Genomic DNA, 144,179 nt, shown 5'->3' on the forward strand with positions numbered 1-144,179 from the left:
TGTGGTGAGGCTTGGTGGGTCACACTGTAGAGCTGCTCTTACTGGCCCACGGGCCCCCCTCACCACACTGGCGCAGTAGCACTACAATGGATCCTCTACATTGCTGGGTCACTTATGTTTGGGGAACAAAATACCCAGTAATGTAGTTTAAAGCCTTGGTGGCAGCTCAGCTGTGAAACAGACATTGCGTGGACGGGACCAAGAGGGTGGATAATGATTGATGTATCTAACTATTTCACTTACGAGACCCAGACCCAGAGCCGCCCACCCAATCAGCCCTCTTCTAGCATTTTCCCTCTTCCTCGTGACCTGTGTAGAGGGAAAGGAATGGCTACAGCAGGAGGAACTCATGGTGTGCATGCCTGCTCCTCCCCGGCAGTACCGCCCGCAGTGTCCCGCTGTTACTCAGATCAGGAAATCTGACTCCTGTTACTCTCTGACCCCTACACCGCAATGCAGCTATTAACCACTTCATTTTGTGTACGTCTGTCATGCTGAGGTGTCACACCCCGGGGCTGACTGTTTAGCATAACAGACAAAGTATAAATCTATCATCTCTCTCTCCTTTCTCCAATTAACTACTGCTGGGGCCCTGCTCACAAAGTAGATGCCGGAGTGGAGAGGAGGAGGTCATGTGATCAGACAGGAAGGGGAGGGGCTTACTCCTAATGCAGCTCAATGCAGGAAAGAGAAGATAGAGGAAGAGGATGCTGCCCTGACATAACACTGTGGTGGAAGGTAATGAGGAGACTGAGGAGGGGGAGCAGTATGTGATAGAGGGGGCTATGTGGAGGAGTATGTGAGAGAGAGGGGGCTATGTGGAGTATGTGATAGAGGGGGCTATGTGTAGGAGTATGTGAGAGAGGGGGCTATGTGGAGCAGTATGTGAGAGAGAGGGGGCTATGTGGAGGAGTATGTGATAGAGGGGGCTATGTAGAGGAGTATGTGATAGAGGGGGCTATGTGGAGGAGTATGTGAGAGAGGGGGCTATGTGGAGGAGTATGTGAGAGAGGGGGCTATGTGGAGGAATATGTGATAGAGAGGGGGCTATGTGGAGCAGTATGTGACAGAGGGGGCTATGTGCAGGAGTGTGTGAGAGAGGGGGCTATGTGGAGGAGTATGTGATAGAGGGGGCTATGTGGAGCAGTATGTGATAGAGGATGCTATATGGAGGAGTGTGTGAGAGGAGGCTATATGGAGGAATATGTGATAGAGAGGGGGCTATGTGGAGGAGTATGTGATAGAGGGGGCTATGTGGAGGAGTATGTGATAGAGGGGGCTATGTGGAGGAGTATGTGAGAGAGGGGGCTATGTGGAGGAATATGTGATAGAGAGGGGGCTATGTGGAGCAGTATGTGAGAGAGAGAGGGGGCTATGTGGAGGAGTATGTGATAGAGAGGGGGCTATGTGGAGCAGTATGTGAGAGAGAGGGGGCTATGTGGAGGTGTGTGTGATAGAGGGGGCTATGTGGAGGAGTATGTGAGAGAGGGGGCTATGTGGAGGAATATGTGATAGAGAGGGGGCTATGTGGAGCAGTATGTGAGAGAGAGAGGGGGCTATGTGGAGGAGTATGTGATAGAGGGAGCTATGTGGAGCAGTATGTGAGAGAGAGGGGGCTATGTGGAGGTGTGTGTGATAGAGGGGGCTATGTGGAGGAGTATGTGATAGAGGTGGCTATGTGGAGCAGTGTGTGCTAGAGGGGGCTATGTGGAGGAGTGTGTGAGAGAGGGGGCTATGTGGAGGACTGTGTGATAGAGGGGGCTATGTGGAGGAGTATTTGATAGAGGGGGCTATGTGGAGCAGTATGTGATAGAGGATGCTATATGGAGGAGTGTGTGAGAGGGGGCTATATGGAGGAATATGTGATAGAGAGGGGGCTATGTGGAGGAGTATGTGAGAGAGGGGGCTATGTGGAGGAGTATGTGAGAGAGAGGGGGCTATGTGGAGGAGTATGTGATAGAGGGGGCTATGTGGAGGAGTATGTGAGAGAGGGGGCTATGTGGAGGAGTATGTGAGAGAGGGGGCTATGTGGAGGAGTATGTGATAGAGGGAGCTATGTGGAGGAGTATGTGATAGAGAGGGCTATGTGGAGGTGTGTGTGATAGAGGGGGCTATGTGGAGGAGTATGTGATAGAGGTGGCTATGTGGAGCAGTGTGTGCTAGAGGGGGCTATGTGGAGGAGTGTGTGAGAGGGGGCTCTGTGGAGGACTGTGTGATAGAGGGGGCTATGTGGAGGAGTATGTGATAGAGGGGGCTATGTGGAGCAGTATGTGATAGAGGATGCTATATGGAGGAGTGTGTGAGAGGGGGCTATATGGAGGAATATGTGATAGAGAGGGGGCTATGTGGAGGAGTATGTGAGAGAGGGGGCTATGTGGAGGAGTATGTGAGAGAGGGGGCTATGTGGAGCAGTGTGTGATAGAGGGGTGGCTATGTGGAGGAGTATGTGAGAGGGGGCTATGTGGAGGAGTAAGTGAGAGAGGGGGCTATGTGGAGGAGTATGTGATAGAGGGGTGATCTGGAGGAGTATGTGAGATAGGTGGCTATGTGGAGGAGTATATGAGAGAGGGGGCTATAGGGAAAATAATGTGGAAGAGAGGGGGCTATGGAGAGCAGTGTGTGTGTGTGTGTGTGTGTGTGTGTGTGTGTGTGTGTGAAAGATGGGGACCTTGGGAGCAGTCTGTGGGAGAACTAGTGTCAGCCCCCCAGCTTCAGGAACTTGAGGTGGGACCCAGGAACAGTAAATACATAAGGGTCTTATAATGCCGGGGTAGGGAGACAGACAGGTGAGCCCTAATCTACCCGCCACTCAGTCCCTGCCTACTTGCAACGGCCCGTCCTAGGCGACAGCGTACAACTGGGCGACGGTCCCTACGCTCACTATGTGCACGACAGACAAACAGACAAGGGTACACAGAAGCTAGGGGAACGGGGCAGTTACCCACGGCAACACCGTGAGCAACAAGAGTAGTGAACAAGCCGAGTCAAACCAGGAGTGTACGAGGTACCAAACGCAGAGCAGGAGAGTAGTCAGTAAGCCAGGGTCTATATGGAGCAGAGGACAAAGAACAAGCAGCAGCAGCAGAGCCTGGAAACAGACGGAATCACAGGCAAAGGAGGAGCAGGAAGTGAAGGTATAAATAGACAGAGGGCGGGAGCTAGCTCCGTCTGACCAGGCTGTGATAGGCTCTCCCACTCCTCAGCCTCCCAGCCTGATTGGTAGAAGGAGGGGATCACTCGATCAGACTTAGGAGCAGGTGCAGACTGACAAACCACGGGCGTCGACACAGAAGCTGTGTCTGGCAGATCCTTTACAGTACCCCCCCTTTTATGAGGGGCCACTGGACCCTTTCTAGGTGGACCTGGCTTATTGGGGAACCGAAGATGGAACCTCCTGAGCAATACTGCAGCGTGAACATCCCGGACGGGTACCCAAGTCCTCTCCTCAGGCCCATATCCTCTCCAATGGACCAGGTACTGGAGAGAGCCTTGGACCATCCTGCTATCCACAATCTTGGCCACCTCGAATTCTACCCCTTCAGGGGTGAGAACAGGGACCGGAGGTTTCCTCCAGGAAGCCAATGACGGGGAGCAGCGTTTCAGGAGGGAGGCATGAAACACGTCGTGTATTCGAAAAGACGGGGGTAACTCCAGTCGGAAGGAGACAGGGTTAAGGACTTCAATGAACTTGTACGGCCCTATATACCGGGGAGCAAACTTTTTGGATGGGCCTTTAAGGCGAACATTTTTTGAAGACAGCCACACCAGATCCCCGACCACAAACAAGGGGTTAGCAGAACGTCTTCTATCTGCCTGAGTCTTTTGTATGCTCTGGGCTGCCTCTAGGTTCTTCTGAACCTGGGCCCAGACTGTGCACAGTTCCCGATGAACGACATCTACCTCAGGATTGTTGGAACCACCAGGTGAAACGGAGGAGAACCGTGGATTAAACCCAAAATTTCAGAAAAAGGGGGAGACCCCTGACGAGTTACTGACCCGGTTATTAAGGGAAAATTCAGCGAGGGAAATTAAGGAGACCCAATCATATTGACAGTCAGAGATAAAACACCTTAAATATTGTTCTAGGGACTGATTAGTCCTCTCAGTTTGGCCATTAGTTTCAGGATGGAAGGCCGAGGAGAAGGACAGATCAATCTCCAACTTTTTACAGAAGGCTCTCCAAAACAATGAAACAAATTGTACCCCTCTGTCAGAAACAATATTGACAGGAACCCCATGGAGACGCAGGATGTGTTTGACAAACAAGGTAGCTAACGTCTTAGCATTGGATAGTTTCTTGAGGGGCACAAAATGGCACATCTTACTGAAGCGGTCTACTACAACCCACACCACCGACTTGCCTTGAGATGGAGGCAGATCGTTGATAAAATCCATGGTGATAGGGGTCCAATGTCTCTGGGGAATGGGCAAAGAACATAGTAAGCCTGCTGGTCGGGACCTGGGAGTCTTGGAAATAGCACAAATTTCACAAGCGGCGACGTAGGCCTTAACGTCTTTAAGCAACCCAGGCCACCAATAGTTTCTGCCAATGAGGTGCTTGGTACCCAGGATGCCTGGATGGCCAGATAGTGCAGAGTCATGATTTTCCCTGAGTACCCTTAGCCGGAATTGGAGAGGAACAAACAGCTTGTTCTCAGGAAGGTTCCCGTGAGCTGAACCTTGATCAGCCGCAATTTCAGAGACTAAGTCAGAATCAATAGAGGAAATGATTATACCTGGGGGCAAAACACAAGCAGAATCTTCCTCCGCAGGAGGGCTGGCCATGAAGCTACGCGACAGTGCATCAGCCCTATAGGTGACCAAAAAGTTGAATCTAGTAAAAAATAACGCCCATCAAGCTTGTCTCGGGTTTAGCCTCCGGGCAGATTCTAGGAAAACCAGATTCTTGTGGTCGGTAAGGACCGTAACCTGGTGCCTAGCCCCCTCCATGAAGTGGCGCCACTCTTCAAACGCCCATTTAATGGCTAAGAGTTTGCGGTTGCCAATGTCATAGTTACTCTCAGTGGGTGAGAACTTCCTGGAGAAGTAGGCACAGGGACGGAGATGGGTGAGGGACCTGGTACCCTGGTACAAGACAGCACCCACTCCCACCTCGGAGGCGTCAACCTCCACGATGAATGGTTCCATTTGGTTAGGCTGAATCAGCACTGGGGCCGAGATAAAGCACTTCTTAAGGACCTCAAAAGCCTGGACCGCCTCAGGAGGCGAGTGGAGGAGATCAGCACCTTTGCGAGTGAGATCTGTAAGAGGCTTAGCGATGACCGAGAAGTTAGCAATAAATCTCCTGTAATAGTTAGCAAACCCCAGGAAGCACTGTAACGCCTTCAGGGAGGCAGGTTGGACCCATTCAGCCACAGCCTGAACCTTGGCAGGGTCCATGCAGAATTCATGAGGAGTGAGGATTTGATCCAAAAATGGTATCTCCTGCACCCCAAACACACATTTTTTTGTTTTAGCAAACAGTTTGTTTTCCCGAAGGGCCTGGAGCACCTTCCTGACATGCTCAATGTGGGAGGACCAGTCCTTGGAAAACACAAGTATGTCATCAAGGTACACTACAATAAATACCCCCAGGTAGTCTCTTAAGATCTCATTTATGAAATTCTGGAAGACCGCGGGAGCATTACACAACCCAAAGGGCATGACGAGGTATTCGAAATGACCTTCGGGCGTGTTAAACGCAGCCTTCCACTCTTCCCCCTCTTTGATACAGATAAGGTTATAAGCCCCCCGTAGATAAAACTTAGAGAACTATTGGGCCCCCTGAACCTGATTGAAGAGATCAGGAATCAAAGGAAGGGGATACTGGTTCCTTACAGTGACCTTATTCAAGTTTCGGTAATCGATGCACGGCCTAAGACCACCATCCTTCTTCCCTACGAAGAAGAAGCCAGCACCTACCGGAGAAGTAGAGGGGCGAATGTAACCCTTGGCCAGGCATTCCTAAATATACTCTCTCATGGCTTCACGTTCGGGACAAGAGAGATTAAATATCCTACCCTTAGGGAGCTTAGCTCCTGGCACCAAATCGATTGCGCACCCATCGTATTCTCTATGAGGAGGTAACACTTCGGAGGCTTTTTTAGAAAAAACATCAGCGAAGTCCTGAATAAACTCAGGTAGAGTGTTCACCTCCTCAGGGAGAGAAATAAAATTAACAGAAAAACATGATGTCATGCATTCATTACCCCATTTGGTAAGATCCCCAGTGTTCCAGTTAAACGTGGGATTATGCATCTGCAACCAGGGAAGGCCTAAAACCAAATTGGACGATAATCTCTGCATCACCAGTACAGAGCACTGCTCCAAATGCATGGAGCCAACAAGGAGTTCGAAAACAGGGGTATGCTGCGTAAAATAACCATTAGCAAGAAGAGTGGATTCGATACCCACTACCGGGACAGGTTTAGGCAATACAATCAATGGCATAGCTAGAGACATAGCAAATTCCACAGACATAATATTAGCAGAACACCCTGAATCCACGAAGGCATTGCCGGTAGCAGACCTACCACCAAAAGAGACCTGAAAGGGAAGCAAGATCTTATTAGGTTTCATATTCATGGGAAATACCTGTGCGCCCAAGTGACCTCCCCGATGGTCACTTAGGCGCGGAAGTTTTCCGGCTGCTTATTCTTATGCCTAGGACAGTTGTTCACTTGATGCTTGTCCTCCCCACAGTAGAAGCAGAGACCGTTCTTCCTGCGGAACTCTCTACGTTGTTGGGGAGACACGGAGGCCCCGAGTTGCATAGGTTCATCCGAGTTTTCCGTGGAAGAACGAAGCAACGGAACCGCGGGAGGCATCATGGGGGAGCCAGAGGAGGAGGCACAAAAACGTTCAAGTCGTCGTTCCCTGAGACGTCGGTCAAGACGTACCGCTAAAGCCATAACCTGATCTACAGAGTCAGAAGAGGGATAGCTAACTAACAGGTCTTTCAGGGCGTTCGACAGACCCAATCTAAACTGGCACCTCAAGGCAGGGTCATTCCACCGAGAAGCTACACATCACTTTGCAACAGCCCGTCCTAGACGACGGCATACAACTGGGCAACAGTCCCTACGCTCACTATGTGCACGACAGACAAACAGACAAGGGAACACAGAAGCTAGGGGAACGGGGCAGTTACCCACGGCAACACCGTGAGCAACAAGAGTAGTGAACGAGCCGAGTCAAACCAGGAGTGTACGAGGTACCAAATGCAGAACAGGAGAGTAGTGAACGAGCCGAGTCAAACCAGGAGTGTACGAGGTACCAAACGCAGAGCAGGAGAGTAGTGAACGAGGCGAGTCAAACCAGGAGTGTACAAGGTACCAAACGCAGAGCAGGAGAGTAGTCAGTAAGCCAGGGTCTATATGGAGCAGAGGACAAAGTACAAGCAGCAGCAGCAGAGCCAGGAAACAGACAGAATCACAGGCAAAGGAGGAGCAGGAAGTGAAGGTATAAATAGACAGAGGGCGGGAGCTAGCTCCATCTGGCCAGGCTGTGATAGGCTCTACCACTCCTTAGCCTCCCAGCCTGATTGGTAGAAGGAGGGGTCACTCGATCAGACTTAGGAGCAGGTGCAGACTGACTAACCACGGGCGTCGACACAGATGCTGTGTCTGGCAAATCCTTTACAGGTCTGATCTAGATCTGAATTAATTTTGTGGTATCATTAGGATTTTAATTTGTTTTGGGGTCTGGTCGGGGGTCTGAATTAATTGACTTCTGATCTGGGGACTTTGCAGGTGACGTGGATGCAGCGTGTGAGGAGGAGTCTTCATCCAGACATGTCGTGTCAGGGAGAAACGTTAGAGCCTGCAGGAGCCACAAGCAGCAGCCAACACTGCATCTTGGTGAGTGACTGTGCTGTGTACAGCCAGCAGTTTCATTGCAAACATTTTTTATGTTGACCTCTCTACACCTGCACAACGCCCCTGCCCATCTACTGTTCCCTTCCGCACCTCCACAGAGCCTTTGCCAGTTTGCATCTTACCCCTGCCCCCCTTCCCACTGGTAATGAGCAGTCGGGCCCAGACTTCTTGGGTGTATGGGGCCCAGAAATTCCTGATTTCGGCCCGGTGTGTGTAACCGGTCAGAGATAACAATAGGCCTCCAGTTGTTGTCTCTGTGAAGGTGGTGAAGCAGTTGAGGAAGCAGCGCCGCTGTCAACATGTTTTGCTAGAGCTCAATTTAGTGAGGGATGGATTATTCACCCTCATAAACCCCCTACTTCACATTGTACAGCGCCATGGAATATGATTTCACTATATAAGTCATTAGTATTATTATTACTAATACACTGGGGAAGAAATAGATATTATATGCTCATTTAGTCAAATTATTATTTTTGCAGATGAGCCGAATGTGCACTAGGGATAAGAACATTCATATAGGACCAGCAGGGATTACAGAATCCACTGAATGTTCCACCATGGATTGGGTACCAAATGTACCACTTCAACCACATGTTGAATATCCTTAGAAATGGCTTCTTGAATGGTAACTAAACGTTGAACAAACTCGGGGTCTGAGCTCTGAGACCCCAACCAATTGCTAAAACGAAGCGGCAGAGGCGCCGGTGTGAGCGCTTAGCCACTTCGTTTCTGTTCGGCTTTCTCCGGAAAGCTGATGTAGCGGAGTACGGGCACATAGACTTTATATTGAGCCCGTTCTCTGCTACATCGATTTCCGGAAAAAGTCAAACAGAAACAAAGCGGCTAAGCGCTCACACGAGCGTTTCTGCCGCTTTATTTTAGCGATTGGTGTGGGTCTCAGTACTCGGACCCCCACCAATCAAAACTTCTGACATGTCACTATGACATATTAGAAGTTTGTTCAACATTTAGTTACATAGAGGAGGTGAAACGTTGTGGTTCCATGTTGGATGAATAAATTCACTTTATTTGAGTGCTGCTTCACGTTCTCTTTTTTGGATATCTAACACATAAGGAGAGGTCACTCCTTTATTTTTGAAGCTTTGCACCAGCCTAGTCAGGCATTTGTTCACAGTGCTGCTCCAATCCTCTGCTTTTTTCTCTAGTTACATTTTAAGATACTCCAATCCTCTAGATCCACAGTCCTTTATATGAGAGCAGTCACACACGGCAGATTGTGTTGCAAAAATGTCTGCGGCTGAAAATCTATTTCATTCGTCTGGATGGTGTTGTTTCTGCTGCAGGTGTATGGATGTCTACATATTCTATTCAGGTGAAGGAAAGCAATTTTTACTTGTAGAAATTCCTGCAACAAAATCTGCCATGTGTGACTGCACCCTAAACAAGGTGGGCGGCGCAGTGGTTGAAGTGCTTAGCCCTCTTGTCTTGATACTCTGAGGTCACAGGTGTGAATACACCCCAGACATCATCAGCAAGGAGTTTGTATGTTCTTGTGTCGGATTTCCCAGGTCTTCCAGTTTCCGGCAATACTCCAAAAACCACCTGTGCCGATTATAGTACAGATTATTTGGCTTCATGTAGAAAAAGAAAATTGACCCTAATGCACATGTGTGTGTGTGTCTAAAATAGAGAAATTAGAGGGTCTAACTGTAACCGATGTGTGTGATAATTCTCTGTACTGCGCTGCAGAATATGTCAGCACTCTATAAATAACAGGAAATATATAAGGTGTAGGCGTCCTTCAGGCTTTATGTTATTTACAAAGAGTTATTACATGTAATACCGGGATTGTAGTTTCCTATGGTAATTGCATACATTAACATATTAAACACAGGCGAAAATAGGAAAGGGGGAGGGAAGAGAACGGCACTCCCTAGGCTAATAATGTCAAAGCAGATTTCCCAGCAGCTTAGTGCCCCTAAAAATGGGGCTCACCTGGGTAGGTTGTCTGTAATGGGCACAACACTATAGTTTATCGATTCTCTTGTGCTCTTGCTTCAAGCCCTTATTCAGCCGCCATCAGGAACCCATAAGGTATTAACAAAATGTCTCAGAGACTAATAAGTAAAAAGATGCTCGAGGAAGGAGTGTAACGCACAGGCACTGCGGACTAGACCACTGTAACACTTTCTTCATATAGGTACAAGACGTTTCATCCGAGTATCAAAATACATAATATTTAAAACAGAGAAAAAAAATGCGGGAACGAACATCTATGACCAATAAACACAACGTCGTAATAACCGCAATAAAAATCATTTATAGTCATGAATGAAAGTATTATTTATTTATTATTATGTTATAAATTATATAGCTTATAATAAGGATGTTGAATTGCACCAAAGAAAATTACAATACAGAATTATAATTCAAACAAAATCCAACACAAATGCAAACTTATCATCAGCGGCCCACCCATCCCCCTACACGAGATCCGGAGAAGGAAAAAAAAGCAGTAAAACCGCCACGTCAGCTCCAGAGCCCATAGCTCCTCCCATTTATGCAATTGATTGATCTTTTTTTATCTTATTTTTTGATACTCTCTTATTTTGGAAACAATACTCCATTCCAAAATAGAAAGGGAAGACTCTGCCATCCATCATTTTCTTGCAATTACTAATTTAGCAAGCAATAAAACTCTTTTACTCTAATTTGAAATTGTGAAAACTCCGCCATTGAAAGATCAGATGTGCAATTCAGAAGTGCCAATTATCTCACCATAAAGCTTGATCACCACCTCTTGAAATATCAGTGTCCAGTATGAATCAATCATCGGGCATTCCCATATCACATGCAAAAACTCTGCCACGGGATATTGACATCTTTGACATTTTGGATCCTCACTTAAAGAGGCTCTGTCACCAGATTTTCAAACCCCTATCTCCTATTGCAGCAGATCGGCGCTGCAATGTAGAGAACAGTAATGTTTTTGGTTTTTTTTAAAAAACAAGCATTTTTGGCCAAGTTATGACCATTTTTATATTTATGAAAATGAGCCTTTCTTAAGTACAACTGGGCGTGTTTAAAGTTATGTCCAACTGGGCGTGAATTGTGTTCGTTACATCTGGGCGTTTTTACTTGTTTTGCTAGCTTGGCGTTGTGAATAGAAGTGTATGATGCTGACGAGTCAGCATCATCCACTTCTCTTCGTTACCACCCAGCTTCTGGCAGTTCAGACACACAGCGTGTCCTCGCTCATCCGACGTGATGAAGTTCCTGTGGGAGGAAGTGAGTGAGGTCACAGCGTGATCTCGCGAGGACACGCTGTGTGTCTGTGCACTGCCAGAAGCTGGGTGGTAACGAAGAGAAGTGGATGATGCTGATTCATCAGCATCATACACTTCTATTCACAACGCCCAGCTAGTAAAACAAGTAAAAACGCCCAGATGTACATACACAATACACGCCCACTTGGACATAACTTTAAACACGCCCAGTTGTACTTAAGAAAGGCTCATTTGCATAAATATAAAAATGGTCATAACTTGGTCAAAAATGCTCGTTTTTGAAAAAAAAACACGTTACTGTAATCTACATTGCAGCGCCGATCTGCTGCAATACGAGATAGGGGTTTGAAAATCTGGTGACAGAGCCTCTTTAAGCCAATTTTATGAAGCAAATCTGGAGTATAATACTAACGATGAGTGATATTGAACTGAACCATGGTTTGCACTGACCGCTGTCTCTTTCCCATTCTAGTGAATATTCTCCCATTTCTCCCGGCTTATTGGGCCTAAATCCCTATTCCATAACCTTTGACTAGTAAAAAAAAGTGTTGCATGAGTATGTGTTTTTAGAATTATTTGATATAAAGTGAAATATTAGCTACATTCATCTTAAGAATACATTCTATCGCAGGGGGCCTTCCGAATCCCAAACAGGTTTTATCCTGCGTTTTAGTGCAAGCGTGCCACAACTGATGATACCTATATCCAAATGTATTATTTATTCCAAACGTGATTAATAAATCCTCACAATAAATGAATTGTCCTCCCTTGAACATGCGTCCCACCAATGTGATACCTGCTCTTTCCCAGATATTAGGAACAGGAATGGTCAAAAACTGTTTATGGTTATAATTATTCCAAATCGGAATGAAAGGTGAAGCACCCCCAATCCCACAAAGCCTTTTATAATCCACCCAGCTTTTAGAGAGTGGACCACTAATAGGAAAGATCTGAGACCACCCATGGTTCAGTTGCCCGGATTCCAGAAGTTCATATATTTTACTCACTGTTCCTATTGCTTTATCAGTTGGGATCTTTAGGGCACAGGAGTCCTGCCAACTCACCAAAAATTATAATTGGGCAGCCAGAAAGTAGTCCTGAATCCATGGGAGGGATACGCTTTCTTCTCTTAGTCTTCCACAGGAACTTCTGCTTAATACTGACCCTTTTCCTGCTCCAAATAACATTGTTAATAATTACTTCTATCACTTTGAATATCTTACTATCAATTCATATGTGTGAAAGATAAAGAGAATAACCCACCCCCATAAAATTCTGATGTTAATAGGTGTCATTTTAGCATGACCTGCCTAGGTAGAGTCGTGTGTTAACCTTAAACCATACTATCCCCCACCCCCATTTAGTAACGACACATGACACCGAGGTTGGATGTGAAATGGCCACAGCAGCCGTTTATTAATTTCACAGTTTTATAAAAACAATTTAAATCCGAAACATTCGGATAACTAGTTAGGAATCCACCAGAGAATTCCTCCTAATAATTCACATGACCCAACATGGGTCAGAATCATAAATAACCATTAAACGTTAACATTAACCCGAGCAGAGGAAGTCCTTGAAGCCCCTTCAGATGTTCCTTTCAAGAACACACCGAATTAGCCATCTGCAAACCACTAATTACCTCCAGCCGTAAACCAGCTCGGAAGCACCGTTCACCTCTGCAGATGGCTCCACCCACTAGAAGTCCACTTCAAGGGGATAACACCCGTTGAAGCCCTCAAGTGATATACCGACCACTAGAAGTCCACTTCAAAGGGATAACACCCGATGAAGCCTTCAAGTGACATACCTTCTACCAGAAGACCACTTCAAAGGGATAACACCCGATGAAGTCTTCAACCATGTACCTTTTTTGGGGGACGCATACCCCCGATGCGACCCCCCCACCATTTTGTACTGACTGGCCTCAAGGACTCCCCCCGCCAGCTGCCATGACAACAGAACCTACTCCGGAAAAAAGAAAAACATGTTAAATAAACACACAAAATAAAACACAACGCTCATATACGGACGTACAGAAGACCTAAGGAGTAACAAAACAAGGGTGGGAGGGTGGGAGCTTTGCTTCTTGTGTACTACTCCTCCCGCTGCTTCCGGCTCAATGCCGAGAAACAGCGGGAAGCGCAGTAACGGCCCCCCCGTCCCCCCTAGCTCCTCCCCGTCCCTCCTTCAACTTCTTCACCTTTCCCTCACCTCTTAACATTAACCCTTTCCCTACCAGGACGGTCATGTCGGCTTCCCTCAAGCCTGCAGCTGCGTCCAGCCTCTTCTTGACCTGCCTAGGTAGAGTCGTGTGTTAACCTTAAACCATACTATCCCCCACCCCCATTTAGTAACGACACATGACACCGAGGTTGGATGTGAAATGGCCACAGCAGCCGTTTATTAATTTCACAGTTTTATAAAAACAATTTAAATCCGAAACATTCGGATAACTAGTTAGGAATCCACCAGAGAATTCCTCCTAATAATTCACATGACCCAACATGGGTCAGAATCATAAATAACCATTAAACGTTAACATTAACCCGAGCAGAGGAAGTCCTTGAAGCCCCTTCAGATGTTCCTTTCAAGAACACACCGAATTAGCCATCTGCAAACCACTAATTACCTCCAGCCGTAAACCAGCTCGGAAGCACCGTTCACCTCTGCAGATGGCTCCACCCACTAGAAGTCCACTTCAAGGGGATAACACCCGTTGAAGCCCTCAAGTGATATACCGACCACTAGAAGTCCACTTCAAAGGGATAACACCCGATGAAGCCTTCAAGTGACATACCTTCTACCAGAAGACCACTTCAAAGGGATAACACCCGATGAAGTCTTCAACCATGTACCTTTTTTGGGGGACGCATACCCCCGATGCGACCCCCCCACCATTTTGTACTGACTGGCCTCAAGGACTCCCCCCGCCACCGCGAAACAGGCCTTGACCACCTTAAGCCTGTGAGTTCCTCCACACCACCACCGCCCTTTCTATGCCTTCTGCTATAGCCAAGCTCCAAATATCAATGCCAACCTCGGTCAGATGAACCCCGTCACTCCTCCAGAAATTCCCCAATCCTGACTCCAAATCCCTATGCCTCACGCAAATGCCCCCGTTCTTTGCCACAAAACGGGACACCGCCCGGTTAACTTTTATCCGAGCCTTATTGACTCTCTCCACCGATCTAGCTAACCGCCAATGCTTCCTTGGGACTATGTCCGACCACACTACCACCAACTTGGGATAAGATACCCACAAACACAACAAATCATGTTTGATATCCCGCACCAACTCACGAAAAGGGCGGACTCCTAAGTCATTCCCACCCACGTGCAACACTAAAACCTCCGGAACCCTATCAAGCCGCACATATGTCTGGAATTCCGCCAACACCCTGTTCCACGACATACCTCTAAACCCCAGCCAATGCACAACCGCATCCCGTCGCGGAATGCGCAACTGGCGACCATCCGGGCGGACGTCCGCCCTCAAAGCCCCCCAGTGCACGTACGAATGACCCATCAACCACACCAGACAAGGAGGCGAATCTGAAACGGAAAACACAGTTAGGCACCACCATATACATTTTGCAAGCATAAACAACAAAATTACAACATATGGGGGCGGACATAGGACTTAAACCTTTTAGACTCCCAACGACCAATACGCCTCACCCCCTCATCATCCAACCCCCAGCGCCCTGCTTCCGTTGCTGCGCCAATCCGGAAGGAATGAGATGAATATGAGCCTGCCGCAACCCCAACCGCCGTCAAACAATTTTTAAAAACAGCTCCAAACTGAAACCTGGACAAGAACGACCCGTCCACATGACATAACAAAGGCAAATCTGGAGACCCCCTGTTTTTTGTAAAACCACGCATGCACTCTACTGGGCACATGACCGACCCCGGGAGAGCGAACAAAACTATCAGTTTTCCCTTCCCTAATTGGTCAGTTTTTGATCTACGCAACCATACCTCCAACCGATCTGCAAAAAGGCTCACCTCCCCAGATCTCAGCCCCCCTGCCTGTTTAGTACTTGGCGACACCAACTCACCTATTCTAAATGCTCCGAAGAACGCCAACGAGAAAGCCAACCGAAACAAATCCATTTCATCTGAAGAACGACATACCGATGCCAATGAACCACCCAACAAGCCCAGCAAAGCAAACGACACCGGCCTTCTACTATCCGCCTCCACCCTACCTCTGCGCAACCCCTTCAAAGCCTGCGATACCAGAAATTCCTTCGATACATCCCGCAAGCCCCGCAACTTAAGCCCAAACGCCACCGCGGATATAAACCGGTTCACCTTCGCTCCTGAAAACCCCGCCTCCCAGGCATCCCCTAACCAATACAAAAGTGCCACCAACCTGTCTCTATCCGTATTGACATCACCCAACTCTCTTACCCACTCCTCCCACTGCCTCCAACAAGCAGCATAAGCCCTCCACGTCGTGCCCGCCAAAGACCTTTGTAACAGCTGCTCTACGGGACCGATACCAGATCCCATAGATGATCCGGACACGCCAAACCAATACGTTCCGCTCCCGGAGCCAATTGCCGAAACCGGTCCCACTGCGAGCGAGAAAGAGCATCAGCAACACAATTCCGTACACCCGGGACATGCACCGCCACCACCCACGCGTTCAGCGACAAACACACCAACACTAAATGTCGCAACAATTGAACTACCGGAGGAGAGGACGCCGTGATGTTATTAATGGCAAGCACCACACCCATGTTGTCGCAGTAAAAACGGACCTTCTTATCCCTGAGCCTGTCCCCCCAAATGGTAGCCGCCACCACGATGGGAAACAGCTCGAGCAGGGCCAGATTCCGCGTCAATCCACTGGACACCCAGCTAGCCGGCCATTGACCTGCGCACCACGGACCTCCCCCGTAAGCTCCAAAGCCACCCGCCCCAGCCGCATCCGTGAAAATATTCAGATCACTCGTATCCTGCGCTGGGGCCATCCATAGCGAGCGACCATTGTACTGGCCCAAGAAGTCATCCCAAACCTGAAGATCAGCTCGGTGCTCCCCCTTGAGCCTCACAAAATGATGCGGCGCCCGCACTCCCGCCGTTGCCGCCGCCAACCTTCTACCAAACACCCTCCCCATCGGCATAATCCGGCAGGCGAAATTCAACTTCCCCAGCAGCGACTGAAGCTCCCTCAACGACATTTTCTTCCTTCTACAAGCCCGTCGCACCTCCAGCCTCAAAGCACCCAGCTTATCCGCCGGGAGCCGACACTCCATGGCCACCGAGTCAATTTCGATTCCCAAGAAACAAATCGTCGCTACCGGGCCCTCCGTTTTTTCCGGCGCCAAAGGGATCCCAAAATCCCTCGCCACCTTCTGCAGGGCATGAAGCAAGTTACCGCAAACCGGCGAACCCCCCGGGCCAACGCACAAAAAATCATCTAAGTAATGGATCAACGAATCGACCCCGGATACTCCCCTCGTTACCCACTCCACGAAGCTACTAAACGCCTCGAAGTATGCACAAGAAAGAGAACACCCCATCGGAAGGCACCGATCCACGTAAAAGGCCCCATTCCAAAAACAGCCCAACAGCCGTTGGCTTTCTGGATGCACCGGCAACAACCTGAACGCCGCCTCGATGTCGGTTTTTGCTAGCAGCGCCCCCGGACCCGCAGCCCGCACTAACCCCACCGCCTTATCGAATGAGGTATAAACTACGGAACACAACTCGTGATCAATCCCGTCGTTTACCGACGAACCTTTGGGATACGATAAATGTTGAATCAAACGAAACTTTCCGGGCTCGCGTTTAGGGACAATACCCAAAGGGGACACAACTAAATCTTTCACCGGCGACTCCACAAATGGCCCCGACATGCGCCCCAACGAAACTTCTTTTAACAACTTTTCCGACACGACTTCCGCATGCACGTAAGCCGATTTTAAATTTCTCCGCGTAACCGGAACCTCATAAGGAGGCGGAGGAATAACAAAACCAACACTAAACCCTTCATAAAGCAACTTAGCCGCCGCCCTATCCGGATACTCATTTAGATAAGGGGCCATCCTTTCCACCCTCACCGGCGACACCCCCTTGACCAGCCCCGTGCTGGTTCCCGGACCTCTTTTTACGCAGACATTTTGCCGCCCCGTGTGATGCACCATTACACTCGGAGCACACGTGCTTGAACTTGCACGTGGCCCCGAACTTACACTGGCCTTCATTGAATTGCCAGCAAAACCCCGCCTTTCCCCCGCCGCTTGGTCCACTCTGACTAGTCTGGCCTCCCTGGCCACCGCTCCCGGGAAAGGGCTGCCTAACCGGAACCGTAACCCGTAACCAGAGAGCAATATCCTTCTGGTCCCACCGAATCGCCGGCCGAACCGCCTTCCGCTGACGGAATTGCTCATCATATCGCAGCCACGCCTGACCCCCATACGCCCTATGAGCCTCCCCAATAGCATCAAAATAACAAAATAACGCCGAACAATTTTCCGGCGCCTTTTCCCCTATCACACTAGCCAATATGGCGAACGCCTGCGACCAATTAACGAACGTCTGCGGGATAAGCCTATACCGCCGCCGTTCCTCCTCGTCCTTTTTACTCTCATCCCGCTTGCTCTTATCCAAATTGAATTTAGCCAGCGGCAAGAGAGAAAAAATTTCAACATATTCATCTTTCCAGATCCGATCACGCACCTCCTGCTTTAAATGCGCCCCCAACGGACCCTCAAAACAAACATACACCTCCCCCCGAGCACGATCGTCCATGCGCACTCGATCGCCGTCCTTCTGTGCCTCAGTCTGCACCGACACCGCGACCGCCTCTCTAACCGCCACCACAGGACGCGCCTGCAACGATCCCACTTCCCTGGGGCCTTCCCAAACTACCGCAGGGGACACTTCCGTTACTACCGGCGCCGCGGCCCTATCCAGGCGCCCCACCAGCTCCCGTAAGCAACCCACTAAATCTGCCAAACCCGCTCCGTCGCGTCCGCCCGCGCCACTACCGGCCCCCGATGCTATGCTAGCAGCCCCCCCGCCGACACCCGACATAAAAATCGCTGGATAAGACAATAAAGGAGTTATACACTCACCGGGCTGCACAGGCGCTGTGTTCCCGTCAGCCGGACCATCCTGACCTCGACGATAGACGTCCAGTTCACCTTCCTCCAGTTCTTCTCTCGCCGACGACTGTCCCTCCCAACGACCTCTTCGGAAAGGGGATGAGGACGCGCTGATCGATGGGCCGGCAACCTGCCGCCCGACCGCCGGGACCCAGACTTCCGACCGGACCTGTTGCCTCGACGTCGCTGCAGATCTAGTCGTCCGTCTAGACGATCCTGACGAAGCCTGCCCCCTGGCCGGAACATCACCATGCGGGGCGGCCGTACCTTGCTCTTGACATCTTCCATCTGATGGGGGAGGGGTGACAGGGAGCCCGGCCTGCGACTCCCTGCTTACCGCCGGACCCCGTCGCGGCCTGGGATTCCTGCCAGGACGCAGGGCCTGGGAAGGGGCGGTCCTCCCAGCTGCCTGGCCTGCAGCGTCCGGGATCGGGCTCCCTCTGCGACGCCGTGTCCGCGGGACTACCTCCGGACTCAGGCGCTCTGGAGGTCGGGACCGCCGAGAGGGACGGGTCGACACAGCCTGCATCGCCGTCACCCCTGCTACCGCTCTCTGCCTGCCCAGCGCAGGAGCGGTTGTTGCCGACTCCCCCCCCGCCGCCATAGCCATGCTCGTAGGGGGGCCGGGGGAGGGGAGCCTGTCCCTTACAACAGACCCCGAACGCCGTGCCCGACGTGGCGAAACGGCGTCCGGGATCCGCGTTAATGCAGCCACGGTCTCCTCCAGCCATCCGGGACCGTGGTGCACAGCAGCGGCACGCAGCCGCTCTAAAATCAGGGCCTCTGCCATACTAAAAAGCCGGGCAACGGGGAGCTTTGCTTCTTGTGTACTACTCCTCCCGCTGCTTCCGGCTCAATGCCGAGAAACAGCGGGAAGCGCAGTAACGGCCCCCCCGTCCCCCCTAGCTCCTCCCCGTCCCTCCTTCAACTTCTTCACCTTTCCCTCACCTCTTAACATTAACCCTTTCCCTACCAGGACGGTCATGTCGGCTTCCCTCAAGCCTGCAGCTGCGTCCAGCCTCTTCTATATACAGGTCCTGTAATATGACACTAGACTGGGACCATCTTCCTCAGGGGAGTCTTTTCTGGTGGGACACGAATTGTAGTGCACACCAGGTTTCTAGGAGAAGGAAGGTCCTAATCTCCATGTTTGATTCATGTTCATTACTTATAACAGATGAATGTGTGAATAAAGAATATAAACCCCTACCGCACCAGTGTTCACTCATTAGGTGTGCAACACATACCGGACAAGTGGATAACACATATAATAATTGAGGTAGCAAGATCATCTTAACAAGAGATATTCTATCGCTTCTTCATAGAGGAAAGTTTGCCCCAAATATGCACCTTAGCTCTAAGTTTGGAAATCAATGGCATAATATTCAGATAAATATGATTTTCCAAATTCTCATCACCTTTGATTCTCAAATATTTAAAGCACTGAGAGGGGTTCAAAACATATAATTCTCCAATTGAATTAACATCTATTGCATCCAATGGTAGCAGAGTCGATTTGTTCCAATTAATCTCTAATCCAGAGAAAATGCCAAATTGTTCTATTAAATGAATGGCCCTCAGGACAGACCTCTCTGCTTCCGCCAAGCATAAGATATCATCCGCATACAGAAGGATTTTATCCCTCGCCCCTCCACAGCCAAATCCACATATAGACACATCCTCTCTTATTAAAATCACCAAGGATTCAATAAATATGGCGAATAGGAGCGAGGAGAGGAGACATCCCCGCCGTGTCCCTCTAGAGAGAACGAAAGGGTGGGACAAATCCCCCCTACAATGACTCAAGCAGTGGGGGAGTTGTACATCATCTTCACCATATCTTTAACATTTCCACCAATCCCAAATTTGGCCATTACCCTCCTACAGTCAGAAAATGACTATGAGCAGGTGTAGTTTTGTGCCAAAATTTGCACCATTTTCTGGATTTTGTATTAATAAATCTGTCGAAAAGGTGGAGACTTCACTCACTCCCAGGAAATCTCGCCCACTTTTCTCGTCACTTTACAAAACCGGCAAAGCCACAAATATATCTGCAAATATGTCGTGCAGAATGATTTGCAAATATTTATGCCAAAAAACTAGGCATAAACCTATTGATAAATTCCCCCCTATATTTCTGTTTTTAGCTCCTTCTCCATTACAGCACATCTATGATTAGACCTGCAGTATTAGTACATGGTAGTCTAAGCTGCAACGGAAGTGTGAGGTAGCCTGAAACACTGCTCCTTGTTTCATCTGTGGCTCAGGCTCTGTCTTCCATGCTTTATACTGCAGCTCTGCCTCTTCAAATTGTCAGCCTAATGTAATCATAAGCCCACCACAACCTCACTGCTAAGCATTGGGAAACGGTTTCTACAAGTGAGGACATGTGCATGAGCGTATTCAGAATTTGAGTTGCGCAGATCATGAATACGCAGCTTTTACTATCCTGCCCCTGCTGTACCTCTGTGAAAGTGATTAACATAATGTTTACATGAATTGATTTTGTGCAGCGGCCATCTTGTCTGGAGTCTTCATCTTGTTTCTTTAGTAATGAATAAGAAAGTCTTTACTCCTTTAAGACAAGTTTGTATGTTTCTTAGTTAGTTATCTTTGACCTTGCTTCCCATACGAGTCTTGGAGAGAAGGAACAGGGAGTGAGATGGGAGGAGGGCAAATATGCATGTGAGTGTGTCTCCCCATCTTACAGGAATATTCTTGCCAAGAGAGATACGGCACCTGCAAACCTTGATGTGTGAAGAATTATAATGATGTATCTGGAATGTATCGTGTGTCTGTAATTGGCTGAATTTGAAATATTGTCACATTGCCTCTGATTGGTTAACCTCAAGGCTACACCCCCTTCTGAATGATATGATTGTAATTGAGTTTGGCAATGAACCACAGAGAAAGATTTTGAGCATACAAACATGGTCTCTTGTGTCATCTTTTCTCTCAGAGATATATATATACAGGGTGGGCCATTTCTATGGATACACCTTAATAAAATGGGAATGGTTGGTGATATTAACTTCCTGTTTGTGGCACATTAGTATATGGGAGGGGGGAAACTTTTCAAGCTGGGTGTTGACCATGGCGGCCATTTTGAAGTCGGCCATTTTGTATCCAACTTTTGTTTTTTCAATGGGAAGAGGGTCATGTGACACATCAAACTTATCGAGAATTTCACAAGAAAAACAATGGTGTGCTTGGTTTTAACGTTAATTTATTCTTTCATGAGTTATTTACAAGTTTCTGACCACTTATAAAATGTGTTCAAAGTGCTGCCCATTGTGTTGGATTGTCAATGCAACCCTCTTCTCCCACTCTTCACACACTGATAGCAACGCCGCAGAAGAAATGCTAGCACAGGCTTCCAGTATCCGTAGTTTCAGTTGCTGCACATCTCGTATCTTCACAGCATAGACAATTGCCTTCAGATGACCCCAAAGATAAAAATCTAAGGGGGTCAGATCGGGAGACCTAGGGGGCCATTCAACTGGCCCACGATGACCAATCCACTTTCCAGGAAACTGTTCATCTTGGAATGCTCGGACCTGACACCCATAATGTGGTGGTGCACCATCTTGCTGGAAAAACTCAGGGAATGTGCCAGCTTCAGTGCATAAAGAGGGAAACACATCATCATGTAGCAATTTCAGATATCCCGTGGCCTTGAGGTTTCCATTGATGAAGAATGGCCCCACTATCTTTGTACCCCATATACCACACCATACCATCAATTTTTGTGTTCCAACAGTCTTGGAGGGATCTATCCAATGTGGGTTAGTGTCAGACCAATAGCGGTGGTTTTGTTTGTTAACTTCACCATTCACATAAAAGTTTGCCTCATCACTGAACAAAATGTTCTGTGTAAACTGAGGGTCCTGTTCCAATTTTTGGTTTGCCCATTCTGCAAATTCAGTGCGCCGATCTGGGTCATCCTCGTTGAGATGCTGCAGCAGCTGGAGTTTGTAAGGGTGCCATTTGTGAGTAGCTAATATCCACCGAAGGGATGTTCGACTGATGCCACTCTGCAGTGACATGCGGCGAGTGCTACGCTGTGGGCTCTTGCTGAATGAAGCTAGGACAGCCACTGATGTTTCTTCATTAGTGACAGTTTTCATGCGTCCACATTTGGGCAAATCCAACACTGAACCAGTTTCACGAAACTTGGCAAGCAGTTTGCAAACTGTAACATGGGAGATGGGTGGTCTCGTAGGGTGTCCTGCATTGAAATCTGCTGCAATGATCCGGGTACTGCATTCACCAGATATCAACACAATTTCTATCCGCTCCTCACGTGTTAACCTCTGCGACATGTCAATGGCTGTAAACAAAGAGAAGCTTGTAAATAACTCATGAAAGAATAAAGTAACGTTAAAACCAAGCACACCATTGTTTTTCTTGTGAAATTCTCGATAAGTTTGATGTGTCACATGACCCTCTTCCCATTGAAAAAACTAAAGTTGGATACAAAATGTCCGACTTCAAAATGGCCGCCATGGTCAACACCCAGCTTGAAAAGTTTCCCCCCTCCCATATACTAATGTGCCACAAACAGGAAGTTAATATCACCAACCATTCCCATTTTATTTAGGTGTATCCATATAAATGGCCCACCCTGTATATTGATTACCTATGATTTGGAAATGGATAAATCACTGGAGGGCGGGTATCGGTTGACATACCTAATACAAATTTCAGTCTAATATATTTTGGCCCATGATTGCGTTAACAACCTCCATGTCTCTCTGTATGATCATACTGAGGCACATAGAAGATTTATTTCATGCTGTAAGAAAAATCTATTATTGCCCGTTTTCCTGGTAGTCTGGAGTACGGGAGGAGTAAATCCATTTTCCCTGGTGGTCTAGAGCAGTGGTTCTCAAGGCATGGTACACGTACCACAGGGGGTATACGCCACAGCCTCAGGGGGTACGCACCGCAGCAGAAAGAAAATATATATAGCTGGTTTCTAGTCCACTGGAAGCGCAAGCAGAAGCACATCAGCTCCTAAAGCTCCTCCTGCCGTCGGCTGCTGCCTGTGCATTTCCTGGTAATTCGCCATCGCCATGCGTCTCAGTCTCTTCCTCCTCCTCATCTGCCTGAGCATCTACGTCATCATCAAATATGTTATTCATAATGATCAAAAGCATAGAGAAGGCCATACTTACTAAGTGGGTAGGTCAAAACCCGTTCCCAGCAGGACGCAGACTGGTCAAAAATGCTTCAGATGGAGAGTGCATTAAATAGTGATAGCCCCTCCCACTAGTCTTTAGGGGAGTGGCAACTAAGTGCTCACAAGTGTGCAATAAATGGGTGTCAGTTTTAGTGTAGTACAAAGGTGTGAATGTATGGTATAAAAGAACTGTGTGTGGTATATAAGTGTCAAAGCTATGTGTGATAATGTAATCAAAAATAAACGTGATGAATGGGGGTGAGGGCTGTGAATAGTACATGGGGTGTCGGTACTATGTGTAATACATGGAGGAATAATGTGCCAGTCGTCAGGCATAGCATATCTCGCCGGTTCACAGCCTATTTGTAACGCCCAAGCTGTCAGCTAAGGCGGGCTGCTCTGCATGCCAAACCAAACACTAGCACATCATGCTCTCCTAGCATTAGAAGACCCGGCTGCGTTCTGAAAAAAGTATATATAGTAAAAATATCCATGAAAAACATGGGGCATTAGTTGTTATTTTGGCCAAAATACGACTGGACTCTGGAGCACTGGAAATCTGTTCTCTGGAGTGATGAATCACATTTCACTATCTGGGAGTCCGATAGACAAATCTGGATTTGGTGGATGCGAGGGGAACACTACCTACCTATGTATTCTAGACAATTATAAGCTTCCAACTTTGTGGCAACAGTTTGGGGATGGCTCTTTCCTGTTCCGAGATGATTGTGAACCTCTGCACAGTCAGGTCCTTAAAGACAAGGTTTGACAAGTTTGGTGGGAAGGGACCTCAAATGGCCTGCACAGGGCCCTGGCCTGAACCCCACCTAACACTTTTGGGATAAATTGAAATGCCGATTGTGAGCCAGACATTCTCTTCTCATAAATGCTATTTTGGCTTAATAGGCAAAATCCCAAATCTTGTGGAAAGCCTTCCCAGAATAGTGGGGGCTGTTAGAGCTGCAAAAGGGGCCATCTCCACATTAATACCAATTGTTTTTTAAATGGGATGTCAAAAAAGTTTATATAGGTGTGATGTCAGGTGTCCACATACTTGTGGACATATCATTTAAATAGTGTCGTGTATTTAGGGGTTTGGAAAAAGATTTTAAATTCTGAGGCTGGAGGGGGGGGGCACACTTTCCATAGAGCCCAGGGAGCATGTTATGCTTAATCCGCCCCTACTGTAGTGTAATATACCACAAGAACCTACAGAAGCCGGTCTCTACTCATTCCACACTATGGTGTCAGCTCTGTCCTGATGTCTGACATTGAGAGAAGTTTACATAGTTTGAGGCCAGGTGCCGCCATCCAGCCTTCTGTGGCCTTAGTATCCATGTTGGTACACCTGGAAGAGTTTGTACACCCCCTCCCCTATAGGGGAGACAGGAGTAAAAGTTTTCTAGGCACATGTCTAGAGAGTCTATCACACTCCATCAATCTTCTCTCCCTAAAGGCTCAGTTCAGACACAAGTCTGCATTTTGGTGAAGTCATCTAGCTATGTTTTGCGCAGCTTGAGAACCAGATCGTCCAGGTGTAATATGAATCTAAATAAGATTTTTAAAAAACATATTCACATTTTTTTATTTGTAAATCACGTTACTCAGGGTTTGCTGCTTTTTTTAAACATATACCATGCCCTATTTCTATGTGTTTGTGTATTTCCCCAATTCACTTTAATGTGAAAATCATATAATCGAAAAAAAAAATCCACGAAAGGTATAGCAAAATTTCCTTGAATTATTTCTATAACAAAAGCAGTAACCGCGTTCGTGGCAGAACTGCGACAATCCTGTAAATACTAACATGTGGTTTTCCTGCTTTTATTTTTGCCACGGTTTTTACTCACGATTATGGTGAAACTATGAACTTTACTAAACTACATCACAACACAAAGATTGAACTTAGTCTTATAAATAGTTATGTGCAGTATAAAAATCCCTGGAGTCAGTTTAAAGATTTTACAATTTTTTTATTTATTGTGATTTATCTTTATTTCATTTATAGATTCAAGTAGGAAAAAAAGGAGAAACAAGGAAAATGAATGGGAAGGAGTCGTGTCCCTGGATGTGAAGTCAAGATGATAAAGTTTGGTTGTATGACTTATTACCACACCACAATGCTGGATAATACTTATATAAGGGGCAGGGGAGATGAGAGCGGAGATATTGTAGACACCGGTGTAGAGATTACATTACACTCCATCACATCCTCTCTGACTGTGAATCTCTGACACACTTGTAGCGGTGGATCACAGTATTACAGCCTACTCCCATTCATTTGTATTGGAGAAGGATGTACTACTGTGATCCACCGCTACAAGTGTGTCAGCGATTCACAGTTCGGAGCAGGTAAGAAATGAAGGTGAAGCTGCGCTCGCATGAGCTCCGCGGCCCCCCCAAAACAGCTGATTGGCAGGGATACCAATAGTCGGAGCCCGACCGATCAGATATGATAGCCTATTTTGAGGATAGGCCATCAATTTATTCTAACTGGAAAAAAGCCCTTTAAGGATCTATAACAGTTTTATGTTTTTTTTGTTTCATTGTTATTGCAATTGTAGGAATTGGGGAAAAGCTATAATCAAAAGAGAAGAAGAAAAGGAGAAATAAGGAAGATAAAAGAGAAGGAGCTGTATCCCTGGATGTAGAGTCAGGATGATGAAGGTGGGTTGTATGACTTATTACCACACCACAGTCCACAATGTTGGTGTCACACAGGATGAAATTTTGATTTCAAATTTTACGGATCTTCTCCGCAACCACAACAGGGTTTTCCTTTCTGATCTTCTTAGCTCCTTCAGCTTTAGGCATCATTTACACGAGCGTAATATACGCGTGTGCGACGCGCGTGCTTTTCACGCGTGTCGTACGCACCTATATTACTCTATGAGGCAGTGCAGACAGTCCGTGGGTTTTGCGCAGCGTGAGTGCGCTGCGTAAAACTCACGACATGTTCTATATTTCAGCGTTTTTCGCGCATCACGCACCCATTGAAGTCAATGGGTGCGTGAAAACCACGCATGCCGCACGGAAGCACTTCCGTGCGAACTGCGTGGTTCACGCAACAGCTGTCAAACTCTGAATGTAAACAGAAAAGCACCACGTGCTTTTATGTTTACAAACATTCAAACGGAGCGAAAATCAAGCAGCCGCGCATCATACACTGATGACACACGGAGCTGTTAAGTGCCTTTTGCGCACGCAAAACGCAGCGTTTTTTGCGCGCACAAAACGCACACGCTCATGTAAATCAGGCCTAATAGTCATAGGAGCAACTGTGCCTGTCAGAGTGAGGGCGGGTTCACACATGGCGGAATTGCACTTAAATTCCGCTGCGGACACTCCGCAGCGTTAATCCGCAGCGGAGCCGTTTCTACATTGACTTTCACTTTAATTTAGCAGTGTTCGTTTACACGATGCGTACAATTCCGCTGCGGAGCATAGGCTGCGGAGCGGAATTTGGTGTCCGCAGCATGCTCTGTCTGTTGCGGAGCAGTGGCGGACTCATGGCGGAATTTCTCCATTGACTTCAATGGAGATTCAAAGTTCCGCAATGAAGTCCGCAGCTGTCATGCACATGTCATGTGTGCTGCGGATGCGTCTTGCTTTTTTTACTTGACATTTCTTCATTCTGGCTGGACCTATGTATTTCTAGGTCTACAGCCAGACTGAGGAAGTCAATGGGGCTCCCGTAATGACGGGAGCGTTGCTAGGAGACGTCAGTAAATAGTCACTGTCCAGGGTGCTGAAAGAGTTAAGCGATCGGCAGTAACTGTTTCTGCACCCGGGACAGTGACTACCGATCCCAATATACATGTATCTGTAAAAAAAAATGAAGTTCGTACTTACCGAGAACTCCCTGTTTCTGTCTCCAGTCCGGCCTCCCAGGATGACGTTTCAGTGTAAGTGACGGCTGCAGCCAATCACAGGCCAAGCACAGGCTGCAGCGGTCACATGGACTGGCGCGTCATCCAGGGAGGTCGGGCTGGATGCCGAAGGAGGGACGCGTCATAAAGACAACGGGCGGTAAGTATGAATTTCTTTTACTTTCACTAGGGAAAGTGCTGTCCCTTCTCTCTATCCTGCACTGATAGGGAGAAGGGAAGCACTTTTCCCGCAGTCCGCAGCAGCTAGTCCGCATCAATTTTCTGCACATTTTGTGCAGATCCGCAGCCGTAATCCGCAACCCGGATTAGGTGCGGCATTGATGCGGACAGTTGCGGAGGAATTCCGCCATGTGTGGTCATGCCCTTACGATGTATCCCACAGAATATATTCCCACATCGACAGTCAAAGCCTGGCAAAAAATGGACATATTAATGACAGCTGACAGTGACTTTGTAATACATCTCCATAGTTAAAAAAACAATATGGCAACCACCATCTTGCTCTTATATAATAATGGAATCTCTGCTATACTTATACGTAGCCAAATATTAAGCCACATTTTCAGATATTACTAACATTAATTAATATTGACTTATAAGTAAATACAATGTAAACCTTCAAAAGTGTTTTGTTTTTTTTTAACATTGTCAGTCAGTGTGTTTGGTGCAACTTTCAAATTAGTTTTTTGTAAAAATGATTTTTACTTTTTGAGATACAGCTGCTTTGTTCTCTATACAGACCAGCTGTATCGTGCGTTAAGACCTGAATCTGTTAGGTCCGCAGGACTGACGGGTTTAATGCCATGGGGTCCTGATCTAACCGATCACATCTAAGTTATGAACTTAGATGTGATCGATAACAGGCGTATCCTGCATATTAGAGACACTAAGGATCCGCTTACACTGAACTTAATTTGAAAGTTGCACCAAAACACTGACTGACCTCTATTTATTTTATTTTTTTAACCCCTTAAGGACACGGCCAATTTTGGCCTTGAGGACAGAGCAATTTTTTTTACATTTCCCTCTTTGCATCCCGACGCTCATAACTCTTTAATTTTGTGTACGACATAGTTGTTTTTTGCGGGACGAGTTGTACTTTATGTAGGTACCATTTTTTGGTACAAATACATTATCCTTTAATTTCTATACATTTTTATTTTGGCGAAAATGCAGAAAAAAAGCAGTTCTGCTGCAGTTTTAATATATTTTTTTTTACACCATACACTGATCATCATAAATAATGTTATACATTTGTTGTACAGGTTGTTACGGTCGTGGCAATACCAAATATGTCTATATTATTTCATGTTTTGGGACTTATATTTTAAAAAGTTTATTTATTATAAAAAATGTGTGTTTCTGTGTATTTTTTTTACTTTTTATTTATTTATTTATTTTTCATTCATTTTTTTTTACATTCATTTAACTTTTTTTTTTAACACCATAAAGGGATTTATCATTTTGATTTTGATTTTGTAACTGTAATGTACTGGCATAGATCTGTATGCCAGTACATTAGCCTGTTACTGATCGTACACAGGCAGTTGTTAGGGCATACCTCAGTATGCCCTAACAACAGGAAATATGTTCAGACAGCCCTGGGGTCCTTCAATGGACCCTGGGCTGTCTGGCCATATGAGTTGTGGGCTTTGATCGCGTCACAGTTATTTTCTGTGACGCGATCAATGTGCAGTCCCCCCTCTTTGAACGCCGCGATCTGCTTTCATCGCGGCGTTCAAAGGGTTAATGGCGGAGAGAAGTTGTTTCTCTCCTCTCCGCTGTCAGAGCGGGGCCGTGGCTGTGTATTACAGCCGTTGCCCCGCTCTCGATCGCGCGCACAGACGGCTGTCACACAGGACGAGTATGCTCGTCCTAATGCGCGTAGTGCTCGCCGCTCAGGACAAGCATACTCGTCCTGTGTCGGCAACCAGTTAAATCACTTTCATAAGTTTACATAGACTTTAAGACTTTTAACTGTCATGTGGATCAACCAGCCACAATTGCAGCTTCCTCTGTGTATAGGTGAAACATTTAGTTCAAACTTAAAAGGGTCGCCCCAATATTAACTTTTATTATCTATTCACAATTATGACCCCACAGATCACTAGAACGGGGGTCCGAATTCCCCGTTCCTCCTCACTGCACGACTACAGTGAAGAGGAGCTTGAGTGGAGAGCAGGACGAGGATGCAGTTTGCTGTTCCATTCAAAATCTATGGATCTGACAGAGATAGAGAAGAATAAATGGAGCGGCAGGGTGCAGGCTCGCCCTGCTCTCCATTCAACTTCCTCCTCACTGCCATTGTGTAGTGAGGAGTGATGTCGGGGGTTCAAGATCCCCGTTTTAGTAGTCAGTGGGTGTCCCAGTTATGGTTACCCCAGAGATCACACATTTATCACCTATACTGTGGATGGGTGATAAATGTTATTCTTGGGACAACCCCTTTTTTCCACATTTACTTGTAGAGTTTGATCAGAAGTTGGACCTCAATATCTGTTTCTAAAACTTCTCTGCATAGAAGAACATAAAAACTAATGTCTTATATGTATACAGACCGGTGAGTCCAACTTTTTTGCGGACAGAGAGCAATTGTGACCCTGGGTAGTCAGCAGGTAAAATATATAATCAACAACAGGAATGCCTTCAGGCAAGCAAAAACCCTTATTTCCTGACTACCCACAATATAATAGGAAAATAAACTAACAAATTTTATTAAGCTACGTGTAGCAAAGGACAGACCACATAAACGTCAGTTTAAAATTATCACTGTCAAAGTGCCGAAGTAAAAGTGAAAACAGCCAGCTAAAAGGCTCGGCAGATCATTCAAACGGCCAGGGTGAATACTGACTGAATTAGAGTCAGTTACGAGGTAGAAGCCACACTTAGTGAATCGGCATTAAATTCGGCTAGGACAGGAATTAAAAACACACTTTAAAGCCCCCCCCGACATGTTTCGCTAGCTAGTAGCGTCCTCAGGGGTACATGGGGCTAATCAACTTTTTTGCGGCACACGTGGCAACGGTTCACTTTCTTGAGTCAAGTCAAGTTCTATAAAAAAAACTTTTATCACTTGTCATGTGACTTGTTGCTTCAGAGTCAATACACCAGCCATGCAATATGGCCATTTGTCACTTTAACCGGTTAAGGACTAGGCTGTTTGACAGCTAAGTGACCAGAGCAAATTTCACAATTTTGCTATGCGCTTCTTTAGATGACTATAACTCTGCAGGTGAATAAAGTTCATCTTTGAATTTTACACTCTTTTTAAAGGACAGATAGGGCTTTGTTTTAGTGGCATTTGTCAGTATATATAATTTTTTTTTTTCTCTAAAGTGGGCAAAATTGGAAAAAAATGCAAGAATTTAGCAATTGCGTCAGTTTATGCCAGCATTTTTCACACACAGTATGGACCACTGACAAAATTCATCTCCTTTCACATTCTTCCACTTCTCCTGTGCATGGGGATACCAAATATGTGTGCCTTATTCACTGTGCGGGCATGCGCCAGGGCTTGGCATAAAAGGAGGCTTTTTGGCCTTTTCGGTCCAGGTATTTTGCATTTGATTTTATAGCAGCTGTAATGATGGGGGTAAGGAAACAGACAAGTGAGCCCTAATCTACCCACCACTCAGTCCCTGCCTACTTGCAACGACCCGCCCTAGGCGACGGGGTACAACTGGGCGACGATCCCTACGCTCAATAAGTGCACGACAGACAAACAGACAAGGGTACACAGAAGCAAGGGAAAAGGGGCAGTTGCCCACGGCAACACCGTGAGCAACAAGAGTGGTGAACGAGCCGAGTCAAACCAGGAGTGTACGAGGTACCAAACGCAGAGCAGGAGAGTAGTGAACAAGCCGAGTCAAACCAGGAGTGTACGAGGTACCAAACGCAGAGCAGGAGAGTAGTGAACAAGCCGAGTCAAACCAGGAGTGTACGAGGTACCAAACGCAGAGCAGGAGAGTAGTCAGTAAGCCAGGGTCAATATGAAGCAGGGTCAAATGGTACAAGAAGCTGCAGCAGGGCCAGGAAACAAAACGAGAAGAATCACAAGCAAGGAGGAACAGGAAAGGCAGGTATAAATAGACAGAGGGCGGGAGCTAGCTCCGTCTGGCCAGGCTGTGATAGGCTCTCCCACTCCTAAGCCTGCCATCCTGAGTGGTGGAAGATGGAGTCAGTCTCACAGACATAGAAGCAGGTGCAGACTGATTACCTATGGGCGTGGATACAGAAGCTGTGCCTGGCAGATCCTTAACAGCAGCATACTGTTTTCTGGGGGGTGTAATGCTGCTGAAAGATTAGAAACATCCCATAAATGACTTCATTCACACAAGTAGACCCCACAAGGTTTCCTTCAAGGGGTTTATCATATTTTTTGCAAGTCCAGTTTTCTTCTGAAAGTTTCTTGAATAAGATGGAACAAAATAAAATCAGCTTTTTTTTAGCAAATGCATCAGTTTAGGCTAGTATTTTTCACACACGATATAGACCACGGACAAAATTCATCTCCTTTCACATTCTTCCCCTTCTCCCGTGCATGGGAATACAAAATATGTGTGCCTTATTCACTGTGCGGGCATGTGCCAGGGCTTGGCATAAAAGGAGGCTTTATGGCCTTTTCGGTCCAGGAATTCTGCACTTGATTTTATAGCCGCATACTGTTTTCTGGGGGGCCTAATGCTGCTGAAACATTAGAAACACCCCAATAAATGACTTAATTCACACAAGTAGACCCCACAAGGTTTCCTTCAAGGGGTTTATCATATTTTTAGATAGTCCAGTTTTCTTCTGAAAGTTTCTTGAAATATGTGTGTCTTATTTATCACATAGAGATGTAGGAGGGCGGACGATGGAAGAAGCTTATTTCACAAATCGCCTTTTTTCAAAGCTGGTTTTACAAAACTCAACAGAGTTTCTATAACACTTCCAAAATATCTGCTCTTGAAGCAGAAATCCCAAAATATTCATCTAGGGGTATAATGGGAATTTATTTTTTTGGGTTTTCTAAAATAAGAAATTGCAGGTTTATGCAAATGGAGCTCTCCAGCAGATGAACTTTAGAGAATATGCAAACATGACATCCACCCCCCACCCATTCCCTCCCTCACCCTTGGAGTAAAATCAGGGGAAAAATAAAAATGTAATGTAGGGCAAATATATTTTCAACTAATTAACTAAAATCTAATAATGCAGAAAAGTGTGGTATTTTTTTAAACATGGCTCAATGCACAGGCCTGGTTGTGATGGACATGAGGGACAGAAATATCGGGAATCTTTGCGGTGCCCGTCTTTTCTGCAGATGCGGCACCTTTTCTGGGGGTTGCATCTGGTTGGTGTTGGGGGAATCCGACTGATGAAGTGTCTTTCAGTCAGTCGCGTGACATCCTCAGACTGGGGGCATTCTCTGGTGTCCTGAACATCAAAAATGAGGCCTTCAATAATTTTCCCCTGGAAATCCAGGTATGTGTCTCTGCCTCTGTTTTTTTTGTAGAGCACAAATGAGTTGTGGATGGCCACCTGTAACAGATAAATGGCCACTTTTTTGTACCAGGTTTTTGTTTTTCGCTTCAATGAATAGGGCTGTAAAACCTGGTCGCTTAAATCCTCCCCCCCATGTACTTGTTATATTCGGACACGCTCACTGCTTGTGCTTGTCCGATCTTGCCCCCCTTTCCCTCACTGCCACTGTTCCTGGGGTATGTATTGTGCTTAGCACATACACATCTTTGCGATCCCTGTACTTGACCGCCAGCAATTCTTCAGATGCATAAGCACAGGAGTCCCCCTTTACCATGCGCTTCCCCACTAATTGCTGCGGAAAACCAATTAGTTTTTTGCGCATGGTACCACATGCCCCAGTCCTTGCAGCATGCAAATGCCTAAACAGGGGCACACTGGAATAAAAATTATCGCAGTACAGGTGGTACTCCTGGTGAAGCAGAGGCTGCATTATCTCCCACACGATCTTACTGCTGGTGGAAAGATCAGGGGGGCATCTAGGAACATTTATTGTGCGGTCCCGCCCTTCATAAATCCTGAAGGCGGTGGTATATCCTGAGCCGCTTTCACACAATTTATAAAGCTTAACCTTGCCCTTTTGGAAGGTAGATATTGGCGAGAGCTAAGTCTGCCATGAAAGTTGAAGAGGGATTCGTCCACGCTTACATTCTGCTCAGGGGTGTAGAGTTGCAGGAATAAATTATTGAGGGAATTTATCAGTGGTCTTATTTTGAACAACCGATCCCGGTTTGCATCGGTACTTGGGGGGGCCTGTGCGTTGTTGTTGAAGTGGAGGAACCTCATTATTGTCTCATAACGAGACCTGGGCATTACTGCAGAATACACTGGGGTGGCTTGGGCGGGTCTTGTTGACCAGTAAGACCTAATGGAGGGCTTTTTTACAACACCCATATTTAGGATGAGCCCCAAATTTTTTTTTCATTCCAGCAAATTGGTGGGCGTCCAATCTCTGGCATGGGTGGACGAAGGTTTCTGCCTTATATATTGAACAGCATATAAATTAGTTTCGTGGACAATCATATTTAGGAGGTCGTCAGTTATAAATAAATGGAAGTAATCCATTTGGACAAAATTTGTATTGTCCACGGTTATACCAGGAGTGGCAGTAAATCTGTGGATTCTAGACCCAAAAGATGGAGCAGGTGCCCATACAAGAGCCTGAACTGGAGGGACCAGGCTGTCCCGTGCTACAGCGCTACTTGGCCCTGCACTTTCATGTTCTGCAGTTTCGACTGCATCAGGGACAACGTCCCCTGAAGATGAACCTGAAGTGACGCTGTCATCGTCACTACCTAAAACAGGTTCCATCTCGGACGCCATCTCTGATGCGGTCTACGACTCAGACCACAGCATGGCGTATGCCTCCTCAGCGCTAAAAAACTTCCTCGCCATAACGTCGCTAACACTAACTAAACAAACTTTTTTTTTTTTTATAAAACACACAAACTAACTGGTATATATATCTACACTACCGCTAACAAAAAAATAAACCGCTATTGCTATATATATTATATATATGTGGATATATATATAATTATATACTCCCTACCTGCCTATTCTAATAGAATAAAAGAAAGAAAGGTAGATAAAAAAAAAGATAGATGGATAGATAGATTGTATAGATAGATAGAAATCTATCTATACAGAGAATGTTTTATAGTGTAACTGTATTTTTTTTGTAACTGTAATCTTGTATTCTTCTGGCAGCAATTCTCTCGAGTCTCTCCTTCTCCTCACACTGAAACAATGTGCGAGGAGAAGAAAAGAGGCAGGAGATTTACTGCCAGAAAAGTCAAAATAAAACAAATGTGATCGCTGTGATAGGTTTTCACAGCGACCACATGTTCAGGGACCATCAGATTGGTCCCTGATACTCTGCCCAGTGCCCAGAGCTGTTGGTAACAGCGTGGGCACAGGGCTGTGTGCACGCGATCGCGCGTGCACTGTTTATGAAGTGCCGTCGTAATTAGTCTATACGGCGGACTTCAGAGACCCTGACCGTAAAAATACAGCCAGCAGTCGGGAACCTGTTAAAGGTGCCATCCCAATTATCTGCACAAGGATCAGAGATTGTGGGTTTGATCTTTTGGAAATAGTTTCTGCTGTTCCGCTTTCCATATTGTACCGTCTTTCTTTAGGTGTCCCTGTTTGTTGCTCGTTTCCTTCTTTTGATATTTTGTCTCTGCAGCTTTAAGATCTATTCCAGTGTCACTTGATGTGGAGTGCTGCATAATTTCATTTCTTCGCTGGTATTCATCTACTAGCCGGGTCTTCACACATTCTAGTGTCAGATCTGCCTCCGGTCTTGTCTCCAGCGCATTGATCAGTGCAGCGTATGAGTCCGGTAACTACATAGCAGTACGGCTACAACATGGCTGTCTTTAATGTCCTCACCGACTGACCTCAGTTGTGCAGCCGCCTCCAGCATTGCATTCCCTCCTGCAGATCTTTTTCTATGTTGTGTCTCATTTTATACAGTTTTCTCTGCAGAAATAACTTTCTATTTACCCTGGATCTCTCATGCAGCTTCTGCAGTGCGTCCCACATGACTTTTGCAGCGCTGTCATGTCTGATGTGGATAAGTTGGTCGTCCTCCACTAATAAGCTTATGGTGGCCCTGGCCTGTCTGTTTTTCTTGTCCCTTTCCTGATAATTGATCTCTGGTCTCTCTGTAGTAATGACCTCCCGCAAGTCATCTCTGGATAGTAACATTTCCACTTTACACTTCCATAGCTGGTACTTGTCATTGTTCAGTTTGGCCACTGTAAGTCTCAGCTCTGAGCTGCCGGCATCTTCCTTTATATGTTACTTGTATTCAGGAGATGAGACCTCTGGATGATTCCTGGTATCAGTCTGATCACCGAGCTGTGCTGTTCTGTTCCTTGTCTGTGGCTGGGCCCATAACCTGTTGCAGTATTTGAAGCTTTCAGCAGCATTCAGACATTGTGGGAGAATCAAACTGGTTTTTACTTGGGACAAACAGCAACCAACATCAGTAACAATATCAAGATGGAGAATACCAGAGATAACCTACACATCATCACTAGAGGAGCTACACATAGATAATAACTAATAGTTAACACAGCGCCATCTACTGTCAGTTCAAGATAGTTCCTCCAGCATTAAACTGCAGATGTAATATTCCAACAAAAAGGAGGAAGCTGTAATAAAGGGTCATATGAGATAAGCCGACTATGTCGGTTAGGCAAGCAAGTCAGAGGCAGGTTCGGATCCTCATCTGAGGAGGAGGCCGTCATCTCTGTCCCAGCATAAGGTGGTGTGTGTAAAAAGTCATTCCACTCAGTAATTTTCCAGGGTACCGGGCTAGAGTAGAAACACTGGCACATCCTCACCTTGTCCGGCTGGAAGCAGTTTATCTGCATCAGATAAGGGAGTTTTATTTTCCACCCTGCTAGGTCGACATGAGGCTCCTCCGCCATCTTGGGGCAGACGCCCTTTGTTAGCGTCTCCATATTTCCCACTCTTTCCAGTGAAGGGCCGGTCTTGAAGCTTCTGCAAATCTGACTCACTTGACAGAGGGGACATCATTCTGTTCCGTAACTTCCATGAGCGGACTGTTATGAAGCTGTGCTCCCTGCAGGCTAGAAGATGCTATCAGCACGGCAGGTAATGGCGGTGAGGTGGGTCTGTCTGATCCCGAGTCAGGCCTCATTTACACGAGCGTAATATACGCGTGTGCGACGCGCGTGCTTTTCACGCGTGTCGTACACACATATATTACTCTATGGGGCAGTGCAGACAATGCGTGAATTTTGCGCAGCGCGAGTGCGTTGCGTAAAACTCACGACATGTTCTATAATCGTGTGTTTTTCGCGCATCACGCACCCATTGAAGTCAATGTGTGCGTGAAAACCACGCATGCCGCACGGAAGCACTTACGTGCAAACTGCGTGATTCGCTCAAGAGCTGTCAAACTGAATGTAAACAGAAAAGCACCACGTGCTTTTCTGTTTACAAACATCCGAACGGAGTGTCTTAGAGATGAGCGAACCGAACTTCACCGGGTTCGGCCGAACTCGTTTTGACCGAACCCGGCAGGAGACAGTCACTGTCCAAGGTGCTGAAAGAGTTAAACTGGTTCAGCACTCTGGACAGTGACTTCCGATCCCAATATACGTGAACGTGTAAAAAAAAAAAAGTTCTGACTTACCGATAACTCCCGGCTTCTTCCTCCAGTCTGACCTCCCGGGATGACAATTCAGTCCAAGTGACAGCTGCAGCCAATCACAAGCCAAGCACAGGCTGCAGCGGTCACATGGACTGCCGCGTCATCCAGGGAGGTGGGGCCAGATGTCAAGAGAGGCGCGTCACCAAGGACGCGTCACCAAGGACGCGTCACCAAGGCAACGGCCGGGAAGTTCTCGGTAAGTACGAACCTCTTTTTTTTTAAACAGGTTACTCGATATGGTGATCGGAATTCACTGTCGAGGGTGCTGAAAGAGTTACTGCCGATCAGTTAACTCTTTCAGCACCCTGGACAGTGGCTGACGTCGACTAGCCTCATCTCTATGATGGCGGCTGCGCGAAAATCACGCAGCCGTGCATCATACACTGATGACACACGGAGCTGTCAAGTGCCTTTTGCGCACGCAAAACGCTGCGTTTTTTGCGTGCGCAAAACGCACACGCTCGTGTAAATGAGGCCTCACTGTCTCCTGTGAGCGGCAGGTCTGAAAGCAGCTGGAAGGAGTTAGAAATAGGCATTTCAGATGCACCTGCTTTTTGAGAACATTTTAACCCCTTAATGACCGGGCCATTTTGCACGTTAATGACCAAGGATTATTTTTTGTTTTTTCACGGTCACATTCCAAGAGTCGTAACTTTTTTTTTTATTCCGTCGACATAGCCGTATAAGGGCTTGTTTTTTGCGGGACGAGTTGTATTTTGTAATTGTACCATTTTTAGATGCTTATAATATATTGATTAACTTTTATTAACTTTATTTTAGGAGAGAATTGAAAATAAGCAGCTATTCCAGCATTAATTTTCACGTTATAAATTTACGCCGTTTACTATGCAGCGTAAATAACATGTTAATTTTATTCTATGGGTCGGCACGATTACGGGGATACCAAATATGTAAAGGTTTTATATGTTTTCCGACGTTTGCACAATAAAAACCCTTTTAGAAAAAAATTACTTGTTTTTGCATCGCCGCATTCCAAGAGACGTAATTTTTGTATTTTTCCGTCAATGTGGCCATATGTGGGCTTGATTTTTGCGGGCCAATGTGTCGTTTTCATTAGTACTATCTTGGGGTACATAGGACTTATAGATTAACTTTTATTTATTTTTTTTATGGGGGGAATATGAGAAAAGAGAGAATTTTGCCGTAGTTTTTTGCGTTTTTTACGAACGCCGCTCATCCGGTGGTTTAATTAATGTGTTCAATTTATTGTTCAAGTCATTACGATCGCGGGGATACCATATATGTGTATGTGTTATTTGTTTTGAGACCTTTACTAAATAAAACCACTCTTTGGGCAAAAAAAATTGTTTTATTTGATTTTGACTGTATTTTTTTTTTTTTCACAAACTTTATTTAACTGGGGACTTCACTATGCGATCTGCCAATCGCATATATAATGCTTTAGTATACTTAGTATACCAAAGCATTATTGCCTGTCAGTGTAAATCTGACAGGCAATCTGTTAAGCCATGCCTCTGGCATCGCCTAACAGGCATTTGCTGAAGGCAGACCTGGGGGTCTTTGTTAGGCCCCCGGCTGCCATGGAAACCCGACGGCGACCTGCGATTTGTTTGCGATTTGTTTCTACAATACAGAAGTAATTTAACACAAAGATGTCCCCGGCCCCACATTTCCTATTATCATTCATAATGACATAGATATATATGTAGTTTCTACAACACAGAAGTAATGTCACACAAAGATGTCCCCGACCCCACATTTCTTATTATCATTCATAATGGCATAGATACTGTATGCTGGAAGCGATGGTGCCCGTATTATACCAGGACAACACTTTCCCGGCAAAATTCCCAAAACTACAAAGGTGCGGAGTGTGGACCAAAAGGGGCATAAGAAAGGACGCCATATATCAGTGCGACACCGGCCTGTACAGAAAGGATTGCTTCACAGCATAACACACATCTATGGATTATTTTTTTTTATTTTTTACCTTATTATTATACCACCCGACTATGCCCCTGATGTACTCTGCCCAGCTCACATATGCCCCACATTATAAACTGAAACACCAGCTAAACTCCAAACAAAACTATTACCAAGCAAAATCCACGCTCCAAAAGCCAAATGGTGCTCCCCCCCCTTCTGAGCCCTACAGTGTGCCCAAACAGCTGTTTACTTCCACATATATGGCATCGCCATACCTGGGAGAACACTTTTAACAATTTTTGGGTGTGTATCCCCAGTGGTACAAGCTGGGCACGACATATTTGCCACTGAATTGGCATATCTAGGGAAAAATTTTAATTTGCACCTTCCGCAGCGCAATCATTTAGGAAAAAGACACGTGGGGTGAAAGTGCTCACTACACCCCTTAATAAATAGTTTCCAAAATGGGGTCACTTGTCAGGGGTTTCTTTTATTATTTCACATCAGAGCCTCTGCAATTGTGAATCAATACTTTATATGTCGCCAAATTAGGCCTCAATTTTACATGGTACTCTTTCACTCCTGAGCCTGGTCGAATCTTCAGGCAAAAGATTAGGGTCACATGTAGGGTGATTCTAAAACAGGGAAACACAGCATAATAATTAGAGAGCTGTCTTGTTATTGTGGCACAAGCTGGGCACCACATATTGGCATACCTATGGAAAAAAATCCCATTTTCACTCTCCAACATCGTGTGCACACTAATTTCTGCAAAACACCTGCGGGGTTAACATGCTCACTACACCCCTAGGTGAATACCTTGAGGGGTGTTGTTTCCAAAAGGGTTTTACTTCTGGGAGGGATCCACTGTTTTGGTCCCACAGGGACTTTGCAAATGCGACATAGCGACCAGAAACCAAATGCAGCAAAATCTGTCCTCTAAAAGCAAATGGCGCTCCTTCCCTTCTGAGCCCTACTGTGTGCCCAAACAGCAGTTTATGACCACGTGTGGGGTATTGCCGTAAGCGGGAGAATTTGCTTTACAAGTGTTAGGGGTTCTTTTTTTCCTTTATTTGTTGAGAAAATGAAAAATATTTAGCTAAAGCTACACCTTATTGAAGAAAAAGGGTTCTTTTTATTTTCACTGCCCAATTCTAATAAAATCCATGAAACACCTGTGGGGTCAAAATACTCACTACACCCCTAGATGCATTCCTCAAGGGGTGTCGTTTTTTCAATCGAGTCACTTTTTTGGCATTTTCACTGTTTTGGTCCCTTAGGGGCTTTGCAAATGTGACATGGCCTCCGCAAACCATTCCTGCTAAATTTAAGCTCCAAAAGCCAAATGGCGCGCTTTCCCTTCTAAGCTCCGCCATTTGTCCAAACAGCCGTTTATTACCACATGTGGGGTATTGTATTACTCGGGAGAAATAGCTTTACAAATGTTGCAGTGCTTTTTCTCCTTTAGTCCTTGTGGAAATTAGAAAAAATTAGCTAAACCTACATTTTCTTTGAAGGAATGTAGATTTTCATTTGCACGGCCTACTTTCAATAATTTCTGCAAAAAAACTGCAGGGTCAAAATGCTCACTATACCCCTAGATAATTTCCTTAAGGTGTGTAGTTTCCCAAATGGGGTCACTTTTGGGGGGTTTCCACTGTTTTGGCACCGCAAGAGCCCTTCAAACCTGCCTAAAATATTTTCTAATAAAAAGGAGGCCCAAAATCCACTACGTGCTCCTTTGGTTCTGAGGTCAGTGCTTCAGTCCCTTAGCACACTAGGGCCACATGTGGGATATTTCTAAAAACTGCAGAATCTGGGCAATAAATATTGAGTTGCATTTCTCTGGTAAAACCTTCTGTGTTACAAAAAAAATAGATTAAAAATGAATTTCTGCAAAATAAAATGAAATGTGAAAATTTCACCTCTGCTTTGCTTTAATTCTTGTGAAACGTTTAAAGTGTTATGAAACTTTCTAAATGCTGTTTTGAATACTTTGAGGGGTGACGTTTTTAAAATGGGGTGACTTATTCGTGGTTACTAATATATAAGGCCCTGAAAGCCACTTCACAACTGAACTGACCCCTGTAAAAATAGCCTTTTGAAATTTTCTTGAAAATGTGAGAAATTGCTGCTAAAGTTCTAAGCCTTGTAATATCCTAGAAAATAAAAGGATGTTCAAAAAACGATGCCAATCTAAAGTAGACATATGGGGATGTTAATTAGCAACAATTTTGTGTGGTATAACTGCCTGTCTTACAAGCAGATACATTTACATTTAGAAAAATGCTAATTTTTGCAATTTTTTACAAAATTTTGGTGTTTTTCACTAATAAATATTGAATTTATCGAAAACATTTTTCCACTATCATAAAGTACATTAAGTTACGAGAAAACAATCTCAGAATTGCTTTGATAGGTAAAAGCATTCCCAAGTCATTACCACATAAAGTGACACATGTCAGATTTGAAAAAATGGGTCTGGTCCTGAAGGCCAAAATGAGCTTGGTCCTCAAGGGGTTAAAGAATGTCAGCAACTTGCTCCGCAACCCATTTCTGCTGAGAAGTTGTTTGTACCTCCTCAGTTCAGACTTAGTTTTCTCAATGAGTTACATGATTCTGTTTTGTGTGGCCATCCAGGGATAACTGGTACTAAAAAAAATTTGGCTCCCGGTTCTAGTGGTGGCCATCTTTATCTCGTGATGTGAGTTCCTATGTCTCTGCTTGTGATGTCTGTGCTCGTGCTAAGTCTCCTTGAATTCGTCTTATGGGTGGACTACTACCATAGTCTGTTCCACAGAAACCTTGCTCTCATCTGTTTATGGATTTTATCACCGATTTGCCTCCCTCTGAAGAGAAAACTGTCATTTGGGCTGTGGAGGACCGTTTCAATAAAATGTGTTATTTTTTTCCATTGCCGCAACTCCCTGATTCCAAATCTCTGTTTAAATTATTTATTGATCAAGTGGTTAGTCTGCATCGTATTCTGGAAAATATTGTCTCAGATAGAAGTGTACAATTTGTGGCTAGTTTCTGGAGCGCTTTCTGTAAGAAACTTGGTGTACAGTTATCCTGAGACCAATGGTCAAACCGTGCGTTTTAAATCAAACCTTGGAACAATATCTTAGGTGTTATATTGCTGATAACCAGGTTGAATGGGTGTCATATCTTCCTTTAGCAGAGTTTGCTATAAATAATCGCCACCATGTTTCTCTCTATACCTCGCAGTTTTTCTGTAATTATGGTTTTCATCCTCGTTTTGGTTCATTTTCCGCCTCTTCTAGTGATAACCCTGAGGTAGAAGTTGAATCAAATAAACTGTGCACAGTTTGGGCTCAGGTTCAATTGAACCTGAGGAACTTCCAAGTTATTCAAAAGAAAAATGCTAACAAAAAACGTACGGTGGGTCCTGTGTTTAGTGAGGGTGAAAAGGTGTGGCTTTCTACTAAAAAATCTGCGACTTAAAGTGCCTTCTCGTAAGTTTGCCCCAGATTTATTGGTCCATATGAAATTGTTTAAATTATTAACCCTGTATCTTTTCGTCTGGCTCTTCTTCTTTTAAAGTTCATGATGTTTTTCACAACTCTCTCCTAAAAAATTTTATTACACCATCTAATCCACTCAGGAAACCTCCTCCTCCAGTTCGTGTAGACGGAGATATGGAGTTTGAGGTTCAGAGGATTGTGGATTCTAGAATGGTCAGGGGTACTCTCCAGTACTCTGTGCAATGGAAGGGGTATGGGCCAGAAGACCGAACTTGGGTTCTTGCCCATTCAGTACATGCTAGTAGTTTAGTTGGGATTTTTCATTCAAAGTTTCCTTTGAAACCTAGGCCAAGGTTTAAGAGTCCGGTGAAAGGGGGGTACTATTAGGAAAACACCTGTTCCCCTAGGATTAACAGGACTACTGTTCTAGCTTCTGGGCGGTCCTGGTTTTACTTTGAGCCTATCTCTTTTCTCTGTCCTTCTGCCTATCAGGTGTAGGGTTAGTATTTATACCTTCACCTGTACTTTACTTGTGATTTTCCTGTCTGCATGTGTTTTGACCAAGCTACTTACCTACACCCTTTATCTCTGACTTCTGGACTTCTTGGAAATCGACCTTGGCATGTATTTGGATAACCATTTGTTTACCAGTTTTGATTATCTGAACTCTGCTTTACCTGATATCCATTTGCTTACTGTTTTGGACATTCTGGCTGTCTGGTTCCTGTTCAGGTTTGCCTGCATTGCACCTCTTATCCAACATTAAACTCTGCTAAGACAACCTGGGTTCTATGCAGCAAAAATCATCCTGCCTTGCGGTCGGCTCTGGCGATAACCTTAGAGTAGTCTTAGACTCTGTCGATCAGAGTTGTGACGGATTTGAGGTTGCGGATTTATTTGTACGCTTTCTACCGGCAGTCTCCAGCAGCCCGTGGGGAATTGCTGAACTTGCAATTCCATAACAGGAAAGGTTAGTTTGGAGACAGGACTATGTGACTCTTCAGCATAGCGTCACCACCCCATGACCCTTTATAGAGGAATTAGCATACAGCGTGCACTGTTTTAAAAAGTTGACTATATACAATGAAGAGCGCCGCAGCCTCTTCATTGTATACATGTTTCTTCCCCTGGTTGGTACACGCGCCATTACATTTGTAAGCTATTGCACCACAGTCCCATTCATACAGCTAATTGGCAGGGAGGGGGAGAGAGAGTCAGATCCCCACCGATCTTATATTGTGTTCCCTGAAAAGGTGCTCCAAGCAGGCTAAAACAACTGCCTCCTAAGTCGGACATAGTTGTCACTTATATTTCCAAAACATATAGGTTCATATAGATGCGACTAGGGCTGGGCAATTAATAGAAAAATAATCTAAATCGAAATTCAGCGCAATTAATCAATGTCATCTTGCGACTTTCCGTTTTATCAATTATTTTTTCACAGTTTAAACTATATCTGCATCTTCAGGACGCAGATACAGTTGAATCCAATGGTAGGGCAGGGTACTGTAAGGTCCAGGCTCTACCATTCACTATGTTTCGCTGGATGAGAGACAGTGACTTCATTGCGCCTGTCTACGCCGTACAGACCAGAGGAGCAAAGGGATCGCCTCAACTCGTCATTGGAACGGGATTAGGTGAGTATATTATTATTTCTATCAGGCACTATTGGGGGCAGCTGGGGTGGCATTATACAGAGTAGGAGCAGCTATGGGGATATTATACTGTGTGGAGGACAGCTATGGGGGCATTATGCTGTGTGGAGGATAGTTATGGGGGCATTATACTGTGTGGAGGACAGTTATGGGTGGCATTATACGGTGTGGAGGACAGTTATTGGGGGCATTACACGGTGTGGAGGACAGTTATGGGGGCATTATACTGTGTGGTGGCAGCTATGGGGAGCATTGTACTGTGTGGGGGCAGCTATACGGGCATTATACAGTGTGGGGGCAGATATGGGAGCATTATACTGTGTGGGGGCAGTGTCAGGAGGTATATTATATACAGTAGTATACAGCAGGCTCAGGGGATAAATATAAATTTAATGGCGTAGCATGCAAATAGGAGGTGTGGTATGCAAAAAGGGGTGTGGTCTAAATTATCGTAATCGAGGATGCATGTTCAATTAATCGTGATTTTGATTTAGGTCATAATTGCCCAGCCCTAGATGCGACACACAGATGCCTATGCTGTCCCAACCTCAGTCCCTGCAAAAATATAGTTAAATCTAATGTCACGAAAGAGTACTTCGCTATCCAACAATTTATGAATTGCTCTTCTATGTATGTTATATACCATATTGAATGAAAATGCGAGCTTCAGTAGATAGGGAGGCAAAACAGACCCTAAGGGCCAGGGTGAATAAACATAGGTCCACTACAAGCAACTGTTTTATGAAACACAGTGTGTCTAGACATCTTTGCCAAACTCACAAAGGCATTTTTGATTTAACAATCACACCAATAGAAATTACCTTTAGTAAGGTACATAACTGTTTCCAATCACTTAAAAATAGGGAATTCTTCTGGATATATAATTTCAGTATCACTGCAGATGGCCTGAACAAACAATCTGAAAATAGCAACTGAAATTGCCCCCCATCCCCCGTTTTTTTGGACAACCCCTTATGATACATCCTCTACCTGCCATAATCAGATTATATAAACCTTTATTCTTTACTTTTTATATTATTTGTGGTAACTAACATATTAATAATTACTACACATCATGGATACGCGTCTCCATTAGTAGATGAGTTTACATCACATTTCTTATAAATATGTTTTAATACGACTGTATCTTATAAATCTTTTCTTTTAACGCAATAATCTTAATGGATTGTTTTTACTAATGGATGGATCTCAATTGATCGGTTCACTTACATAGCTAAGTTTTAGTGTTGTAACCGTTAAGCTTGTCCGTGACTCATAAACAGGTAGTAACTGTGTGCTTATGTACCATGGTGACAATACTTATGTTCAGTAAAATATCTTGTTCAACGTTAATTTTGTTTGAAAATGTGTTTCTTTTAAAAGGGAACCCCATGTTACAAACCAGTTCAAAGGCAGCTGCATGAGACAGGTGCCCTTTAAATAGGGACATCTGAAACCCTTTTTTTTTCCTACGCTGATAATTTTCAGCAAATTTTACGCGTAGGAGACAGATTTGTACTGCTCATGTGTTTGTTTATTTCATAGGGGATTTTCTAGACCGCATACAATTGTAGCACACCTTCAGTACTATAAAAGGAAAAATGTTCCCATTCACTTACAGCAAGCAGAGACCTTATAATATTGAAGATTTGAAACTCAAAAAGTTGCATAACTGTTTATTATACAATGATTAAGATATATCAACATAAAATGAGACATTCCCTTGCATACAGTTCTACAAAACATAAATTAAAACATAAATAGATGCACTGATGTCAAATAGGTAGATTTTTATGGCAGGAGATGAAAGAAAAATGTTTAACTTTGTTGCAAATGCTGCCTCTTCATTGAGCCCAGAGTTTATTCCGGAAAGAAATAAAAGTATGTGACATCTATTCCAGCATTACTTAAGGGGCCCAACAGAAATTCCTCTGGGGGGCTCAAGATGTGGCATAGTATGGGGTCGACGAGGTACAGCAGTAGACAACCCCTTCTGAAGGGTTTATCCCGTTTTGGGTTATTTCCTAAACAGCCTATTAGTCTCTACTGATGATATGACCTGTATGTGGTTTGCAGAATCTTCATGTCACACATAACAGAGGACCGATCATTGTACCGGAGGAGCACACCATGCATTTTATTGTTTTCGATTTACAAGACTGAGTACAACAGTAGGTTGCACAATGTACAATACATATAGAACTGGAAGCAGGGTGCTGAGATGGAGTAAAGTGTGGTATGAACAGTGATCGGCATGTGATTTCCCTGCTGAAAAGATAAAAGGACATTGTAAGGGGTATGAAACTGTGACATGATATATATCAGAATTGTCCATGCTTTGATATTTTAGTTCCTTAATAAAGCTGGTCAATATAGAAATGTATTCATGCCATTGAAGTTTGTTGGTGTTGTTGAAGAACTTTGAGAATACTATCCACAAAGAAGTAAGTCGTTGACCAAATAAAGTGTCTACTACATCATGCACAGTGACCAAATTGAAGCTTAGGGCTCATGCAAACCATAGAGCCGTACGCCCAGAGTTTGTTTGGCAGCCATAGGTCCTCTGTCTGCCACCTTATGGTGCCTCTGTGATATGGCACCTGATGGAGCATGGCAAGATTCATAGGGAATCCGAGAGGAAAAACAATATGGTATCGGCCTATAGAATCCAATGAGTGCCATTTTGAAATATGCAGATTATGGATCTGTAATATCACTATGAGCATTAACCCTTAATCTCATTTTTCATCTTCTGGAAAGACATGAAAACACTGAAAGGAGAAGAGGAAAAGAATAACAACATGAAGAGGAGCAGTTACTACGACAGAAAACATGATCATGTCACTGAGAATCCTGAAGACTAACACAGATTACACAACGTCTGCAGGAGCAACATTTATAGAGGCCTCACTTTATTATTATTAGTTACTAATTCCACCTGGTTTAATACCTCGGTATGTCTGGTTTCCACTGTCTTCAATGAGAGCCAATGTAAGAGCTCTCATCTGCTCAATATCCAATAGGTTCCTTTGTTGTTCTGTAACAGCTTTGGCCTGAGACCAAGAGAACAGTTGCAATTGCTGTGAAGAGAACGATACCTGGAAGAATGAAGTGGTTAGTCTGAGGGCTTGCATTGTTTATTTGTTCCAAATGCTGTAAAGTAATTTGCACATCATCATATTCAATATAATCTAGCAAGGATTTAATTATACTTACTGCAAATTTCTTAGGATGGATCAGAGATATCGCAAGAGGTGTAAGACCTTGAATCTGCTCTAGGACCAGGGAAGAAAGTTCAATATCTTGCAGTCCAGCTATAATAAACATGGTAGCAGGCCGTTAAGTTGAAAAAATACACAAATCCATCATGTTCCTGAGGAAGGCAAAACCACCCTTACAGGGGTTTTCCAGTCCCTAAAAATTGATGGCCTATCCTCCAGATAGGCCATCAATAGCTGATTGGTCGTGGTTCAACTCCAATCAGCTGTTTTGAAGGGGGTGCAACATTAGTCATTTCTACTTCATCACTGTGAATCGTCGACACACATGAAGCAGCGATTCACAGGTATTGCAGCCTTCTTCTCCCACTGGAGTGAATGGGAGAAGGCTGCAATAATGTGAATTGCCGCTACATCTGTGTCGACGATTCACAGTGAGCAAGTAGAAATGACGAGTGGTGCACCCCCTTCAAAACAGCTGATTGGAGTTGAACCTTGACCGATCAGCTATTGATGGCCTATCTGGAGGATAGGCCATCAATTTTTAGGGACTGGAAAACCCCTTTAAGGGTGCGGCACCTCCTTCAAAACAGCTGATCGGCAGGGGTCCCAGAAGTCGGACCCTGAACGATCAGCTATTGATGGCCTTACCTGAGGATTTTTAGGGACTGGTAAAACCCCTTTAAATAGCCCCTTAGTCATCTTTTTTCCAAACAGAATAACCCCAAGATTAATCATCTCTCTTGGTACTGCAATAAGTCTTGTAAGGTTACAAAAAAGTGCAAGTGCACCTGGAAATGTGTCTCACCAGCGACTGATCCAATCTCGAGAAAAATGTCTTCTGTCCATCCACTGACTGGTCCAAAGATGTCATTACCATTGCAGAGCCGTGCAAGCGCCTCTAATTGTTGCTCAGTGCAGCTGAGTGCAAGGTGGCCTATATACATCACTGCTGAGCTAAAGACAAGTGGAATGAGACAAAACAGAAGTGACCACAGGTATCAACTTCTAGATTACATTACTAAGGAAGTAAAAAATGTACCAAAATTCCAGCGGCTTCATCTGTTCCATGTCTTTCTCAGGTAGACCACAAATTACATATCCAAGAGTCACCAAGTGCAATGTATTAAGATCCTTTGCTGTGACATTATGAGACTGCATGAATCCATTGACTAACGTATTTAACTGTGGAGATTAATACAGAAATAAATCTTAGGATAATGAAGTCTGAATATTCCTGAGCTTATTGAATATTCAGGCATGTTGCAGGATTGTACTCAAAATTGGGCAATGTATTTCTACCCTTATCCTTTTTCTATACATTTCTTTACCTGACTTATAGTCCATTCTTGCTGTCTTCCAAAAGCCTCCATAACTTGTAAGTCTCCCAATGAAACAGCTTTGAGTTGCTGCACCATAAGCTTAGTCGCCAATCGACCCAGCCGTATAAGGACGTTGTTAGGAAGAACAGAGACAGGTCCAGCAATCTGAAAATAAAATATAGCCAGTGTACTTGTTGCTTCTTCTGGTTATCTAAGTTGATGTCGGTAAAAACACATAATTTCCTACCTTGAGTACTCTGTCCAACAAAGGAATCAGCTCACTATTTGGGATATCAGGATCTAGACCTATTTCTTCAAGACAGTCCATAAAATTGACAGAAGTCATTCTCATAAGGACATCTACACCCCATGCCGAAACAATGCTACCACGAACAATGCCACACTCAGGTGCAAGTACTGCTAATCGAAGAGGAAAAGAGATAAACGATTAATCCTTTGTAGAATACAATTGTAGGAATAGATTTTAGCCTAAGTTGACGCTATCGCAGGGTGCCGATGAGTTGCAATGGCAGCCAGGGTCTAACAGTGGCCCTAAGCTCTGCAATTTTACTATACCTATCAGAGGCACGACCTAATAGAATGCCTGTTCGCATTAGGCCCTGTTCACACAGCAAAATTCCACTGGCCATTCAAATCAATGGGAGTTGGACGCTTCTTTTTCCCACTAGCTGATTTTTGCAGCTAGCTCGAAAAAGAAGCGTCCTGCCCGATCTTCAGGGTGGATTCCGCCCGAACCTCCCAGTGGGAGAAGGAATATTTCTGCGCGGATTGAGCGGCGGGACCCGCCATGCAAGATCCGCTGTGTGAACTGACCTTTATGCTGACAGGCATAATACACTGCAATACAGAAGTATTGCAATGTATTATATGAGCGGTCAAATGCTCGCACAGTCTAGTCTCATAAAAACGAACTGAAAAAGTCTAATATATTTTTCTCAACATAAAAAAAAGAAATAAACACAAAAAATTTTTTTCTTCATTAAACCATGAATCATAAAGCCGTTATCTCTACTTGCATATTGGACCTCTTCCACCATGACTCCTTCAAGATGTTCTAGCTGGCTGCCGTTGGACACTGATGAAAAGAGTCCAAGTCTTTCTCAATTTTTGTCCACACTGCTGGATATATGGAAACGATTTGCAATACTATTGCGCCTTGTCTCCTCCCCGGGTCCGCCAACTCCACTTGTGGGTAACCCGCAATTTGCAGCTACAGAATGTAGCTCTTCGTTTCTCTAGCTAATGAGCAACCCAATAAGAGTTATAAGGGATGTAGTGCGACCTCTGTCAGACATCGTAGGGAATTCTGGTACATCTACTGGGAATTGGTAACAATACCATCAACTCCCGAGTTATGTGAACTCTCTGATACCTATGCCTAAACTCACTGCCCAGGTTTTAGACTTTAGTTATGCCTTTCCTCTGTTGCACCCTCACATTCGATCTCCCTAGTTTATGGTATGCTGTTATTGGGTGATCCGGAGGACTCTGCTCCCGGTTTTATTCAGGCATGGGAACGGGAACTGGGACGTAGTTTCTCATTGAAACAATGGAGTGAATCCTTTCTTTTCACTCATAAGCTCTCAGTCTATTGTAGACTTCAGGAACTCAATTACAAAAATGGATCTCAATGGTATAGAACCCCCGCCAAATTACAGCAAATGTACCCTAAGTTTTCCCACCTATGTTGGAGATGTGGTTCAGCTCCAGGTGCAATGATGCATATCTGCTGTGAGTACGCTGCCATAGCTTCACTGTGGCGTGAGGTGACTTCCTTCTAGAACGCTTTATGTTGAATGTCTATACAGATTTCCCCAGAGATAGCTCTCTTATCCATGTTTACAGGTTTTATCTCCAAGCTCAAAAATACAACTTGTCCTGCAAAAAACATGTCCTCATAAGGCTATGTCAACAGAAAAATAAAAAAGTTGTGGCTTTCAGAATGTAGTGATGAAAAACCAATAAAATCTAAAGTAGGCAGCATTATTACAAGGATCTGTCACTAGTTTAGTAATGCCCAATCTTGTAACTAATCTAGAAGGTTCTGTCACACTGATAATTCCAGTGAAAATTATGTCCCAAAACATTTATTATTTTAAAAGTTCTGAGCTTATTTCTAAATATGCAAATTAGGCTATACTAGCCAAAGGGGTGGTAACATTGCTCTCACTGTGGCGGTGTTTGTGTTGTGTGTATGACGCTGTCCAATCAGTGTCATACAGTTTATCCCCTTCCTTATACACCTTGATCTCAGCTTCAATCGCGAGATCACGCTGTGTTAATACTTCAGGCCGATGTTCCCTGGATGAGCGCTGAGGCGATGTGTTAACCCCTTCCCCCTGCTTGCATTCTGGGCCCTAATGGCCAAGCCATTTTTTCCATTGTCACATTTGAAGAGCTATAACTTTTTAATTTTTGCGTCAACATAGCTGTATAAGGTCTTGTTTTTTCTGGGACGACTTGTCGTTTTTATTGGTACCATTTGAGAGTAGATGCGACTTTTTGATCACTTTTTATCACATTTTTTATGTCAGGATTAACAGAAAACAGCAATTCTTCCATAGATTTTTATTTTATTTTTTACGGCGTTCACAGTGCGGGTTAAATAATGTAACAACTTTATATTCGGGGTTGTTATGGACGTGGCGATACCTTATATGTGTAACTTTTTTGCTTTATTGTGGGTTTTTTTAATAGTAAAGCATTTTGTAAGGGGAAAAAGTGGGTTTTTCTTTTTCACATTTTTTTAAATTAACTTTATTCAACTTTTTTTTACTTTTATACTAGTCCCACTAGGGGACTTCACTATGCGATCCTACGATCGCTATTATAATACACTGCAATACTTTTGTATTGCAGTGTATTACTGCTTGTTCCTTTTAAAACGGACAGGCATCTGCTAGGTCATGCCTCCGGCATGACCTAGCAGGCATTTACTACAGGCAGACCAGGGGGCCTTTATTAGGCCCCCGGCTGCCATCGGAGACACAGACACTCAGCGATTTTATCGCCGGGTGTCAGTGGGATGAGAGGGAGCTCCCTCCCTCTCTGCAAAACCACTCAGATGCGGTGCACGCTATTGAGCACCGCATCTGAAGGGTTAAACGGGTGAGATCGATATTAATATCGATCTCACCCGGTCGAGCAGGGACGCCCCCAGCCCTCAGCTACCACTGGCAGCTGAGAGCAGGGATATTTGACAGCTCCCTGCTCGGTTTACTTTATTCTAATGCAGCGCCGTGGAATGGCGGCGCTGTAGAATAAAGCCCATTAATGACCACCGGCGGTCATTAAGTAGTTAAAGGAGCTGCGGCCAGAAGTGTAAACACAGAGTGATTTCACAATTGAAGCTGAGATCACGCTGTGTAGGGATGGGGAGAAACTTTATGACACTGATTGGACAGCATCATACAGACATCACAAACAGACAAAGAGCAGCGCTAATGCCCCTTTGGCTAGTACAGCCTCATTGGCATATTTAGAAATAAGCTCAGAACTTTTAAGATAATAAACGTTTTGGGATACAATTTTCACTAGCATTATCAGTGTGACAGCGCCTATTAGATTATTTAGGAAATTGGGCATTACCAAACTAGCGATAGATCCTCTTTAAGGCGTTAACAACTCTGTTAGGAAACGCCTGTTCCCTTAAGATCACCATGACTACTGTTCTAGCTTCTGGGCAGTTCTGGTTTTACTTTGAGCCTATCTCTTTTCTCTGTCCTTCTGCCTATCAGGTGTAGGCAGGGCCGCCATCAGGGGGGTATTAGGGGTAGTGGTGTGAGGGGCCCGGCCAAAACTAATTGAAAGGGGGGCCCGGCAACTGCCTCGACATTCTTTTGGTAGGAAAAAACGGGCCCCTGCAATGGGGCCCGTTTTTTTCACCAAAAGAATGTCGTGAGCTGCTGCTGCTGCTGCGGGCCCCCTCCCCTCGTCATGGGGGGCCGTCAAACCGTCCGCCCGCGCGCGCACCCGATCGCGCGCACAATGAAACTGCCGCGCGTGCACACTCGCGAGCGCGCATCCACGAACGCCCGCACTGGAGACCGCCCGCGCGCGCACCCGCGATCGACCGCGCGCGCACCCGCAAACGAAGCGCGCGCACCCGCGACCGGCCGCGCGCGCACCCGCGAACGAAGCGCGCGCAGCCGCGGACACACATGGACAAAACTTACCTGGAGCCTGGCTGGAGGTGAAGGACTGGACGTCTGGACCGAAGACCTCCCCTGGAAGACATCGCCGGAAGAGGACTGGAGTGGGAGCAGCTCTTCTGACAGTGAGTAAATTATCTCAAAGTGTTGTTTATGTATGGCCCTGTTCAGACAGTATTTTGCAGGCAAAAAAAAATCTGCCTCAAAATTCCTTAAAGAATTTTGAGGCAGATTTTGCCCTGCCCACACTATCTTGCCGCTTTTTTTGCTGCGTTTTTTGCTCGCGGCGATTGAGGACAGCAGACAAAAAACGCAGCGAAAAATGCATTTTCTGCCTCCCATTGATTTCGATGGGAGGTCAGAGGCGGAACCGCGGCAAGAAAGGATGTGCTGCTTTTTCTTTTTTCCGCGACTGGCTCCCATTGATTTCAGATTAAATCAATGGGAGGCGGTTTTGGAAGTTTTTTGGTGCTGATTCTGACGCAGTGTCCGAGTCAATATCAAGGCCCAAAAACTCTGTGAACTGGGCCTTATTGTTAGAGCTTATTCAGACGAACGTGTAATACGTCCGTGCAACGTGCGTGATTTTCACGTGCCTCGCACGGACCTATGTTACTCTATGGGGCCGTGCGGACTGTCAGTGATTTTCACGCAGCGTGTGTCCGCTGCGTAAAACTCACGACATGTCCGATATTTGTGCATTGTTCGCATTACGCACCCATTGAAGTCAATGGGTGTGTGAAAATCACGCCCAGCACTTCCGCAGCCGTATAAACTATGAATGAAATTAGAAAAGCACCACGTGCTACAAACATACAAACAGAGTGTCATAATGATGGCGGCTGCGCGAAAATCACGCAGCCACGCATCATACGCTGCTGACACACGGAGCTGTTATGGACCTTTTGCATGCGCAAAACGCCACGTTTTTTGCGCGTGCAAAAAGCACACGCTCGTGTAAATCCGGCCTTAGGGTAGGAACACACTAGGCATGAACACTGAGGATTTTATGCAACACATTTTATTGTGGATAATCCGTAGCGTATCACAGTCGCAGCAGAGTGGATGAGATATGAACAAATCTCATCCACACGCTGCAAAAATAATGGACCTGCAGTGTGACTTTTTGGCTTTTTAAGTCGCATGTCAATGTATTCTGTGGGATCGCTGCTCCTTTGTTGCGGAAATGCTGCGGTTCTGCCGCAAAAATCACACAAGAGAAGAAAAAAAGGTACTTTTTTAAATTGATAAAGTTTAGACTTACCCCGGCCGTAGTCCTGGTGACGCGATCCTCTATTCCTAGCGCAGCCCCGCCTCCTGTCATGACGTTTCATCCCATGTGACTGCTGCAGCGGTCACATGGTCTACAGCGTCATCCCAGGAGGCGGGGCTACGTTCAGAAGAGAGAGACGCGTCACCAGGACTACGGCCGGGGCAAGTCTAAACTTTTTTTTCCCTGCAGGATTTCCGCAGCGGACACGCCTCACCAAACCTGCGCCACTATTTGGTGCGGTTTTGCTGGCAGAATTCCCTGCGGCTCCCGGGATAAGCTGTGTAGTTTTACTCAGCATATCCGCCTAGTGTGTCCCTTATGATGTCGCTCCTGGAGCTGCTGCCGCTCTCTAAATAGGCAGTTGGTCCAGTAGAATTTGGAATTATTTTTTTTTGTGAACCAGCTTAAAAAAATACAAAACTTTTGTGTTAGGGCCTGTTCACATCACCGTTCGCTTCCGCTCCGGGGTTCCGTCTGAGGTTTCTGTCGGGTGAACCCCGCAACGGAAAGTAAAAGTGATAGCACAGCTTCCGTTTCCATCACCATTAGCGCAGTCGACTGCGCTATTAATTCCGTCCGAAAACCAGCCGGAATGGTGACGAACCACCGCTCCGGGGTTCCGTCTGAGGTTTCTGTCGGGTGAACCCCGCAACGGAAAGTGAAAGTGACAGCACAGCTTCCGTTTCAGTCACTATTGATCTCAATGGTGACGGAAACATCGCTAATGGTTTCCGTTCGTCACCATTCCGGCTGGTTTTCGGACGGAATTAATAGCGCAGTCGACTGCGCTAATGGTGATGGAAACGGAAGCTGTGCTATCACTTTTACTTTACGTTGCGGGGTTCACCCGACAGAAACCTCAGATGGAACCCCGGAACGGAAGCGAACAGTGATGTGAACAGGCCCTAACACCAAAGTTTTGTATTTTTTTAAGCTGGTTCACAAAAAAAAATAATTCCAAATTCTACTGGACCAACTGCCTATTTAGAGACCGGCAGCAGCTCCAGGAGCGACATCATAAGGGACACACTAGGCGGATATGCTGAGTAAAACTACACAGCTTATCCCGGGAGCCGCAGGGAATTCCGCCAGCAAAACCGCACCAAATAGTGGCCCAGGTTTCGTGAGGCGTGTCCGCTGCGGGAATCCTGCAGGGAAAAAAAAGTTTAGACTTACCCCGGCCGTAGTTTAGGTGACGCATCTCTCTCTTCTGAACGTAGCCCCGCCTCCTGGGATGACGCTGTAGACCATGTGACTGCTGCAGCAGTCACATGGGATGAAACGTCATGACAGGAGGCGGGGCTACGCTAAGAATAGAGGATCGCGTCACCTAAACTACGGCCGGGGCAAGTCTAAACTTTTTTATAAATTTAAAAAAGTGGCTTTTTTTTTTTTTCTCATTTGTGATTTTTGCGGCAGAACCGCAGCATTTCTGCAACAGAGGAGCGGCGATTCCACAGAATACATTGACATGCTGCGGCTTAAAAAGCCAAAAGTCACACGGCAGGTCCATTATTTTTGCAGCGTGTGGATGAGATTTGTTCATATCTGACCCCCTCTGCTGCGACTGTGATACGCTGCAGATTATCCACAATAAAATGTGTTGCATAAAATCCTCAGTGTTCATGCCGAGTGTGTTCCTACCCTAAGGCCGGATTTACACGAGCGTGTGCTTTTTGCGCGCGCAAAAACGTGGCGTTTTGCGCTTGCAAAAGGTCCATAACAGCTCCGTGTGTCAGCAGCGTATGATGCGCGGCTGCGTGATTTTCGCGCAGCCGCCATCATTATGACACTCTGTTTGTATGTTTGTAGCACGTGGTGCATTTCTGTTTTCATTCATAGTTTATACGGCTGCGGAAGTGCTGGGCGTGATTTTCACGCACCCATTGACTTCAATGGGTGCGTGATGCGCGAACAATGCACAAATATCGGACATGTCGTGAGTTTTACGCAGCGGACACACGGACTCGCGCTGCGTGAAAATCACTGACAGTCTGCACGGCCCCATAGAGTAACATAGTTCCGTGCGAGGCGCGTGAAAATCACACACGTTTCACGGACGTATTACACGTTCGTCTGAATAAGCCCTAACAATAAGGCCCAGTTCAACGTTTTTGGGCCTTGATATTGACTCGGACACTGCGTCAGAATCAGCACCAAACAACTTCCAAAACCGCCTCCCATTGATTTAATCTGAAATCAATGGGAGCCAGTCGCGGAAAAAAGAAAAAGCAGCACGTCCTTTCTTGCCGCGGTTCTGCCTCTGACCTCCCATCGAAATCAATGCGAGGCAGAAAATGCATTTTTCGCTGCGTTTTCTGTCTGCTGTCCTCAATCGCCGCAGGCAAAAAACGCGGCAAGACAGTGTGGGCAGGTCAAAATCTGCCTCAAAATTCGGTGCGCGCTTCCAGGCGGTCGCCGGTGCGCATGCGCGGGAGTTTGCGTGATCGGTCGCACGGGCGGCGGTGTTTGACGGCCCCCATGCTACCCAGGGCCGCCATCAGGGGGGGTATTAGGGGTACTGATGTGAGAAGCCCGGCCAAACCTAATTGAAAGGGGGGCCCGCAGCTCATGACATTCTTTTGGTGAAAAAAACGGGCCCCATTGCAGGGGCCTGTTTTTTTTCTACCAAAGGCAAGTCGCGGCAGTTTGCCGGGCCCCCCTTTCAATTAGGTTTGGCCGGGCCTCTCACATCAGTACCCCTAATACCCCCCCTGATGGCGGCCCTGGGTACCATGATATAGTACTGGACGGAGTACCGTTAACAGGCGGTGCCACGGTAGGGGGGCCCAGAAAATGTAGCTGTAGGGGGCCCTGAAATTCCTGATGGCGGCCCTGGGTGTAGGTGTAGCGTTAGTATTTATACCTAGCTTCCCCCACCTGTTCTTTGCTTGTGATTTTTCTGTCTTCATGTGTTTTGATCAAGCTACTTACCTACACCTTTTACCTCTGACTTCTGGACTTCTTGGAATTTGACCTCAGCGAGTATTTGGATAACCCTTTTTTTTACAGATTTTGATTATCTGTTCCTGGCTGGTTCTGACCTCTGCTTTACCTGATATCCACTTGCTTACTGTTTTGAACTTTCTGTTTACCCTCTGGCTGTCTGGTTCCTGTTCATATTTGCCTACATTGCACCTCTTATCCAACACTGAATTCTGCTAAGAAAACCTGGGTTCTATGCAGAAAAACCATCCTGCCTTGCGATCGGCTTTGGCGAAAACCTTAGAGTAGCCTTAGACACTGTCAATCAGAGTTGTGATGGATTTGAGGTTGCGGATTTATTTGCACGCATTCTACCGGCAGTCTCCAGCAGCCTTTGGGGAATTGCTGAACTCGCAATTCCATAACATAACAAACTCTACCTTAAGACCACCTCACAGATAATACCGATACATTATATGGGCAATATTGTGTATAAATTTTCCCATTCAAATTAGATGAAAGTTAGTTTGGCAGAGCGTGCATGTTAAAGGAAAAGGTGTGAGGAATGCTTGTTCGAGTGGCAGCTATCTGTAGTCCCACCATACCTGCAAACCTCCACTTAGCGAAATCCTGCATGCGGCCCTAGACAAATACATTTATTTTTAGGCTTGATTTTGGCTTAATTTTATCTTATTGATATCCTTAAAATATCATTGATAACACAATATAATCTATTGGCTCAATAATTTATACATGATCTGCCAATGGAGATAATAAACTATCTAGAAATTGTTTAGATCATTGACAAACATCTCCATGAATATAGTTGGAAGAGGTCAAGACAGCTTATATTAGCATCTTCTGGCTCCAGAAACAGGCCTTAGTATACCCATAAATGTCAGATGCTGGTCAGACTTGTGAAAGATTGGTCATACTAAAGATGTTTTTATTAGCGGGCATGTTCGGACCTCCCGAATTAGTCAAGTGTGCAAACACACATGAAAACTATTGTCTGATTCACCGATTATATTTAATACCCTTAAAATGAATCTGGCTACTCTGGCTATCTAATCTTCTCCAGTTTGGCCACTTATGAATAAAATCTGGATTGTTCTTGCTTGCAATAATAAAATAATAGGACAATAAAAAATGACACTTTATAACTAGTGATGTCATATGTCTGTAAATGGTGAACTTCTTACAATCTTTCAACGCCACTGACTCTTACCTGAACTCCTTGGCATGGAGCGGGACAAAAACAAGCGTTGAAACACTATACGTTGTTTCTGCATGTTCTCTGCTTGCTGTTCAACAGTTTGAGTTTTTCTGCAGGCTGTACCTAAGGCTGATTTCCTCCATTTTTGTTCTTCAAATAGCATCTGGAATAACCAACGGCTAGAAATGGCAGCCTTGCAAAAAGAAGGGAACATTAAAGATGAGTCATATAGACCAGCAGTCCCCGACTTTTTTTCACCAAGGACCAGTTGCATGCAAGAAAATTTTTCCACGGACCAGCGGGGGGGACAACAACATGTTTGGCGGAGGCAGGGTAGTTGCAGTGAGGGGGTTAGGGTCAGTTCACACGTTGCGTAAATACCGCGTACTTTCCACAACAGGATTCGTTGCGGAAAATCCGCAGCATAATACAGTAGCAGCAAAGGGGATGAGATAGAATAAATGTCATCCACGCGGTGCGTAAATAGTATTGACATGCGGTGCAGAGTTTTATTCCACAACATGTCAATTGTATTTGCGTAAACGCTGCTTATTTGTTGCGGGTTTTCCCCATTGAATTCCATTGGAGGTAAAACCCACAATGAATAGCAGTTATTGCGTTTATTGAGGCGGAATCGCCGCAAAAAAGCAACTCAGAAAAAAACAAAAAACGTATACTAACCCAGAAGTCTGTGTTCTTCCTCCAGGCCGGCCTCCTGGGATGACATTTCCTCCCATGTGAACACTGCTGTGGCAGTCACGTGGGATGAAACATCATCCCAGGAAGCCTGGATGACGTTACAGGGCTGGCCTCCTGGGATGACGTTTTATCCCATGTGACCACAACTGCTGCCAATCACAGGCTGCAGCAGTCTCCTGGGATGAAACGTCATGCTCAGGAGATTTCTGCAGCGGATATTTCAGGCGAAAAACTGCACCACAGTTTGGTGCGGTTTTTCGCCCAAAATTCCCTGCGGCCACCGGGGCGTATACCACATAACATGGCCTGGTACCAAATGGTCCGTGGCCTGGTATTGGTCCGCGGACCGGTGGTTAGGGATCGCTGATTTAGACTATCATGTAAGTATTGACATATGGTTTGCACAAATCTGTATTCAGTGGAGCACCCAATTGCAGTGAATAAAGTTCAGCAATCTACTCAGAAATACATATATAAAAATTATGCAATGAGGCTACACACTGTATAGTCCGGATAAAAATTCAACACACTGTCTCCAGGAAAAGTTTCTCACCATCCCCAATATCAAGGAGGTTAGATTTGGTAGATTAAGGGTCAGAACACACTTGGTGTTTCTACTGCCGGGTCTCCCAGCCTTTACATAAAGTGCTTCTGGACAGGTTAAAAGCAGATAAACATAGCGCAGACTGCAACATTGGATAAAATCTTTTGGTACTTTATTCCATATACTCACAGAGTGACAAAGAAAAAAGCGCTCATAAATATATAAAACCTCTGTGTTGCATGCCAAGCCTCTCCTGCCCGACCCGAGGTTTCGCTTGTCCAGCTTCTTGGGCATGGCTAAAGCGCGCCCTGGTCTCTCATTAAATACACATTGTACAACACATCATTAGGCACACCTGTATCTATACACATAGCATACCTATTCTAAAATCATCAGCAGGTTTTACATTAATAATGCAATATAAAATATTATTTCCTCCTTCCACCACTCTCTTTATATTAATAACAGATTGTATTGTAACGTCTGAAAGGAAACTGAGCATAGAGCAGAAAAAGTCCACTGCAATAAGACATTGTTCACACTTACTCTACCTTACGACAGATTAAAGATTTATATGATTCTGTGAAAACAATTTCATATCCGCAGTTCACCCTATTGCAACCAATTTATACTTCGCCATGACACTTTACTAAACCCCATAGATCATGGCGAATTAATAAGAATGCAAACAGTTATGGCAAATTACTGCACACAATGATAGAGTCCTGTTCACACGTACTTTCTGCCAACCAACTCACAACTCCATGCATTTTTTGTATTTCTTTTTATATTCACACTCCACACTGTTGCAATCAATTCAATATTCATAGTAGCTAGTTAGTAAATGTAATAAATTACATCCTAAAACATAATGTACTAGGGTAAATGCAGACAATGCGTATGATGTGCGTTTTAGCCGCGCATATTTGTGTTCAGCAAAACCACAGCGTGATACAGTACCAACATAAACAATGAGATTCCAGGAAATCTCATGTACACACTGCAGTATTTTCCTGCACGTAAATTGACCTGCGGTGCAGATTTTAAAATTTGCAGCATGTCAATTTATCTTGCGCTTCCGCTTGCGAATTCTGTCGGCCTAGTACAGAGGAAAATCGCACCAAAACACGCAGCATGAAAACACAGCAATTTACGAATCAGACTGCAAGCATGGTATACTAACATCTAACTGAGGGGCATCTTTGCCTGTTCTAATTAACCCTTTCATGCCGACAATCTGTAGATACACGTCCTTTTCGCACATACCCCGTGCAGCCAGGGGGCGTGAATATACAGATCTCTGTTCCAGCCGGCATAGAACTGTGAAAAGCGCTCGGACGCCGGCTGTGTCAGTGTCCGCGGCTCCCCAGCAACCTATTCTCTGACAGCCGAACCGATTGGTTCGGCTACAGAGAATATGATCACCGTTATTAACCGCTTCCTGACCGCCCACAGTAAATTCACGTCGGTGCTTGCTGGGCTCTGTGCAGCGCCGACGTGAATTCACAGTGGGTGTTAAAAGGGCGATCCGGGTGCCTCAGTAGTGCTGACACCCGGATCACGCTGTTAACCCCTGCCTCTGGTCCCGGAGACATGACTGGGACCTTATTGGTTCAGGTCCCGATCATGTGATCACAGGGAAAGTTTGTTGTAGCAACAAACTGGAAAGTTTGTTGCTACAACAAACTTTCCCGAGGACCGATTGCGGGTGCTGCCGTCGTGTGCAAGGCAAAACCGGAGGCCATACTCCGTTCTGCCATTCACAGAAGCCTATGAGGACCAGCTGGTCCTCATAGGCTTCCTGTCAGTGTGACTGTCACCATCACACTGACAGTTTATAATACGTTACACTACCTAGGTAGTGTAATGTATTATAGCAGCCATCAGTGCTGCAGGTCTTCAAGTAAAAGAAAAAAAGTATTAAAAATGTTTTATAAAAGTGTAAAAACAAGTTATAAGTTACAAAAACAAAAAATGCTTTTTTTCCTATGTCTTTTATTATAGGAAAAAAAAATAATACGTTAAAAAAGTGCACATATTTGGTATCACCGCGTTCGTAACGACCCCAACTATAAAACTATAATATTATTTTTCCCGTACTGTGAACACCGCAAAAAATAATTTAAAAATAATACTAGCATCACAATTTTTTTGGTCATCACCCCTCCAAAATATAGAATAAAAAGTGATCAAAAATTTGCATGTACTCCAAAATAATACCAATAAAAACTAACACCCGTCCCGCAAAAAACAACCATTTACACAGCTTTTTTGACTGAAAAATAAAAAAATTATGGCTCTCAGAATATGGTGACACAAAAAATAAATAATTTTATAGAAAAGTGATTTTATTGCGCAAACGCCACAAAACATAAAAAAACTATATACATATGGTATCGCGGTAATCGTACCAACCTGCAGAATAAAGTCAAATGTCATTTATAGCGCACAGTGATTGCTGTAAAAAAAAAAGTAAAAAAAACATTGTCAAAATGTATGTTTTTTTTTTGTCACTTTGCTTGGCAAAAAATCGAATAAAAAGGGATCAAAAAATCACATGTACCCTAAAATGGTACCAATGAAAACTACAGATTGTAACGTAACAAATAAGCCCTCGCACGGCTCCGGTGGAGAAATTTTTTAAAAAAAAGTTCTGGCGCTCAGAATATAGCGACAGAAATTGTGCAGTGTCCAAAAGTGGATAAGATTGGACACCATTTATCAATTCGACACTGGCCACACATCTATGAATTATTTATTTACCCCATTATTATACCATCTTATTATGCCCTGATGTACTCTGCCCAGCTTACATATACCCTGATGCACTCCGCACAGATCACATATACCCTGATGCACTCCGCACAGATTATATATGCCACCACATTATAAATTTAAATACCAGCAAAACCCCAAACAGAACTGTTGCCAAGCAATATCTGCGCTCCAAAAGCCAAATGGTGCTCCCTCCCTTCTGAGCCCTGCCGTGGGTCCAAACAGCAGTTTATTACCACATATGGGGTATTTCCGTAATTGTGAGAAATAGCTTTACAAGTTTTGGGGTGCCTTATATTCTTTATTCCTTGTAAAAATTACATTTTTTTTATATTTTTTCAGAAAAAATTTAGATTTTCATTTTCACAGACATATTCCAATAAATACAGCAAAAGACCTGTCGGGTCAAGATGCTAACTATACCCCTAGATGAATTCCTTGAGGTGTGCAGTTTCCAAAACCACTTTTGGGGAGATTCCACTGTTTTGGCACCACAAGACCTCTTCAAATCTGACATGGTGCCTAAAATATATTCTAAAAAAAGGAGACCCCAAAATCCACTAGGTGCTCCTTTGCTTCTGAGGCCGGTGCTTCAGTCCATTATCACACCAGAGCCACATGTGGGATATTTCTAAAAACTGCAGAATCTGGGCAATAAATATTGAGTTGCATTTCTCTGGTAAAACCTTCTGTGTTACAGAAAAAAATGTATTACAAATGAATTTCGGCAAAAAAAATGAAATGTGTAAATTTCACCTCTACTTTGCTTTAAATCCTGTGAAAGGGTTAATAAACTTTCTGAATGCTGTTTTGAATACTTTGAGGGGTGCAGTTTTTAAAATGGGGTGATTTATGGGGTCTATTTAGTACATAAGGCCCTCAAAGCCACTTCAGATCTGAACTGGTCCTTGACAAAATAGCCTTTTGAAATTTTCTTGAAAATGTGAGAAATTGCTGCTAAAGTTCTAAGCCTTGTAACGTCCTAGAAAGATAAAATAATGTTCAAAAAACAATGCAAATATAAAGTAGACATATGGGGTATGTTAATTAGCAACAATTTTGTGTGGTATTAATATCTGTTTTACAAGTAGATTACATTTAAAATGAGAAAAATTATAATTTTTGCAAATTTTCTTTACATTTTGGTGTTTTTCACAAATAAGCTATGAATTTATTGACCACATTTTTCCACTAACATAAAGTACAATATGTCACGAGAAAACAATCTCTGAATCGCTTGGATAGGCAAAAGCATTCCAGAGTTATTACCACATAAAATATGTCAGATTTGAAAAAATGGGGCTGGTTATTGAGGGAATCGATGACCCTTGGTCCTGAAAGGGTTAAATAACGACCACAACACACTTCTTCATTTTTGCTGGATGGTGATCGGCCATAGCTTTTATTAAATCTGTCAACAAAATTGCTCAGCGGCAACCAGTATTATCCGCATAGCTATGAAGCGTTATGCTGGCCGCCGGACTCCCGATGGGCAAGTCCGCCCTCGTAGCTCCTCATCACACCACCAAGATCTGAAAACCGCCTGCTGTGACTTAATACAAAACAGCAGTATAAGAAATTTACATCGCAATGAAGAATAGCATAGAAAATGTATCATCCTCCCCTTATATATATATTTATAACACATACATGAATATATAAAAGTTAACAGTGTATATCTATAAAACCTCCATAATACCAACTGTAACACGTAATATTCCTGTTCCTTGTCCTAATCCCTTTAAGTAAACAAGGGAGGGAGGGTGGGACACTCGCCTCCAGGTTCTCAGGAAGAGGAAGCTCACCAGGCATTTCCCCCTATATCACCTCTCTGCTGGGCGGGACGCAGCATAGGAGGTACTCTTCTAATAGGCCACTCACTTGGGCAAGTCCGCCCTCGTAGCTCCTCATCACACCACCAAGATCTGAAAACCGCCAGCTGTGACTTAATACAAAACAATATAAGAAATTTACATCGCAATGAAAAATAGCATAGAAAATGTATCATCCTCTTTTCTTTCCTTTTGTATTTATATATATATATCACCTCTCTGCTGGGCGGGACGCAGCATAGAAGGTACTCTTCTAATAGGCCACTCACTTGGCCCCCACCCTTCTTATATTAATAACACGATAAAGGAGATGCCCAACCCTGAACTCTTTAACCCATACCCTTCAATCCTTTCAGTCAGATTGCCCCCTCCCTATTTGGTTGGATGCCATCAAAACGTAAAAAACACCCAGAAACGCATCAAAAAAAGCACCTTCAGGTGCATTTTTTATCTGCAAATTTCTTGTGGGTTTCCTGCGGTTTTGCTGCGTATTTTCTGGAGAAAAATACGCAATGTGTGCATGTAACCCTATACTTCCATCAATATCGTTGTCCCACCCAAAGAACTTGTTTCGTACATATTTGCTTAACTATCCCAATATATCTTGACAGAAGAGTTCCGCAATATCCATCACCCAATCGAGTAACACCCCAATACATATCAATAATGTGCTCAACCTTATTACACATCCCTTCCGCATATTTATTCACTCTGTCAATTATTCATCTTGAGGGAGATAAGGAACCTGTTCCCAAAAGCATACATGAGTGTCTAATTATCACGCCCTTTACAAAGTGTCACAAGAATACGTCAGGGAGAGTACCTTCCCACCTGATAACGTAGCCAAAAATATCTAATGACGTTCTTTCTACTGTTTACAAATGCCAGCATACTGGCATATTATATCCCGACCTCCCATTGTGCCACCCACACCGCACCGAACAGTAGGTGTTGTATTCTAATATTCTCAACCAAAGATTAAATATGAAGTTCAACAAATAGTGAGGAAGATGAAATGACGGCACTCACCCATATGGTTGTATGTTTTTCTTTTATTGTGGCATTCAGCAAAAATAATAGAGTATAAGGGAGGACAAAGCAGATTGCATGGCAGGTTACATTCTGTTTTGCGCTTAGTATAGCGCTTCTTCTGACTTAAAACATCATTGCTGGCGGCGTTCTTTTAAACTACGGTCAGCTGCAGCTTCCTTAGTAAACCAGTGAACGTCCCCTGTTACACACCCCTTTATGTTAATCACTATTGAGAAGACAAAATCCTTATTACGTCATGGCAGGACGGATACTTGAATTCCCACGTGATCATATCATGAAAGCCGCTGGAGAGAGATCATCTCTATTGCGGCTGCGTGGGAGTCTTAGCTCAAATATAAATATTAAATAAGAAACGTCTATGAAGATGAGAAGGTACAGTATACATAGATTAACAAGGGGCAGTAATAAAGGAATGGTACTAGCCTATTTGGTATAGCCCCATGGTAAATAACTTCTTTTTTTTTTTTTTCTAATCCGTTCATTGTCCCTTTACAGAGGCATGTTATTGCTTATACAAGTGAAATTAAATTGCACAACATATCTCAATATGCAGCAAGTTAAAACCAAAACTATAAGCACAAAAATTACTACAAAAAAACTGGCATTTCATTTTTATCTTTTAAACCGGCAGGTCCCATCGCATTTGCGTGTATAATCCATCCTGCTTCTTTTCTGAGTAAGATCTTGTGTCTGTCGCCTCCATTTACAGGAATTTCAACTTGCTCTATACCTGAAAACTTCAAGAGAGGAGAAATCTCCCCCATGAGCCTTTCTCATATGATCGATTCATCTCGGAACTCCTGTTATAATTGATTTACAATGCTCTCTAAATCTGACATACAGACATCTATTGGTTTTACCTGTATAGAAACGTCCACATGGACAGAAAATTGAGTCTTGAGAATTAAGTCTTACAACTGATGAATTGTTGTACTTTTTGTGCAATACCTGCAAAATTAAGGGTTTTAGTTTGGAGGTTATATTTGCAATGAGTAGAATTACCACAATGAAAATTCCCCTTTGGGATTAGCCTTTTGAGCCAACTATCCTTAGTTTCAGTGAACCTACTATGAACCAGTTTATCTTTTATATTAGTGCTTTGCCTAAAAGAGATCAAAGGTTTTTTTATAGCTACATTTTTCAAACAGGGATCTCCTTCGATTCGGTGCCAGTGTCTAAAAATCAAAAAATTTTATTATTTGGGCTTGACAAGTATATTTGAAAGTAAAAATTTATCTCTGTTCCTCTTTTGAACTATTATTTATTTTTTTTGTCAGGAAGGGGTTCAAGTGAGTGATGATGTACCTATCTTCAAATACCGTTAAAAAAATATTAGCCAAATTACAAGCCACAGGAGTACCCATTGCGGTACCGTTATTTTGTATGTCCCAAGTATCATTAAACTTAAATGCATTATGGGTAAGAATAAAGTTGAGTGCTTCACAAACAAAGGAAATGTAGTTTCCACTCTTCGTTGCTGAAGATGGAACCTTTCTCACTGCATCAACACCTGTGTCGTGTGGGATTCTAGTGTAAAGGCTCTTGACAGAAGTCAAATAGAAATTATCTTTCCAAGTAACATTCTTACTAGCGTTAAGGAAATCATTAGTAACTTTCAGATGGGCTGGAATACTTTTCAGAGATGGCCTTAAAAGCCAATCTATATATTTAGTGTTACGATCACAGGCCGCTCCGCCGTAGCGGGGAGGCAGCTGACCAGGTCACAGTCTACACGAAAGTCAATAGCAGATAGCAACGCTTGGGTACCTGAACTAGTCCAGACGGTGGCTGTGGCTTCAGCATGGATGGAGGCCGGTGCGGCAGGTAGCGCCAGACGTGGCGGGCAGTAACCGATGTGGCAGAAGACACTGGACGTGGCAGAAGGCACTGGGCGTGGCAGAAGACACTGGACGTGGCAAACGACACTGGACATGGCAAACGACACTGGACGTGGCAAACGACAGCAGGTGCAGTAGACACGACTCCAACACCGGTAGGCACAGGAACAAGAACAATACGGGATACAGGAACTGGTAACAACTGGAACGAGGAAACACTAAGGGACCATTTGCAAGACAGACTGGGATAGACTAACAATGCTCAGGCAAGGATCAGAAGGCCTGGGGCCTTTTTATAGACCAGGAAATCATGGCAGTTGATGACGATTTCCTTTGTGCGCGCTGGCCCTTTAAGGCTGTGCACGAGCGTGCGCGCACCCTACCGGACACAACAGAATGGAGCGGAAGTGAGCACTGGTGTCTCCTAGGAAGGAGATGGGGACCAGCACTCACAGATCCATGGCTGCGGGCGTCGGGAGGTGAGTAAACCCGACGGCCCGCGGCCATGGATGCTACATTTAGAGGGGGGCTCGGTTAGAGAGGTGACTACCAAGACAATTGGGCGGCCTGGAGGATTATTACGAGCTTTATGTATTTTAGGTAGAAAATACCACGTAGGTTTTGAAGGGAACTCAGGATATAATTTGTCTGCCATTTTCCGTGATAAGCAGCCATTTTCCACATCTCTCCTTAGAAAGGATTGTAATTTTAACTGGAATTTGCTGGTAGGATCACCTTTTAATTTTGAATAAGTATTTGTGTCTGACAGTTGTTTTAAGGCTTCAGAGAGATAATATTCCCTAGTCATAAGGACTATGTTACCTCCTTATCTGCTTTTTTTTCAATGAATTCAGTGCTCTTTCCTCCTCTTCTGTGATATTACAATTACTTTTATATAGGATCGATTCCACCTCATGTTTTACAACTAGGGAGAAAAGTTCTAGGTTACTGCCTGATGCTATAGGGGTGAAAAAGTAGAGGGTATTCCACCCTTAAAGTAATCGATTTCAGTTGTTTTATGTGTGATCACAGTGTCTTCATCTGGGAGGTTGTCTACCAATATTTGGAAGCAAGCTATTTCTGACTCGGAAAGTGGGCCTACCTGACATGGTATTTCACATTCCCTTCTAATGTTGGCATTATCTATTGTTAATTTATTTATTGCTTTATGCAGATTAAGTTTCCTTACACCCTTAAAGAGATCCTACTCAAAGTCTACTATATCGAAATTCTCTGCCAAGCTGAAATTGAGACCTTTCTCTAGAAGACTAACACAGGCCTTATCCAAGGTCAGTTCTGTAAGATTAATGATATTTGTAATAGAGTCATTCTCCTACTTCCTCCATGTAACCTGCTTCCTTTTCCGGCCAAATTTTCCTTCCTTTTTCACTTCTTCCTTTTCTTCTGCCCCCTCGTCTGATGCATCTCCTAAAGGGGCATTTGGTTCTTTTGAATTTTACTGGCATCGTCCGATATACTTGAATCAGAATCTGTTGCCCAAATGTCATTATTAATATTTTTTCTTCCAGAAGAGCGATTTTTTTTATTTTTTTGTTGCCGTTTGTTACCCCAATCAAAGACTTTTCCTAGATCTAAATCATTTTTATCTCTAAGGAATTTATATTTTTTCCTTTCTTTTATCTCAGCTTGAATCGGGACGAGCGTTTTTTCTAGGTTCTTGGAGAAATCATTAATTTGTTGTTCAGTAAGTCTAGTTCTCAGTTCTAATTTAACTTTACAAAGCTCAGTTGTAATTTGTTCATACTTCTTTTCATTTCTTTTTAGAATAATCTTCACTAGGTTTAACGAGTGGATTAAATGAGCTTCTTTCCACTCTGCCTGAAAGGCCGTGTCATCTTGATAGATTACAGGAAATGTAAGATTGTTATGAGTTTATAGTTAAATATGAAGTTCATTGTCTCATGTTTACTTGATAAAGCAGTTCTGTTTCCCCGAAATGTCTTGTACCTCAAGAGACTTTTTCTTTTTTATGTACATTTATTATGATCTATTGTTTTAGACAATAAATTATATATTTCTTCCAAAAAACGTGTTAGACTCATGGAAGTATTGCGCCTGGATAGTGTCGTTTTTTTCACAGTGGATCCCACCTGGTTCTCATTTTTTTTCTACCTGCATTTACTCCCCGGTGAGGTTGGCACCTGACACCCTAGGGATTACGATTCCTAACCAACTATCTCCGCTATAGTGTTGTGCCTATCCATGCACAACCCCCAAAGGTGAGCTTCCTTATACTATATCTAATAGAGAAAGCGAATGCTATCCTGATGTACTCACCCTATGTAGCGCCTATTTCTTCTCTCTGTTCTCAACTAGCCTCTATACACGTTTTCTTATAATGTGGCAGTGCTCCAGCATCCTAGTTTTTAATTTTCAGTCTGTTCAGCCAAGATACTTTAAGCCGCACAGACAGGTGATCAAATACACCGCGTTCCAAATTATTATGCAAATGTTATTTTTCGCTGATTTTCCTAAATAGTCGATGCAAATGACAGTCAGTATAATCTTCAAGCCATCAACCCTTGGAGTATAATGCAAATTTTATTGAACAAATCTGCTAATGATAACAGATTTTTTTTTAGAAGTAAAAAACTTTCAAATTATTATGCACAACAGAAATCAAAACATTTTAAAGGTTGTAAATAGAACTAAAATGGTAATTTGTTGAATTTGCAGCATCAGGAGGTCATATTTACAGAAATCAAAAGCTCTTTCAATCAAAATAAACTTAACAGGCCAAGTTACATGTTAACATAGGACCCCTTCTTTGATATCACCTTCACAATTCTTGCATCCATTGAATTTGTGAGTATTTGGACAGTTTCTGCTTGAATATCTTTGCAGGATGTCAGAATAGCCTCCCAGAGCTTCTGTTTTGATGTGAACTGCCTCCCACCCTCATAGATATTTTACTTGAGGATGCTCCAAAGGTTCTCAATAGGGTTGAGGTCAGGGGAACATGGGGGCCACACCATGAGTTTCTCTCCTTTTATGCCCATAGCAGCCATTGACATAAAGGTATTATTTGCAGCATGAGATGTTGCATTGTCATGTATGAAGATAATTTTGCTACGGAAGGCACAGTTCTTTTTTTACCACGGAAGAAAGTGGTCAGTCATAAACTCTACGTACTTTGCAGAGGTCATTTTCACACCGCCAGGGACCCTAAAGGGGCCTACCAGCTCTCTTCCCATGATTCCAGCCCAAAACATGACTCCGCCACCTCCTTGCTGATGTCGCAGCCTTTGTTGGGACATGGTGGCCATTCACCAACCATCCACTACTCCATCCATCTGGACCATTCAGGGTAGCACGGCACTCATCAGTAGACAACACGGTTTGAAAATTAGTCTTCATGTATTTCTGAGCCCACTGCAACCATTTCTGCTTGAGAGCATTGTTTACGGGTGACCGAATAATAGCTTTATGCACACTTGCAAACCTCTGGAGGATCCTACAACTTGAGGTTCGCGGGACTCCAGAGGCACCAGCGGCTTCAAATACCTGTTTGCTTCTTTGCAATGGCATTTTAGCAGTAGCTCTCCTAATCCTATTAATTTGTCTGGCAGAAACCTTCCTCATTATGCCTTTATCTGAACTAACCCGACTGTGCCCTGAATCAGCCACAAATCTTTTGACAGTACGATGATCACGCTTAAGTTTTCTTGAAATATCCTATGTTTTCATACCTTGTCCAAGGTATTGCACTATTTCACGCTTTTCGGCAGCAGAGAGATCCTTTTTCTTTCCCATATTGCTTGAAACCTGTGGCCTGCTTAATAATGTGGAACGTCCTTCTTAAGTAGTTTTCCTTTGTTTGGGCACACCTGGCAAACTAATTATCACAGGTGTCTGAGATTGATTACAATGATCCAAAGAGCCCTAAGACACAATGCCATCCATGAGTTTAATTGAAAAACTAATAATTAAATGGTTATGACACTTAAATCCAATGTGCATAATAAATTGGAACACAGTGTAGATCACATTCTGTGTGTCGCATGTGATGTATTCTTTGATTTTATACTCTTTTGTATCAAATTGAATACTGTGAATACCCTTATGTTGTGTGATTAAACCTCTTTCTTTGCATGCCTTACATTTCCTACAGTTGTAAAAACCCTTAGTGATAGTATTGGTAAGTTGGTTGGCAGAAAGTACGTGTGAACAGGACTCTATTATTGTGTGCAGTAATTTGCCATAACTGTTTGCATTCTTATTAATTCGCCATGATCTATGGGGTTTAGTAAAGTGTCAATGCGAAGAATAAATTGATTGCAATAAGGTGGACAGCGGATATGAATTTGTTTTCACAGAATCATATGAATCTATAATCTGTCTGCAGTAGAGTAAGTGTGAACAATGTCTTATTGCAGTGGACTTTTTCTGCTCTATGCTCAGTTTCCTTTCAGATGTTACAATATAATCTGTTATTAATAAAAAGAGAGTGGTGGAAGGAGGAAATAATATTTTATAATGCATTTTTAATGTAAAACATGCTGATGGTTTTAGAATAGGTATGCTATTTGTATAGATGCAGGTGTGTATTGATGTGTTGTACAATGTGTATTTAATGAGAGACCAGGGCGCGCTTTAGCCATGCCCCACAAGAATCTGGACAAGGCGAAATCCAGGGTCGGGCAGGAAAGGCTTGGCATGCAACACAGAGGTTTTATATATTTATGAGCGCTTTTTTCTTTGTTAGGGTATGTGCACACACACTAATTACGTCCGTAATTGACGGACGTATTTCGGCCGCAAGTCCCGGACCGAACACAGTGCAGGCAGCCGGGCTCCTAGCATCAAACTTATGTACGATGCTAGGAGTCCCTGCCTCTCCGTGGAACTACTGTCCCCTACTGAAAACATGATTACAGTACGGGACAGTTGTCCTGCAGCGAGGCAGGGACTCCTAGCATCATACATAACTATGATGCTAGGAGCCCGGCTCCCTGCAGTGTGTTCGGTCCGGTACTTGCGGCCGAAATACGTCCGTCAATTACGGACGTAATTAGAGTGTGTGCACATACCCTCACTCTGTGAGTGTATGGAATAAAGTACCAAAAGATTTTATCCAACGCTGCAGTCATGCGCTATGTTTTCTGCTTTTATCCTTTATCACTTAATGTGAAGGCTGGGAGACCCGGCCGTAGAAACACCATGTGTGTTCTCACACTTCATCTACCACATCTGACCCCCTTGATATTGGGGATGGTGAGGAACTTTTCCTGGAGATAATGTGTTCAATTTTTATCCGTACTATACAGTGTGTAGCCCCATTGCATATAATCTTAGGGTATGTTAACACGGCAAACTAAAAACGGCTTTAAAATACGGAGCTGTTATCAAGGGAAAACAGCCCCTGATTTTCAGCCGTTTTTTATGCATCAAGCGTTTTTTTAATGCGTTTTTTAAGGCCATTTTTGGAGCTATTTTTCTATTTTTACTAACGACCACGTAACAATATGCCTTGTGGGAGCGAAACGCCGTCTTTCCCATTAAAATCAATGGGTAAATGTTTGGAGGCGTTCAGCCTCCGTATTTTCAGCTGTTTTTCGGGGCGTTTATATATATAAGATCAAGCAAATAGTAGGAGCAGCACAGTGTAAATACCAAAAACGGCTGGTGCTAGCTTCAAATAAAGGAGTGACGCGCTCCTCATGAATATACAAAAAATAGAGCCCAGAAGCAGCTTCTGGGCTCTATTTTTTGTATATATATATATATATATATATATATATATATATATATATATATATATACATATATATATATATATATGACTATCATGTTGCCCATAATGGACAACTGTTATCAGCCGTCATATTGTAAATCCAATTAAAAAAAATAAAACACAGACCTGGGTGGGTGCTATTAGCGACCTCATCAAATTTATTAAGAGGCACACCCATCTTAATAAATTTGTCACATCTTCAACTGTCTATGCGACACTAATGAAATGTACACCATCCGGGGGCTAGCGTAGATTTCCCTTATAATAAAACATTTTTTTCACTTACCCCCATTGTATTCTGTCCTTACTCAACTAGGACAGAACTTACCATGTTGAGAGACTTTAGGGAGGCAAGTGGCAGCAAAGGAACCAGCCTGTCCAAACGTTTCAGTAACTGAGATGTCCAACGTGCCGTAGAACTAAAAATAAATGACAAGGCATCTCAATATTTTATTTCTTATCCTACTATTCTAGTTAACAAAATGCTTTCTATCAAGGCATATGAACATCATAGAGGAGGGTCCCAAGTGGCAGACCTTGCCCAATCATGTATTACATGTTTGGCCATTCATTTTATAAAGGCTGGCATGTAATACTACATTTCTACTGCAATGGGTGCGGCAGGTAAAATACATTGCCAGTTGCAGCTTTCCCTGGCAATAACAACCGATCTCCATTTCTCCAGACTGACTTTTTTCGGAAACATTACCACTCCTGTTGATGGGTTGAGGCTGGTTTTGCAACTGATTTTGCCCCAGTTGTAGTCAGGGTTGCACCTGTCCATTAGGCGAGATGAGCTTCTCGTCTCAGGGGGTGGCCTTCTGTCTCTCTGAGGGGGCGGGGGCGCCACTGAAACCAGCTGCCTCCCACCCACTCCGGCAATATAATTGTACCTGCATCTATAGGACACAGATACAATTACATGCATAAGCGATGAATGGCCGGGCACAGAATGTGCCTTTCAGTCATGATGATGACGTCGTTGAAAGGCGCTGATTGGCCCTGTCAATCAGTGCCTTTCAAAGATGCAAACGGCGCAATGACGTTGAAAGGCGCTGATTAGCAGGGCAGAATGACTTGCGCTGATTAGCAGGGTAGAATTACTTGCAGGCCTGCATTGCCACAGGACGGCGGAAACAGAGTCAGGTGAGTATGTAAAGTTTTGTTTTTTCTCTTAAAAGTGTGAGTGGCATTATCTACAGGAGGCATTATCTACAGGGGGAGCTATATGGGGGGCACAATCTACAGGGAGGGGCTATATGTAATGCACTATCTACAGGGGGGCTATATGCAGGGCACTATCTACAGGGGGGGCAATATGTGGGGCACTATCTACAGGGGGGCTATATGTAGGGCACTATCTACAGGGGGGCCATATGTGGGGCACTATCTACAGGGGGTCTATATGCAGGGCACTATCTACAGGGAGGCTATATGTGGGGCACAATCTACAGGGGGCGCAGCAGGGGGGCTAAAAGTGGGGCACTATTTTAAGGACAGGCTATATGTTGGACCCTATTTACAGGGGGGCTATATGTAGGGCCCTATCTAAAGGGTGGGCTATATGTGAGGCACTATCTACAGGGGGCTATATGTGGGGCACTATCTACAGGGGGTTCTATGGGGGGCACTATCTACAGGGAGCACTGTGTGTGTGTGTCTGTGGGACACAGTGTATAGTGCTATTATAATCAGGCACACAGTGTATGGAACTATTATAATTATAGGTGCAGCGAATGGCGCTATTATATTTAGGCGCATAGTGTGTGGCACCATGAGAATTTTTTCTTCATTTATAGGTGCAGAAATGTTTGAAAAATGAGAAGCTAAAGACATCTAAGCGGCAAACTGCAGAAATTGGCTGTGGCCAGGAGAAGTCATCATAGAGGTCTGAACTGGATGAAGAAGAAAAGAGAAAAGGAACAACTACAATCTGAGATGTTACCTGTGAGTAACTTAATGTGAATGTTTATTCTGCTTCTAATAAGTACTGTAGTAACTGTAGGATCTGCAGCAATATGATGGGTGGTATGATTTTTTTTTGTGTTGTAAAACAGCAATTCCCAGCATATTTTTACCATTGTTTGGGCCATGCTGGGAGCTGTAGTTTTACAAACCTATACGGAAGGGGTTGCACTAAATTGAGATGTGTTTGTGCTGGTGTTGTATTTATGTTATGAGCTTTTGTAAAGGATCTGCCAGGCACAACTTCTGTGTATACGCCCATAGGTAATCAGTCTGCACCTGAGTCTATCGCAGCCTGGCCAGACGGAGCTAGCTCCCGCCCTCTGTCTATTTATACCTGCCTTTCCTGTTCCTCCTTTGCTTGTGATTCTTCTCGTGTGGTTTCATGGCCCAGCTACAGCTTCTGACTATTTGATCCTTCTCCATACTGACCCTGGCTTTCTGACTACTCTCCTGCTCTGCGTTTGGTACCTCGTTCACTCCTGATTTGACTCGGCTCGTTCACCACTCTGTTGCTCACGGTGTTGCCGTGGGCAACTGCCCCATTTCCCTTAGCTTTGTGTACCCTTGTCTGTTTGTCTCGTGCACTTACTGAGCGTAGGGACCGCCGCCCAGTTGTACCCCGTCGCCTAGGGCGGGTCGTTGCAAGTAGGCAGGGACAGAGTGGCGGGTAGATTAGGGCTCACTTGTCCGTTTCCCTACCCCCATCATTACATAATCACAAGCCCTATACCTAGTCTACCCTGGTCCCTGGACCCCCTTGAGACCATGGCCCAGCAAATGCAGGGTCTCTCCCTACAGGTCCAGGCCCTGGCTCAGAGGGTCAACCAGCCTGACGCTACCATGGTAGTGCCCCTCACCTCACCTCTTGAACCCCACCTCAAGTTGCCTGACCGGTTCTCAGGGGACCGGAGGACTTTTCTCTCCTTTCGGGAGAGTTGTAGGCTCTACTTTCGCTTAAAGCCTCACTCCTCAGGTTCTGAGAGCCAGCGGGTGGGTATAATTATGTCCCGGCTCCAGGAAGGGCCCCAAGAGGGGGCCTTCTCCTTGGCTCCTGACGCCCCTGAACTTTCCTCCGTTGATCGTTTCTTTTCTGCTCTCGGACTCATATATGACGAGACTGACAGGACTGCCTTTGCCGAGAGTCAGCTGGTGACCTTACGTCAGGGTAAGAGACCTGTTGAGGAGTATTTTGCTGACTTTAGGAAGTGGTGCGTAGCTTCTCGGTGGAATGACCCTGCCTTAAGGTGCCAGTTTAGTTGGGCCTGTCGAACGCCCTGAAAGACCTGCTAGTTAGCTATCCCTCTTCTGACTCCCTTGACCAGGTTATGGCTTTAGCGGTACGACTTGACCGACGTCTCATGGAATGACAACTTGAACGTTTTTGTGTTTTCCCCTCTGACTCCCCCATGATGCCTCCCGAGGTCCCGTTGCTTCGCTCTTCCACGGCAAGACTCGGAGGTACCTATGCAACTCGGGGCCTCCGTGTCCCCCCGACAACGTAGAGAGTTCCGCAGGAAGAATGGTCTCTGCTTCTATTGTGGGGATGACAAGCATCAAGTGAACACCTGTCCTAGGCGTAAGAATAAGCAGCCGGAAAACTTCCGCGCCTAAGTGATCATCGGGGAGGTAACTTGGGCGCACAGGTATTTCCCGTAAATATGAAACGTAATAAAATCTTGCTTCCCTTTCAGGTCTCTTTTGGTGGTAGGTCTGCTACCGGCAGTGCCTTCGTGGATTCAGTGTCTTCTGCTAATATCATGTCTGTGGAATTTGCTATGTCTCTAGCTATGCCTTTGATTGATTTGCCTAAACCTGTCCCTGTAGTGGGTATCGACTCCACTCCTCTTGCTAATGGTTATTTTACACAGCATACCCCTGTTTTTGAACTCCTTGTTGGCTCCATGCATTTGGAGCAGTGCTCTGTACTGTTGATGCAGGGATTATCGTCCGATTTGGTTTTAGGCCTTCCCTGGTTGCAGTTGCATAATCCCACGTTTGACTGGAATACTGGGGAGCTTACCAAATGGGATAATGAATGCTTGACGTCATATTTTTCTGTTAATTCTATTTCTCCCCCTGAGGAGGTGAACACGCTACCTGAGTTTGTTCAGGACTTCGCTGATGTTTTCTCTAAGGAGGCCTCCGAAGTGTTACCTCCTCATAGAGAATATGATTGCGCTATCGAATTGGTACCAGAGCTAAGCTCCCTAAGGGTAGGATATTTAATCTTTCTTGTCCCGAACGTGAAGCCATGAGAGAGTATATCCAGGAATGCCTGGCCAAGGGTTACATTCGCCCCTCTACCTCTCCGGTAGGTGCTGGCTTCTTCTTCGTAGGGAAGAAGGATGGTGGTCTTAGGCCATGCATTGACTACCGTAACTTGAATAAGGTCACTGTAAGGAACCAGTATCCCCTTCCTTTGATTCCTGATCTCTTTAATCAGGTTCAGGGGGCCCAATGGTTCTCTAAGTTTGATCTACGGGGGGCGTATAACCTTATCCGCATCAAAGAGGGGGATGAGTTGAAGACTGCGTTTAACATGCCCGAAGGTCATTTCGAATACCTCGTCATGCCCTTTGGGTTGTGTAATGCTCCTGCGGTCTTCCAGAATTTCATAAATGAGATTTTAAGAGATTACCTGGGGGTATTTCTTTTAGTGTACCTTGATGACATACTGGTGTTTTCCAGGGACTTGTCCTCCCACATTGAGCATGTCAGGAAGGTGCTCCAGGTCCTTCGGGAAAACAAACTGTTTGCGAAAACCGAAAAATGTGTGTTTGGGGTACAGGAGATACCATTTTTGGGTCAAATCCTCACTCCTCATGAATTCCGCATGGACCCCGCCAAGGTCCAGGCTGTGGCGGAATGGGTCCAACCTGCCTCCCTGAAGGCGTTACAGTGTTTCTTGGGGTTCGCTAATTATTACAGGAGATTTATTGCTAACTTCTCGGTCATCGCTAAGCCTCTTACGGACCTCACTCGCAAAGGTGCTGATCTCCTCCACTGGCCTCCTGAGGCTGTCCAGGCTTTTGAGGTCCTTAAGAAGTGCTTTATCTCGGCCCCAGTGCTGGTTCAGCCCAAACAAATGGAGCCATTTATCGTGGAAGTTGACGCATCCGAGGTGGGAGTGGGGGCTGTCTTGTCCCAGGGTACCAGGTCCCTCACCCATCTCCGTCCCTGTGCCTACTTCTCCAGGAAGTTTTCGCCCACTGAGAGTAACTATGATATTGGCAACCGCGAACTCTTAGCCATTAAATGGGCATTTGAAGAGTGGCGCCACTTCCTGGAGGGGGCTAGGCACCAAGTAACGGTCCTTACCGACCACAAGAATCTGGTTTTCCTAGAATCTGGCCGGAGGCTAAACCTGAGACAAGCTCGATGGGCGCTATTTTTTACCAGATTCAACTTTTTGGTTACCTATAGGGCTGGGTCTAAAAATATTAAGGCCGATGCTCTGTCGCGTAGCTTCATGGCCAGCCCTCCTTCGGAGGAAGATCCTGCTTGTATTTTGCCTCCTGGTATAATCATTTCTTCTATTGATTCTGATTTAGTCTCTGAAACTGCGGCCGATCAAGGTTCAGCTCCCGGGAACCTTCCTGAGGACAAGCTGTTTCTTCCCCTGCAATTCCGGCTAAGGGTACTTAGGGAGAATCATGACTCCGCACTATCTGGTCATCCAGGCGTCCTGGGTACCAAACACCTCATTGCCAGAAACTATTGGTGGCCTGAGTTGCCTAAAGACGTTAAAGCTTACGTCGCCGCTTGTGAAATTTGTGCTAGCTCCAAGACTCCCAGGTCCCGACCAGCGGGCTTACTATGTTCTTTGCCCATTCTCCAGAGACCTTGGACCCATATCTCCATGGATTTTATCACCGATTTGCCTCCATCTCAAGGCAAGTCGGTGGTGTGGGTTGTAGTAGACCGCTTCAGTAAGATGTGCCACTTTGTGCCCCTCAAGAAACTACCCAATGCTAAGACGTTAGCTACCTTGTTTGTCAAACACATCCTGCGTCTCCATGGGGCCCCTGTCAATATTGTTTCGGACAGAGGGGTACAATTTGTTTCATTGTTTTGGAGAGCCTTCTGTAAAAAGTTGGAGATTGATCTGTCCTTCTCCTCTGCCTTCCATCCTGAAACTAATGGCCAAACGGAGAGGACTAATCAATCTCTAGAACAATATTTAAGGTGTTTTGTCTCTGACTGTCAATATGATTGGGTCTCATTCATTCCCCTCACCGAATTTTCCCTTAATAACCGGGTCAGTAACTCGTCAGGGGTCTCCCCCTTTTTCTGTAATTTTGGGTTTAATCCACGGTTCTCCTCCGTTTCACCTGGTAGTTCCAACAATCCCGAGGTAGAGGTCGTTCATCGGGAACTGTGCACAGTCTGGGCTCAGGTTCAGAAGAACCTAGAGGCGTCCCAGAGCGTACAAAAAACTCAGGCTGATAGAAGACGTTCTGCTAACCCCTTGTTTATGGTCGGGGATCTGGTGTGGTTATCGTCTAGGAACTTGCGCCTTAAGGTCCCGTCCAAGAAGTTTGCTCCCCGGTTTATTGGGCTGTATAAGGTCATTGAAGTCCTCAATCCTGTCTCCTTCCGAATGGAGTTGCCCCCATCTTTTCGAATACACGACGTGTTTCATGCCTCCCTCCTTAAACGCTGCTCCCCGTCCTTGGCTCCCTCGAGGAAACCTCCTGTTCCCGTTCTCACCCCTGAGGGGGTGGAATTCGAGGTGGCCAAGATTGTGGACAGCAAGATGGTCCAAGGCTCCCTTCTGTACCTGGTCCATTGGAGAGGATACGGGCCTGAGGAGAGGACTTGGGTACCCGCCCGGGATGTTCACGCTGGGGTATTGGTCAGGAAGTTCCACCTTCGTTTCCCCAATAAACCAGGTCCACTTAGAAAGGGTCCGGTGGCCCCTCATAAAAGGGGGGGTACTGTAAAGGATCTGCCAGGCACAACTTCTGTGTATACGCCCATAGGTAATCAGTCTGCACCTGAGTCTATGTCTCTTAGACTGACTCCATCTTACACCACTCAGGATGGCAGGCTTAGGAGTGGGAGAGCCTATCGCAGCCTGGCCAGATGGAGCTAGCTCCCGCCTTCTGTCTATTTATACCTGCCTTTCCTGTTCCTCCTTTGCTTGTGATTCTTCTCGTGTGGTTTCCTGGCCCAGCTACAGCTTCTGACTATTTGATCCTGCTCCATACTGACCCTGGCTTTCTGACTACTCTCCTGCTCTGCGTTTGGTACCTCGTTCACTCCTGGTTTGACTCGGCTCGTTCACCACTCTGTTGCTCACGGTGTTGCCGTGGGCAACTGCCCAATTTCCCTTAGCTTTGTGTACCCTTGTCTGTTTGTCTCGTGCACTTACTGAGCGTAGGGACCGCCGCCCAGTTGTACCCCGTCACCTAGGGCGGGTCGTTGCAAGTAGGCATGGACAGAGTGGCGGGTAGATTAGGGCTCACTTGTCCGTTTCCCTACCCCCATCATTACAGCTTTGTTCTAGTACTGTATTTATGTACTGTGCTTTGTTCTGGTGCTGTAAATATGTACTGAGCTTTGTTCTAGTGCTGTATATATGTACTGAGCTTGGTTCTAGTGCTATATATGTAGGGAGCTTTGTTCTGGTGCTGTATTTATGTACTAAGCTTTGTTCTGGTGCTGTATATATGTACTGAGCTTTGTTATTGTGCTATATATATGTACTGAGCTTTTCTCTGGTGCTCTATTTATGTACTGAGCTTGGTTCTGGTGATGTTATATATGTACTGAGCTTGGTTTTGGTACTGTGTATGCATGAGCTTGGTTCTGGTACTGTATATATGTATGAGCTTTGTTCTGGTACTGTATATATGTACTGAGCTTGGTTTTGGTACTGTATATGCATGAGCTTGGTTCTGGTACTGTATATATGTATGAGCTTTGTTCTGGTACTGTATATATGTATGAGCTTTGTTCTGGTACTGTATATATGTGTAAAGGATCTGCCAGGCACAGCTTCTGTGTCAACGCCCATAGGTAATCAGTCTTCACCTGCTTCTATGTCTGTGAGACTGACTCCATCTTCCACCACTCAGGATGGCAGGCTTAGGAGTGGGAGAGCCTATCACAGCCTGGCCAGACGGAGCTAGCTCCCGCCCTCTGTCTATTTATACCTGCCTTTCCTGTTCCTCCTTGCTTGTGATTCTTCTCGTTTGGTTTCCTAGCCCTGCTGCAGCTTCTGTACTATTTGACCCTGCTTCATATTGACCCTGGCTTACTGACTACTCTCCTGCTCTGCGTTTGGTACCTCGTACACTCCTGGTTTGACTCGGCTCGTTCTCCACTCTTGTTGTTCACAGTGTTGCCGTGGGCAACTGCCCCATTTCCCTTTGCTTCTGTGTACCCTTGTCTGTTTGTCTGTCGTGCACTTATTGAGCGTAGGGACCGTCGCCCAGTTGTAACCCGTCGCCTAGGGCGGGTCGTTGCAAGTAGGCAGGGACTGAGTGGTGGGTAGATTAGGGCTCACTTGTCTGTTTCCCTACCCCCATCATTACAATATGAGCTTGGTTTTGGTACTGTCTGTATGTACTGAGCTTTGTTCTGGTACTGTATTTATGTACTGAGCTTGGTTCTGGTTCTGTTTTTATGTACTGAGCCTTGTTCTGGAGCTGTATATATGTACTGAGCTTGGTTTTGGTGCTGTATTTATATACTCACTTTTGTTCTGGTGCTGTATATATGTACTCACCTTGGTTCTGGTACTGTATATGTATGAGCTTTGTTCTGGTACTGTATATATGTACTGACCTTGGTTCTGGTGCTGTATTTATGTACTGAGTTTAGTTCTGGTGTTGTATTTATGTACTGAGCTTTGTTCTGGTGCTGTATATACAGTGGATATAAAAAGTATACACACCACTGTTAGAATGCCAGTTTTTGTCATGTTACAAAATTAGTACAAGATGAATAATTTCATAACTTTTTTCCCACTTTAATGTGACCCATAATCTGAACAATTCCATTGAAAAACAAACTGAAATGTTTTAGAGTGGAAAAATAAAAATAAAAAACAAACATAATGTGGTTGCATAAATATCCTTAAACTAATACTTTGTTGAATTACCCTTTTATTTTATGACAGCATTTGGTCTTTTTAAATACAACACCAGAATCAAACTCAGTACATAAATACAACACCAGAACCAAACTCAGTACATAAATACGACACCAGAACCAAACTCAGTACATAAATACAACACCAGAACCAAGCTCAGTACATATAAACAGTACCAAAACAAAGCTCATGCATATATACAGTATCAAAACCAAGCTCATACACTGAACATCACCAAAAGAACACCATACCCACAGTGAAGCATGATGGAGGCAGTATTTTGCTTTGGGGCTGTATTTCTGCAGCTGGAACTGGGGCTTTAGTCAAGGTGAAGGGAATTATGAACAGTTCCAAATATCAGTCAATATTGGCACAAAACCTGCAGACCTCTTCTAAAAAGCTGAAGATGAATTTCACGTTTCAGCACGACAACAACACAAAGCATATCTCCAAATCAACAAAAGAATGGCTTCACCAGAAGAAGATCAAATTTTTTTAATGGCCGAGCCAGAGCCCAGATCTTAAAGAGGATGTCACCAGAATACAAGTGCCCTATCTCCTTCATAATCTGATCGGCGCTGTAATGTAGATAACAACAGTGGTTTTTATTTTTAAAAACTATAATTTTTGTGCACGTTATGAACAATTTTCGATTTATGATAATTCGTTTCTTAATGCCCAACTGGGCGTTTTTTAACTTTTGACCAAGTTGGCGTTGTAAAGAGGAGTGTATGACGCTGACCAATCAGCGTCATACACTTCTCTCCATTCATGTCCATTTGTATTCACAGCACAGCGTGATCTCGCGAGATCATGCTGTGCTGTCACATACACCCACATTAACTTTACTGAAGTATCTTGAGAGTGAATAGACATTGCCTCCAGCCAGGATGTGATGTCTATTCACACTCCAGACACTTCAGTAAAGTTACTGTAGGACTCACTCTCGGCACAGCGTGATCTCGCGAGATCAACGCTCTGAATGACAGCACAGCGTGATCTCGTTAGATCACGTTGTACTGTGTGATTAAGCCCCACATAAATTTTACTGAAGTGTCGGGAGTCTGAATAGACATCGCATCCTTCCTGGAGGCAATGTCTATTCACTCTCAAGACACTTCAGTAAAGTTAATGTGGGTGTATGTGACAGCACAGCGTGATCTCGCAAGATCACGCTGTGCTGTGAATACAAATGGACATGAGTGGAGAGAAGTGTATGACGCTGATTGGTCAGCGTCATACACTTCTCTTTACAATGCCCACTTGGTCAAAAGTAAAAAAACGCCCAGTTGGGCATTAAGAAACTTATTAGCATAAATCTAAAATTGTTCATAACTTGCTCAAAAATTATAGTTTTTCAAAATAAAAAAACACTGTTGTTATCTACATTTTAGCGCCGATCAGTTCTGGCACTTTATATATGTGCTGAGCTTGGTTCTAGTGCTGTATTTATGTATTGAGCTTGGCTCTCGTGCCGCATATATGTATGAGCTTGGTTCTGGTGCTGTATATATGTATGAGTTTTGTTCTGGTGCTGTATTTATGAACCGAGCTTGGTTTTAGTGCTGTATTTATGTACTGAGCTTGGTTGTGGTACTGTATATATGTATGAGCTTGGTTCTAGTGCTGGATTTATGTACTGAGCTTGGTTGTGGTGTTGTATATATGTATGAGCTTTGTTCTGGAGCTGCAATTATGTAGGATATATTTATAATAAGAAAATTGAAGGGCAGATGAATTGTTTTCAATTCATTGTATATTTAATGGGAACCTGTCAGGTAGTTTTAATCCCTAGAACCGCCACCATGACTTGACAATATTCCCAAACATTCCCACGTGTTTTTTTCAGATGCAGCAAAATCTATCAAATCAACTTTTAAAACGGTGCACACTATATGCTAATTACTCATTAAAGGGTCATCGGGCGGTGCCGCTATCTTGAAGAGTCACCTAGTCCTGCCTCCAAACCCACCTTTCCATGCTTGATTGACATCCCCTGGCTGTTATACATCACTGCAAGTCTCCTCCAACTTTCTTGGATGCGCCATTGTCTTCTACTACTTGGGCACGAACCGTGCAGCGAGGTGTACTCTGCCCGGTTTCATTGCTGCAGCGGGCATGCCAGGGAAGTACAAGGCATCCACAAGAGTTGGAGGAGGCTGGTGATGATGTAGAACAGCCAGGGGATGTCAATCAAGATCTGGGGGGCGCCATTTCAATTTTCACCTCAGACAGCAGAAAAGCTAGAATCGGCCCTGGTTGGAGTGATGCTGTTTCTGGGGGAAAAAACTGACCTATGTTTCTAATCTCAGACAGCTTCTTCAAAGGGGTATTTCCAGAATCAATAATTATCACCTATCCACAGGATTGTGAGAACAGGGATCCCAAACCCCCAGATTCGCATCACTGCTCCCCCTGTGGCAGCATGCATGCTCTACCATGCAATGTCCTCCTTACTGCAGTCTAACAATGAGGAGCAACGGGGGTTCGTGACTCTCATTCTCACGATCGGTGCAGGTCCTAACATCTACTGATTGGTCTGCTGAAGTATATACTGAAATTGTTCGGATTCCTGCATCACTGGGTACATACCCAAAGCCCTGTGTCTCTTGCAGCAGTTGTGATAATGGCAGCTGTGTTTCTTGAGGATAGCAGTAATTTGTCACTCGTTCCACATTCTGTAGCATCATTCCCTGAGACAATGTAAGAAAAGCTGAGCCTCTGACAAATGGAGTTAAGACCCCAAGAACAATAAATTGTGCCTGTGTGGAAGTGGTTCCTGCTGAATTCTGCAAAGAAAGATAGTTTTGTGATAACAAACAGTAGTGTTTATATAAACATATATATATCCGTGAAAAGTATTCAAACTCCACACATAAGTCCTCTCACCAAACAACTTATTAGAGCATCAAGCAAGACGAAGCGACGCTGTTGAGGTAAGGCAGCCACAGACTGAGCTTCTGATTTCAGTATGTTCAGTACATGTCTGCAGCTCTTGGCTGGGAGTAGAGACACAGCACTGGTCCTAAAACAGAGAGAGAGTTAGGTTGGAAAATAAATAAAAGGCACCTGATGCTCAAACAATATAGGGCTGATAGTGGGAAGTTCCCATAATTCCAGGACTGGCATTTCATTGGATGATGCTCTGAGCAGTACCTTCTGTTAGTGCCCCCCCCCCCCCCCCCACCGCCAATATGGCATACTGTCATACGGTGTAGAAATAACTACTTCATATAGTACCTAAATAAAGCATGAACAATGGAACAATCAAAGGGGTGGTACAGTTATCCACTGAAAACATGAAAACTGGTAGATCAGTGGGGGGTCCAACCACTGGGACCCCCAGCATTTGCCAGAAAGAGGGGTCCCTTTTCCCCCATTTTAGTGGAGCAGCGGTCGATCATGTGCGCTGCCACTTTAATCAAAGTCTATGGGATTGACGGAGATGTCCGAGCATTGTACTCGGCTATCTCCGTCAGTCTCACAGGCTTTAAATGGAGCGCAAGCACGCGCAGTGCATAGGTGAAAACTGGTTATAGCTCTTCAGAACCGAAATATTCCTTTCTTAACATTCACTAATGTAGTAATCATTAATCAATTAATTATACTTTAAAGTTATTTTAGGGACCTTAAAATGTAGGTTTTAAAATTAGTTGTACCTTAAAGAACAGCTAAACCCAAAGCTTGTGAGCTACATCTAGCACTGAGGGATTTGATTTACCATAACTTTTACCATACAACATTACTTTTCTATCATATATGTTGATCTCTTTGACTTACTGAATCTCGGCAATCATTTGTGAGCTTAAACTTTTCAACAGTGTTAAGGATGGAGGAAGGGGGATTACTTTATCCAGTGCACAGCGGACCTAAACAGAACCAGAGATGGGAATAGATATAACAGTTATATCAAACTTTATGGTATCTGTCGCATATGTGATAGACAGCCAGTACTTGTGATCGGCCAACCACTGTGTATGTAAGCTAAATAGAGATAAGAGAAGCTACATCCACATTTAGCAGATCCCCAGCATATGTTTATCTGGGTATGTCTAATAAGAGGTATAGCAGTAGTGCATAAGAGATTAAATAACAGTAAATATCACATATATTTATATATATCTCAGATATCTTCTATTTTGATGTCTAATTCCAGAATTTGCTGATAAGTGAAAACTCTTCTGAAGTCAATTCAGTGCAACCGATGAATGAAGGCTCCATTATTTATTCTCACCACATGCTGGGGCAATGAGTTGATGACATCACAAAACTTTTCTATAGCTTGTATGGTGTTATCTTGCAGAAGACTTCTGAGGGAATCACAGTTCGTTCTAGTCACGGAATTTGCTGAGGACCTAAAAGTCATAAGTAGAAGACAATAGAGAGCTATCATACAATGTACTTGGGATGGAGGATTTGAATTTGGAGACATGAACATAACATAGATACATAAGGTGTGATATGTTGATATAAATTATTTTATGGAATAATTTTGGAAGCAAAAAATGGGGATCAATGGGATGAGGTTCCAGGAAGTGGTTTTATTTGTAAAAATTGTAGATTAACCCCTTCCCGCTCCTTGACGTACTATTACGTCATGGCAGCTGTATCGTTCGCGCTCCATGCCGTAATAGTACGTCACGGGAGTAACGGCCGTTTCGGCCGTCCTCCCGACACATACAGGAGCTGTGACGCTGCTGTCTTGTTCAGCAGCTGTCACAGCTCCTACAGCGGGGACCGATCGCTGTGTCCCCGCTGATTAACCCCTTAAAAGCCGCGTTCTATAGAGATCGCGGCTTTTTAGGGGTTAAGCTGCCATCGCCGGCCTGCTACACGATAGCGGCCGGCGATGGTGACTATGGCAACCGGACACCAAACAATGGCGTCCGGCTATGCCATAGACGGAAGCCTAGTGGGTCCTGACAACGTCAGGACCCACTATGCTTGCTGTCAGTGAGTAGCTGACAGTTCTAATACACTGCACTACGCATGTAGTGCAGTGTATTAGAATAGCGATCAGGGCCTCCTGCCCTCATGTCCCCTAGTGGGACAAAGTAATAAAGTAAAAAAAAAGTTAAAAAAAGATGTGTAAAAATAAGAAAATAAAAGATTTAAAAGTAATAAAAGTAAAAATCCCCCCTTTTTCCTTATCAGTCTTTTATTATTAATAAAAATATATAAACAAACAAATAAACTATACATAATTGGTATCGCCGCGTCCGTAACGGCCTGAACTACAAAATTATTTCATTATTTATCCCGCACGGTGAACGCCGTAAAATAAAATAATAATAAACCGAACCACAATCACAATTCTTTGGTCACTTCACCTCCCAAAAAATGGAATAAAAAGAGATCAAAAAGTCGCATGTACCTAAAAATGGTCCTGATCGAAACTACAGTTCGTTACGCAAAAAATAAGTCCTCGCACGGCTTTATTGATTGAAAAATAAAAACGTTCTGGCTCTTAGAATAAGGTTACACAAAAAGTGAATGATTGTTTACAAAACGTATTTTATTGTGCAAACGCCATAAGACATTAAAAAAAACTATAAACATCTGGTATCGCCGTAATCGTATCGCCCCGCAGAATAAAGTGAATGTGTCATTTATAGCGCACGGTGAACGCTGTAAAAAAAAACGAAAAAAAAAACAATAGTAGAATTGCTGTTTTTTAGTCACCACGCCACCTAAAAATAGAATAAAAACTGATCAAAAAGCCGCATGCACCCCAAGAAAACTACAATGGATTCCTCAAGGGGTCTAGTTTCCAAATTGGGGTCACTTTTGGGGGGTTCCCAATGTTTTGGCACCACAAGACCTCTTCAAACCGGACATGGTGCCTAATAAAAAAGAGGCTTCAAAATCCACTAGGTGCTCCTTTGCTTCGGAGGCCGGTGCTTCAGCCCATTACCGCCCGAGGGCCACATGTGGGATATTTCTCAAAACTGCAGAATCTGGGCAATACGTATTAAGTTGCGTTTCTCTAATAAATCCTTTTGTGTTATAAAAAAAATGGTATAAAGCGGATTTTCTGACAAAAAAAATATTTAAATTTCACCTCTACTTTGCTCTTCATTTTTGTGAAACACCTAAAGGGTTCATAAACTTTCTAAATGCTGTTGTGAATACTTTGAGGGGTCTAGTTTCTAAAATGGGGTATTTGATAGGGGTTTCTAATATATGGGCCCCTCAAAGCAACTTCAGAACTGAACTGGAACCTAAAAAAATAAATAAATGAGGCAATACTTCGCTTCTTACATTATACTGATAATGAGCCGTGCCCACCCCGAGATGACCCCAGTTTTGACCGTTTGTATAAACGGAGACCCCTATTAGACCGTTCCAGTGCCTGGTTTTCCCCAGCATACACCCCGAGAAGTGTATTTCTATTGATGAGTCCCTGGTACATTTTAAAGGGAGGGTTCAATTCCGCGAGTACCTGCCGGGTAAGAGGGCAAGGTATGGCGTGAAGATGTATAAGCTGTGAGAGTGCATCAGGGTATACCTACAGATTTAGGATATATGAAGGGAAGGCCACCCCCAAACCAGACTGCATCCTGGACTACAATAGGTACATGGGAGGGATGGACTTGTAAGATCAAGCCCTGAAGCCCTACAGCGCCATGCGGTGTGGTATAAGAAGCTGGCCGGGCACATCATACAGATGGCATTGTACAATGCGTACATGCTACGTCGATGTGCAGGCCAGACGGGAACTTTCCTGGAATTTCAAGAGCTGATTATCAAGAACCTAATCTTTAGGGACCAAGAAGGGGGGGCACCCAGTACTTCTGGAAGCGGGGCCACACGCATCGTACCAGGGCAACACTTTCCAGGAGAAGTTCCCCAAACTGGCAAGAAGGGAAAAAGTCAAAAGAGGGGCAAAGTCTGCTATAAGAGGGTGATAAGGGATGACACAATATATCAATTTGACACGTGTCCCGAATAACCAGAGCTCTGTATGAAAGTGTTTTAAAATGTATCATACATCCCTTGGTTTATAATTTACCCCAATTTTACTTACCCTGATGCACTCCACACAGCTTATCCCCCCTCGTCTTTCCCCTCTGGGCCCTGCTGTGTGCCCAGGCAGCTGATAACAGCCACATGTAGGGTATTGCCATACCCGGGAGAACCCACATTACAGTTTATGGGGTGTAGGTCTCCGGTCAAAATGCTCACTACACCTCTAGATGAATGCCTTAAGGGTGTAGTTTTTAAAACGGGGTCACTTCTTGCGGGTTTCAACTGTACTGGTACCTCAGGGGCTTCTGCATACATGACTTCGCACTAGAAAATCCCCAGTAGGCCAAATGGTGGTCCTTTCCTTCTGAGCCCTCCCATGGGCCCAAACGGCAGTTTATCACAACAAATGGGGTATTGCGGCACTCAGAACAAATTGCGCAACAGAATGGGGTATTTTGTTTCTTGTGAAAATAAGAAATTTTCAGCCAAAACGACATATTATTTGAAAAAAATAATTTTGTTTTCATTCCCAGCCCAATTCAAATAAGTTCTGTGAAAAAACTATGGGGTCAAAATGGTCACAACACCCATAAATGAATTCCTTGAGGGGTGTAGTTTCCAAAATGAGGTCATTTGTGGTGGGTTTCTATTGCTTTGATACCTCTGGGGCTCTGCAAATCCAACATGGCACCCGAAAACTAATCCAGCAAAATCTGTACTCCAAAGAACACACAGCGCTCCTTTCCTTCTGAGCCCTCCCATGGGCCCAAACGGCAGTTTATCACCACAAATGGGGTATTGCCGCACTCAGGACAAATTGGGCAACAAAATGGAGTATTTTATTTCTTGTGAAAATAAGAAGTTTTGAGCTAAAATGACATATTATTGGAAAAAATATATATTTTTTTAATTCCCAGCCCAATTCAAATAAGTTCTGTGAAGAAACTATGGAGTCTAAATGGTCACATTACCCATAAATGAATTCCTTGAGGGGTGTAGTTTCCAAAATGGGGTCACTTCTGGTGGGTTTCCATTGCTTTGATACCTCTGGGGCTCTGCAAATGCGACATGGCACCCGAAAACCAAACCAGCAAAATCTGTACTCCAAAGAACACACAGCGCTCCTTCCCTTCTGAGGCCTCCCATGGGCCCAAACGGCAGTTTATTGCCACAAATGGGGTATTGATGCACTCAGGAGAAATTGGGCAACAAAATTGAGTATTTTGTTCCCTGTGAAAATAAGAAATTTTGGTAAAAAATTACATCTTATTGGAAAAAATGTCATTTTTTTAATGTCACAGCCCAATTGAAATAGGTGCTGTGAAAAAACTGTGCGGTCAAAATGCTAACAACAACCATAAATGAATTCCTTGAGGGGTGTAGTTTCCAAAATGGGGTCACTTTTGGTGGGTTTCCATTGCTTTGATACCTCTGAGGCTCTGCAAATGCGACATGGCACCCGAAAACCAATCCAACAAAATCTGGACTCCAACAAACATATAGCGCTCCTTTCCTTCTGAGCCTTCCCATGGGCCCAAACGGCAGTTTATCACCACAAATGGGGTATTGCCACACTAAGGACAAATTGGGCAACAAAATGGGGTATTTTGTTCCCTGTGAAAATAAGAAATTTTGATCACAAATGACATTTTATTGTAAAAAATGAAATTTTTTTCATTTCAGAGCCCAATTCAAATACGTGCTGAGAAAAAACTGTGCGGTCAAAATGGTAACAACAAACCTAAATGAATTCCTTGAGGGGTGTAGTTTCCAAAATGGGGTCACTATTGGGGGATTCCTACTGTTTTGACACCTCAACACCTCTTCAAACCTGGCATGCTGCCTAAAATATATTCTAATAAAAAAGAGGCCTCAAAATGCACTAGGTGCTTCTTTGCTTCTAGGGCTTGTGTTTTAGTCCACGAGCGCAGTAGGGCCACATGTGGGACATTTCTAAAAACTGCAGAATCTGGACAATATATATTTAGTAGTGTTTCTCTGGTAAAAGATTCTTTGTTACAGAAAAAAAAATGAATAAAATTTAAATTCAGCAAGAAAAATGAAATTTGCAAATTTCACCTCCACTTTGCTTTAATTCCTGTGAAATGCCTGAAGGGTTAAAAAACTTTCTAACTGCTGTTTTGAATACTTTGAGGGGTCTAGTTTTTAAAATGGGTTGTTTTATCAGGGTTTCTAATACATAGGCCCCACAAAGCCACTTCAGAACTCAAGAGGTACCTTAAAAAAAAGGCTTTTGAAATTTTCTTAAAAATATGAGAAATTACTGTTTATGTTCTAAGCCTTGTAACGTCCAAGAAAAATAAAAGAATGTTCAAAAAACGATGCCAATCTAAAGTAGACATATGGGAAATGTGAACTAGTAACTATTTTGGGTGGTATAACCGTCTGTTTTACAAGCAGATGCATTTAAAAATTCTGAAAAATGCAATTTTTTCAAAATTTTCTCTAAATTTTGCAATTTTTCACCAATAAACACTGAATATATCGACCAAATTTTACCACGAACATGAAGCCCAATGTGTCACGAGAAAATAATCTCAGAATCGCTTGGGTAGGTTTAAGCATTCCGACGTTATTACCACAAAAAGTGAAATATGTGAGATTTGAAAAATGGGCTCTGAGCCTTAAGGCCAAAACTAGGCTGCGTCCTTAAGGGGTTAATTTGGTAAAAGAATGACAAGCATCAATGATTGATTCCTAATAAAATACCAGAGAAGTTACTCTTCAAGGGAGAAGATGCTAGCAATGAATATGTACCCCCACCTGGTGCTGGCACATCTCACCACACCACCCAACTTAGGACAGGAAGACCTGGTGCTTGTCCACTTGCCCCTTTCCCAACTCCTGATGTAGAGATACAAAACCTTTTATACTTTTATGGTATTTTTGTGATGCCTATAAAGAAGAGGAGCCATGTTCAAGTTAACGCTACCCATGGGGAAGTAGGATGGGGTAAAAAATTTGGGAATGGGTATGTTTGAGTATGGCAGATAACAGAAGGATGCAGGAAAATATAACAGGGTTAGTGAATATGATAATTTAGTCCAGGGGTGTTTACCCCCCCCCCCCCCAAAAAAAAATGTGTGTGCATGTATTTATATGTGTATATAAGTCTATATATGTATATACTACAATCCTATGGCTATGGATAGCATTAGATACAGTGGCTCAGCAGACATTATCACACATGATAGGATTAGATATAGGGCCCAGCTAGCTGACAGTGCAGCTCCAGAGTTGGACCCAGGAAAGGTAAGTATAAGAATTGCTTCGCTTTCTACTTCTGATTCGAGGACTACTTGGATTACAGCTTTTTTTTATTCTCAATAAAATGGTTAACGAGGATTTTGTGGGGGTTTTTATTACAAGAAAATATTTTTTCTATGTCCTTGTATTTTTTTAAACTTTATTACTTCCGCCTTAGTTATGTCCGCTGGCTGATTGACAGCGTCCATTACTAAGGTTTAGTGTTAGCAGGTGAAAAAGCTAACACTAACACCCATTATTAGCCCATACCCACATCCACCAGGGGTGTCGGGAAGAGCTGGGTACGATCCAGTACCCGACCATGTGTAGTGATGGTCTGGTACTGGGGTGGCCGCAGGCTGGTATTATTCAGCTGGGAAAGCCAAAAAACAGTGGCCCTTCCGACCCTGATAATGCTAGTCTGCTGCTGTTTTGTATCTGGTTGGTTATGAAAAATGGGGGTGGCTTGGGCCCCGAAAGCCCGGTGCTAGCAACGCCACTGATTTAGTTAGTCATTTTGCTTCTATAACAAATAACCATGTATTAGTTTATATTAGTTCATCATTGTAGGGGTGGCATACAGGAGGTAAAGAAGGTAGGGCAGGAGAGATATCTTTCCATAAACAGAGTTTGCAGGATAGAGGCATCACAAACCAACCTGACTCCATCTGATATACGACTCATCTGTGTGGCCTCACGGATCAGCAGCAGCGCCTTGTACATGAAGAAGACAATTTATTGTATTCATATATACAAGTGTGACTTGATGTCTCTATATCTCTAGATAAACATATCATACAACATTGATTTGCACTTTACATGAAGGAAATCTAGAGCCATAAATGAATAACATTGTGACACACAAGGCTAAATATGTGTATCATGGGTGAATATTGTTATTCTTGGGTGTCTGGGTGTCATGTGTTATCTATCTATCTATCTATCTATCTATCTATCTATCTATCTATCTATCTATCTATCTATCTATCTATCTATCTATCTGTCTATCTATCTGTCTGTCTGTCTGTCTGTCTGTCTGTCTGTCTAATGAGTGACGATTTCTTTATGCGTTTCTGTGTCATTCCAAAAATGAGGTCATCTTGAAATATGACAAATCTAATGAGCGTTAGAGAACCTAAAAGCTATACACAATGAAAATTTGGAGGCCTATTGATAGTGCAAAGCATTTGGCAATACACATTAAAATCGTAGGTACTTATCATGTCCCATCATTAATTATAAGCTCTTGTCATCTCTCATTTGTACTTCTAAATAAGAGCTACGTTGTAAATACATTATCAGCAAAACAATAGACATATGTGTAAAAAATTATAAATGCAATCTCAGTAGATTCCAGATGCTATTAATTTATCTGAGATTTAAAGTAAAGCTCTAACTTTGACCGACATTGGCTATATAGCCAGAAAATATAAAATCTAGCATCATGTTTGCTCTGTGCAGTGTTGAAAACAATCTCCTGTTTATGTGTCAGCATTTAGAACATGGGGCAGATTTACCGAGACTTGCCTTTCATACATCAGACTTTCTGCTCCGCTGGAGTAAGATGTGACGGATTTATTAAGAGGAGCACACAGGGCCGCCATCAGGGGGGTATTAGGGGTAGTAGTGTAGGGGGCCCGGCCAAACTTAATTGAAAGGGGGGCCTGGCAACTGCCGCGACTTGCCTTTGGTAGAAAAAAACAGGCCCCTGCAATGGGGCCTGTTTTTTTCACCAAAACAATGTTGTGAGCTGCGGGCCCCCCTCTCGTGAAACACCGCCGTGAGCTGCGGGCCCCCCTCTTATCACCGCCGCGAAACACCGCCCGCTTGCGCGCGTACGAGCGAGCGCGCGACCGCGCGCGAACGACCGCAAGCACGCGCGCCCACGCGCGAACGACCAGGCGCGCCGCCGAGAGGGAGGCGGTGCGCCCGCAACACAACATCTAGGGGGAAGGACAGCCACACTGGACAGCGCCGCAGTCTACTTACCTGCTGGCCCGCCTCCGACTCGTCCTCCTCGTCCTCCTCGTCCGCCTCCGACTCTGCCTCCTCGTCCTCCTCGTCCGACTCCGCCTCCTCGTCCGACTCCGCCTCCTCCTTCTCCAGAGCGTGGCTGCGTAAGGAGAGGGGGAGGAGTCTAGTTGTTGCGCGGCGGCAGTTCTACGATCCCTGCCATTTTCTGGAGCCTGGAGGTGAAGGACGACATCTGGACCGAAGACATCGCCTGAAGTGGACTGGAGTGGGAGCAGCTCTTCTGACACGGTGAGTAAAGTGTCTCAAAGTGCTGTTTATGTATGGCCCTGTTCACACAGAGTATTTTGCAGGCCGAAAAAATCTGCCTCAAAATTCCTTAAAGAATTTTGAGGCAGATTTTGACCTGCCCATACTATCTTGCCGCGTTTTTTGCTGCGTTTTTTGCCCGCTGCGATTGAGGACAGCAGACAAAAAACGCAGGGAAAAATGCATTTTCTGCCTCCCATTGATTTCGATGGGAGGTCAGAGGCGGAACCGTGGCAAGAAAGGATGTGCTGCTTTTTCTTTTTTCCGCGACTGGCTCCCATTGATTTCAGATTAAATCAATGGGAGGCGGTTTTGGAAGTTGTTTGGTGCTGATTCTGACGCAGTGTCCGAGTCAATATCAAGGCCCAAAAACTCTGTGAACTGGGCCTTATTGTTAGGGCTTATTCAGACGAACGTGTAATACGTCCGTGCAACGCGCGTGATTTTCACGCGCCTCGCACGGACCTATGTTACTCTATGGGGTCGTGCAGAATGTCAGTGATTTTCACGCAGCGTGTGTCCGTGTGTCCGCTGCGTAAAACTCACGACATGTCCGATATTTGTGCATTGTTCGCGCATCACGCACCCATTGAAGTCAATGGGTGCGTGAATGTCACGCCCAGCACTTCCGCAGCCGTATAAACTATGAATGAAAACAGAAAAGCACCACGTGCTACAAACATACAAACAGAGTGTCATAATGATGGCGGCTGCGCGAAAATCACGCAGCCGCGCATAAATCACGCAGCCGCGCATCATACGCTGCTGACACACGGAGCTGTTGTGGACCTTTTGCATGCGCAAAACGCCACGTTTTTGCGCACACAAAAAGCACACGCTTGTGTGAATCCGGCCTTAGGGTAGGAACACACTAGGCATGAACACTGCGGATTTTATGCAACACATTTTATTGTGGAAAATCCGCAGCGTATTAAAGTCGCAGCAGAGTGGATGAGATTAGAACAAATCTCATCTACACGCTGCAAAAAAAATGGACCTGCCGTGTGGCTTTTGGCTTTTTAAGCCGCAGCTTGTCAATGTATTCTGTGGAATTGCTGCTCCTCTGTTGCGGAAATGCTGCGGTTCTGCCGCAAAAAGCACACATGAGAAAAAAAAAAAAAGGCACTTTTTTAAATTTATAAAAAAGTTTAGACTTGCCCCGGCCGTAGTCCTGGTGACGCGATCCTCTATTCTTAGCGCAGCCCGGCCTCCTGTCATGACGTTTCATCCCATGTGACTGCTGCAGCGGTCACATGGTCTACAGCGTCATCTCAGGAGGCGGGGCTACGTTCAGAAGAGAGAGATGCGTCACCTAAACTACGGCCGGGGCAAGTCTAAACTTTTTTTCCCTGCAGGATTCTCGCAGCGGACATGCCTCACGAAACCTGCGCCACTATTTGGTGCGGTTTTGCTGGCGGAATTCCCTGCGGCTACCGGGGCGGATAAGCTGTGGAGTTTAACTCAGCATATCCGCCTAGTGTGTCCCTTATGATGTCGCTCCTGGAGCTGCTGCCGGTCTCTAAATAGGCAGTTGGTCCAGTAGAATTTGGAATTATTTTTTTTTGTGAACCAGCTTAAAAAAACACAAAACTTTTGTGTTAGGGCCTGTTCACATCACTGTTCACATTCCTGATTGGACAACATTGGACATAAAATAAAAATAATTTATGCTTCTCTTCGTTCCCTCTTCCGGGTCCCCTCAGGCTCAGCATGCCTTGGCTCATACAATGTCTTGATGCTGAGTAGCGACCGGGCCTTTTATGTGACTCAGCACTCAACGTCCTGACTGCTGCATCACATACAACGTCCTGACGCTGCCCGGCATCAGGACATTGTATGAACTGTGGCCTGCTAAGGGAGCCTGAGGGGACCCGAAAAGGAGAAGTGAAGAGCAGCAGTGAGGTGAGCATACATTTTTTTTTAATTGCCCAATGAGGAAGGGGGGTAGTCTGATCGGGGGAGGCAAGACATGGGGCTCGGCATGGGTCTTTATCGTGCTATGCCCCACAGAGTGAAATCTACGGCAGTTAGGGGCTGGTGTAGATTTCCTCTATTATTTACGCCACTTTTCTGCCAGCATAAAATTTTGGACCTTGTGTGACTTTTCTGCGCCAGAAAACTGGCGTAGAAAGGGTGATGAATTCCCTCAACTGCCTGCAAATGGTACCCTGCTGTGAATGTGATAAGTGTGTGATTGTCACATTAACCTCCTAATACTCATTAACATGAACACTCAATATAAGTATGACGTATTTATATAGAATATTTGATGTTCAAATGTTACAGAGTAAACTCCAGAATTTAATGAAAATCACAAGTCATAGAATGAAAATACAAAATACAAGAAAATACAAATTCTTTCATTACTAGAAAAAGTGATATATTTTCCTGTTTTGTTTTACACTCTTGAGAAGTGTGGGGACTAACTTGTGAATGGTTGGTGGGAAATCTATGGGAAGTATATCACTGTAAAACAGCGCTGTATGGAGGCACCTGAAGTCCATAAGAGACTCCAAGCACATGGTTGTGCCATATTCATGAGGCCTTAAAAGTATTCAACAACTGTAAATAAATGAAACATTAGTGTGGCCCTAAAACCGTGTTTCCAGATTTTTTCTACCAACCAGAAGAAGCAGGAACTTTCAGTACAATTTATAAAGACCATGAAAGTAACATTATATGTATGCAGACATTATCAATACAATTAGCTGATTATAAAGGGTCCTACCTGCTGCTGGCTCCACTTCACCCCAGCCATAGGCCTCAGATTGGACAGGCTAGACAGTACTTCTTTGCTTCTTGTACGTAACATAATCAGTGGCAATGATAGTAGAAGAGGACCCAGCTCCATAAGCTTTAGTGAAACATTCCCTGATGCCTGTATATGACAAATACATATGAAATGGAAATATGTTAATATATAATATATAATACAAGTACAGGATCCTACATTGAGTAAAGAGACCCCATACCCCCCCCCCCCCCCATGTCCCAGTTTACATTTTCACACTACCAATCTGGAATCAGGGCCTGGTGCAGATTTACCCTCTATGTAGACCCTCCTTCCCTTGGTTTTTTTTATGCTGTGGTGTCTGTAAAGCAAAGTTGAGGTCAACTTAAACTGGCGCCCACTCCAATAACCCTTTTAGAAGCAAGTAAGGCTGTTTTTTGAAATGTATGCCCCAGAAGAGTAAACATCATTTAGTGCACTACATACAGATGTGTCCACCCTTAACTTTTGCTTTAATTTGGTTAAGGACTCAATTTCTCATAAAACAAATTCAATACAATATCGCGACATGCTATAAAAACCCTCCACAAGTTGCAATTCATATCATAACCACTGGGAGGTCACACATAAACACATATATAGCATTGACATCTCGTGACAGAGTCTCGCAAAATCATGTATTTTCAAAGCTGGTCATCTCGCGCCACACATCTCAGGATATGTTGAGATATGAGGAAGGGTATGAAAGGACACATCCATATTAACAAAAACAGAAACAATTTTGACATCTACACATACCCACATTGTCCTGAAGACAGCCATAATTTGAGCAGAACTTAGCATATCTGCATTACTGGTCAGGCCTGGCAGTAGCTTTACAAGCTGATTGGCTGATAACGTCTGAAGAATCGTAGGACTGATCCCCAACACCAAGGAACCCAAATGTGACAGCACTTCATCTGAGACCTGTGTGTGGGAGATTTGGTTTAATATAGAACGTTCATGTCTACAAAGACATAATAAAGGTAAATACATAAACCACATGGTGGATTACATTAACACCTAAATATTACATCCATGTGGCTGCTCTAACAATGGATAGTATGGTGGACATTTCAACGACCATGGAATTAATGGCCGACATTTGGTCTTAGAAAAAGTGACATAAAGTCTGAACTACTTAGAACCAATCTTGCACTAATGCATACAGTCATATAAGAGCAGTAGGGGTGGTACTGCCCTCAGGGGATCAGACAAATGAGGAGCTTGCTGTGCCAGTTGCTCCCTCCACCATAGAAAGGATTGTACGAGATTAAGAAAAAGGGTATTTTTTTTTCCCAATAATAAGATGTTACTCTATTCTCTCATGTGATGTGTGTGGTATTGGAGCTCAGCCCAATTCACTTATAATAAAATCGTGTCCTGACCTCTGCATTTATGGGATTTCTAAATGATATATTGTGATACATTGATTTAGGCACACACTGGTTCAGACTCACATTTCCTGGATTTAGGACCTTCTGAACAAGCTCCCGTGCCTAAAATACATACAGAAATAAATGCAAAATTAAAGTAAATGACAACAATGTACTGTGTGCATACCTACACACATACATGTGAATCCCAATTCGCAGGACTTTTAAGCACCGCCGTTGCTCCACTCAGGAATATTCCCAAAAGGTCTAGAAATGCTTCTTTTATAAAAAAAAAAAACCTGCTACAGAAGCGCTGCAAATATGCTGTGGAAAATCTGCAGCCTTTCCGTCCTGTGTTAATCAAGGCAAAATGTTCTGGTTAGGGCTATGTACAAAACCACTTCATGGCAACGGATCCAATTAAGTTATTTTTGGTCCATTTGGTTTCAGTTTTTCTGCTGCATACTTATCTACTCCTACCGTCAAAAGGCAACAGAAACCTGACAGAACGTAGACCACAGCAATGTGAACAGAGACTTATTGTTAGCTAAACCCTCTAATAACTGCTACTTTTTACCTCAACATATGATATATTTGTAGTTGTTATTATCACAGTCATTATTATGCTACTTGTACGTAAATCAGAAAGATCAAAATATAAAGGTTAGATATACAATAAGCTATAACCCAAAACATTTAGTGAAACCAATAAACTGTTAAAACCTCTGCTGCCATCTTGTGGACAATATGTAAATTACAGCTCTTTGTGCAGATTTTTATCTGAAGTTGATGTAAAAGAAAATAAAAAAACTTTTTACACAAATCTCAAAGCAACATGCAATATAGGCCTGTCCTTATATTATATCCATAAGTTTCCTGTCTTTCATTCTTTCTAAAGTGTTCTGTCATTGTAATGATAGCGTATGATATGTTCACGTTTCATTATAGTGGAGTGAGTATAATGAATGCTAAATTTTGATTTTGCCCTTATGTTTATGATAAAATGACACAGGGTTTTAAGTATTTGAATCTTTGACCTTATCAAGTATCAAGCTGTTTAGCCAATTCAGACAGGTAGGTAGGTAGATAGATAGATAGATAGATAGATAGATAGATAGATAGATAGATAGATAGATAGATAGATAGATAGATAGATAACCTGCTATTACTACATATAATAAAGTAGTATTACCTGAGCTGATGTTAGTGTCACTGAGGCCACATCAGAAAGGACAGGAAGCAATTGCTCTGGGCGCAGACCCTGTAGGAAATTGTATCCCAGAGAACGTATGACCACAGATAGTTTGGGGACTGATTCCAAGCTGAAATTTCGAATGTCCTGAAACTGCAAATCACCGAACAGGAATTCCAACATCTAAGCAGACGACAATAATGAGACACAGGATTAGAGCTTGGAACTGATGACGGATTATGAAACACCATCATTCACATTGTACCTATCCATATTTATCTATGGAAGTCATGCAGAGTAGGCAGTCGTCTAGAGCCCTAACAAAGAGGGGAGGGCGGAATTAAAAAAAAAAAACCTATGTTATTCAGCCAATCGATGTTCTCCAGTATAATAGGAAAACTATGGAATGGCGGGGAGAGTAGCGATAAGGGACAGTTGAATGCCCGGGTTATCTTTTGAAACCACCGACTTGGGCAACAACAGAGCACGTCCCGTCCCTGCTTATGAATCAAGAAATCCAGAAAATGGTATAGTATCTTTATTGTCTGTGTTGATTTATTGAACTTCACCATGGAGTCTGGAAAGAAGTCTCCTCTTCTCACACACTCGAAAAGGTTTCTTCTCAGAGCTAAGGAAATATCCATATTCTGGCCATATGGTTTCAGATCTTGAACATCGGCCTGGCACACACATCTTCCCATTCTGTGGAAAAAACAACAACGTGTCTATAAGATGAGTGTGAGAACAAAGATGATCCGCCAGTTGTCAGAGGTGACCCTACGATACTCACAACTCCACATCCTGCACTGTTATATTTGGTGCCTGTAACACTTTGGATGCAACAATTCTCTGGTATGGAGGAGTTAAATCCCATGGGAGCGAAGGGAGAATATTCACAACCTGATAGAAGAGCAAAAAGGTCAAAAAACATTTGCTTCAATCTGAACCACTCATTAATAGAAAATACTTTTCATTATAGTTTCGAGTGGAGTAGCTGAGGATGGGCGATTGCCGGGGCATGTGCCCCAGGTGATGAGTGTCGGGTAGAGGGGGGACGCCATTAAAACCAAAAGCATGAGTTTTTAATAAAGTGTTAATGAGGAGGACACATACTATTTTGTCAGTAGATTCACATTGCACGGGGGAGGAGAGCAAGGCCATTACCCGTCAGCAGCATGCCCAGGTAGGGCAAGCTTATGATTGGGCCACCGACCCATTTAGGCAAATCCACATACAGGGATTTGTATGCATTAAATTGTGGGGGAGGGGTACTAAGCTGAATATTTGCCCTGGGTGAAAGAGAGGATAACTTTTTCCCTGCATTGCCCCACATAGGGAACTCATGGTTATGATGGGTGACCAAGAATTTTTTTTTAGTGTCTGTTGTTTTTAACTGGTGGAGCGGACTGGAATTCATATTGTCCATTATGTTACTGGTCACTGCCTCTTACCTGTTGTGTACTGAGCTGCAGAAACACATCCAATGAGAAGAGAGGAAGCAGATTTCCTACTCGCAGTATAAAAGTGTCGTCCATTCGGGTTAGATTCTGAAACAAGGTTGATCTGCGGAGCCAGAACCCTAGCGCAAGTCACTGTGTTTCGGACTGAGATCCAGCATAGTGACTGAGGACCTGAAGCCTGTACAGGATATCATACAATTGTTAATAACAGGATCAGTTTTAGAAATCTGCTGCCAGAGGTTTTCAGTGTATCTCTGCCAGTGTGAAAGCATTCAGCATGTACATTGTCAGTTACCAATATGAATAAACAGCCCCGTGACTGTGATCTAAGGAAACGATATAATGAAAATATCCTCTCACTCCCACAAACTGTACTCAAAATCAATGGGGGGAGATTTATCAAAACTAGCGCAAATGAAATACGGAGTAGTTGCCAATGGCAGCCAATAAGGTTTCTGCTTTCATTTTCTGCAAAATGAAAGGTGAAATCTGATTGGTTGATATAGGCAACTACTCCACTTTTACTTTGCCCCAGTGTTGATAAATTTCCTGCTTTATATTTAACTTATTTTTTAAGAAATCGACTGATAATATAATATTAATAAAGTAACTTGTTGAGATTCTTTGGAATAGAGAACTTTTTGTTATTATGGTTTTGTACTACAATAAAAGGCCTCATTCCTTAACCCTATAACAACTGCCCAATGTCTTTTAACAGTGGGCGGTGCAGGTCCCCAATTTACAGCAACATCTTTTGGCGTCACTGTAGAAAAGGCCTATGAGCGCTCCTGTGAACACTTATTCTCTAAGCAGGATCTGTAACGAACAGCTCCTGTACATAGGTAAGGCTAGTGAACACAGCTGGGATCAGAGGAAACTCCAACCCCAGATGTTTAATCCTTTGATTGCCGCGGTCAGTAACCGCGGCATGATTAAAAGGGACTCTCCTCTTCGATCGCACAGGAAACCCGGTGACGCAATTAGAGACTGGGGGACCTAGAAAGGACTCCAGGGCTGTCTGTTCAGTATGCCTGCTGTTAGGGAACACATTGTGTTTCCCTAACAGCAGCCTGTGTCATAATAAAACAGGATAATGTAATAGCATGCAGGAATATGCTAATACATTATAAGTAAACAATAAAGTTGTTAAAAAAAAGTGTAACAAAAAAATAAGAAGAAAAAAGTCTGCAAAAAAGTAATTATTTAGCATAAAATACGTTTTATTGTCCATACATTACATTAAAAAAAAAAAATTAGGTATCTGCACAACCGTAATAACCCGAAGAATTAACTTAACAGGTAATTTAGCATGAAATGTGACTAGGATTTAAAAAAAAATTTACAATTAAAAAAAAAAAGAGAAACAATGCCAAAAATCGCCTTTTCTATATTCACGCGACGCAAAAATAAATGACTTAAGTTACACAGTATACAATTTCTCACGCATAAAACAAGGCCTCATATAGCCACGTCAATGAAAAAATTAAAACGTTATGGCTGCTGAAAGACAAAGAGGCAAAAATGAAAAAAATGGAGCTGCTCATTTAGGCCTTTTCTGGCCTGGTCATTAATAGGTTAATATGCTTTGATTAAATATTTCAGACTGTCTGGTCATTTCCAAAATGGAGGAGGATCTATACTACTACAAGATATTAGATGAGCTTACATATAGAACATGAAGAAAATGTCATCAACGCTTCAACTGAGACAGAACTGAATAATACAGGGACATAAATAAAATACAAAGGGCAACATAGCAAAGGGCTCCTACCACCTTTTCCCACTGAGCACATCTTCTGCACAAAGGACAACGCACAGCAGAAAGCCAACACTGTCTTTTTACAGAGGAGCAATGTCCCTGCATTTCAGTGGGTCCCCATAACAACTGCTAATGCTGCTACTGCTCTAGATAGGCCCATGACATCATCCAAATTGCAATTATTTGGGTACTATTTTCACTCCTTAGATGATCAGCCGTAGGCAAAGTTCCAAGACTTATAAAATAGATATATTAGCATTACTAGAGAAACTTACACCTCCTTGTCGTCTTGTAGTGGAGGTAGAAGCCCTATAAGCTCATCAGGTTCCAGATAATGTAAAAAGGGGACAACTTCATAGAAGAGAAGAGGCTCAGAGGTCACTATGACTGAGAGCAGTGTGGACACAATCATAGAAAAGTAGTCATCTGAAACCTGGAAGGCAAACCAAGAGTAGATTTGAAAAGAGACGGAAAATTCTTTAATATATCCTGCAAAAACAAGGTTTTAATAAAGGTTTGATGACATTAATCTAACATGAGGTTGGATTATTGCCTCTTTACAATTGGTTCATCAATAGCTTCTGTATAATATCGGGCTATTCATAGTCAAGGATGATGGGTAAGGCTGGGTTCACTCCGCTGCGGACACTCCGCAGCGTTAATCCGCAGCGGAGCCGTTTCTCCATTGACTTCCACTTAAATTTAGAAGTGTTCGTTTAGACGATGCGTAAAATTACGCTGCGGAGCATAGGCTGCGGAGCGGAATTTGGTGTCCGCAGCATGCAATGGCTGTTGCGGAGCAGTGGCGGACTGGTTGCGGACTCATGGCGGAATTTCTCCATTGACTTCAATGGAGATTCTAAATTCCGCAATGAAGTCCGCAACTGTCATGCACGTTATGTGTGCTGCGGATGCGTCTTGCTTTTTTAGCATGACATTTCTTCATTCTGGCTGGACCTATGTATTTCTAGGTCTACAGCCAGACTGAGGAAGTCAATGGGGCTCCCGGAATTACGGGAGCGTTGCTAGGAGACGTCAGTAAATAGTCACTGTCCAGGGTGCTGAAAGAGTTAAGCGATCAGCAGTAACTGTTTCTGCACCCTGGACAGTGACTACCGATCCCAATATACAGCAACCTGTAAAAAAATAGAAGTTCATACTTACCGAGAACTCCCTGCTTCTGTCTCCAGTCCGGCTTCCCAGGATGACGTTTCAGTCTAAGTGACGGCTGCAGCCAATCACAGGCTTCAGCGGTCACATGGACTGCCGCGTCATCCAGGGAGGTAGGGCTGGATGCCGAAAGAGGGACGCGTCACCAAGACAACGGCCGGTAAGTATGAAATTCTTTTACTTTCACTAGGGAAAGTGCTGTCCCTTCTCTCTATCCTGCACTGATAATAGAGAGAAGGGAAGCACTTTTACCGCAGTCCGCAGCAGCTAGTCCGCATCAATTTACTGCACATTTTGGGCAGATCCGCAGCCGTAATCCGCAACCCGGATTAGGTGCGGCATTGATGCGGACAGTTGCGGAGGAATTCCGCCACGTGGGGGCATGCCCTAACAGAGTTACTATAATATGTTGCCATTTGTAGCATCTGAGCAACAGCGGATATATAATACTGCTGGGCAATCGGGCTTAATTAGGGAGACCTACCAGAATATTAAAACTGTGAAAACTATTCTTTAATATCTTACTTCTATGCTGTGTGATCACTTGAAGTTTCCCCCCAAAGCCTGAGCTGCTTAAGGCTGGGTTTACACGACCTATTTTCAGGCGTAAACGAGGCGTATTATGCCTCGATTTACGCCTGAAAATACGGCTCCAATACGTCGGCAAACATCTGCCCATTCATTTGAATGGGTTTGCCGACGTACTGTGCCGACGACCTGTAATTTACGCGTCGTCGTTTGACAGCTGTCAAACGACGACGCGTAAAATAACAGCCTCGTCAAAAGAAGTGCAGGACACTTCTTTGGACGTAATTTGAGCCGTTTTTCATTGATTCCAATGAAGAACAGCTCACAATTACGGCCGTCAAAGACGCCTCGCAAAATGCGAGTACGAGCAATTGCCTCTGAAATGACGGAGCTGTTTTCTCCTGAAAACAGCTCCGTAATTTCAGACGTAAATGCAGTTAGCGTGTGCACATACCCTTACTGAGAGGTTCTAAAGGCAACATGTCCCGTCTGTTTCCCGTCAGTTTCAGTGTTGTCATGGAGACTATATATTGATCCAAATCACAACATACTCCAATGTCTCCTTTATACTTTGCCTGAAGAGTAACTTCACTTTCATCAAACTTTTGATATGTCATAAAGATATATCAGAAGTTTAGATCAGTTTAAGTTTATTATTCAGTAACAGTATGGGGGTATAATTCAGTCACTATGTGGTTGTGGTGTGGTGGTATTATTCAGTAACAGTATGGGGGTATAATTCAGTCACTATGTGGTTGTGGTGTGGTGGTATTATTCAGTAACAGTATGGTGGTATTATTCAGTCACTATGTGGTTATGGTGTTGCGGTATTATTCAGTAACAGTATGGGGTTATTATTCAATCCCTATGTGGTAATGGTGTGGTAGTATTATTCAGTAACAGTATGGGGGGTATTATTGTCCCTATGAGGTTATGGTGTGGTGGTATTATTCAGTAACAGTATGGGGGTATAATTCAGTCACTATCTGGTTGTGGTGTGGTGGTGTTATTCAGTAACAGAATGGTGGTATTATTCAGTCACTATGTTGTGGTAAGATGTGGTCATGGTGTGGAGGTATGGTAGTATTATAAAAAATAACAAAAAAATTGTTATGTTAGTGCTATCTGATTGTGCATGTGCTATACCCTATGACCCTACACACCTCCATCTCTGGTGTAGGGACTCATGAAAGCACAGCATACAGGGATAGCCTACAGCAAACAATTGAGAAGTGAGGTTACTGGTCCTCACTTTTTCTAAATGAAAGAAAAACAATAATAAAAACAAAAAGTATAAATAAATGATAAAAATAATATAAAAATACTAAATAGTTCAGATAAGCACTACAAGTGGAAACATAACCATTTTTTGTTGATCTACCTTACTACTTTATAAGTGTCAATGTAAAGTGCGAAAACACTAGAAACAAAGATACACTGGTACATTGGTGTCATAATCTAACTATGCCAATGTGATACACGAATCAAGTAATCACGGTTAGGTGATAACAACAATATATCCCTAAGGATTAAATACTCAGTGAGAAGTAACAGTATGGTGGCATTATTAGGTCACTCTGTAGTACTAATTTGTGGTCATGGTGTGGAGGTTTTATTCAGTAACAGTATAGTAGTATTGTTCAGTCATTATGTGGTGGTAATATGTGATCTTGGTGTGGAGGTATTATTCAGTAACAGTATGCCGGTATTATTCAGTCACTATGTGGTCATGGTGTGGCGGTATTATTCAGTAACAGTATGGTGGTATTTTTCAGTCACTACGTGGTGGTAATATGTGATCTTGGTGTGGAGTTATTATTCAGAAATAGTATGCCGGTATTATTTAGTCACTATGTGGTCATGGTGTGGCGGTATTATTCAGTAACAGTATGGTGGTATTATTCAGTCACTACGTGGTGGTAATATGTGATCTTGGTGTGGAGGTATTATTCAGTAACAGTATGGGGGTATTATTCAGTCACTACGTGGTGGTAATATGTGATCTTGGTGTGGAGGTATTATTCAGTAACAGTATGCCGGTATTATTCAGTCACTATGTGGTCATGGCGTGGCGGTATTATTCAGTAACAGTATGCCGGTATTATTCAGTCACTACGTGGTGGTAATATGTGATCTTGGTGTGGAGTTATTATTCAGAAATAGTATGCCGGTATTATTTAGTCACTATGTGGTCATGGTGTGGCGGTATTATTCAGTAACAGTATGGTGGTATTATTCAGTCACTATGTGGTCATGGTGTGGCGGTATTATTCAGTAACAGTATGCCGGTATTATTCAGTCACTATGTGGTCATGGTGTGGCGGTATTATTCAGTAACAGTATGCCGGTACTATTCAGTCACTATGTGGTCATGGTGTGGCGGTATTATTCAGTAACAGTATGCCGGTATTATTCAGTCACTATGTGGTCATGGTGTGGCGGTATTATTCAGTAACAGTATGGTGGTATTATTTAGTCACTATGTGGTCATGGTGTGGCGGTATTATTCAGTAACAGTATGCCGGTATTATTCAGTCACTATGTGGTCATGGTGTGGCGGTATTATTCAGTAACAGTATGCCGGTATTATTCAGTCACTACGTGGTGGTAATATGTGATCTTGGTGTGGCGGTATTATTCAGTAACAGTATGATGGTATTATTTAGTCACTACATGGTGGTAATATGTGATCTTGGTGTAGAGATATTATTCAGTAACAGTATGCCGGTATTATTCAGTCACTATGTGGTCATGGTGTGGCGGTATTATTCAGTAACAGTATGCCGGTATTATTCAGTCACTATGTGGTCATGGTGTGGCGGTATTATTCAGTAACAGTATGGTGGTATTATTCAGTCACTACGTGGTGGTAATATGTGATCTTGGTGTGGAGGTATTATTCAGTAACCGTATGATGGTATTATTTAGTCACTATGTGGTAGTAATATGTGGTCATGGTGTGGTGGTATTATTTGTCTCTTGTTTAGTGGTGTCATTGGTAATATTGACCTTGGTATAGTGGGTTTTGTTTAGTAACAGTATGGCAATATTTGTTCCTTGTATAGTGGATAGTGGTATTATGTGGTAACTTTATGACTGTATAACTTATAGATATGTCTTATAGCTCTGTTGTTTTTGAGACTTGCAATGCCACTAGGGCCAACACATCCAAGCAAGACGGGAGGGGCAAGTGCAAAATTTGCTCTGGGGGCCTATAGTTACACCACTGATGCTATGGTCTGGTTCACGGGACAGGCCGTGACAAGTATCTGACATGAGACAGCCACCTGACAAGTATGACGGAGCCCAGGCTACCAGTCTGACAACAAGGTTTCACTGTATAGTTAGATAGAATCTAATTGTGCTCCCACAATATAAAGAATTTTAATTATAAGGTTCACTGAATTGACAACTAAGTAAAAAGATATCTTTAATAGTAACTAGTTTAAAAACAGGGGTAACACACCACTGTGACATAAGCCCCACCGTGAAAATTTAAAAAATGTATTAAACAAAGAAACACTGAGTTATTATGATACCTATATCTCTGTGTATAAACGATATTTGTAGGAATCAGCATATACCCAGGGCACAACAGTAGTACAAGCCCTAATTATAGCATAGGTGTCCGACAATTACGGATCTCCTAAAGCTGGGTTTCACACAATATATTGTCCCCAATGCACACATTCCTAAAACATTAAACGACCCTACGCGTTTCAGATACTCATCCTCAGGGGTCCGTATCTTGGTAACTCTGGCCTTATCACCAGCGATATTAGTATTTCAACAGCGGATATTCCGCTGTGCGTCACGGGAAGATGCACGTATCGATGTCAACGGCATACTCCATAGCAGGCGCTAGGTTACTATAAACGCTAAACTCCACCCATCGTGTACGGCGGCAAAACATGAATTGACCAATCACAACACCCTCTCGATTCGTGACACCTGCCCATGTGACCCCCCGCCGTCAGCTGACAGCCAGGGGTCATCATCGGCCGCATCAAACCGAACGCGCAGGCGCAGTGGAAGCCAAGGACGTGTCGCCCGGACTGCCAAACACGAGGAGGTAAGCGCTAAAAGATAATATATTGTAAGTATATCTTGCGGCACAGTGTACCACCGCAAGTGGGCAACCTCACAAAGCAACTCAAGAGAAAGAGACACATATGAGGTGGAAGAAATTGCTGAGGTCCCTGTTCCTTAGAAAAACTGACAAAACGATCTCTTTGTATGTTGGCTAACAAGTATAGCCATCTCAAATAAGTAATGCACAAATGCAGATAAACACTCACCCACCCCAAGGTAAAACACCTATAGGGGGATGGTAACACACATTTTAAATGAAACATGTATAGTTGGTCTGCTCATTTAGACCTAGTGGTTGTATGCATTCCAGTCTATGGATCCACTGCGCTTCCTTCCGTAGAATCAGGTTATCCCAGTCCCCTCCTCTCTTGGGGGGTCTGACAAGTTCAATTGCTTGAAATTTTAACACTGCTGCCTGACCTTGGTGTTTTGCATGCACGTGCTTAGATATTGGAGTGTCCCTACCATGAATGATGTCTCCAACATGCTCCCTAATACGACGACGAAATTGTCGTGCTGTTTTACCCACATAATTTAGGGGGCATGGGCATGTAATAAGGTAGACTACTCCAGCTGTCTTGCAATTGACATAGTCCCGAATATTATATTGTTTTTGGGTGACAACACTGGTAAAGCTATTTCCTTTAAGAATGAAATCACAGGCTTTACAACCACCGCATCTAAAAGTGCCTGGTGTTTGTCTATCCAGCCATGTACCCCTAGGTGAAATGGGGTCAAAACAGCTGTGCATGACTCTGTCCCTTATATTTTTCCCTCTCCGATACGTGACAGAAGGCCTCTGTGTGATCTGATCTGCTAGATCTATATCAGAACTGAGAATACGCCAATACCTATTCAGTATCTGCATAATGTCATTCTGTTTTGAGTCATAGGTGCCTATGAGTCTGGTAACTTGTTCCTCTTTCCGTTTTTTAGGGACCAGAAGACATTGCCTATCTGCATCCCTAGCTCCCTCATAGGCCTTTCTAATAACACTCTTGGGGAAACCTCTATCCTTCAATCTTGTTTTGAGTTCCTGGGCCTGGCACTCAAAATCACCCATAGAGCTACAGTTCCTACGTACTCTCAAAAATTGGCCCTTCGGAATGCCACGTTTGAGGGAATAAGGATGACAGCTATTCCATTGCAAAAAACTATTTGTTGCTGTCTCTTTCCGATGTACCTTTGTGCAAATTGTACCTCCTTCCGTTTTTATGATTTTCAAGTCTAGAAAGGACAGTTCTTTCTCACTGATCTCATATGTAAACCTAAGTCCTACATCATTTTTATTGAGGGCTGCTACGAACTTATGGAACTCGTCTGCTGAAGAGTTCCAGAGAATAAGCACGTCATCAATATATCTAATCCACAGTCCAACGGATGAAGTCCAATTTACAAATTTGTCACCAAAAACAATTGTCTCCTCCCACCAGCCAAGAAATAGATTTGCATAGGTGGGAGCAGCGGGACTCCCCATTGCAGTTCCACATTGCTGATGAAAGATCTTATCTTCAAATATAAATATATTTTTTTCAAGAACAAACTGTAATAACTGCAAAACAAATTGGTTATGAGCAGCAAACTGTGTACCTCTTGATCCCAAATAGTACTCAATCGCTTTATAGCCACATTTGTGAGGTATGGATGAATACAAAGCCTCAACATCCAAACTAGCCAGGATTGTATCTTTCTCCAGAGAAATACCATCAATCTGTTTCAAGACATCCATGGTGTCACGTACATATGATGTAAGACTTAAGACAAAGGGGCGCAACACCTGATCAACATAAGTACTCACATTTTGAGTTAAATTGTTAATGCCTGAAACAATGGGTCTGCCACGTAAGGGAGGATACCCTTTGTGGATTTTGGGCAGGCTATAGAAACACGCCATAACAGGAAATTGTGGGTACAGGAACCCAAACTCTCCTGCACTAATCAAGGATCTGCTCTTTGCATCACTCAGAATGCTCAGCAACTCCTTCTTGAATAGTGCTGTGGGGTTATCCTTTAAAATGGTGTAACAATTATGGTTAAACAATATGTCCTCACACATTTTTTTATAATCATCCCTACTCATGACCACAATGTTACCACCCTTATCAGATGCTTTTAACACGATGTTCTGTTTTTTCTCTAGAGTGGTCAGAGATCGTTTTGTCAGTTTTTCTAAGGAACAGGGACCTCAGCAATTTCTTCCACCTCATATGTGTCTCTTTCTCTTGAGTTGCTTTGTGAGGCAGTCTGACAACAACAACAAAAAAAACTCTATTTTATGTTAACTTCTACATTTACATAGAAACCACAAACTTTTTACTTCTATAGACATGCTGTGCAAAAAAAAGATCTAAGTACCAAAGGCTATTGTTACATATTGCAACAACCAATATGTAACAAAAGCTGACAAAATGAAGGCATATGCTTGTAATATTTAGGAATACCTGTAAGGAGGTCTGGTTCTGTGACAGGATGCTAAGGAAATATTTTGCAGACTTGGGCTGAAGAGAGGAGATGCACACTTTTAGTTCAGACACTGTAAGATTGAGTAGCATCTGTTGGTAGAAACAAATATAAAATGTTTGATATCTTGATGACCAATCATTATCTGTATATACTTTTCAATAATATATATCACTGAGATAAACTATCACAAAATCTTTGCCCACAAAACACACCCATCACTGAAAAAGCGAAACTAGAAAATGTTACTTTTATTATACTGCATAAAACACAACCCAAAATAATAGATAAATCATAAAATCACTCAATTACATTTGAATCGCTCGGGGTGTCTTTTTTCAGCTGTACTAACTATGTAACTATGTAACTATGTACTTAAACATAGTATTCGGCCAATATAGCAAATGACCCTGAACCCACCCTAGCACTACACACCCAACCTAGGCAGAGTAATATCCCCAGAAAGGGTGGTCCTGAACATCGTATCCCTAAAGGAACTAATGTGCCCTAAAGACCAATTTGATTGATAAAGATTTAAAGCACAAACAAACAATATTGTCCCAAAAATTAGTTATCATTAGTCCCTAATATTGTGGATATTATTGTTTTAATATGCCTTAAATTTACATCTGCCAAAATAGACTTTTGGGCACATTACAGGAATAGGTTCCTTTGCGGTCCCACCTTTTTTTGTGCGATGATTTTACCTGGGCTTAGGTGTATAATTCAAGGAGGAGTTTGGGGTCATTTGCTATATTAGCTATTAAGTACTATGTTGAATTCCTCCGAGCGCTACAAATGGAATCGAGTGATATCCATTTAGAGAGAGCTATTATTCATAGGGTTTATACACGGATTATCTTGGTATGTGATATTGACTTTATATGTTGATTATCCTAGCACATGCCTTATCGTGCATTTCTATTCCTGATCTATATCAGCTACCATTGGCGACTGCTATTTTTATAACTGCTTTTATGAGCTATTAATTATGTTGAGCTGTTTTTAATTGCAGACATAAACAATACGGGGGTTGTCCGCATTTAATTATTTTAGATTTATTATTATTTATTTATGGAATAGGAAATCATACAGTTTTCTAATATACATGTATTATAAATTCTGCTCACATACATTTTGTATATCAGTGTAGTAGGCCCCTCTTTCTGTAGAATAGTATAGACCACATATTATCCCTGTGTAATGCATCCATGGGCTAACTGAATAGGATTAAACATGGCGTCCGTCATGTGACCCCCCCCCCCCCTTACATTATGTGACCCCTAGCATATGGTTAGCAACAGGGTTACATGATGTACATTTGTTAAGGCCACATAGAAGACACATCCCTGGGCTACATGAATAGGAGTAATGGTAGAATAATAACGAACAACCACTTCACTGTGCGTGTATTTACATATAAAATGGCTGCCTGTCTCTAAGTGATATGATACAAGAAAAAACACACGGCGCCACATAGCGTAAGTAAGCCCAAAAATAGCAGTCAAAATGTGACAGGTGTAGGCTTACCACAAGAAGTAAGATCAGTCACGTAGGATGGTAAGTGCTGCAGCCGAAATCCCAGACGGTCACACCAATGGGTCTCCGTGTAGAAATGATTGCAGAGGAAAAAATGGGATATGAACGGCGCTGCAACTCAAGAATGATGCTTGGAATGGTTATAATGATAAGATCTTTTATTCAATAGGCTACGCGTTTCAATGCCGCACCGGCATCTTCCTCAGGCCATATAAATTTCAGTTGAAACAACACACCTTAAATACAACATGCTGCCAAAAAAAACGCCAATGTGATCAAGGTCAGAGTGCATCAGTGACGTCATCGATAAAAAAGATTTAAAAAACACAAATAAAGAAAGACAAGTGTAAAACCAATAGTAACACAATAAGTGACATCATGGGTTAAAAAATATAAAGAACAATACAAATAAGAACATTGTACCATGAAAATGCTATCAAGGAATTTCAGAGAAATAGAAGTCGGGACCTGCAAAAAAATACATACTATTTGCTATTCGCGTAAGTGTGGTATTTACAAACACAACGATTTTTATCAAAATAAACATCTAATACTTTAATAAATAGGATAGAAAAGAAGAAAAGGATCAGTTTAAACGAATAAACCTCTGAATACATGTATATTTTGTATTTCTCAGCGTGTATGAACTTGAGGAACTAGATATCAAAAAACTCAAAAGAAGGTTTGAGATGCCGTAAAGAAGACAACTATTTTAATATCTGAAATCGGAATAATCATATATATATATACACACACCCCTCTCTTAATGGAAGAAGAAATAATCCACATATATATATAAAAATATACATAAACCCTCAAACCATCCAAATGGATGCTCAATAATGTAAATGCGGCAATTGCAAAATATGATGAAAAATATTAAATATACAAAAGGATACACATATCATGATAAAAAATGCACTAAGTAAAAAATTAATTAAGAACCAATACTGTAATGTAAACATTACAAATTAATATAAGATGCCTCATTGGGGGACTAACTATAATTTACTGAAATATTTATTCCGTGGAAAATTCATACACAGATAAAAGTTACAATTGATGATAAAAACTGGAGAATTAGGAGATATGAGATGAGAAAATTTGCCAAACAAACATGTATCTAAAAAACACACATAAAAATATATATAAAAAATACATACATATATATATATATATATACATATATGTAAAAAAAAGGGGGTGAAAAAACACAAAACCACAGTCATAGACCCCCAGAGAATAAAATTAGTCGAGGGATGTTTCAGAAATATCATTTAAACCATTTGGTTGCAGTGTTAGTAATTTAAAAATCCAGAAATTTTCTCTTTGTTTTAATTTCTGGAACCGATTGGGAATGTCACAAGATATTTGCTCTATCGGAGTAATAGTAATCTTATTAAATTGACAATTATGAACCGAGGCACAGTGTCTTGAAACACTATGTTTTAAAAATCCTTTTGAGACATTGTACCTATGTTTATTAATCCTACTCCGCAGGCATTGAATAGTTCTCCCAATGTATTGTAACCGACACGAACATTCCAAGAGATAAATGACATAATCACTGCCACAATTGAGGAATGACCTAATAGGAAAAATTTCCTTAGTAATATTAGAACTAAAAGTATGTTTTCTATGTGAAATATTGATACAACAAAGACACCGTTTTTGTCCACATTTGAAGGAACCATTTAAAATGGAGAGGGTTTTTGGAATAGATGACTTAATATTATGGACCCGGCTAGGGGCTAATATATTTTTTAAATTTGCTGAGCGTCTAAATGTAATGCCTGGTTTGTCTGGCAAAAAATCTTTGAGGAATGGGTCATTTTTCAAGATATGCCAATATCTCGACAAAATTGATCTTACGGAATTATGTCCACTGTTATAAGATGTGATGAAATTATTTGAGTGTTTCTTCAAACTATTCTTTTTATCAACTTTGTCAGTCTCATTTGTACCATTAATGATAGCCTCCACCCTTTTTACTGGAGCAACACAGGATTTTTGGGTTAATTCCGCCGCCCTAGAGCGGGCCCCCTTAATCAATTGTATTGGGAAATTTTTTTCCCTAAACCTACCTTCTAAAATCTTACATTCCTCCTGAAAATTGTGGTCAGAGGAGCAATTTTTCCTCACTCTCCTAAATTGCCCAAAAGGCACATTTCTAATCCACGGCGGGTAGTGTGCACTTTTAAAATCAATATAACTGTTTACATCGACGGTTTTAAAATGGGTTTTAGTGTTGAAATTATTAGCAGCTTTGTCATAGCAAATAGTAAGATCCAAGAAATCAATAGAGGTAGTTGAAAAAGTATAGGTAAAGGATATTCCATAGTCATTTTTGTTGAGTATTTCCATAAAACTGCCCACTTCATCTTCCCTTCCATTCCATACAATAAATAAATCATCGATAAAACGTTTATATAAAAGAATCTTATCCCTAAAAACATGATCGTTGAGAATATGTTTATCCTCAAAATCACCCATAAACAGATTGGCATATGCCGGGGCGAACCTAGAGCCCATCGCACATCCCTTTATTTGGTTGTAGTAATTTTTTCCAAAACTAAAAACATTGTGCTTTAAAATGTATTCAACACAATTGGTTAAAAACTGAATTTGTGTTATTGGGAACTTGGGGTTTGAAGCTAAAAATGATTCCACAACTTCAAGCCCTCGATCATGAGGAATGTTACTGTATAGAGCGGTGACATCGGCTGTCAAAAAGCACACATCTAAGTGATATGGTTATGTAGTTAATAAAGTTAACTGTAAAAAAAAAAAAAAACACAAAGAAGACATGAAGACTATTTAAGAGCTGCTCCTACACAGACACTGACCGACACGATGAGACGCTGCTGCCGGTAGAAATAATTTACATTACTCAGTAAAATACTACTAGCCTGCTAGTTACCTGGAAAGTGTTACCTGAATGCCAGTGGTCACATGATGTGTGGGTGGTGGGTCACATGACTGACACCATGTTTAGTCCATTCAGTTATCCTATGGATGCATTTCTATGGACTAATCTGCGGGCTATACCATATTTTGTTTTAGACAGAGGCTATCGCACTGATATAAGAAATGTATATAAGCGGAATTTAAAATACATGTATATTAGAAAACTGTATGATTTCCTATTCTATAAATAAAAAAATATATTAAACACATAAAAACCGGACTACCCCTTTAAGTTTTATAGTTTTGCCTTTTCAGTGATAGGTGACTTTTCATTAGTAATTGAACATTTAACATACTTCAATAATGGTCCAGGACTGGGATATTGATTGTTCTTCTATGAGGAGAAGCAGTGTATTCTGTAAATAGAAGAATTCGACAAACTGTGAATACTATATGAATGTATCTTTTCTTGTTCCATTTAGCCTATTATTCATCAGCCTGTAGTTATATATGACCCAAAACTTCCTTGTGGTCACCAGTTACTTGATATGCAAGCATTGAGTAACTATTGCTGTATAAGGCCCATTCATATGGCAATCCAAATTCTAGAATATATACAGATGGCCTTAGGCAATCACTTAGGGTGACTTGGGGGTAATTCATTTTTAGGTGTGCATACAATCTGTGAATATTGAATAACCAATGAAATTCTAGCAATTACGTTGCTTAACCTGATTTTTTTTTTTGGAATAAACATTGATCAAATCTGACATTTCGAAATTTATCACAATTACTAAAATGGAATTATCCAAAAATATATGAAATGTTATTATGTAAAATAAGTGAACCAACCCCAAATGTCTGTAGAAGTTCTGTCTTCTGTTTTTTTTGCAGTGTTTCTTGGGAGATGACGTTCAGTATAGCATGCAGAACTTGAAATTGTATACCAGAAACATCTGACAAAGAAAGGATTTGCATATCCGCTAGAAGAAGAAGGAGGATTATGGAGGTGTCCACAGCTTGGGTGTACAGTGTGGTGATACTGGTAGTTGGCAGATTGAGGGTGGCATTTTGTAGGTAGCAGATACCGATGGGGAGGAAACTGGCCACTATGAGACCATTCCCTGGACATACATTGCTGAGATCAACACTGCAATTCCACTGAAGCTGCCTCTTATCATTCTCAGAGAGACAGGCATTTGTCTCATTCAACACATTGGTCGTAGAACATATGTAGGTTATCCATGAGGTCCTTGGATCATTAGAAAGCTTTGATAGCAGGCTTGACTGTGAACACACATGGGTAGTGAAGTTTTCTTTTTCTAGTACCCAACACATTAGAGACTGGTCAAGAACCAAGGATCCTGTTTCCCAGTTGGCATAATTACAGTCATGGTTTTGATCCGTCCATAATTCAATGGTGTCATTGCAAATTGCCTCCTTTTGGCTGTCACATATACTATGCAGGTATAGCTCATGATTGTAGGTATTGCAGAAAGCTCCTATAGAGCCAGGCACAGAGGATATGTTCCCCCACTCCTTGTATCTGCACACAGCTTTCACTAAATTCTCCAACTGGTTTTCACTTTGGGATCCGCATACAGGTCTGAGCCATGAGTTTTCAGAATATAGAGACAACTGAGAGAAAAGAGTTGGATCTGAGCACACACCTGTGATAAAGTTCAACAGATCTGTTGCCCAACAAGCCTTCACTACCACTGGATGAACATAGGCCCCATGCCAGCTGTAATAAGAGCATAATTTATTACCCCATGAACAGCTGCCATTTTCTTTTTGGGATGTTGTTGCATTGCAGAATGTGTTTAAAAATATATCCTGATCATACGCGGCACAAAATTTTATCAAAGAAATATCCAGATTGGTTGCATTTGAATATTGGTTGTGACATTGCACAAGGGAGTAATTCGGAACCCCGGAAACTGATGTAGGGACAAGAGGGGTACACATGGGCTTTAACCAGAAGTTTTGTGGCTGTGTTTTGATTAGAGTGTAAAAGGTTAAATTGGAGCAAAGGTAATCAAAGAAGTTTTCCTGATCATACGACCAGCAGAATTCCACCATTAATGGAGTGAAGGTCATGGTTTGTGAATAGTCACATACATCCCATACCAGCATTTGTGTTAAGACATTAGAAGTACTTAACTTGTAACACAAATTCAGCGTCCATGTAAGAGCTGGACCTTCACTGATGGCCCCCAGGGTCCGGGAATTATTGCACACAGTCATCATAAAACTCATTGTATCATTTTTGCTGCATAAATACACTGTAGAGAAGTCTACCGACCCCATCCACCCTTCTGCACCAGGGAGCCACTTTCCATAATTGCAGAGATCTGATGTTTGAGGTGGTGAGATGGAGCCAAAACAGAAAGATTTAACCCAGGTCAGGTTTTGGTTTTCACTTAAGTATTTCAGGACGGTGCTATTCCGGCAAATGTACTGCATAGAGCCCTGAGCATCCCAGTCAGCACAATATTTTACCAAGGAAATCTGTAGAGTTGTTAAATCCCATGTTGAATAGCGACATGTCTTATTTGGGTCACAGGTTGGCGCTTCTTGAATAGAGGTTTCTTGAAACAACTTATCATAAAACTGAAAATGATTGCATAAAAAATCTGAGAGTGTTCCATTGTCAAATCTCCAACAATATGACACTAGAAATGGTGGAGGACTCCCGGTCCCCCAGGAGGAATACTCACACAGACTCCACACAATGAACTTTTTTATAAGTGTTGAAGAATTCCAGAAGAGAGTCAGAACTCGAACTAGATTGTGATTATTGCAAACTGAAAGGAATATTTTTTCTAGTTCAGTTTTATTACAGTTCAGACAGGACTGGAAATGGATGTTTAGCAGAGAATCTGTACAGTTGGAGATGTTACCGGTAATCTCCGTGTTGCAAAATATTGCTACCCAACTCGTTTCTGTGTTATTTTTGAGTAATTTTACAAGAAAGGAATTCCCACAAATATATGTCTGAAAGTGCATCGCATCTTGTACTGCACAGTAACCCAATACTGATGGGTTCAGATCAGTTCGATTCCATAGGTTGTAACTACAGACTGTTTGGTTTGTGCTATTCCCAGTACACGAGATATTTGAGTTCCCAATTAGCTCAGTGTTCTGGAGAAAAGTTTTGTGACTACAAAGGTATGAATTTAGTTGCTGTTGGTCAATTAGCCAACATAAGTCCACAGCTGAAGACGTGGGACTACTAGAGTCCCATGTTGTGTAATTACAAACACGATTTATACAAAACTGCAACACCCAACTATTGTTTGTATCTTTGGTCAGAGTAAGGAGCAGACTTGGATTGTTACACACATACAATAAAAACTGGGTCTCCTCCACTTGGCTACAATAAGCAACTATAGATGGATCCACAAGTAATTCAGACTGGGTACCATTGTCGGTCTTGTGCCACAACGTATAGTTACACTCTTTTTCTGAAGGAACTGGCATAACATTTTGACACAGAATACCAAGCCATGAATTGGATTCATCGGTGAGCAGTTTTTGGAGAACCTTAAGAGATCTACAAACATACTGTGTGAAACGATCCCCATCTGTCTCTACACAGAAGGCCACAGTGGAAGGATTTACTATCTGGAAAGGCCATTGCTCATAGTTGCAGAGTTCCTGTACAAGATATGTACTGGCTACGTTCGTTGGTGGTACCGTTACACAGGTTGGGTCAAGCCATTGATTGTCCACATTTGCTTTTAGTTGATCCAATACATTTGGATTTGAGCAGAGAAATGATGTGAACTGATCTTGATCATTGAGCCAGCAATAGGCAACTGAAAAAGCGGTGACAACATTGCCTTCCCAGGAAACATAGTGACATATATTTGCAGGATTGGTATTGTACGAACAAAATCCTAGCAGCCAATTATTAGCTGACTGGCTGGCAAGTTGATTTAGAAGCTTCTGATCTCCACAAACTGAGCGAATGAACTGTTCTCGGTCGCTTTCACTACATGTAGACACATCAGAAGGGGACACTGTGCTTGAATTATACCATGTTTCATAAGCACAGCTGACAGTGGCAGATCTCACAGCTCTAACCGTCCTGTTATTGCATTGGTCACTAAGAAGATCCGACAATAGTGAGAAGAACGTTGTACAGAACTGAGTGTCCATTTGAGTTGACTGAGAAGATGTGAGCACCAAGCACAGGGATTGCAGGCTCCCGCTAATGGAATGATACATAGAGTTGCATACATTGTTCAATGCAGGAAACAAGCGATCAGAGCAGATTTTCAAGAAAGTTGGGAGGTCAGATTTCATGGAGACACCAAGAATCTGCGATTGGATAGAAGGTGGTGTGACCAGTGGCAAATTAAGAAAGCCCCAGCTCAGATTCTGAGACATACCCCTGTAATAAAACACAAATAAGACAAGTTGAGTGCAGGGACCCCAAGGAAACATTAAAAAATAAATAAATAATGAATGATTACATAAACTTAGATGTAAAGCTATCAGAAGCCTTAGTAAAATGACATTAAGTATAAGGATTTTGACAGTAGTTATTTACCATAACAAAAGGTGCTTCAGATCTCCTGAAAGAGAAGAACACAAGATGTTGAAGTTTAGATGTTCAGCCTTTAGACCATAATCTTGACTTTTACAGGCCTCAATTTATTATTTAGACTACACAAGGGACAGCATTAACAGATGTAGTAACCTCAGAGTCTCTTTTGCATCTTTTCACTTAGATTAAAGAAGCACTCCAGCAAATTGTTCTGCTCATATCATCCTAACTCACTGGCAATATTCTAGCATTGTCATTTGTGTCTTCCCAGGTCAGTTGCATTTATACATATTGAACGCTTTATTATGGACAGCTGTGTCATGTGATCACAGTCTGACCACCAAAATAGACCATGCAATCATGTGTGAACAGGAGGTCAGTTTCTCCTGTGTGACTGACTTCCTGTGAACTGCAGGATTACATCATCACCAATCAAATCCCTCCTGGCAGCTCTGAGACCCCTCCCCTCCCCACCCAGCTCCACCCTCCTTGTTCCTTTGTATGTCACAAAAATAAAGGTAGTCCTGGTGGAATAAGGATCAAGATGGCCAGGAATAGTTAATCCATTCTAGGAACGATATTCGATAAGTATAGCCTGCACCTCCAGATGCATAGCTATAGGGGGTGCGGAGGTTGCAGTTGTACCAGGGGCCTTGATGACTAAGGGGGCCTAAAGGCTATATGCGAAGACACTAGTATTATAAATGGCACATGGTAGGTGGTAGGACCTGTTACAGATTTTTCACTGGGATCCTGGAGGTCCACATTACCTGAGCATCTAGGCATCTCCTTGATAAAAAAATTTATTTATTGAAAAACACCAGTGATATTTCACATCAAGGGCAAACAGAGACAGCAGAGATCCCCTGTGTAACAACATTATATAAGCCCCTTACGCCTTATTCACACAAACTGTGAAAACGTCCGTCACACAGCTACCTAAAAATCAATGTATTTCTATGGGGCTATTCACACAGTGTTTTTTTTAATGGGCTGTGTGAACGGCCCATGAAAAAAATAGGACATGTCCTATTTTTGTCTGTTTTCACGGATCCCTCAATAGACTCGTCTATGAGGGAGCTGTGAACATGGGTCCCGCACGTATGCAAATCAGCCGAGAAAAGCCATGTGAATAAGGGATAACTTTCTCACGCCAAATAAGCGTGAGGTGCCTGTCTATTGCACCCTTATCATGGCTCACTGGAAAATCCTTCATTGATGTGCCAATTTTTCTGATGGTTCACACTTTATGGTCCATAGGAATCTTTTGTACCGTACCAGGCTGCAAGCTTGATTACTTAAAGGGGTTGTCCAGGAAAAAAAATAATCTAAAAAGTGTCCCCCAGCCTTGATTTGCCTTCCCTAATACCCCCTATTAAACTTCTAACCCGTTTCTGTTTGATTTCCATCGTTTCTGCTGCTCTTTCTGTTTGTTTACATCCTTACTGTCTGTTTCCTGTCTTGTAACCCACCATACCCATGATCCCCTGCTGCATCTGAGGAGACAGTTGCACCCCCCCCCCCTTCCTCCAAAGCACCTCAGCTATTTGCATTCTGCCACACCCCACCAATGTTCACAGGTTCTTCCCTGCTATAATTCCAGGCAGCTCCCTCCCTACACGCTGTCCTACACACTAATAATCATCATTATCCTTTGTGTCTCCATCTATCCCTGATATAAGTACAGGCACCCATCTCCCTCCCCTGCCCCTCTTACAGCCTGATAAATGTAAGTCTGCCCACTCCACCTATGTCAGACATCTTGGTACACACAATCCAGTCAGCACATTTTCCGCACCTGCTGCTGGATCTGTTCCAAGAGATCCTATATTAGGCCCTGTTCACACTGAGTTTTTTGCTGGCAGAAAATTCTGCCTAAAAATTCTGTCTTGAATTTTGAGGCAGATTTTGACCAGCCTGCACGCCACTTGCCGCATTTTTTGCCATTGAGCGCCGCGGGCAAAAAGGCAGCGAAAAACGCTTTCTCTGCCTCCCATGTCAATGGTACGTCAGAGATGTAAACGCCCGAAGATGGGGAATGTCGCTTCTTTTTTCCGCTAACCGGTTTTACCGCCCACAGGAAAAAAATGCCTACGCCTCCCAAATCTAGTTGATGACGCGCCGTGCCTTTCTCAACTAGAAGTGCTGGCTGTGCAAAGACACGGTACCTCACAGGAAATAAAAATGTTTCCCTGGGTCACGTGACGGCAGATCAGAACAGGAGAACGCTGGCACAGGTAAGTACACACTATATTAGAGATGTTATTAAATATGACTAATTAAGTTAAAATTTTAATAAAATTTATTCCCGAACAACCCCTTTAATTCATTTTCAGACACCCTGATATGAAGTTTGCAACCTGATCCTAGTTTTCGACTTGGCTCATATGGGTATGTCCTTCCCAGTAACACATGCTGGACATTTGTTCTGTGAATCCAGGATGCCTTCCCAAGCTCCCAAAGCTCCCATGTACTAATGGAACTGTGGGAGGGATCCTCCAGCTCACCTTGAATGCAGGTTTTCTGCGCTCTGCGCCTGGATCTCCGTGACGGGTCACGGTATTGAAGACAGAGAAAAACGAACAAAGTAGAGGATCCAGCGCAATCATTTAAAATAGAACATGGTTCCAATTTTATTGGGATATTTAAAACAAGATGAATCCCGAGTGTGGTGCTTAGAGATAGGTAGATAGGTGCCTACGCGTTTCAGACGCTCTACACGTCCTTCCTCATGGCTTTCTTTTCCCTGAGTAACAAACTAACTAGAAGAGGTTTATATCCGGTTGTCTACAGGCGATAATTAACATTGATTCAGCAAGGTGATGCTGTCCAACATAATGATTTTTAGACACAAGAGGGCGCACTACTGACTTAGACTATTTGTGAATGAGAAGTATCCAGCGTAGTGGAGCTGTCCAGCAGAGTGGTGCTGAAACAGAACGTCGGTAATGTATTATAGCTTATTTCATAGTAAATATCATATTTGCAATATGGTTGTTGAAATTGCTGTCCATGATAGTAAAGAATACAAAAATAGTTAAGTTGTGGTCTATGTTGGTATATAGAATGAAAACATTTGACTTGTATTTATGGGCCCAGACTGTGCACAGTTCCCGATGAACGACCTCTACCTCGGGATTGTTGGAACTACCAGGTGAAACGGAGGAGAACCGTGGATTAAACCCAAAATTACAGAAAAAGGGGGAGACCCCTGACGAGTTACTGACCCGGTTATTAAGGGAAAATTCGGCGAGGGGAATGAATGAGACGCAATCATATTGACAGTCAGAGATAAAACACCTTAAATATTGTTCTAGAGACTGATTAGTCCTCTCAGTTTGGCCATTAGTTTCAGGATGGAAGGCAGAGGAGAAGGACAGATCAATCTCCAACTTTTTACAGAAGGCTCTCCAAAACAATGAAACAAATTGTACCCCTCTGTCAGAAACAATATTGACAGGGACCCCATGGAGACGCAGGATGTGTTTGACAAACAAGGTAGCTAACGTCTTAGCATTGGGTAGTTTCTTGAGGGGCACAAAGTGGCACATCTTACTGAAGCAGTCTACTACAACCCACACCACCGACTTGCCTTGAGATGGAGGTAAATCGGTGATAAAATCCATGGAGATATGGGTCCAAGGTCTCTGGGGAATGGGCAAAGAACATAGTAAGCCCGCTGGTCGGGACCTGGGAGTCTTGGACCTAGCACAAACTTCACAAGCGGCGACGTAGGCCTTAACGTCTTTAGGCAACCCAGGCCACCAATAGTTTCTGGCAATGAGGTGCTTGGTACCCAGGATGCCTGGATGACCAGATAGTGCGGAGTCATGATTTTCCCTGAGTACCCTTAGCCAGAATTGCAGGGGAACAAACAACTTGTTCTCAGGAAGGTTCCCGGGAGCTGAACCTTGATCAGCCGCAATTTCAGAGACTAAATCAGAATCAATAGAGGAAATGATTATACCTGGAGGCAAAACACAAGCAGGATCTTCCTCCAAAGGAGGGCTGGCCATGAAGCTACGCGACAGTGCATCAGCCTTAATATTTTTATACCCAGCCCTACCCTTAGGGAGCTTAGCTCCTGCTACCAAATCAATTGCGCAATCGTATTCTCTATGAGGAGGTAACACTTCGGAGGCCTCTTTAGAGAAAACATCAGCGAAGTCCTGAACAAACTCAGGTAGAGTGTTCACCTCCTCAGGGGGTGAAATAGAATTAACAGAAAAACATGACGTCAACTATTCATTACCCCATTTGGTAAGATCCCCAGTATTCCAATCAAACGTGGGATTATGCAACTGCAACCAGGGAAGGCCTAAAACCAAATCAGACGATAATCCCTGCCTCACCAGTACAGAGCACTGCTCCAAATGCATGGAGCCAACAAGGAGTTCAAAAACAGGGGTATGCTGTGTAAAATAACCATTAGCAAGAGGAGTGGAGTCGATACCCACTACCGGGACAGGTTTAGGCAAATCAATCAATGGCATAGCTAGAGACATAGCAAATTCCACAGACATAATATTATCAGAAGACCCTAAATCCACGAAGGCACTGCCGGTGGCAGACCTACCACCAAAAGAGACCTGAAAGGGAAGCAAGATTTTATTACGTTTCATATTTACGGGAAATACCTGTGTGCCCAAGTGACCTCCCCGATGATCACTTAGGCGCGGAAGTTCCTCCGACTGGTTATTCTTACGCCTAGGACATTTGTTCACTTGATGCTTGTCATCCCCACAGTAGAAGCAGAGACCATTCTTCCTGTGGAACTCTCTACGTTGTTGGGGGGACACGGAGGCCCCGAGTTGCATAGGTACCTCCGAGTCTTCCGTGGAAGAACGAAGCAACAGAACCTCAGGAGGCATCATGGGGGAGTCAGAGGAGAAAACACAAAAACGTTCAAGTCGTCGTTCCCTGAGATGTCGGTCAAGTCGTACCGCTAAAGCCATAACCTGATCTAGGGAGTCAGAAGAGGGATAGCTAACTAACAGGTCTTTCAGGGCGTTCGACAGATCCAATCTAAAATGGCACCTGAAGGCAGGGTCATTCCACCGAGAAGCTACGCACCACTTCCTAAAGTCAGAACAATACTCCTCAACAGGTCTCTCACCCTGACGTAAGGTCACCAGCTGACTCTCGGCAAAGGCAGTCTTGTCAGTCTCGTCATAAATGAGCCTGAGAGCAGAAAAGAAAAGATCAATGGAGGAAAGTTCAAGGGCATCAGGAGCCAAGGAGAAGGCCCATTCTTGGGGCCCGTCCTGGAGCCGGGACATAATTATACCCACCCGCTGGCTCTCAGAACCTGAGGAGTGGGGCTTTAAGCAAAAATAGAGCCTACAACTCTCCAGAAAGGAGAAAAAAGTCTTCCGGTCCCCTGAGAACCGGTCAGGCAACTTGAGGTGGGGTTCAAGAGGTGAGGTGAGGGGCACTATCAGGGTAGCATCAGGCTGGTTGTCCCTCTGAGCCAGGGCCTGGACCTGTAGGGAGAGGCCCTGCATTTGCTGAGCCAGGGTCTCAAGGGGGTCCATAGAGTGTCAGGGACCAGGGTAGACTAGGTATATGGGCTTGTGATTATGTAATGAAGGGGGTAGGGAGACAGACAGGTGAGCCCTAATCTACCCGCCACTCAGTCCCTGCCTACTTGCAACGACCCGCCCTAGGCAATGGGGTACAACTGGGCTACGGTCCCTACACTCAATAGGTGCACGACAGACAAAAAGAAAGGGGTACACAGAAGCCGGGGAAATGGGGAAGTTGCCCACGGGAACACCGTGAGCAACAAGCGAGGTGAACGAGCCGAGTCAAAGCAGGAGATGAGCGAGGTACAAAACGTAGAGCAGAAGAGTGGTCAGTAAAGCCAAGGTCAATAACAAGCAGAGGGTCAGTAGTTCAAGAAGCTGCAGCAGGGCCAGGAAACCAGCAGAGGAGAATCACAAGCAAAGGAGGAACAGGAAAGGCAGGTATAAATAGACAGAGGGCGGGAGCTAGCTCCGTCTGGCCAGGCTGTGATAGGCTCTCCCACTCCTGAGCCTGCCATCCTGAGTGGTGGAAGATGGAGTCAGTCTCACAGACATAGAAGCAGGTGCAGACTGATTACCTATGGGCGTCGACACAGAAGTTGTGTCTGGCAGATCCTTTACACTTTTCTTGATACTATTTGGCATCCATCCTCAAGGATATCTGATAAAATATCATCTTCCATAAGGATGACTACATTTTTCTGAACAATTTTCTTAATTGCATTAAACTGAGTACTATACTGTCACACCAAGGTTGGTGTATTTCGAATGGTATCTTTATTGCATTTTGGCTCTAGTAGTGAATCTCTAGGTTTATTTTCTACGATGGAGGATGCTCTTTTTAGGGTCCACTCTGGGTACCCTCTCTTTCGTAGTCTTCTTTGAATTTGTTGTTGTTCCACCCTATAATTGATATCATTACTGCAGTTTCTTTTTGCCCGATACATCTCACCTACAGGAATTGATGATATAGTTTGTTTTGGGTGGCTACTTGTTGCATGCAGGATGGTATTTCCTGAGATGGGTTTGCGGTAGGTTTTGGTGTTGATTATTTCTCCTACTTGGCCTGTCAATTCTAGATCTAGAAACTGGATTGAATTTTTTTGTACCAAATGGGTAAATTTTATATTTAATTGATTATCATTCATGAAAAGTATGAAATTAGGGATATCAGATGCATTTCCTTGCCATATAAATAGCAGGTCTTCTATGTATCTTGAATACCAATTAATGGATCTGCCAAAAGGATTAATACTGGAGAAAATAAAGAGTTCCTCCCACCATGCCATAACGAGGTTTGCCAGAGAAGGAGAGAACTTAGCTCCCATTGATACTCCTTTGAGTTGCAAATAAAATATACCATTGAATTTGAAAAAATTATGAGTCATAAGAAATGTAAGGACTTCGAGTATGAAGGATTGTAGCTCGTAACTGTAGGTGCTGTGTCTGTGTAAAAGATGTTCTAGTGCCCTTTGAGCTATATGATGAGGAATACTGGTGTAAAGGGAGGTCACGTCACAGCTCAGCCATATAAATTCTTTCTCCCACTCTTTATAGGCAAATGAGCTTAAGACATCCCTGGTGTCACGTAGGTAACCAGGAGTTTTTACTGCTAAAGGTGTAGCAAGGAGTCTAGCCATTCTGAGAGCTTTTCTGTCATTGAACCTATCCCTGGCACTATGGGACGCATAGGAGGAGGTATTATACCTTTGCGTGTTTTAGGTAATGTGTGCATAATTGGGATAGCAGGGCATTGAACAATGATATACTCTGATTGTTTTTTTGTTAGTACACTATTGTTCAAGCCATCATTTATAACTTTGTCTAGCTTCCTTTGGAACATGCTAGTTGGATTACATGTTGATTTTTTATATGTATCTGTATCTCCTAAGAGCTTTAAAATTTGAGTTTTATACATTTCCATATCCAATACGGTAATACTGTCCCCCTTATCTGACATTTTGATAACAATATCATTATTATCTTTCAACGATTTTTTTTGCCATATTGAGAGCTTTAGAGATGTTATAGTCCCTTTTACAGTGCTTTGTATTTTCGGACAATAGTTGGAGATCTTTTTCGATTGCCCATTGGAACCTGTCCATGGAATCGGTCCTGGATGTCAAAGGATAAAACCTCGGATTTACACCAGTATTCCTCATCATATAGCTCAAAGGGCACTAGGACATCTTTTACACAGACACAGCACCTACAGTTACGAGCTACAATCCTTCAGTGAATCCGGCAGTGAATGACTGACAGATCTAATACATTGCACTACATAGGTAGTGCAATGTATTAGAAAAAAAAATCTGACCGTTGGACCTTCAAGTCCCCTAGTGGGACTTGAGAAAAAGTGTAAAAAAAGTATACTTCCTTCATACTCGAAGTCCTTACATTTCTTATGACTCATAATTTTTTCAAATTTGATGGTATATTTTATTTGCAACTCAAAGGAGTATCAATGAGAGCTAAGTTCTCCCCTTCTCTGGCAAACCTCGTTATGGCATGGTGGGAGGAACTCTTTATTTTCTCCAGTATTAATCCTTTTGGCAGATCCATTAATTTGTATTCAAGATACATAGATGACCTGCTATTTATATGGCAAGGAAATGCATCTGATATCCCTAATTTCATACTTTTCATGAATGATAATCAATTAAATTTAAAATGTACCCATTTAATACAAAAAAATACAATCCAGTTTCTAGATCTAGAATTGACAGGCCAAGTAGGAGAAATAATCAACACCAAAACCTACCGCAAACCCATCTCAGGAAATACCATCCTGCATGCAACAAGTAGCCACCCAAAACAAACGATATCATCAATTCCTGTAGGTGAGATGTATCGGGCAAAAAGAAACTGCAGTAACGATATCAATTATAGGGTGGAACAACAACAAATTCAAAGGAGACTACGAAAGAGAGGGTACCCAGAGTGGACCCTAAAAAGAGCATCCTCCATCGTAGAAAATAAACCTAGAGATTCAGTACTAGAGCCAAAATGCAATAAAGATACCATTCGAAATACACCAACCTTGGTGTTACAGTATAGTACTCAGTTTAATGCAATTAAGAAAATTGTTCAGAAAAATTTAGTCATCCTTATGGAAGATGATATTTTATCAGATATCCTTAAGGATGGATGCCAAATAGTATCAAGAAAAGCCCCGTCTTTGGGTGACGTTCTATCTCCCTCTGTCTTCTCTTCTAACATATTAAAACCTACTTGGCTTCATTATGCAGGTTTTTTTTAGATGCGGCTCACATCCTTGTAAAGTTTGCTCATATGTCAAACCTACTAAAATCTTCAAAGATTCAGACAATACAACCATCTTTACAATTCAAAATCACATTAATTGTAATAGTGAAGCACTAATATACATCATAGAGTGCAATGTATGCAATCTTATGTATATTGGATGTACTAGCCGCAAATTCAAAGTGAGAATACTAGAACATCTGGGTTACATAAAGAACCCCAATATTGCAAACATTTCCAATGTTGCAAGACATTTTATAACCCATCATAACAGATCCACCACAAGCCTAAAATGTTATGCCATAGAAAAAGTCAGAATGCCAACCAGAGGGGGAAATATCAAACATAAAATTCTATCACGAGAAGCCTACTGGATTTTCACCCTAAAAACTAGAGTTCCCGGTGGGCTAAATTTAAGAAAAGAACTTATGTTTCATTTTTAATCAAAATAAATGATACAAAATAATCAATTAAATTAGATAGCTATTAAACCATTGACCAACAGAGCAGTACTGTAACCTCATTGGTGTTAAAATAGTCACGTTGATTTGTCGGGATATATTTGTCTGTATATAATATGCAATTTTCAGGATTATTGAATATTTAAGAACAAAGTTAACCTGCCATACTAACCTGTCAGGTATATAATTATATGTAGACAATATGTAACTTCCATAGTCATAGAATATATAAGAAGCAAGTCAATTCCCTGTTGATGTACCATTGTTATAATTCCGAATAGCAATAATTTATTCCAGTTCAGACCTTATCTTAAATTGTTCAAAAAATGTATTTTTTAGCCTATTACAGTTATCTTTTAAATTCTTGATGTGAGTTAAATAGAGGTTTATATCCGACAGTCCCATAACTACAAGTCAAATGTTTCCATTCTATATACCAACATAGACCACAACTTAACTATTTTTGTATTCTTTACTATCATGGACAGCAATTTCAACAACCATATTGCAAATATGATATTTACTATGAAATAAGGTATAATTCATTACCGACGTTCTGTTTCAGCACCACTCTGCTGGACAGCTCCACTACGCTGGATACTTCTCATTCACAAATAGTCTAAGTCAGTTGTGCGCCCTCTTGTGTCTAAAAATCATTATGTTGGACAGCATCACCTTGCTGAATCAATGTTAATTATCACCTGTAGACAACCGGATATAAACCTCTTCTAGGTAGTTTGTTACTCAGGGAAAAGAAAGCCATGAGGAAGGACGTGTAGAGCGTCTGAAACGCGTAGGCACCTATCTACCTATCTCTAAACACCACACTCGGGATTCATCTTGTTTTAAATATCCCAATAAAATTGGAACCATGTTCTATTTTAAATGATTGCGCTGGATCCTCTACTTTTGTTAGTTTTTCTCTGTCTCCCATGTACTAGCACTGCTTAATTCCTGTACTGTTTTCTTATTTCTTTACAGCCGCTTTGTGATCTCGCATCCCCTGTACTCACACAGACACTGATGCTGCCTGTGTCTGCTCTCTTAAGTTGAGCAGAGAGAGGGAACAGACACTACAAAAGCAAAATGGGAGGAAATGTTTAATGAAGACTATTTATAATGTTGTTTCATTTAGCATTTAGGATACAAATGAACAATAAAGAAAATCAGTGAATATGTGTCCATGGTTTTTAATCTTTTATGTCATAAAGGTGCCAGGCTGTTCTCATTAAATATCATGACTGGACCAGCACAACAGAGAAGTTCTGTTACAATGATACTGTTTCAGCAGGGAATTGGGGACCTGACTTTGGGTGAAATCTTACGTGGCAGATTTGTTGCAGAAAATCTGAAAATCAGTTTAAGCCATCTGAATGAGTTTATTTTGGCGGCAAGCACATGAATTTCTACAAGCCCCATTCACATGAAAGCGCCAACAAATCTGCCGCAAGTGAATATACTCTTTATTTCTTTTCAGCTGAACTCAATCTTGGCCTGCTTACATGCCTTCAAATATACTTCATTACACTGACTTTATTACATCAAAACTGATGTCTTCACCTTTTGAAATACAAACAAGTAATTTCTCCCATCTTCTTACCTTGAGTGCTGCTTGTATTTAAGAGTGTGTTTAATGTTCCATAAAGCCAGTCTGTAGGGTTTCCACCTGCGATGAGCTGAGGTACGAATACAAGAAGTTGTCTCAACCTTTTAAGTGCCAATGAGATTGTCTGTTCGTTCTCTAGGCAGTGAGGGTCTATGCCCTGCAATAGTAACACCAAGTCTTGAGCAGTACGAGGAGGCCAATTTGGGGACACAGAAGCAGTTAAAGCAACTCCCATAGCAGATTCTGGATATCCAATGAGACCTTCATAGCATAACATGAAATAACATAGATAATAAAGGATTTCATCTCAAATCAACAAATTAATTTGCATGCAAATATGAGACTTTTCAGCATAGTATGTGCCTACAGTATATGGGGCAGATCTAACAATACTGTCGCTGGAATTGATTTGGCACTATGCAACAACGGATAGGTAAGTAAATCTGCCCAATATGTGTAAGAAGCTCCTTTGTCATATAAGAAGCAACCAGTATTATACATGGCATAAGGTAGATGTCACCCATGTTACCGATTTTACATTGGGGCCCAGGAGCTTTACGTTACACCTGTGCCTTCTACTTTTGGTTTCCAGTATGGTTGATTTATTTGTACAAAAAAGTGAAGGGGAAGGAAGGTGTAGAGTGTTTTTGAGTTTAGAAGAATTTTTACTTATGTTGTGTTTATACAGCTATGCTACTTAATTTTGTAAACCCACTGTTGCGAGGTGATAACCAACTGGAGTCGGAGTTACGGCTGCTAAAGTAGGAGCCAGTCACATTCTCAACGTAACAGACCAAGCATGATGATGAACAGGTAGAAGTCAACATTTCTACCTTAAGGGCTTGTCCACACGTAGCGGAATTGCTACGTTTTTTCCGTCCAGAATAGCAGATGGAAAAACGCAGCAGAATATAGTAGCAGCAAAGTGGATGAGATTGAACAAATCTCATCCACACGCTGCGTAAATACTGAGCGGAAAAAAAGCTCAGAAATGTACCTGCGGTGTGGAATTTTATTCCACAGCATCTCAATTGTATTTGCGTAATCGCTGCATATTTGCTGCAGATTTTCCCCATTGAATTCAATGGGGAGGTAAAACCTGTAACAAATAGCAGTTTTTGGTTATTTGCGGCGGGTTCGCAGAAAATCCACCACAAAAAACGCAGCTCTGAATAAAAAAAACCACTATACTTACATAGGAATGTGTGCTTCTTCCTCCATGCCGGCCTCCTGGGCTGATGCTTCATCCCGTGTGACCGCCGCTGCAGCCAATCACAGGCTGTAGCAGCAGTCACGTGGATGAAACGTCATCACAGGATGCCGGCCTGGATGACGTCAGAGGGCCGGCCTCCTGGGATGACTCTTCATCCCATGTGACTGCCGCTGCAGCCAATCACAGGCTGCAGCGGTCTCCTGGGATGAGACGTCATCCCAGGAGGCCGGCCAGCTAGAAGGCCGGTTAATGCAGCAGTTTTCCGCAGCTGACATTCCGGGCAAAAAACTGCACCACAGTTTGGTGTGCTTTTTCGTCCATCATTTCCTGCGGCACACAGGGCGGATACGCTGCGTGCTTTTACGCAGCGTATCTGCCCTGTGTGAACACAGCCTAAGAAGATATATTTATCAGCACTGGGCATCATACCATTTGCCATTTCAATACCAGCGCCAAAGCTAAAAACCATGCAAGCACGCAAAACATGATTATCATAAAAACAGGAAATTTTGTTTAAGACACAGATTATTCAATTTTAATATGGAAAAATATTTTATACTAATTGATGATTCGGTGAAATTTGTGTTTACTTCCTGCTCATATTTTGCTCTATGTTTGAACATAGCAGCTAAACAACATATTCTTACATATAAAAAGTCCCAGGAGAAGTAGGGACCCCACATGCTCCATTGATGTTTCAGAGATTTCCTTTCTAAATAGAAAATTGTATAATTAGCGGAACATTCAACAGGTTGTTAAAAGAATTTGCCTTTGAACGTTAACAAGAGTAAGTGGCCTACTCACGGCTGCTTTCAGAAATGTTGTGGCCCCATACAATAAAATTACTAGGGCCCTCTGATTAGGCCAGAAGCAGGCCATATACATAATATATACAGTTAGGTTCAGAATTATTTGGACAGTGACACAAGTTTTGGAATTTTAGCTGTTTACCAAAACATATTGAATATCCAGTTATATAATCAATATGGGCTTGAAGTGCCGACTCTCAGCTTTATTTGAGGGTATTCAGATCCTAAATTGAAGGAGGGTTTAGGAATTACAACTCTTTAATGTGTAGCTGCCTCTTTTTCAAGGGACCAAAGGTAGTTGGACAATTATCTCAAAAGCTATTTAATGGGCTGCATGGGCTATTCCCTCGTTAATCCATCATCAATTAAGCAGGTAAAAGGTCTGGCGTTGATTCCAGGTGTGGCATTTGCATTTGGAAACTGTTGCTGTGAACCCACAACATGAGGTCAAAGGGGCTCTCAATGCAAGTGAAACCGACCATCGCTAGGCTGAAAAAAAATTAAGAAATCCATCAGAGAGATAGCACAAATGTTAGGAGTGGCCAAATCAAGAGTTTGGTACATTCTTGAAAAAAAAAGGCACACTGGTGATTTTGTGAACTCCAAAAGGCCTGGACATCCACGGAAGACAACAGTGGTGGATGATCGCAGAACCTTTTCCATGGTGAAGAAAAACCCCTTTACAACATCTACCCAAGTGAAGAACACTCTCCTGGAAGTAGGTGTATCAGTATCTAAGTCTACCATAAAGAGAAGACATCATGAGAGCAACTACAGAGGGTTCACCACAAGGTGCAAACCATTAATCAGGCTCAAAAATATAAAGTCCAGACTAGACTTTGCCAAACAACATGTAAAGAAGCAGCCCAGTTCTGGAACAGCATTCTTTGGATAGATGGAACTAAGACCAACCTGTACCAGAATGATGGGAGGAAGAAAGTATGGAGAAGGATTGGAACGGCTCATGATCCAAAGCACACCACATCCTCTATAAAATATGGTGGGGGCAATGTGATGGCATGGGCATGCATGGCTGCCAAAGGCACTGGGTCACTAGTGTTTATTGATGATGTGACTGAAGACAGAAGCAGCCGGATGAATTCTGAAGTGTTCAGGGATTTACTTTCTGCTCAGATTCAACCAAATGCAGCAAGGTTGATTGGACGTCGCTTCACAGTACAGATGAACAATGACACAGAACATACTGCGAAAGCAACCGATGAGTTTTTAAGGCAAAGAAGTGGAATATTCTGCAACGGCCAAGTCAATCACTAGATCTCAACCTGATCGAGCTGCATTTCACTTGCTTAAGACTAAACTTAAGGCATAAAGACCCAAAAACAAACAACAACTGAAGATGCTGCAGTAAAGGCCTGGCAAAGCATCACAAAGGAGGAAACCCAGCGTTTGGTGATGTCCATGGGTTCCAGACTTCAGGCAGTCATTGCTTGCAAAGGATTCTCTACAAAGTATTTAAAAAAACATTTTATTTATGCTAAGGTTAATTTGTCCAATTACTTTTGAGCTCCTGAAATGAGGAGGCTGTGTAGAAAAATGGTTGCAATTCCTAAACGTTTCACAGGATATTTTTGTTCAACCCCTTGAATTAAACCTGGAAGTCTACACTTCAATTACATCTCAGTTGTTTCATTGCAAATCCAATGTGGTGGCATGCAGAGCCCAAATCATGAAGATTGTGTCACTGTCCAAATAATTCTGGACCTAACTGTACATAGCTATCAGTCGAGATGGGGTGGGCTCAAGGTATCCTGCTGCTGTGCATCGCTGAGATCTGACTATTGCCGCTGATTTTGGATTATGTGACCTGACCCATCCATCAGTGGCCATCAGAGGCATAGTTAGGGGTTTTGCACAGAGGAGTGAAATATATCTGAGTGGGCCCCAATCCAGTGGGCCTCCCACACAGTATAATGCCCCCTTAGTGGCCTTTACACAGTATAATGCCCCTATAGCAGCCCCTACACAGTACAATGCCCCTTATGCGCCTCCCCACACTGTATAAGGTTCCTATAGTCCCGAAATATGCCCCATCACAGTATAATGCCCCCATAGCTGCCCCCACACAGGATAATGCCTCCATTGGCTCCCCCCTACAAAGTATAATGCCGTCGTAGCCACCCCCACACAGGATAAAGCCCTTATAGCTGTCCCCACACCAGATAATGTCCCTGTAGTGCCTCCCCACACAGTATAATGCCCCCATAGCTGCGCCCACACAGGATAATGCCTCTATAGCTGCCCCCACACAGTATAATGCCCCCATAGCTGCCCCCACACAGGATAATGCCCCTATAGCTGTCCCCACACAGGATAATGCCCCTATAATGCCTAACTACACAGTATAATTCCGCTATAGTGCCTCCCCACACAGTATATTGCCCCTATAGTGCCCCCCACAAAGTATAATGCCCCTATAGTCCCTCCCCACACAGTATAATGCCCCTATAGTGCCTCCCCACACAGTATAATGCCCCATAGCTGCCCCCACACAGTATAATGCCCCTACAGCTGCCCCAAAATGCATATTGCCCCTTAGCTGCCCCCACACAGTATAATGCCCCTATAGCTGCCCAATACCATATATTGCCTCTTTGCTGTCCCAACGCAGTATAATGCTTCTATAGCTGCCCCATACAGTATATTGCCCCATACAGTATATTGCCCCATAGCTTCCCCCACACAGTATGCTTCTATAGTTGCCCCATACAGTATATTGCCCCATTGCTGCCCCCACACAGTATAATGCCACCATATCTTCCCCCACACAGTAGAATGCCCCAATAGCTGCCCCTTACAGTATATTGCCCCATTGCTGCCATCACACAGTAGTATGTCCCTATAGCTGCCCCATACAGTATATTGCCCCTTAGCTCCCCCACACAGTGCAATACTTCTACAGCTGCCACATTCAGTATATTGCCCCATTGCTGCCCCCACACAGTATAATGCCCCGATTCAGTATATTTCCTCATAGCAGTCCCCCCATACCCGGTATAATGCCCCCATATTGCCTAGTAAAAAAAAATTATAAAATAATTACTTACATATCCCCGTTTCCACAACGAGTGGAGAAGATCCCTCAGTCCGCCGGTCTGTGCAGTGTGTGGCTTGGCACAGACAGGTACTGTGACGTCACTACAATGAGTCTGTCTGTGCTGAGCCACTCACGGCATTGTGAATTCTGGTGCAAGGAGCCGTCAGCTCCTTGCTCCAGCATTGGATTCAACTGTATCTGTGTCCTGAGGACACAGATACAGTAGAAACCGGGACATTGGTGCGTATCTCACGACCCACAGTTTGGGAAACACTGGTATAGGGTATATTCACACATGCCGGTATCTACCAGTAGTGTGCCATGCAGACAAGTTGCAGTCTATAGGAATATACTGAACTGAGTCATGCCATGTAAAAGGAGTAGAGAGGGTAGGAAACAAAGGGGTTAAAAAATCTATAACAAAACAGACTATGCGCACAGTCTAGGCAATCCAATCCTCTGTGAGCTTAATACATCAACAGCAGCAAAAAGATAGTTTACTACAATGTATCAGTCTGGAGACCAGGCTGTTTAGCTCACGATGCATTGCCTAGATTGGATAGAATTGTATACAGTTCTTATTTCAAAGCAGGATTAGGTAAATACAACCTGTGAATGTTAACAAGAGTGTTCTCATTCACTGACAGCAAACAAATATCTTAAATATTTTGAATAATTCAAGAATAAAGTATATTAGAAAGCTGTAGAACTTTTTATTTATGTAGTGATTAAGCTTTATTTATATAAACCACAAGGGTCCCTTCTTAGAGCAGTGCTGGTTGTACTACCCTGATGAGGCCCCTGAGCATATTTACCATACAAGTAGACCACACCACTGCTGTGCAGGCTGTGATACTTCACTTCTCTTCTGTTAAATGATAAAATGTTGCTTACCTGCTGGCACCACTAGAGGGAGCTTAATGCATACAGTTGGGGTTAAAATAAATAAATAAATAATTTTTTTGTGGGGTGAGCTGTAGTTTCTATTGGTACCACCATTTTGGAGTACTTGAGGCTTTTTTATCACTTTTTATTCTATTTTTTGTGGGAGATGAAGTGGCCAAAAAACAGCCATTCTGGCATCTTATGATGTATTTACTTTTTACGGCATACACTGTACTGGTTAAATAATATTATATTGTAATAGTTTGGACTTTTACAGACACGGCTATTCCAGTTATAATTTTTTTTTACATTGCGCTTGCGGAAAATGGGAATTGATGTGTTTTTAAACTTTAACATTTTTTATTTATATATTAAAAAAAACTTTATTTAACTTTTTTAGTAGTAACCATAGGGGACTGGAACCAGTAATCCAAGGAGTACAAAGATGGCATATTTGGGGCCTTCATTAGGCCCCCAAGCTGACATGCCAACCATGCCACCCCGTGATCGCGTCACATGGGGGCTGATGCAGTGTTACAGGGGGCCGTGATTCTTTTTTATAACCGCTTAGATTCCATGGTCGCTTTTGACCATGGCATCAAAGGGGTTAATCGAGCAGGATTCTGCTCGTTACATTGAAATGTCGGCTGTTACAGCCAACACGCTCACTCTATGGAGCGGGCTCAGACCGTGAGCTTGCTCTATACTCCCCCACCCGACCTCTGCCTAGCTTGGTGGTTGTCAGGAAGGGGATATATAAATATATATAAATTTATGTTTATATATATATATATATTTATGAAGTGAGCTCCCTCTAGTGGTGCCTGCAGGTAAACATTTTATCGTTTATGTATATTATGTTGTACACATTATTTTTTAACTGGTTCCCGACCACCGGCTGTATATAAACATCTGGCGGTTGGGGTCCTTATAATCCGCGCCATAGTGTATTTACGGCGCGTGTTTTAGCTGGACGCCCGAGTGATCGGCAAAAACCGTCTCGCGGTAAAAAGAAGCATCATGCCCTATCTTCGGGCGTTTACGCCTCTGACCTCCCATTGACATCGTAATTTGCAGCATTTTTTAGCACTCAATGCCGCGAAAAACGCCTTGAAAATCGTGGCAAACGGTGTGCAGGCAGGTCAAAATCTGCCTCAAAATCCCAAAAGGAATTTTGAAGCAGAATTTTTCTCCTGCATAAAACTCTGCGTGAACAGGGCCCAAGAGGACTGGTTTCCCCTGTAACTGGGGCTGTACAGCAGCCCCAGTTACAGTGGAAAAACATGGTGTAAAGAAAAAAAAAAGTCCCCCAAAGGTCTTTTTTGATCTTTGAGGGACAGACCATGATAATAAAAAATAAAGGTAAAATATAGTGCAAAACAAATTAATAATAAATACATATAAAATACCCACCCAAACCCCCCCTGCAAATCATTTTCGTAACACCAGCCCTTACCCAATTACCCTAAAATAGACATGTAAAATATCAAAATTTACAGTAGACAATGATGATCATAAAAGTTATATTTTTAGTGTAAAACTATATTATTACTAATAAAAATTTGCTGAAATGTAAAAAAGCATATTTTTTTCACTATAATTTTCAAACTTTAAGCCTAGAAATTCTAAAATAGCAAAAAGGACATGTATATAAATGATAACAAAAACAGTCCGCATTGTCTACGAAAGAAAACATCGCAAAAATCACGTCGCTAGCACAACAAATAAAAAAGTTATAGCCGTTTAACTAACGCATGCCAAAAATTGCTAAACGATGCCTGGTCCTGAAGGCTCAAAATAGCCCGGTCCTGAACCGGTTAAAGAATGGGACCCTATGGGATATGTATGCCACCTTAGGCCTATACAGTGGCGTTCTGTTGAAGGTATATACTGGGAAATATCCCTGAAGTCCACCTCCAATAGAAGGCTCAAACGCAGTGTGAATAGAACCAAACTGATGTACTCTGGAGATTTCTGAAATAGCTGCTTTTTAGCATAGTACAAAAAAGCGGAAGTGACTTCAGAAGTAAACATCTGAAATGGGGATAGAAATAACTCATCAAAACATAGGGCTGCAATGGAAATGTAGCTTTATATGCTGGACATATAAATGAATGGTCATCCATGTAAAGCATGTATCGTCTGGATCCACGGGAAACGCACTTTGGGAATGTTCAGATGTGGGGGACTTAATGTGGATTTTCGTTGCGCATTCGGCGCCGAAAATCTTCAGCAAGTTTACAGTAGAATGTTAATAAATGGAGTTTTACAAAACACCATTCACACGTAGCAGGTTTTCATGCTGCAGATTTTGAGGGCATGCTGTGAATTTTCAAATCTGCAGCATGTCTATTATTTAGCAGATTTGCAGTGGTATTAATTGCGACAAAACAATCTGCAGATTATGCCGTAAATTTGCGTCTACATTCAGCCTTACAGAGTGGCTCTCTGGCTCATAGAGGAGACTGCCGACAGGGGGGTTATGATGTCCCTATGCTCTAAAAAGCCTATAAACAGGTCTTGTTTTATTACATCAGATACATTTATTGATAGGTCATAACATAAATGTCTGGGGGGGGGGGGGGTCACAGTGACCAGACACCTTTGGCTCCAGTTGGCTGTATTTGGCTTCACTTAGGAGACACAAGGTTGGCCTATTACAGTCCATGGGCTGACCTTGTCTTGTCTCCCGCAGTATGCCCAATAGGGGCTAAGGGCATTAAGCTTAGAAGGTTTTAGCGGAGGTCCCACCAAATATTTCTGGTGTAAAATGAACACATTTAATGTATACTGTAAGTCCCACACAGCCTTGGCGCTATTGTTTTATCAATAATTGAAATGCTTTTCATGACAATCAATAATAAGTTAACACAATTGCAAGAAGCAAGAAAATATTGATACGCATTCACTATATCCACTTAGCTAGGCATAACTCAGGATAAGTCAAATGCATTTATTCATACAAAGCCATGTCACTTTTAATGTATCTCTTTTATATAACCGTCAATACATAGGACCCAACTACTGACACCAAGGCTACATTCAGACGAGCGTAGCTAGCCTCAGACGTGAAAAACTACAATTTTTCCCATCTGAGGTGCACCCGTGCTGGACGCGTTGTCACGGATCCCCCATAGACTATAGTCTATAGGGGGATGCGTGACATGCAGGAAAATAGGACTTGTCCTATTTTTTCACGGACCCTTCACACGCTCCGTTGAAACAACGGTGGTGTGATTGGCCCCATTGAAATACATGACTCCGTGTGACGGCCGTTGTTTTACACCGACAAGATACACGCTCGTCTGAATGAGCCCTAAGTGAGCAATAACTACAGATAATTCTATATCCCCCTGAGGAAGCACTACGTGGTGAAACGCGCGTCGGGGTCTATGCTGCGGAGCGGACACCTCTCATTTCACACTACTCTATTCCATCTATGGGTAAGTCTGCGTCTTAGTGATTTTGTTTGATTTAATTACCATCCAGTACGATATACATTGCACCCTTCTCTATTCAAAACTAGTTATCTATGGAGACATTGTTCTCCCTTTCTTACCTTTGAGTAAAGGTGTATTATTGGTATATTTAACTGTGAATCTGATACTCATTCTAACATGTATGCAGCTACCTTTGGTCCATAGGTAGTCATAACACTTGGTGCGGTCTCCGCCCGCTTCACTTGAGTTCTCTTTGTGCTATTTTAATATGTACATTGTTGGTATAATAAAGATTTAACTTTTTATATTATATACATTGGTGTTAAAGGCTCTCATTTGTCTCTTTATGGTATGGAGATAATTCTGAGTGCTGGGTACTCACCGTCTCCCAGGACAGCCTAGACGCATGCCTTAGATCTAGACCCCCCGGATGATGTCGTTCTGTGCCATAACATCCTGTATTAGATACTGAAGGTTCAGTAGCAGAAATATCTCTGGTCTATCTGCAAATATCTGTGTTTGTCGGTTGTGACACTTCACCATTCCAGGATCATAAATAATAAATCTTTTGAAATGCCACGGAGAGATGACACCTAAAAGTTGTAGCAATCCCCCAGCTCATATTGACCATGACCATTGACAGGTCGGGTTACCAGATTACATGAAGGATTATATCACTTCAAAAGGAAATGCTGTCTTGTGGAATTGCAGTACTAGTCCGGGTTAGTAATGGTAACATTTCAAAAAAATGATAATGTTCCTTTTGCAGTAGCTCACTTGACAAGCAAGAAAAATCCAAGATTTAGATTAGGAAACTCTGATTGGGAACGTTTATTTCCCAATATTTTCTGCCAGAGAAGTGCTTTAATTTTGCCAGTTTAGTGATGGGCATCAAGGCAGCCTCTATCAGCATTTCATTGACATCAGTGTTCTAATTGTGATATATAGAGGTCAGCAACACAGTAAATTCCATGGTTAATTATCAGATTATTCCTACTTTGTAAAGGGAACGATTCTGATAATAACATTATGCTATGGAATAGCGGGTTAGAGTGATCCCCTTAGGGCAATTCCTACTTGTTAGAAGGGTCTCTTGACAATAATCAGATTACAAAGTGTCCGCCTGCTGGGATCTCATGTGTGCAGAAACCTGGCAGTAATTGTTCAATCTTCCTGCAGCGCTCTCACAGGTGAAATGAAGCATTACACAATGTCTATTCATATCAATGGGCTGTCTGTGTAATACAGGACAGGTCCTCCAGAGCGAGGGACACTTTTTGTAACTGCTCTCCACTCTGGCCAAGAGATGAGGATCCTATTAAATCAGAATTCCCCAATAGAGTATATGAAAATGGGTTTTTCTAAACTGAAAAACTTCTTTAGGCCCTGTTCACATGGAGTTTTTTTTTGCAGGCAGAAAAAAATCTGCCTCAGGATTCCTTCAGGAATTTTGAGGCAGATTTTTAACTGCCTGCGGTTTTTTCTGCAGTTTTCGCCCATGGCCATTGAAACTAATGCAAGGACCGCGGGCAAGAAACGCCACGAAAAAAGCTCGGAAATTAGCGCAGTGGATTTTTTTTTACTACCTACTGATTCAATGGGAGGTCAGAATTGGAAACCGTGGCAAAAAAGGACATGCCACTTTCTTTCCCCGCGAGCGGCCACCAGGTGGCCGTGAGAAAAAATGCCTCTGCCTCTCATTGAAATCAATAGGAGGCGATTTTGGCCATTTTTGGCGCTGATTCTGACGCGGTTTCTGCTTAAGGCTATGTTCACATGGAGTATTTTGGGGGAGGAATATCTGCCTCAAAATTCCGTTTGGAACTTTGAGGCAGATATTCCTCTCCCTGCACGCCGATTTTCGCGGCAATTATTGCGCCGTTTTTCGCCCGCGGCCATTGAGCGCCGCGGGCATAAAACAGCGAGATATACGCTTTCTCCTGCCTCCCATTGAAGTCAATGGGAGGTCCGAGGCGGAAGCGCCCGAAGATAGGGCATGTCGCTTCTTTTTCCCGCGAGGCAGTTTTACTGCTCGCGGGAAAAAGACGCCGACGCCTCCCATTGAAATCAATGGGAGGCGTTCTCGGGCCGTTTCTGCCGAGTTTTGCGACGCGGTTTCCGCTTTAAAAAACTCGGCAAAATACCCCGTGTGAACATAGCCTTAAACTCAGCGCCAAAAAACTCTGTGAACAGGACATTAAGCTTTCAAATATTTCCAAGTTGGAGCTTCACTTTCACAAAATAATCAAAAACTAAACGACAGATGTCAGTCTACTGTACAAATTTACAGTAGCAAAATGTACTTATAAAGGCTCTGTCACCAGATTATATCTCCTACATAATGTGATTGGCGCTGTAATGTAGATAACAACAGTGGTTTTTATTTTGAAAAACGATCATTTGTTAGCAAGTTATGAGCTAGTTTTGATTTATGCTAATTGGTTTCTTAATAGATAACTGGGCGTGTTTTTACTTTTTACCAACTGGGTGTTGTACAGAGGAGTGTATGACGCTGACCAATCAGTGACCAATCAGCATCATACACTTCTTTCATTGCACAATCACACCGTAACAATGGACTGGAACAATGAGAGTGTATGATGCTGATTGGTCACTGATTGGTCAGCGTCATACACTCCTCTGTACAACGCACAGTTGGTAAAAAGTAAAAACACGCCCAGTTGTCTATTAAGAAACCAATTAGCATAAATCTAAAATTGCTCATAACTTGCTCAAAAATGATAGTTTTTCAAAATAAAAACCACTGTTATCTACATTACAGCGCCGATCAGATTATGTAGGAGATAGGGCATTTATAATCAGGTGACAGAGCCCCTTTAAGTACTGTGAGAAACTGAAAAACTTGGTCGTCTACCTAATTCGTTGTAACTTTATTCCTGAGTCTCTCGCAGACACATAAAGTGATGTTGTCGTAAATATGTATCAGCGTATCATTTCATTTTCTTAATAGACACTATTCTGATTTGAATGTTCAGAATTATATGCAATTGATGATGTATGACGTATACAATGCTATGTTAAATTGCACAGATTTTGAGGAAATTTTATCAAATGTTTATTTAAAAATAAATAAAAGGCCTTGTCTGTGATGAGACACTGGTTTTCCTGAAACATTGTAAAATAGTTGGTGTACCACATGGAAAGCAAAGAAGATAATCCGGACCTGATAGTAGCGTGAATACGCCACAGGACTGGAGCTTTTACCATCCAATGAGACATCGCATTTACTAGAGTATACACCTTAACTATTGATCTTCTATTATGTACATCACTCACCGCTCAGGACACAATAAAAACCTCAGATCCCTTCATACACTCCTCAGTTCATGAGTAGGATGGAAACTAGAACGCTATAGCTAATCCTCATATGGTTACACAATAGTGTTGTAGCAACAAGCAGATCAATTGTGTTAACAAATCTCGAATTACCGACTAGTTAATTAGAATTGAGGGAGAAGTAGTGGAGTGGAGCGTTCTTTGTAATACAAGACTACAAGTTAGACTTCATGAAAAATGATTCATCCAGGCGGTTACTTGTACCAATTACTTACATCGTTTAGTTATAGAACTTAAAGGCCCTGTTCACACAGAGTTTTTTGACACGTTTTTTGACGCGGAAAACGCGTCGGAAAACGCGCCAAAAACGACCCAAAATGACTCCCATTGATTTCAATGGGAGACGGAGGCGTTTTTTTACCGCGAGTAAAAAAAAACGCCTCGCGGCAAAAAGAAGGGACATGACCCTTCTTGATGCGGTTTCCGCGTCCAAAACCGCATTGAAAGCAATGGGGACACGTCAAAAA

General features: G+C 43.2%; 1 protein-coding gene and 1 long non-coding RNA gene across 4 annotated transcripts; one reads left to right on the plus strand and one right to left on the minus strand.

Annotated features, from left to right (window-relative positions):
• Positions 1 to 25,442: 25,442 nt before the first annotated feature.
• LOC142749869 (uncharacterized) lies at positions 25,443 to 86,213 on the plus strand. Its single transcript, XR_012882491.1, has 3 exons — positions 25,443 to 25,531; positions 25,999 to 26,101; positions 85,930 to 86,213. It is a non-coding gene; the product is annotated as an uncharacterized LOC142749869 (long non-coding RNA).
• On the minus strand, positions 45,789 to 103,198 carry LOC142749868 (stereocilin-like). 3 transcript variants are annotated; one of them, XM_075858400.1, is made up of 22 exons: positions 103,122 to 103,198; positions 101,079 to 101,265; positions 100,418 to 100,527; positions 100,197 to 100,329; positions 99,628 to 99,810; positions 98,520 to 98,558; positions 97,819 to 97,986; positions 97,018 to 97,167; positions 92,668 to 92,723; positions 86,008 to 86,128; positions 85,554 to 85,642; positions 84,663 to 84,798; positions 84,366 to 84,562; positions 73,035 to 73,125; positions 58,223 to 58,403; positions 48,872 to 49,041; positions 48,634 to 48,789; positions 48,345 to 48,487; positions 48,111 to 48,259; positions 47,301 to 47,398; positions 47,035 to 47,182; positions 45,789 to 46,352 (listed from the first exon to the last, which is right to left on the minus strand). In XM_075858400.1, the coding sequence occupies exons 2-22, from the start codon at positions 101,160 to 101,162 to the stop codon at positions 46,222 to 46,224; spliced, it is 2,733 nt and encodes a 910-aa protein (XP_075714515.1). In that variant the 5' UTR covers positions 101,163 to 101,265; positions 103,122 to 103,198; the 3' UTR covers positions 45,789 to 46,221. The 3 variants fall into 3 exon arrangements, with proteins under 3 accessions (XP_075714515.1, XP_075714516.1, XP_075714514.1); XM_075858401.1 differs by having other exon boundaries at positions 47,301 to 47,359; positions 48,872 to 49,044; XM_075858399.1 differs by having other exon boundaries at positions 48,872 to 49,044.
• Between the last annotated feature and the right edge of the window lie 40,981 nt (positions 103,199 to 144,179).

Source organism: Rhinoderma darwinii, chromosome 3 (assembly GCF_050947455.1).
Source record: "Rhinoderma darwinii isolate aRhiDar2 chromosome 3, aRhiDar2.hap1, whole genome shotgun sequence".
NCBI lineage: Eukaryota > Metazoa > Chordata > Amphibia > Anura > Rhinodermatidae > Rhinoderma > Rhinoderma darwinii.

Excerpts from the sequence above, each read along its gene's own strand:
- LOC142749868 (XM_075858399.1), bottom strand. The coding sequence starts at position 101,162 with ATGGACGACACTTTTATACTGCGAGTAGGAAATCTGCTTCCTCTCTTC. Across the intron at positions 48,790-48,871 it reads TGTTGGACAGAGTACTCAAG|ATTGCTGGACCTGTCTCTGT; the intron begins GTAGGAAATTAT and ends TTTTATTTTCAG. Across the intron at positions 46,353-47,034 it reads TGGAAACCAGACATACCGAG|CAGGGAAATCACATGCCGAT; the intron begins GTATTAAACCAG and ends TTATCTTTTCAG.